The 135226-nt window shown below is 31.4% G+C and overlaps 2 protein-coding genes across 4 annotated transcripts; one reads left to right on the top strand and one right to left on the bottom strand.

The window, feature by feature from the left end:
* Positions 1-21585: 21585 nt before the first annotated feature.
* PDE7A (High affinity cAMP-specific 3',5'-cyclic phosphodiesterase 7A) lies at positions 21586-106526 on the bottom strand. Its single transcript, XM_035734140.2, has 13 exons — positions 106437-106526; positions 99040-99309; positions 79064-79317; positions 74966-75023; positions 71116-71211; positions 64240-64340; positions 50780-50911; positions 42011-42102; positions 40426-40507; positions 36643-36714; positions 32447-32627; positions 26954-27240; positions 21586-24005 (listed from the first exon to the last, which is right to left on the bottom strand). The coding sequence occupies exons 2-13, from the start codon at positions 99107-99109 to the stop codon at positions 23382-23384; spliced, it is 2049 nt and encodes a 682-aa protein (XP_035589098.2). The 5' UTR covers positions 99110-99309; positions 106437-106526; the 3' UTR covers positions 21586-23381.
* An 8183-nt stretch (positions 106527-114709) lies between these two features.
* On the top strand, positions 114710-123355 carry CCND1_1 (G1/S-specific cyclin-D1; the record flags this gene model as incomplete). Of its 3 annotated transcripts, none has more annotated exons than XM_051211687.1 (5): positions 114710-115005; positions 115042-115257; positions 115292-115451; positions 115488-118171; positions 122319-123355. In XM_051211687.1, the coding sequence occupies exons 4-5, from the start codon at positions 118049-118051 to the stop codon at positions 122910-122912; spliced, it is 717 nt and encodes a 238-aa protein (XP_051071775.1). In that variant the 5' UTR covers positions 114710-115005; positions 115042-115257; positions 115292-115451; positions 115488-118048. The 3 variants fall into 3 exon arrangements, with proteins under 3 accessions (XP_051071775.1, XP_012797930.1, XP_051071776.1); XM_012942476.3 differs by having other exon boundaries at positions 118029-118171; positions 122319-122912; XM_051211688.1 differs by having other exon boundaries at positions 115042-115451; positions 118029-118171; positions 122319-123207.
* Positions 123356-135226: the final 11871 nt, after the last annotated feature.

Here is a 135226-nt window from a genome sequence, read left to right as displayed (position 1 = left end):
GATGTTTGTATTGAAGATTCTGATATTGGCTGACAATTGTTTTGAGTTCCGTATGTTCGATAATACTTTTTCTATTGATATGCGTTTTTATATACAATTCATTCTATGTAGGACAACTAACAAAAATCGAAAAAAAAATAAAACAGGTACTTTATCATAGTAATATGACTTTTCATTTGAGCATATTCAATGCATATCACACATGAGTCCTGTATTCAGTTCTTAGTTGAATCATGAGTAGACGTTGCTAAGGAGTCTCATTGTAGCATAAAATAACTATCTTATACCTCCTGGTTTTCATTAGTTGTCTGGCTAAAATCAGTACTTGACGTGAAGTACAATATATATGTTACTGACTGCAGCATCTGACCATTAGTGTTCTTTTATGCCTAACTAGGAGGTATGAAGTTATAGATGTTGTATGACGAAAACGTTTGAAAAATATTACAAACAATAATTTATCGAATATGATACAAAGTGAAAATAGGCTTTATAAAAAATGGTGTATTATTCTGGCTAATAAATTAAAAATCAGATTGTCATACTCTGTGAATAACAAAGCTAGGGCAACATACCATAGAAACCAGATAAAGAATAATAATCATGTGAATAGAATGAACAGTATGATAAGAAATGTATGTAATAGAGAGTCAGCTTAAGATTTTCTCAGTTACCTCAAATAATATTCTACAAACTATGACTTTCATTACTACAATGATGCACTGAGCCATATTAAATTACCTCATAACATTTGATCAAACTGTACAGAATCTCTTATTCATTACTATCAACAACCATTATTCTTCTTAATATTCGGTTAATAAAATGTATTATATATCATTTAATTAGTTGACAAGTCAGTTGACAGCTCAGTTAAATATCTTATGATACTTTATGTATTATAGTAATTAATTATCCATTAATATCACAAAACAAAACATGACAGTTTGACGAATGTTATCTTTGTATATACAAAGATAAAGGAAAAAGTGTCAATTGTATGACAATTTTTGCTTTCAATAGTTGAGATCATGAGTCAATTGAAAGTAGACCACCATGGAAAACCTAGAAGCACTGGACAGACGTTTCATCCTAGTACAGGACTCATCAGCAGTGCGCATCCACGATCCCGCCTAGCGAAATTTGAATCCAGGACCTATCGATCTCAGGCGCGAACGCTTAAGTTCCAGATCACTGGGTCGGCGATCGACGATGTTAATATCAACTGACCCACGAAATTCAGCGACACATCCCCCATTGTATTCAGTGAGTTACTATCTCACAACGAACTCTGTTGAACTCCACTGGTCACTGCTCCTCACTGGAACTCCAAGAAATACCTCTTGAAGTCAGTCACTATTGGGCACATGTTGATTAGTATCAGAAGGGATTTTTGTGGATATTATAGTAGTTTTAATAGTTGAGATCATGAATCAATTAAAGCCGAACCGCCATGGGAAAAATGGAAGCACTGGACGGTTGTTTCGTCCTATTGTAGGACTGCTTGTTTTATTTCCTAAAATATTAATGTTATCTATGGACAGAGAAGTACACCAACACTTAAACCATCATTGATAATTGACTGTTATTAATCATTTTAAATTTTTATCAAGACAAAAATCAACATTTGATAAACTGTTACGTAATTATGTGCATGAAATTACAAGGACTATTTCAGAATATTAAAACAGTCAAGTAATCTTATTTTTGTATAATTTAAAAAGAATACATTTTATCTCTGCTTTCTTCGTGACATTATAACTGTAATAAATGCTATCTGTATAATATGAAGTATCATTTGACAAAGACAATAAAACATATTTCTAGTTATCTGATCATCAGGCTACAACAAATATGTTTCATACTTTGGAAAATTATCTTCCTACTGCTACTGTGTCAAATTAGTCAATACAGTCTATCATCAATTGACCATGGGAGATCAGACATAAACATATAAAAAATTACTATCATTATTCAAATGATTTCATAGATTATATCTCATATATTTTGCATATTTTGTAGATTATGTCATAATGTCAATTATCTAACTACTGAAAACCAAAGAATATTGGTCAGTGTGCTTTACAAGATCCCTAGTCGTCTACACTTTACAACAATTTTGTTAAGTTTACATTAAGGAGTCGACATCCAGGTTTTCATAGTATCTGTTGTAACTTGTGGCCTACGTAATGATACCGCCAATTAGAGAGCAGTAAATTATAGATTGGATCAATGACGCATAAAACAAGTAGGGGCAGTCTAGAGTCTTTATGGTTCCTGCTTCTCTCCTAGCCCTGCCTTTTAAGTCCAGAACACCAATCTTAGCCTCTGTAATATGAATCGTTTATTTCAAGCATATTGGGTTTATATACCAATCAGACAGACCACATCGTACCAATAAAACAGGAAATAACATTTGCACAAGATTTATCCAAAAGTGGCTGTGAATGTGGGAGATAGTAATTAATAGACAGGGCATAATTCAAGAATGGTTAGTCGTAGAATAATAGTTCATAGGTCAAAATAAAGCTCATAATAAGAAGGACATGAATATAAATACTTTAGTTATTTAACAATTATACAATAAAAATATACGCATAGTATTGGTCCATAAATGGATCCAAAAAGTTACCATTTATTATGCTTATCGGGACATAACAGTATCATGTTTAGTCAATTAAAATAAACAATATTCATTATCACTGGTTCAGCATATACTTGTAATTGGCATGATTTAATTTCACCAGTCACAGATTCTTATCAAGATTCTTTTTTTTAAAAAAAGAGATGAATGATTTGAAATTTAAATTGGAAAGAAAAATCCAAATCTGATATTCTTCATTTCCATGGCGAGATTATAATTTATGGACGAACCAATCAGGTATAAGATAACAGGTCTCAAATTTTCGCGCGAAATTCACTCATCCATTTGGCTAAATAGAGTTTTGGCATTATAACTGATGTTAGTTCGTGATGAAAACCTTAAATCTAATTCTTAATCTTAACCATCAATTGTAAATCCTAATTTGAATTCCTCACACTAATTTATAACCCTCATTTAGTCATAGTTATTAGGTGAACACTCAAGGTCACTTTAGTGTCACTCATAGGTCGTCCATAAATTATAGTCTCACCGACTTATTTATCGATTAAATTCATCTGAACTTTTATTATAACTAAGTAACTGTCTCTGTATAAACTATGTTTTCTCACCCCACTAGATTAAGACTATTAGAAATTCTGAAAACAGCAAGAACAAATATTCTAGCAGAATAACATGAATTCATTTTATAGCGTTGGTTCCCGTTAGCTGCTTACAACCTGTGATATTTAAAAATCATAATTACATAATGAGTTTAAATTACCTACATCAGAGTGTTTAGTTGGAAGTTGTATCGAAGACATATCCGTATAGTATTAGAAATTCTATGAATTATAAATAATTGGTATTGTAGTGAACAAGAACAAGAGTGGGGAAAATCGAATGTATTTGAGCACACAATTACAGAGCATCGCAATATAGTTAATAGTGAATTTGCAAAATATCAATCCATTGTCTCAAATTTGATTGTTACTTTTGCAAATATCAGTTCATTATCTCGGATTTCATTGTTCATGCACTTTCATACCAATTGCGTTTCGTTTCCGCTCTTTCCTTCTCGATCTTCTACTGAAACACATTCTATGTCTGACCGCCGTTATATATTACATATATGAATATAAGTAACCCACACCACAGTCTCGCGAGGCGAGATCGTGGATGTGCACTTCTGAGGAGTCCCGTACTAGGACGAAACGGCTGTCCAGTGCTTCTAGGTTTTCCATGGTGGTCTAGCTTCAATTGACTCATGATTTCAACTATTGAAATCTCTAAAAGTAATATTTTTTCCATGTGTTGCTCTATTTGATATCTTAATTTTAAATGACAATGAGATATTAGTTCTCTCATTCAGAATAATATGTAATCACTATTGTAGTTCCCTTATTTCCATTCATTTCAGGTTTACTTTAAAATTGATGACATTCAATTTGTTTACTTTAACCTAAAAATGTTATTGAATACATTTGAATAATTTAAAACAAAACATTAGACTTGCATTAATGAACTGAATTTCAGTTATATTGTAAGTCTGTTAACGTTTTTTTCTGAATCTCGAAACTGGTTTTGTGAAATATCAGTAATTATGCAGTTAGATCTAGTCCTTAAGTTCATACTATTATACAGTACATAAGAATTACGCGTAGCGCATTAGTTTAAGATCTCGATAATCAATAAATTTTCCACTAACTTTTCTAAGTTATATCTAATTACGTAATAGTGGGGTGTTGCTAACAGACTTTGTTATTACTAACCTAGAACAACATATGTAAGCGAACAATTGTTTTCAATTAGATCGTCATCAGGCTTTACTCTAATATCCATGAATATTTATACGAAAATGTTAAACCAATCAAGGCAAGTCGGGTCAATAATCACAATAAAATAGAATAAGTCACCACATATAATAGGTAAAAGTACATGTTGATAGCGGCAGGTCAAGTGTTCTGATAGTAGTAAGAATAATAAAATACTATAACAAAAGTTTTATCAATAGTTAAACGTTGGAAATAGAAGGTCAAAATTGGGTAAATAGACTTGGAATAGTAATCACAAAACATTAAAATCATTACGTAATAAGAAGTGTGTAAATAATTAGATAGTGAAGAATACAAACGGAAAAAGGCGGAAAATTGCAGAAAAATACCACATGTGAAAATAATGCTAATCATAACAAAAATAAAATGAAATAAAAAATGTCGTTTGTTAAGTTATATCCGGTCATGGGAGGGATAGGACAGTCACAAATTTCTTCTGTACACATAAATTGGTGTTAAATGTATGAATTCCTATGGCTTCAGTTATATGTAGGAGACAAACTCCATTAGGAAATGATGGAGGTATACTATAGATCACGCGAAATGATTCCGATTTATCTACATTATGACGGCTATCAACTAGATGTGCCAAGATAGAACTGTGTATTCTTTTTATCTGGCCCTTCATAAACCAAGCTGGTAGATGTTCACTCATTCGTTGGTTAAGTTGCCTGGTAGTACGCCCGATATAGTTATATCCACAGGAGCAGCTGAACTTGTAAATGCACATTGAAGAGGCCAACTGAGGTACCTTATCCTTTTGTTATTGTACTTTATTTTATTATTCTCACTACTATCAGAACACTTGACCTGCCGCTATCAACATGTACTTTTACCTATTATATGTGGTGACTTATTCTATTTTATTGTGATTATTGACCCGACTTGCCTTGATTGGTTTAACATTTTCGTATAAATATTCATGGATATTAGAGTAAAGCCTGATGACGATCTAATTGAAAACAATTGTTCGCTTACATGTGTTGTTCTAATTATCCAAAGTTATCGGAAATGTAACACTATAAGTATTGATATCACAGATTGAAATGAATGGAGAGTAAAGGTTAAAGAAAAATAAAGGATGAAACATATTATGTAAGGAGAATAAAAGACGCTGAACAAACATACATTTTTATTCTGAAGTTTAATTTACATTATCTAATAGGATGACACTTTGATTGAATTGTATTTTTTCTTCCTATCTACATATTTAGTTTGTATTTCTCAGTTTGATAATATCAGACTTATCGTTTTGATCTTCTTTTGTTTGATGATCCTGTTTCTCTCTTTTCTATTCCGTCTCTTTTAAGAGATACTAAACACGCTTTTTTTGTTTTCAGGATTAACTGACTACTTTTTGTAATATAGGGCTAGTTCGTTATTTCAAAGAGTTGATACTGTCCACATTTGTTACAGGACCTTCCTATAATCATGTAAAACAATTATGATTATTGAATTCTCTAATATTTACATGAATGATAGTCATTTAATTTAATCCTATTCTTGAAGCTGTTTTTCTCAATGACAAAATATATTTATGCTCAAAATTTGTAATTATTTCTAACAGTTGAAGCTGTGTTCGGAATGTGGTAGATTCAGCGTTACTTTTAAATGCCAGATGACAGCCAAATATTTAGTATCAACGTTTATATTACTTAATAATTGTTAGTAGTTAGTGTAATTTGTAAGTATGATTTTTATAATTCAACAAATATGACCTATTTTTTAAAATGTGTTTCTTTCGAAGTAAAATATTAAAACTCCCCAGTATATCCCATTTTAAGTTTCGCTCTCATTGTTGATTTCAAATACTTGTAACCTCAAGTCTGGACGATTTCTGATTCATTCTGATTTGATTTCAATTCGTTTTATAAAATAGATTTGATAGACAATTAGTAATTATGATAATCAGGCCTCAATAGCATGCGATAGCAAATGACCTAAAATACACATATCAAACGATCATGTTTATGCTTTGAGAGACTAAGAGTTCCCTTCAAAACCTGAATATCTTGGATTTAATCCCACCCAATGTTAATGATGCACACTGCTGAATTGTACCATAATGCGATGAAATAACTGTCCAGCATTCCTGGCTTTTAGAAATACCTCAAATTAGACTAATCTTTAGTAAATATTGTCTAAATCCAAAAATATACCTGAATAGATATGATACGTTATACATCTCCAGGAGTTATTTAGGTTGATTTGTTATATCAAATGCAGCAGTGAACTAAGCTGCCTAAGAGGTAATCTTTATAAGATGATAGTGTAGACACATAACTTTTCCTCATTTAAAGTTGCATTTAAAGTAGAAATTTATCATCTTCATAAAGCATCTCACTAAACTCTCGGAACCATATAGTGAATAGTTAATTTTCAAAATATCAATCCATTGTCTCAAATTTGATTGTTACTTTTGCTAATATCAGTCCATTGTCTCGGATTTCATTGTTCATGCACTTTCATACCAATTGTGTTTCGTTTCCGCTTTTTCCTTCTCGATCTTCTACTGAAACACATTCTATGTCTGACCACCGTTATATATTACATATATGAATATAAGTAACCCACACCACAACAATACTTAATATTTTTTGTTGAATTCATGAACCGATTGATGTTAGACCACCATTGAAAACCTGGAAGCACTGGACGGCCGTTTCATACTATTGTGGGACTCCTCAGCAGTGCGCATTCACGATCCCGCTTATTATTCTTTTCATTTGTAGATAAAATCAGTACAAACATAGTATTTACCTTGTATGTTACACAACTGTAGGATTCAGTTCATCTTTAACTTAAAGTTTCCTATTTTAATTCATGATAGTAATCTATTATCTATTCTTCACATGAACATAATATTTCATCAAATACTGTAACCTTAACTATCATTGATACATTTAGAAAGTTCAATGTATCCATATAAGTTTATTATCTGAATTTTCTCTATTACTTTCTGAAAACAAAAATCGAAAAATACAAAATCTAAATTAAATATTCACTATGAATTGGTTGTTTATTTGTTTGATACAACTAGCTGAAAGAAACTATACTTCCTTAACAAACAAATTTATAGTTTAAGTTCCTGATTGATTCGCTTTATATTAACAAATATTTTTAACTTTTTATTTCAATAGTGTCCATAGTAGTGTATTTTGTAAATGATATACTTTACTGGTTAGCGTTTTTCTAGCGAGTTAGTTTTCTACGGGATGGGGTAGCTAACTTCATGCCCGACTCTCCTCCTTTGCCCGGGCTTGGGACCGGCAGTAACTCTAGAAGAGCTACGGGCGGAGTTATGTAAATGACATAACTTAAAATAAAATAATACTTTCAATGACTCGTGAATGTCTTAAGAAACTTATATCTTCCGATCGCATTTGTGACCAAATGAGTGAAGTGAAAAAAACTCATTTATTTATTAACTTATATTGTCTTTTCTTTTAGATTTTAGTCTACAATTCAATATCTTGTAGTGTTGGTTGCCACGTTAAACCCATATTATTTATACTAGCTTCTGAACAGGCTAATTTATCCATTCTTCTTGAGTCACGTTTTGACCTTGTTAATTAGTCACTTATCAACCTTAACTGTTTTTATATGAGCGTATGTGTGTACACTTCTTATCTTATTTATCACGTCGGGCTCATGAATTAGTGGTGGTTGGTATTCGATATAATTTTTTAACTTCGTATACTGGTCGTCCTGATAACCGTCATTAGATGACGCCCAACAGTGTATAAATCAGAACACGAATACAAAATGTTGATTACGGTTATTATCCCACCACACAATATTCACTAAAACTACAGGCACACTAAGCAAAAATGAAATGCGAATGCTGAAGAGCAAGTGAGTGAGTCAATGAACAAGATTAAAATGTATACATGTTGGGAAATGAATGCGTCATTGAATCATTTAAGCGATCAACACTAAAGCTAGCAGAATAAATACGTGCGTTAGTGGTAGGTAATGCTCAAGCATAAATATTCATACAAGCGCAATAATAATAAAGGCACAATGGCATAGATAAGTTGTTGTTGTTGTACGAATAACTCCGTTCAATAACTTAATAAAATGGCTTAACCAAATTAAATGTGAACAAATTTGAGTATATGTAAGCTGCTATAATCTTATTCAGCTATCAGAAACCATAATATTTAATGTAATTTCATTACTACTGATATTAGTATCAGAAATATACATGTAAATTTTGCACGACATTAATGAATAAAAATAAGTGGTATTTTAATATCAGAACATGGATCAAATGTCTACTTTTTGTTATTATTAGCCATACAACTTATGTAATCTCATCGTTTGTACCAGAAAAATGATTACTACAAGGAGCAATAATTAGATATATAAGTTATCTATATCTAACTACGAAGCTTTCATCACAGAATATAAGTTTAGTAAACGTTTGTTTTAACTTTAATATGCCTGCATTATTTGTATTTAAGTGCTTGGTAACAATGAGATATAATCCATTAGTTTATTCTTTATGTGGTTTTCTTTGGAAAATTTAGGATTAGTATAATACAGATAAGTTCGACTACATTCTGGCTGAACATCAAATGACTATGTAGTCAATTTCATTAAATAACTTCATCAGAATAAATGTACCATTCTAAACATTTTGACAATGCTTAGCATTCCAGGATGATTTATTGTTGTTTTCAATTTTGAACAGCCTAGTACATTTATAGTAATCTGGATTCTGAACTTCCTCTTTATCAATCATTAATTTACTCAATTGTAAATTGCTATATCATTCATTTTATTTCATTCCATCATAACATTTCGGATTGTTTTTAATATATCTGACATGTATTGCTTAGGAATCATATACTAAGACGAAATGGTCGTACAGTGCTTCCAGGTTTTTATTAATAGTCTACCTAAGATCAGTTCATGATTTCAACATTACAAATTGAACTTCATCAATAACATCTTTGCTCTGAAAAAAAGTTCTCATCAAATATTAGCTAAATAATTTCTCTCCATAACAAATAACTTTTTATTTAACTTATACTCATGAATAGTTACGATCATAAGTCAATTTAAGCTAGACTACCATGGAAAACTTGGAAGCACTGGACGACCATTTCGTTTTATTGTGGGACTCCTCAGAAGTACGCATCCACGATCCCACCTCGTGAGACTTGAACCCAGGACCTATCAGTCTCACGTGAAAGCGTTTTAATTGACTCACGCTCTCAACTATTAAAATTACTATAATATCTACAAATACTATCTGAAGTTTGTGCTGATGATGTTGTTCAGAAGAATGATGAAAGCTCCACGAACAAACCATCCAGCTCAGAGAACAAAACTCAAAATCATCCACCTGAGCTACAAGTCTTCTCCACTATCTCAAAATCATATGAGCGTAATACGCTTCTTGTTGTTCGGAAATGGGATAATTCCGCCAAAAGGCAGGCTTCCACTCTAGAACAGCTGTATTTTCTCCACGAGTGTCTTCACCAGCATGTTCTACCAGCAAGTGCAAGATATAGACCTCCAATCAACTGTTCATTGGGATGGACAATAGCTGAGAAAAGTGGAAGAAAAATGTTACACCTAATGATAACGGATACACACTACAGGATCGGCAAATATCAACACATCATAGAGGACCATAAGATGAAGCTACAAAGGATACTCATGTCAGAACATTTGGAAATCTTGACAACAACCATCGAGATATCATGCTAACACAGAGAACAAAGAAGAAACACCCTAAAAATGAAACTTATCAAGATCTCAAAATCCCTTCTGATATTATATTCATAACTTTAGTTTCTTTAAGTATTGATTAAATTATACAATAAATGAAGTTTTTTTTTCATTCTCTGAACTTTCCAAACAAACAAAAGAAAATTAATTCAACAACATTTTCATTAACATAAAATTTGTTGACCCATTTATTTTGTAACATAAATTCCAATATTGTAATAAATGAATATTCTTTATCAGTAAAATTCTTAACTCTATATTCTACATTCATCTGTACCCCCTCCCCCTACCCTCGACGGAACAACTTTCCACTTTCTTCTTTTTTCTCACAGAATTATAAACACATTTTTTTCCAAGTTTATGAGATTATTTAAATGAGGACAACAACTAACGAGTGAAAGAAACGACAACAACAAAAACGGCAACAACGACAAAAACTGAACGGAGGAAATAGGATAGAGAAAAAAATCGCGTTTCAAATAACATTTTTATTATTAAAACTAACGAACCCTATTGAATTATTTTTTCTTTTTGAAGATTATATATATCTATATGTGTGGGCTAATTTTGACATAGGCCAACAGTAAGATTCAAAATAATACTTTTATCTTCAGTATACAAGATAAGTGAACCAACTAGTTAATGGAGATGAGCAGTTCTTTTCTAAAAAGTAAATAACAGTATGATATTACATAAGATAAGTTACTGATGAATGAAAACTAATTGTATTCACCCATTTACTAGATTCATTTGATATTGTTTGTTTGAATCTTCTCATTGATGTTTAGGACTGAAATTCATCAGTCTGTTATTGGTATATTTGTATTCTGTACGGATTGCCTTGATATTGCCTTAAGTGTCAAGTATTCTAGTCAAAAATGAATGGTGACTAGCAGTGGAATCCATGATATGTGTTTCGTCCTACTTGTGATCTATCAGATGAATGTACCTGCATCTTCTAGTTAACTCAATAGCTAAATGGATAACGTGATGGCATTTGAAGCGAACGGTACCGAGTTCGAGCTCTGGAGTGAATATCACATTTGGAATGCAGGTACATCCAACTGACGAATCCCAGATGGGACGAAACACATGCCCTGGATTCCACTGCTAGCCACTATCCATCTTTGCTGATAAAGGATTATTTTGTTACCAAACACTTTCCCTTTAGTTTTCAGATATAGTTTCATTTAAAATTCATAAATTTATTTGTAAAATTATAATTCAATTATAGTAACTTCAGGTTTAAATTATAAAATTTCCAGTTTCCCATATGTTTTACAGTATCAACTGGTATTAGTAGAACAGCTAGAAAAAAAGAAAAATGATTGTTATTCACATCAAATCCCTCTAAAGTAATTTAATTGTAAACCATCACATAAAGATTATTAGAACATGAAGATTTCTTGTAGTTAGTTAATTAATCAGTAAATTATCAGATTTGATAATGTATACTGAAGGTATAATTTCAATCACTTCATGATCTAGGGCATCGTAGATAACAAGCCTTTGTAATGAACTGATCACTTGGATAACTCTCTTCTATTCGCTTTAAAGAACTTAATATCTGAAGAAAAGAGACGAAAAGAATGTATACAAAAATGAACTTAAGTATTTATTCCTTCACGAATTATATTCCATCCTTTTCGATGAACCGTTATCGTAAAATTTCTGTAAATTGTCCTATCTGTAAAGTTTTTCTTTATCATCAACATTAGTATATCTTTGATCAGTTATTAATGATAAGCAGGTGGATCATTTTAAGTTATTCAGTTTTATACTACTTATTAAAAATTTCAAATTATGGTATATTGTGGTTTGGTTTTTGTCCAGTATCGTATAAGTTATGAATCAGAATAATATAAGGGCGTTTGTGACCATTTATTTGACTCTCAGCTGTTGTAAATGAAGGTTTGAGAAAATACATCAATCCTGTGAATAAAAAAAGGCATAATAGTGTAAGTTCTGATATTAATCATATCAGTTTCAACTACAGAAATATTAGTACAACTTTTACGTTATCTGAACGGTTGAAATATATCATCTCCACACAGGTTGAGAAGCAGATATACTAGGAAGCCTCAATAATCCACTCATTAAGTAGTACCGATTGATTGCATGAACAAAGGGTATGAATGTAATCATCGCAAGCTTATGACATACACTTATTAAACACTCTTCGTTTACAATCAATAATTGGAAGCTTCGACCCCAATCACTACGATGGTCAAACTGTCTGCTCAATTATCTCTAACCAACTGTTTATACTTGTCGGAACCACCTTAGTTACCTCCATGTGGTATTGGATATCTAAGAGCATAAAAGGACTGTTATTGCTCAATTTTATGCTACTCAAGTATCCCTTTTACCTTTCTAAGAATTAAAAATGGGCATAATACTGGATTACGATTCATAACGTTTAATGAAAACGCAATATGGAATGGTCCTTAAATATACACAGAAAGCTAAAATATTATTTATTTGGTCTTGTTAGTTATCAAAATCAAGCAGGTGAATATTTCTGACGACAATGATGATCACAGGGGAGTTTGTAGTTGTCGGTATTCAATATAATCCTTAAACTTTGTATATAGTTCTCCCTGATAACCATAATTTGATAACACTCCGACGATGTATTAATCAGAAGATGAATACGAATTGTTGATTAAGTTTATTATTACACCACTCACAGATAACCAAAATTACAGGTACGCTTAGTAAGCATGAAAGACTAGTGCCGAAAAGCAAGCAAGTGAGCGAGCATGAGAGTCTGCGAGTCAAAATGAATATATATATATACTAGTGAAATCAAATAATCATTGAATCAATTAAGCGATTAATAGTAAATCTAGCAAAATGAATATATGCGTAGACAGTAAGCAATGCTCAAGCATACATATTCATACAAGCACAACAATTATAAACGTACAATGGTATAGATAAGTTGTTTGTATATGAATGACTTTGTCCATTAAATAAGTTAACAAAATGGCTTAACCAAATTAAATATGACCAAACTCAATTGCAAATGAACTGCTATAAGTTAATTGACTACTTGTTAGTTATGTAAAATTCAATTATATAATTTTTAATAATTACAGAACAATCCAAAGGAAACACTTTTATGATTAATTTTATTAAAACAGAACTAAAATTTGAAAAAAAACTTAATGCTTTGATATTGTTTACATTGAATACGACTATAACTGAACACTTACGATATATGACTAGGAATCATTTATTTATGTGTTCAATTTTACATTGTATACAATGGATTGGATTTATTTAGTTATAAGAGAATAAAGTAGATTTAGTATATACTACTGAACAATGCTATTGTAATGAACAAGAACATCAGTGAAGACAATCGAATGTATTTTAGTACACAATTACAGAGCATCTCACTAAAACCTCAGAACCATATAGTAAAATGAATTCTAGTAAGTGATAGTGCTATGATTCATTCTATGTCTGACCACCGTTCTATACTACTTATGTGGATATAAGTAACCCACAACACACTATCATTATACAATTACATTTATAAACTATAAAGATAATTCATTACATAATTCAAAATTACTATTTTAAACTGTCTAAAATTTTAAAAGTTTTAATGTTTAAATAAACATATACATTTTAATATTTAATGTAGATGAGCTATCTTGTAAATCAATCAACTAAAATGCGAAAACGAATATACCATAAAGGGTTTTGTGGAGATTTTAGTATTTTTAATAGTTGAGATCATGAGTCAATTGGAGCTAAACAACCATGGAAAACCCGGAAACACTGGACGGCCTTTTCATACTATTGTGGGACTCCTCAGCAGTGCACATCCACGACCCGCCTCGCGGGATTCCAGGTGTCCAACAATAGGACGAAACAGCCGTCCAGTTCTTTTAGTTTTTCCATGACGGTCTAGCTTCAATTGACTCATGATCTCAACTACTGGAATATACCACTATTTTCGTAATTCCATTTTATTCAAAATACTATTTAGTGTAAGTAGTTTCAATATATGAGGTATCTAATAGACCAATCTACTACAATTTGGCCTTCGTATAGTTTTTTTCGATTAGCTAAAGTCAGTATCATTGATATTGTGGTGTATTATCAGAATGTATCTTATGTCTACGGATAGTGAAAGTTTTCAAGTGAAATTTTATGCTCATATTGATAACCTACACATAATAGACCGATAAAATTTCATTAAATCGGCAAGTATCCTTTTGAAAGTTGTTTCACAAATTCAAAACACATGATTGAACATCCACTTTTCTTCACTTAAACATCATTTAAAAGCCAGAAGGATTTTTAATCATTGCAGCATTTTCATTGATGAATAATCTAGTACGTCTGTATGAATAATTATAATACAATGATTTAACTTAATAAGTTACAAAGATTAATATTATGTTGATATGTACTTTTGTCATTATAGATCGATATCATCTAGGAGATTATCAAAAACCAGAGAACACTTATCAGATGATTTGGCAGTCATTGATAGTCTTCTTATTTTGGAACATGACTAAATTTAGGAATGTAAATGATTGGTTGGCTTAATCACTGATCTTCAAATAAAATCTTCATCAAGAAACGTATTACATAAAGTCGCTGACGGAATAATAAGTTTGTACTTCAGTGAGTTCTTATGAAATAAATAATCTTACAATCGCTTTACAAGTACTTTTAAGACTACTATTGCTTGTATATGAGTAGACTAATCTTATTGTACAAATATATTCTATATTTGCCTATTTAAGTTTCTGGGTTTTTCAAAATTCAATTGTTTCTCCTTAAATATACTTCATTGCAAAAAAAATTAAAAAATTTCCGAGAAAAGCAAATACATGCAGAAATATTTTGGAAACTGAATCATTTCGTATTAGAATTTTCAGGCAATAAAAAAGCCATCAGTATTGCATATAAGACATTTGAGAAAGTTGGTGATAAGTAGTCTTTAAAGAGCATTTTCAATAATAAAGATGAAAGTTTGAAACAGAATCACTAGAATAAATAACAAAAATATTTGATGAAATTGGTTTAAAATCAATAATCCAAGTGTTCAAATGTTGACATTTTGAAGGAAATAACAAAAATGTGCTTTATCACAAACTTAAATTAATATGAGAGCAATGAAAACGAGGTGATAATCAACAGTTGTTTCGCAGTCCTAGTTTTGAAATTTTAAAAAGTGTAGACTAATGAATCTACATGACATTGGATCTAGGACTTTCAAGGATGATATCGATCTAAATATGAAATTTTTCAAAGTGTAAATGTGCAGAAACCATCACAAAACATCGAATGAAATACTGATTGTATGTATGCTCACTAGAAAACAGTATGACCCGCCCATTCAAATGAAAGTTAGGGAGAGTACTCATTAGTGACAGTAAATTTAAAATACTTAAAAATAATATACAGTAACCCATAATTGTTTTAATTGGTTCCTGTTTCTGACTATAACGTTTAGTAACTCAGGATAAGATTCCATCTTTTTTTCTCAATATTATAAACACATCAAATTGACAGTTCTCGTGGATCCGACCACTTTACAACAAACAAACACAATACAGTGTCGAGTCACCTAGACTGGTGGCCACATTGCAACATGATCGATAGCATTCGATCTGCACTAATAGGGACTAGACAAGCATGAGATTGATCACCACCCAGTGATCAATCAATTGTGATTACATCTCAGTCCTACAGGAGGTTGGTCACGGCTCGTATAGCTCAGTGGTAACGTCTCTGACTGTGAAGCTGGGTGACACGAGATCGAATCCGCCAGGGAGCACCAGTTCCCTCAAGATTACAGGTACACCTTGCTGACGAGTGCCAAGTATCACGAAACCCGGGTCCAGGGTTTCCTGTTGACTACCTCCAACCACCATCTAATCACAGTACAATTCTTTGTTTGTTTTGTTTTTTCAAAAAAAAACGTTAAGTGTTTCTCAACACTTCACTTGATTTTTAACTCTTCAACTGACAAGAAAATTACAAAACCTGAAAGAAATTTAATAAGACTATTTATAAAATATTCGAATCATTTTGAAAAGAGCAAGAACAAACATTCTAGCAGAATAACATGAATTCATTTTTATTTCGTTGGTTCTCGTCAGCTGCTTACAACCTGTGATATTTAAAATCATAATTACATAATGGGTTTAAATTACTTACATGAGAGTGTTTAGTCGGAGATTATATTGAAGACATATTAGTATAGTATAGCAAGGGTGTGAATAAATTTAATAGACTGAACAGTGTCAATATATGCCTTACGTGAAAGAACATTCTACAACATTGATTGTGACAACAGTTCAAACGGCTAGAAACAAGTGATTACATAATGAATAAATATTGATAAGAATATAGTGAGTAGCGCTCAGTTGATAAAATTAGACTATTAATTTGAAAGAAAGTCGAAATAAATGATGTAATAAATGCGAGAAAAGGATTGAAGGAAAAGAACAAGAATCTTAAGATGCAGAGAAGGAATATTTGTCACCAATGCAAGGAGAAATTAATAACCGTCTCCTTTTGAACACATAGGTCAGGTTTTTGACGCCTGATAGCAACGGCTTCAGTAAACTTCAGAAAACTAGAGTTTGGCTGCTTACTAATCATTAAAAATTTCTTTATATTCTTTAATAAAAAAACAAAAATCTATTTCCCTTAGAAATTTCATTTATGATGAATAAAAGAATCAAACACACGTTAACTAATTCTCTCCCTGAAAACCTTATTTTTTTATTTTTGTTTATCATTTGTTAAAAACGATCAACATCGATTATAGTAATAATAATAATAACGACACTAAAATATAAAAACTGATTTCAGCAGGGATTACACAACTGTTATGAAAGCGCAAAAAAATATCGTGTATTATTATATTTTATTTACGACAGAAACTGTTGAAGAATGTATGTTTATTGTGTTATGTACGTGTCACCTTTTTTTCAGAACCTCTCAAGAAATAACAATAGCATCACTAATATTAGTTTCTTTTTAAATAAAAAAAACAATAGTAAATTCACTTGGTATTGTTTACTTGAATGTTCCCATTGATGTTTAGCACTGCAGTTGATCATTCTCTTATTGGCATATGTGCATACTGTGTGTATTGCCTCGATAGTGCCTTAATTCACAGGCATTATAAGCAAAGTTGGATAGTAGCTAGCAGTCAAATCAACGACAAGCGTTTTGTCCCGTTTGGGACTCTTCAGCTAGATGTATCTGCATCCCAGTGAATTTAAAAATAATTACAGTTTTGATGAGAACCCATTAAAATAAATTTTATCTAATGTTTACATTGAATAAAATGTCAAATAGTTTACAGGTAACATAACAGGAAAAAATGCATCAACTATTCAATGTGGTTTTTGATTTGTCCAAGATACGACAAAATAATTTGTTCATCTTTCAAATGTTTATTTGATCTTACAATACTCGATATCCCTAATTGAAACATCACAAAAATGAACCAGTCTTAATTATGCAATTGAATGATATACATGTTCAAATATGATAGATAAATCCGAATAAAATTCTTGATTATATATAACTGTACGTAGAATCAGTATTGTTTCTTTTATATCGTTAATAGAAAACATTTGAATATTTCCATTATTGGTAATCATTCTAAAATGGCATTCGTACATTCTTTGTAAATTTCATCGATATAATCATTTTACCGCAAATGTTTACATAATAGATACATTGTGGTTAGTAGAGGAATCTAAGACTGACATTTCCTTTTATTTTGGATTTGTCAGCTGGATGTACTTGCATCACTGAGTTGATAGTCACCCCGGTACTCGAACATAGTACCATTTTCTTCAAATGCCATCGTGTTATCTACTTAGCTACTGAGCCCTGATAGGCATTAGCTTGTGCATTAGTGAATTAAGGCAATATCGAGGCAATACGCACAGTATGTATATATGCCAGTATGAAACTGAATAATCTCAGTCCTAAACATCAATTGGGAGGTTTCAAACAAACAATACGAAATGAATCTAAACTTCAACCCATTACACAAGCTAATGGCTATCAGAACTCAGTAGCTAAGTGGATAACGCGATGGCGTTTGAAGCAAACGGTACTGGGTTCGAGTCTCGTAGTGAAAACCAACTCTGGGATGCAGGGACATTCAGCTGATGAGTCCAAAGTAGGACGAAACGTGTGTCCTGGATTCCACTGCTAGTCACCATCCAACTTTACCGTTTTAAAAAACACTATATAACAAAATGATATGACTAGAAAAATTCTTACTAGAAGGTAACAAAACTGATGAACATATCGTCAATACATTCATGAAAGAAAGAAAGAAAAAGTTTTCAGTTTTACGCTTGAATATGAAAAAGAGAAAAGAACCCTCTTGTCATATGTAATTTGCATAAAAGATTAAACTATAAGTGTTTCATATTACAAGATATTTTATTTTGTTATTGTTTTCAGTAAACATGAAAATGACAAGTAACATCAATTTAATTAAAGTAGTTAAGATTATCGATGTTTACAATATGTTTAACATGAATTATCCACCTACATACAGTGTATTAGATGAATTTCACTCGAATAGAATAAAATAATTCGAGTTTTATGCTTAGAAGAATAAATTCATTGTAACTAATAGTAAGGTGAAGTAGTTGTGTTTTATTCTATTAAGGAGTCTTCAATTTGGATCTAATGCATTCCAGTGTTGTTATTCATATTGGGAATTGAAACTAATACCCTTTACTTCAAATGATTAATGCGTTATTTCTTGAGCTGTTGAGTGAAGATATCTACTCACTCGTTCAATATGGTTTGATATTTGTATCATTATGGGAAAGGATTTGAATAAAGCTGTGCATCCATTTGACAAATCCCAAATAAAACGAAATGCCAGTCTTAGATTCCTCTACTAACCACAATGTATCTATTATGTAAACATTTGCGGTAAAATGATTATATCGATGAAATTTACAAAGAATGTACGAATGCCATTTTAGAATGATTACCAATAATGGAAATATTCAAATGTTTTCTATTAACGATATAAAAGAAACAATACTGATTCTACGTACAGTTATATATATAATCAGAAATTCTATTTGGTGAATATTTTCAAAGTTTGGGAATTTTCGAGTGGTAAAGGTTCTTTTTCTTGCGCATGCTACTAATTTAGTCAAAATCTAGAAATGACTGTACCTGGAGAAATATTTTGATTTGACGAATCACTATTGATGAATGTTAAGTTCTCTGAATATGATTTACTAAACTATCATTGCATCGTATGGACAATTATACGTTCAGTGATGAGAAAAAATTATATAATACAAATAAAGATTAATTTGGGTATTAGAGGGAAAAGGTTCTGTAATGAACGAGCTTTTTAACGCATGCCAGAAATGATTATGTCTCATTTTATTTGTCATCATATCTCTAAGCAGCACTTGAAGATCAGCTGATAGTTTTGAGTTTGCATTTGGTTAAAGTTATTGATTGTTTATGGGTGTTATTTGACTGATTACAGGATAAGGTGAGAGAGCCCAAACACAATATGGCATCTATATCTCATATGAATTCATTCACGTTAAAAAAAATAATTATTATCTTAAGAAAAAATGTCTACATGCACTGGAAGTCTTTATATTCTGCATTATTCCCGCACATAGTTGGGCGGAACTCCTCAGTAATTAATTTTAAAAAATTGTTACATCATTTTATCGTTCCTTATTACATATTGTTTAATCAACTGTGGATTTTATTTACGATTGCACAGATTCCAACCAATAACAATTACACTGAAATATTTAAAATAATTTACTAACAAATTATTCACAGTTTTACTGACAAGATTCCTATAAATTTAAACAATAAGTAATAATTCGCACTAATAATTGATTATACACAACCATTTAGAAACAAGAGGTATTGATAAATATTTTGTCCCAGTATGGTAATCTTCATCAGTGTGCAGTCAATCGATGACAATTCAACAATCCCTACATACCACATATGCAAATCATATTCATATGTTCACTAGTAAAATTCTGGAAGTTTTAGTGAGAAGCCTTGACTAATCGAGCTCAATCATTTCAGGTGTCAGACAGTTATCTATCACAAGCCATAAGAACTAGTGACTCAATACCGTTGACCAATTGAATTTATACATGTAAATCACTGGTTTAGGCATTCGAATGTGAGATATAATGTCCTTAATTCAATCTCTGACGGCACCGATGATTACTGTGAAATTGATAGACTGTGATGACGAAAACATTTGATAGTTCAAACAGCAAATAATAGACGAAATACTTATTCTCCGAATTTATTTTCAATAAATTTTTTTTTACCTCTATGGATGACTATTGGTGTCAAGTGGTATTGTATGAGTAATATAGGTGTAAATCATATAATTTATGAGTAGGAAATATATTTCGCAATTAATAAATACGTATAATTAATGTCTTAGTCAAGTTAAATTCATTGGTTTGTAGCAGAAATGCACATGAACCAGTTCTCATTATTCGATTAGTCGGCATATCACTTCATTAAGGGAATTAGGACCAAGAAGGGATGAGAGGTTGGACGTATCGTTTCTGCACGCAAAGTTCAGGCTTAAGTTCTATACAGGAGCATTTAATTAATTGTGGACACATCACCCCAAAAGATTCTTCTTTTTAAGTAATGTACAGAGTTAAAGGAACTGGACCGAAGGTGTGTCAAATCAATATTTTATGCACTGCTGAGGTATTAGCAATCCACGATCTCAAACCTGAACTTTGAGTTCGGAAACGATCCATCCAACGTCTCATCCTTCTTTTTTGTCTTAGTCTTTGATAATGACGGGATAAAAATTTCAAATTACATTTATTTTACTCGTTGTGATTTTTTGTTCAGCATTACTTTCGTTTTTTTTTTTAAATTCGATTTGATAATTACTTCTTAGTGTAGCATTCAGTTTTGTTTTCCCGTATGATATTTTATTCTTTATAACATACAATATTCTTGTATTCAATTGACATGAACTATGCTCAGCATGATATGCAGCATATGATTTGTTTTAACTATGGGCAGTTTTCATATATGCGATTTCATCCTGATTGGTATTCAAAATAGGTTTACAATCATTATATATATCGAGTTTATTTTGGACTAAGATTGTCGTTCTATTTTAGGATTAATAAATCTTTACTTGTATCAGTTTTGATTGCATTTGTTTCTCGTTTTACAAGTATAAGTAATAAATGATGCTAACATAACAATTAACAACGACCAGATAGAACAATTGGCAACGCAGTCATAAAAGTCTTTTACTCATATTACCAGATCATTTTTTTAAAAAAACGAACATTAACAATCAGTAACTTGACTCAATTAGTCATGTCATGTTCAAAAACCCATTAATCTCCATTATAAAACAAATCTCTTTTAAAAATAATTTATTATTGTCATAATATACGTGTATATGTATAGATGCATAAAACAGTAATAGTGTATTATGTAAAATGTAAACTTGTCAATATTGAATAAACAACTGTATGTCACAAATATTATTATTATTTAATGTTCCGGCTTAATTCACTGGAACAAAATTAAAAACAAACCTGACTGCAATTGAAATTAAAAGAATAAAGAGGTGGAAATTGTAAAACTCAAAAACAAAACAAACAAACAAAAAAGAGAAATGAAAATATCCGTGATAAAAAGGAGAAAAACAAAACAAAAATTTTATGTAAAACCTAAATGATAATAATTGAATAAGAAAAAGCCAATTTGTGTACTCAACAGAGTAAAATGATACAAGTTTCATTACACTACATTAATTCGTTTTACCGAAATTACAATAATATTGTCTTTTTTTCCCATTTCACACTGTTCGTTTTTATTGTGATCATCATTTAAAATAGGGAAGATTATGTAATAAAGTGTTATTTTGATCATAAGCTTGGGGATAAATAAGATTTTTCAGCCTAATGTCAAGATACATTAGTGTGGTTACATTTTTAACAGTTAAGCATATGTTTGTGACTATATGTGTGTGCGACCGTTCATCCGTGTATATATGTATGTCTTTCAACGAACGCACATATATTACATCATGTAAACATATGCAGATAAATAAATAAATATATCTCCTAATCACTTAAAAAGGAAACATTATGTTTACCTGAATAGAAATGTCCTTTACGTATGTTACTAAGGCTTGTATGCAAAAACAAGTTAGTTTGTCTCCTTGTTATCATATATATATATATATATATATATATATATATATATATATATATATATGACATTATGTTGTCCAGATGAACTGAAGAGTACTTATGAAATGTTTGTAAAGAATAACACTTTGAAATATAGATGATTTTCAAAACAAAAAAAAGAAGAAAAAGAAATGAGTTAAAATTGAGCAAAATTCTTTGTTGTTTTAAGATGTTACTCTATTTTTATTTTGTTATAAACAATCAACATTAACAGATGTATACAAGCAAAGATACGTACAATTTCAAAAAAATGTTTGAATAATTATAACTAAAAAATGAATGAATCGAATGAAATCTTACGGAAAATTTAATGTTTATTTATTTAAGAAAACAAACTATTTATTGGGTCAACATGTACACTCATATAAACTGGCATGAAGATGAATATATTTATGTGTTTTATTCTCTTAATTTCCTACATAAGCTATCAACTATGATGAATGTAAGACTTTGTCTCAACCCGTACAAAAGATTCATAGAATTCGTATATGATCCAAATTTAGTTTGTATAAGTATTTGTAGATCATTAACTGTACCATCCTGACTTACTGAATTGTAATAGACAAATTGCAATTGAAATCGACAATTCATTTAGTTGTTAAAATAAATGCTATAACTATGAAGTCATAGATTCGCTTTCACTTTGATAATGCTTTTTAAAAAAAATTACATAAATATTTATTATTACTTTCTGTACAGATAAAGTACATGACTGACTGAATACTAATAGCGCTAATAGTATCAGTACTAGTAGTAATAGTAGTAGTAGTAGTAGTAGTAGTAGTAGTAGTAGTAGTAGTAGTATCGTTAATATTAATATTACTGAGTGAAGATTGAATCAATCAATCTGAATGCAGTGTGAATATATAGCAAATAATAAAAACAGTATTACTGATCACACAAACAATATATATATATATATATATATATATATATATATATATATATATGTAAATATTAATGTTCTGTAATTGGTGCACTACTACGACGATGAGCAAGTGCAGAAAATCGTAAAACTGTACGATCATAATTTAAATCTAACACTTTTTGTTCTAATAATTTATTATCTTTACAACGTATTGTATTTGGAATTGATTTTAAATCAATTTTCGATGATAAATAATTTGGTTTATTATTTTTTAATTCTTCATATAACATGTGTAATATATTTGCAGATACTGTACATGTAGATGATGATGGTGATTTAATGGTAGAGGATTGAGATTTAATCTTACTAATCGGTATATTAATATGATTATTTCTTGAATGAAATGATAACATATTCTGTGTATCATTTTTTAATAGAACAACAGTACTTGATTTATTTGATAATGAAAAATTAAATGTTTTTCTAATAGCTAATTGTGTTTCCGGTAATGAATGTCGACGAATAACACGTGTTGTAATAAATATTGTTTGATGTGATTTCCCTGAATGTAAATTATTATTATTATTATTACTATTGGAGTCAAATGATTCACATGTATTCACTGTATCAATTTCTTGAATTGGTGAATTAGTTAAATGAATTGATCCTATGAAAGGTTTTTGTAAATCAATTTTATTTTTTTGATCCAATTTCTAAAGAAAAAAAATTAAAAAAAAATTAAATCTACTTAATTACGATATATTTTTGTAATAGTTACATTCATGAGTCGATCACCATAAAAAACCTGGAAGGACTGAACAACCTTTTCGTCTTAGTATGGGATTCCTTTAGCAATGAGCGTTCACGATCCCAGGATTTTGACCTCTAGACCATTGAGTTGGAATCCAACGATGTTGATATAATGTCTTATTCGAAATTTCTCTTTCGTTTAAATAAATTACACAAATCATAATTTCAATGTTCATTAATGACTTTCATTAAATTTATCACTATTTAAAAATAATTTTGAAAGAAACAATCTAAGATTGGTAAACATGTAGTTTTAGTTAAACTTTACAGTTCAAGTACTTTTTTGACATTCAGACTACCAAAATTCATAAGATGATTAAAATTTTCATTGGAGAAAACAAAAGTAAGTTATTTTTATAACAGATCTTTCAACGTCCATCTATGTAATAGACATCTATTAGCATCGTTATTAATTTAAAACATTAATATAATCTTAAATAATAACTGATATTATAATATAGAATTGTACAGATTGTTGAATTTCGAAACAGCTATCCAGTGGTTCTAGGTTTTTAATATCAGTCTAACATTGATTTATTCATTATTTTAATCAATAACTGAACTGTTACGATGTCTACTAACTACTAGTTTTGGTAAAATCAATTATTACATAACATTTACATTGATTAAATCTTATTGAAATCATTGTTGATATTCAATAATTTTGATTATCAAATATTTTTAATCATTTAATTTAAATACCATTAACAGTCTAGTTGTTATAGTTAATATTTTGCATAGTTACTATTACATATTTATCAAGTATGAATGATTAACTAGATATCCAGTTAATTTTTGCACTGAACTGAAATCAGTCAGACAATTACTAAAAATCAAATACCACTTTGAAAATTCTTATCAGAACGCATTAATGACATCACAAGGAAATCTATCTGTAAACTGAAGAAGATGTAATACACATACATCATGATACTGATATCCACTGTTTCATAATTTAACTTCAACCAGTTTATTGTATAATAGAATCACCAATCAATTTCATTATTAATGCTTAATATTGACAATTCCATTGTCTTTATAGATCACAATCGAATGTTTTACATAGTTTATGGTAATTCTCTAGTTTTTTATGGAAGTTATTTTCAAATTGAACAAATTTATGAAAGGATCCATCTAAAGTTCGTCGAACAGATATTTGAATTATGCTAATTTTATGAAACTGGATATAACAAGCAGTTAGATCATCGTTTTAAGTTTAAACTGTTTTATTTCTAATAACTGTATAACTTGATAACTACAAATGAGTACATGCAATAGAGGTTATCAGTCAATCTAATTAGATACAAACAAAATAGATCAGATGCTAAAATCAATGTACATAAAATGGAATACTAATATCTAATTCAACAGTAGTAATTCCAAAGCTTCGAGTAACAAACATAAGCTACGTGGAACATTCAATTTAATGATTAAATTACTCGACTTTCAAAATACCCCTTTTCAACTAATTCTATGTTTCAGTAGATAAATTATATTTCTAGCTCACAAATACACAAAAACATATGACTAGAAGCCGAGTAACCAAAACTTTTCCTGTTACATCAACTACATTAAATTATTACTTTAAACTATTCATTTCACTTAATATTTCGTGATAATATTTTATCGTCTTTTATTTTACCTGATTAGTGGACATACATACAGAGGGTGGAGTAATCGAACAATGCAATCAAAGGTCATTGAATATGTGCCTATATGGCTTCAAAATCAATTAGTGTCAAATGGTCCGATCAACGTGAAAGATAGAAAACCATGTTCATCGATAGCAAAACATATAATTGAAACGGGGCACAAAATTGACATTAATACAGCTTTTAAAACGTTATACAGAAATTGTCAAGGACGAATTCTCAGGTTTATTGAAGCCTTGACTATTCGTAAATTTACCCCCCCCTGCTTATGTGTACAAAAACAATTTGTCGTAACTTTGACTTTACCCTGGTAATCCTTAAGTCATTTTGTGGCCTACGATAACACAACAATTTCTCATTCTCTCTATACGACGTAAGAAATATTTCTCTCCTTTTATTACCTTTTCTTACTTGAACTTTCATTTAATTGACCTTTACTAATTTTCATATAAAAATGCCCTGACAAGTATATATGCGCAAATACATAACAGTTTACAGATCAACTACGTCTTCTAATTGCTTGAACAAAATTTATAAAAGGAAGTAATTGCTTTAAAAGATATGACTAACTCTAAAATGTGATAAAAAATAAAGAAAATAATTCAAAACAAGAATTCCGTAGAAATATTCAAAAGGAAAATAATCAACAATGTATATATATATATATATTCTTGATATTCAAATCATAAAGGATACTGACTCATTTGAGCGTGTTCAGCGTCTGGGAACGAAATTAGTGAAAGATCTTTCTAGACTCTTTTACTATGGGAGCTTAAAACGTCTAAACCTTTTTCTCTTGTATCGTAGGATGCGAGGTGACCTTTAATTACAATTTGGGTGTTAATATGTCTTATCTTTTTGTTCCCTCCAGCACTAATAATTTCCGAGGTCATAGCAAGAAGGTTCACAAACCGCGATCTAATAAACTTAAAGTAGGGTCCCGTTTTTTTCACCGAGTGGTCAATGACTGGAACGCCCTACCCGAACTAGTGGTATCAGCCCCATCAGTGAATATTTTCAAGGAGAAGCTGGGACTTCACTGGAGGGTAGACTGTTAGGATTAACACATGTTCACCAATCTACTATCCTTATTACTGAAGACTGAAAAAGAAACAGTCCCCCTTACGTAACAACAAGTTGAATATAATATAAATATGAATTCATTATATCCATTCATCATAAAAATTTCTTCAACTAACCTCTGATTTGATAGTTTTTTGTTTAATTTGATCTAAATAATGAATCGTTGAAATAGACTGATTATTATTGTAACTAAGTGGTAATGTTGATGTCAGTTGACTGTCTAATGAATTATGACGATTAACATAAGTTGTTATGCCTGATGATGATGATGATGAAGAAGATAAATCAGTTAGCCAATTTTTTAAATTTTCATCTAAATTTTGTAAAATTTTCAGTGTAAGATTATTTTGAAAAAATTCATGCCATCCAGTTAATAATGGTTTCACCATATCTCTAATAAATCCTGTGGATTTGGTTAGAATAATTAAGAGAGAAAAAGAGAGAGTTGAAGAGGATGGTAAAAAAAATAAATCAACAACATTATTAGAAACATATTTTTACTATGAATGTAATATTATTACAAATTCGATTGAGTAGTAATTCATAGATATAAAGTTGAAAACTGCATAAAATTATTGTGTTGTTTCAAGTTGACACAAGTACTACACATAACTACAAGGAACAAAGGAAATAACCAAGAAGTAAAAAGCTAAATAAGTAGAAAAACTTCATTGGAACTATTTCAAAAGGGGGAAAAATGAGGACAGTATTTGACAGGTGTGGAATGACTTTGACATCGTTATTCAAATAATAATGAACAATAAATGTAACTAGGATGGTGGATAGAAATAGCACTCAGGACACCTGTTTCGTCCCGTCTGGGACTCGTCAGCAGGATGTATCTGCACCCAAGAGTTAATGTTAACTCTGGGACTCGAACCCAGTACCATTCGCTTCAAATGCTATCGCGTTATCCACTTAGCTGCTGAGTCTTGATAACCACTTACTTGTGCAATGGAGTGAAGCGTAAATTTATTTTGTGTTCTTTGTCCGAATCTTAAGGAAATATCGAAGCAATCCTCACAGAATGCACATATACCAGTAAGAGACTGATCAATTTCAGTCTTAAACATAATTGGGAAGATTCAAACAAATAATACAAAATGAATAAATGTCATTGTATATTACAGCAGGCTATTTCGAAACATATTATGTCAAATCCTTGACTCTCTGGCATAATTATCTCATATACCATATATAGGATATTTTTTCCAAATAACCAATTACTAAGTTCACGAATTGGTACTGTATCTCAATTTAATCTTAATCCAATCAATTCGTATTTTTTTAAGTCATCCAACTAACTGGTGACTATCCAAAACAAACTGGATCAATTTATGGTGAATACAAGTACATGTAGCCATTCATATTAATACTAGTGAAAGCTTATTAATAACGCCAAAAAAAAAGAAAATAAACTCACTGGCTGAATTTAACAAAAAAATTATTGTGTATATATTTCACTACATGACAAATGTAAATCACTCAATGCTAACAAAATCTATAATGATATATAAAGCTCAACTGATTTATGGATAATTGCCTATTATAAAGTTTCAATTATTCTGTCATTTTTTTCCACAATTCTCAACAAGACATATCTATTCTGATCAATAATCAAACGGAATATTACTAGGATGTATGATTACAGACGCCTGAGAATGATCATGTCGATATCGTATGTGTTAAATAAGTTTGAATTGAAAGACTATTTGTTCGAGGACTAATGTGAACATTAACACAGATATACCCTACCAGCAAGTTTCAAACAGGACGAAATAAGTCTCATGGATTCCACTGTTAGTGACAATCTATCTATTATAAATAATGTCTGTACTATAATGGAATACCTTAGGGATAATTCCTAATGATTCGTGTATTACTCAGACTGATAATCGTTATTAGATAACTTCCAACAGTGTATATATTTGGAAATACAGTACAAAGCGTTGACTACTGTTTATTATTCTACAGTGCAGATCGTGAAACCACAAGGATACAAAGAGAATATGAACAGAAATGCAAATAATAATGAATGCCTGTGAACATTCGCGAGTGAATGAATAAACGGAATTTGAGAGACAAACATATTTATGAAATCAAATGAGTCATCGTACGGTTTAAGCAACTAAGTTAATTGAAGTGCTTAATAAAACTGAATGTATGCAGACTCAAGTGTATGTGAGGTACTATAGTACCAACAATTTATAAGACTTTTGAATATTAAATTGTCGACAAAATTGTCTCTATATCTTTTTTCCTTCAAAATCTAATCATAGTTGCATATTGAAAACTGGTTTGATCACCTCACTTACTGGTTTATTCATTCAGTCAACATTGTATTGTTATTTGTCATGGCAACTTCTACTGTTTATTTCCATTAAAAAAAATGACACATTAATCTATGTTATTCTCGTATGTCACCTTATAAAATTTAATTGAACATATTTAATGGATTGTAAAACCATAAGTAAAAATGCTTTCGTTAAAATGATTTAAAACAATTGTTAATATGATCTTATTCTAAAAACTAATGAATGCTTACTTAAATTAGCAATGCATTACATTTAAGCTTTACATAAATACTCACTGTCTTACCTTGTGAATGACTATATGGGTGAAAATGAAATAGGACATAATGCATGAATTTGTCATATAGGCGTTTCCCACACTAAAATTGTTTGAGTCATATTCAGTGTATTAAGTTACTGAAACACAATATTATTTACTCATACTATGAATAGTGTCCAGTAAAAATATAATATACTGACGGACTTGAGTTAATTAATCAGAATTCAGATAACGCTTTATGCATCTTGCTCAAACTTTATAGTGCAATGGTAGATAACGTGTATGTTCATATTAATCAAATGAAAATGTGCAATATTTGTTTCCTAAAATGTTTGTGATCGATAAAAAGATATCTACTATGCTACCGAAAAGTGAAGTTTAGATGGTTCATGAACTGAATTACATAACGTACCTGCTCCTAAAGCAGACTGTATGTTAAAGTATCTGATGTTATTCATTATGTAATCAAGATTGTTTGATGAAGCTAGATAATATTCTTCCTTTTTTAGTTTTACTCTAAATCTCAACCCTAAGTTTCTCAAATTTGTAAACAGGAAAATGATAGGGCATTGGATTATAGCTGATATCAGTTCGTATTGAAACCCGTGACCCTAATTTGTAAGCCTAACTCAAAACTTCAGCAGATCTCTTAATACATAACCCTAACTTATTTGCATTATAACTGATGTCATTTGGGAAAGAAAACTCCATAAGGCTAGAAACCTAACTTACAACATTAACCTAACTCCTAATATGTACGTACGTGCGTACGTACGTAGGTATGTATGTTTGTATGTAAACTTGACCTGTTTTCTTTTGCTATAACGGGTGATTTGACATGGAAGGATTTATTATTCAAAGCAAATCTGTTATTTTACTGTTATTTCATTACTTTGTACTGTTAATTATATTACAGCTAGCTAGCATCGTTCAAGGTCATCAGTGAATAATATAGATTTTATAAAATAATAATATATTTTAACAAATTTTAGTTTAATGAATATCAGAAAGAAAAAAAGTAATGAGAAAAGACAAACACGAAGTATCACATTTGAAAAAATAAAAATAAAACTTATTGCTTATTTATTGTGTTGAAATAAAAACTTTTACAAGGTGTTTATGGAGAGTTGAAGTTATAATTAGTAATTAGAAATTTTTTCTGAAATAATTATTGAGACATATATATATATATATATATATATATGATATAAGGAGAGGAAATTAGGTCGTTGAGCTAAATTTTAATGGATCTGTTCATGGAACTGAAGAGTAATAATCACTATTTGAACACATAAATATTGGTACAAAGGGGAAACGAATATATATGCGTCAAACAAGTCACTTGATTTGTGTGTGGGCTGTGATATTGACCGGGTGCCCAGACCGAAGCTGTTGGTTTTCTTAGGAGGCCACACTCGGAGCCTTCGACTTAAAGGTCTGATCCACAAGGCAGTAGAGTAACGTACGGAGATGCAGTCCCATGGTAGCAGGTGACCACTAGTTGGTTCGTACGCCATTTTTTCTCTCAGGATACTGGAGCTCGTGTGCACAATTGGTTTGAATTTAGGGTTTTCCAACTCCCCTAGGTGGGTCCTTCATATCCAAAAACCCGGTTAAAGAGCCGGACATTCGCTTTTCGTTCTCTCATTTTCGTAAACAACATCCCGCCACGAGAAGACAGTGGCTGTATACGCGTGGCCATTTGAGAACATTTCGGGAGGGGAAGTTGACTCTCTCCACCCTCGTCCATACCAATTCATTTGGGGACTAGTAATCTACTGTTATTATTATTATTGTTAAAACTCGCAAACATTACGTGCTAATAAATTAACCATCGCCAGCTGATTTGTTTAAGATTAAGATCATCCAATAATGGTCATTCGCTTGTGTCTACCACATCAACTCGAATTATGTGTTTTCACCTTTGTGCCTAACATAAATTCAGATCTGCTTACTCAGATTATCCATTACAAAAGCCGTAAGCAGATGGGTGAGTGAAAAAGAGGGCACAGTTATAAAGAAAACACATTATTTAGGGTGATCATCAAAAAGGTCCACATTAATAAAGGTGAACATCAAAAGAGAGAATATTATTTTTAATGGTATGAAATCTGTTTGATTTACTCTTTTCTTATATCTGTGAGATAATTTAAAGAACGTGATTTTTTAAATGTTTAGTGAAGAGTTTACTTTAAACAAATATTGTAAATTTTTCGGAATTCGTGACAATTTGTTATTCACTAATACAAAGTTTGTGTCCCAAATTAAACTTCATGAATTCCAATTCCATACCAATGAAGTGTAAGAAATATAACTAGGTATATAATACGTCGACTTTGTTAACATCTGTTTCCTTTTTGACCCTAATCAAATATTTTATTTGAAAACATATATATATCATCACATTTTCACTACAAATACTTAAACGTAATTAATTCTATTGCACTTACATTTTTGGTTGCCTGAAATTATCCAAAAAATCTCTTATCCTCTTGAATATCTAACACATACAGACATGCCTTTAAATAGATTATCCTCTAGCTATTCGATAGAGATATACAAGAAAACATGAATGACGTAATAAAGAATAACAAACTGTCACCAAATCCGAAAATTTACATTATTTGTTGAAAGTAGACTCTTCATTAGACATTTAAAAAATCACGTTGATTTTTTAATTATCGCAAAGATAAAAAGACAGAGGATAAATCAAACAGAAGCCACTCCATTAAAAACAATATTCTCCCTTTTGATGTTCCCGTTTATTAAATACAGTTTTTTGATAGTGATCCCTATAAATTTGTGCCTTTATTTAACAGTGCACTTTTTACATTTGGCTCTTTCATAGTCGTACTATTACTCGTTTCGTTATTAGTGTGAACCCAAACTCAGATAAGTTTTATTTTCTAATAGCAATTACTATATTTTATAATTTAATGTGGTGTATTACTAGTGTACATTATGAATAATACGGTTATTTAATGATGAAAGAAGAAAACAAACCACATGAAAATGAAAAGAAAATCATGTATGCTGACCAATTTGTATTCTTGCTAAAGTAAATTTTGTGCGATCCATTGTTGGTATAGGCTGTAATGACCATTGAAAACGTTCTCTATCACCTTGACAAAATAATTCACAACAAACACGTATTGCCCATTCTTTACATATTGGCCAAACTCGACAGGGATTACTTATATCTGAACATTTTAAGGCCATCTATAAAATACATACAAGAAGGTATAAAGATGATTTATATATATACATATATGATTGTTACTTAATCAATAATTAACTATATTCAATGTTTCTGTATCTTTATTCATCAGTTATTGTTATTCTTGTTTTGCTAAAATAAACAATGTTTACATTGTTTGTTTACTGAGATACTTATTTATTTATTTTCTTGAAAAAAGTCAAATTCTATGACAGAGAAGATAACAATTTTTTTCTGATAATTCGTTTAATAATAATAATAATATTAATAAGATTTTTATGATATATATATATATATATACATATATATATATATATATATATAGCTTGAAATAACTCCGCCTGGAGCCCCTCTGAGGCTACTGACTGTCCCAAGCCCGGATAAAGGAGGAGGATTGGGCACGGGATGAGCGACCCCATCTCGTAGAAAACTAACTCGCTAAAAAAACGCTAACCAGAAACAAAATTATTCAAACCATTTAAACTATGTCCTGGGAGTCAGAATGTCTGCATTTAGAAGAGCTATGACGCCTCGTGGTGAAAGCCTAGTTCTTTTAGAAGTCGTGAGGCTGATGCCCCTTCTGATAACCAGAACAACCACTTATTTAGGTACATGGGATGCTCGTACAATGTGGGAGACCGGGAGAGTCTTCCAAATTGCTTCAGATATAGCTTAAAATAAATGACAAAATAAGCAATCGAACATTGACAGTATACGTTTATATAAATTAACTTTTGAAATTGTTCCAATTTACATATATATTAAACAAAAATTAAAAGTTATTCAAGGTGAGACTATAATTTATGGACGACCTTTCAGCGACACCAAAATGACCTTGAGAATGTTCATCCAATAACTAGGATGAAATGTGGGTTATAAATTAGTGTGAGGAATTAGAATTATGATTTACAGTTGATGGTTAAGATTAGGAATTAGATTTCGGGTTTTCATCACGAATTGACATCAGCTATAATACCAAAATTCTATTTAACCAAATGGATAAGTGAATTTTGCGCCAAAATCCGAGACCTGTTATCTTATATTTGATTGGTTCGTTCATAAATTATAGTCTCGCCGTTTAGTAAATAAATTAAATTATTAGAACATTCGTTCACTCAATTATAATTCCAATTAAACTGGGCTACAAATCTTATTCATTATATCAAAAATCTTAATTAAGAAATATTAAATAATTGTCAGTGAATGAGTAAATCATCTACAACGTAGGACCAGGCATATAATATATATACATCGGTCCAATTTGTCACACCTCATTAGCACAGTAAGATGAACATCACATGCATAAAAGTAGTCTTTTCAATGGTAATAATAATTATAAGGAATATTTACATGTTAGATAAACTTTTAATAAGAACAGAGAAGTTTATCTTATAAACATTGTACACTGATTACTAAGCAATATTATAAAGATATTAATTATATTAAAATGAAAGAAAATCCAGTAAAGGAAATTTGCTTTACTTCTTTATCACTAAATTATCTTTCATTTTTATTCAGTAACACAATTGGTTCCTTTTAGTATATAAATTTTATTTATGAAATTCATTGAGATTAAAATTAACTAGTTTAAACATTTTATATATTGGCCAACTCTAAACTTTTAAACTGGGATTTTTACAAATATGATTTATATCAAAAGTCTTCAAATAATTTTTGGAGGTTTGTGAATCGAATGAATCATAGCTACTTAGTGTCTATAGTGACTATGCAAAATAAAGTGAATTTATACTTTAGATTCTGATAAATTACGAAACAATAATTATTTTGTAATCAACATTGAGGTATATACATGATTATAGACAATTATTAATTCAACTATAGCATAATCACAATTTTTGCCACTTAGTAATGTATTATAAAGTTGTGCATTGAACTATGGATTATAGTGACTGAGTGTAGTATATGGACTAAAAATAAGACTTAGTTGCTTAAACAAAGGATGGTACCAACAAATGCAACTATTTAACGTACTAAGTGAAATATAATTTGCATATTTTGAGAGAGACTGTAGCTTATTCATACTTGTAATGGTAATTTCAACAAATTAAAAAGTTAGAACAACACATATAAGCGAACAATTGTTTTCAATTAGATCGTCATCAGGCTTTACTCTAATATACATGAATATTTATACGAAAATTTTTAAACCAATCAAGGCAATATGAGTCAATAATCACAATGAAATAGAATAAGTCACTACACATAATAGGTAAAAGTACAAGTTGATAGTAGTAGGAAGACAGGTGAACAGATAATGGTAAGAATAATAAACTACAATAACAAAGCTCTTATCAATGTATGTATATTAGAGTAAAGCCTGATGACGATCTAATTGAAAACAATTGTTCGCTTATATGTGTTGTTCAAATTAAAAAGTGGCTACCTTTTCTGTGAAATCCAAGAAATGTGTATCGCATACAACTCGTTATTAAATCCCTACATTCTGATTGCTTTAAACCAAAATGTGATTATTCTGGTATGTTTTCATTAACCCAAATTTCGTTTTAGTTCGTATTCATCAGCAAAATTAATGCTTCTTCTTAAAGAAATTGATGTTTCTTGTGAAATTCCAATTCATATTATCGATTGTTACACTACGAGACACGACCATTGAGTTAGTCTTCTCAAACACCAATCATAACAACAATGAGTATATGATTTCGAGTTATTTAGCTTAGTGGGTAGATTGCTACTTGATCGGCTCCGAGGATATTAATTACTACGAAGTGAACAACCTCATACAGTTAGTTCCTTCAATAAACTTTTGCAATCAGTTGATTTCTCACCAAACTCAGTTTATTTGTAATGGGCTGATGTAACCACACTATATTTATGAAAAATATTAGGAGTCATAACCTTGAAACTTTTATTCTACTTATCACTTAATTAGCACTTGTAGGGAAAATCTGATAAAACTCAATAGAGTACATAGCTAGATAGACATGATCAATTCCTAAATCGCCTTATTATATGCATATATAACATATTCGACAGAACTTGCCTACTTAGGTCTAGATTCTTTTGTTTTTCATTCTTCTATGTGATCAAAATTAGTTATTTGATCAAAATAGATCTGCAAAAATCAGTTGATGCATACCATTAAAACCGTTAAAAAAAGAATTGAATATTGTTCATTTACTGCTTACCGACAGAGTGCTTTAATCAAAAAAATTCTGTTGCTCTTTTTGTTCTAACCTGTGTCACTTTTAAAAAATGGATTTTTGTTCTCTAATGGAGTAAACTACACTAAGCTGTAAATTTTCTGTTTATTGAGATGTAACAATCATATTGTTAAAAATTCTGTTACATATATTGAAAACCTGGTATATTAAGTATATGCATACACCTATCATCAAAACCTGAAAGATTTCATATTTTATTATATTTCTGTGTTGTTATATTCATATGGTATTATTTTACCCTTTGGTTGCACAAAAATTTCTCTTGTGGAAACCTCATACATTTTAAATACCTCTTAATGTTATTCTAATAAAAATTCCTCAATAAATCAAGACTTCATTTGAATTCACTGCCAAAACTTTAGTATTAATATCATGAAATGAGTTTTTTTAAAAATAATATAATCTAATTAATGAGTTTATAACCTTACGTTTCTATTATTTAATCCAATGTACTCTTATATTAAAAACTTGATAAAAAGAACCCACTACATTGGATATAAGTGTAAGTCTTATAGAGCTAAATGAAATACGCGGAAATAAAACGATACACTACTACTACAGAGAATATAATCCTCATTAGATGAATTGGTCGGCACATAAATACCATGGTAATATATTGACCGTTTAGTCAGTGTATCATTTGAATGATAATAGTTAGAATCTGATTAAGAGTATGAACATATTGTTGTTGTTTTTTAAGCTAAAACATTCTAAAATGTCATATACATTTTGGAAATAATAAAATTTTAGCAAATTAACTACTAACAATAAATAGAATAAATTAAACGATTAATTATTATTTGTTTTTACATACTTGCATGATTAACAGGCGATCAGATATTGTATATGATAAAGATGGATTAGCCATATGATAGTTTGTTAAATCCTGTGAAAATAAGTTAAACAAATTCGTATTTATGTATAAATTGAAATATTCATAAATATTGAAAATAGGATCATTCTGAGGGAATAAGGTCTATAGTATTAAGCTATTTTTATAAAACTGTTTCTTCACACTAACAGATAAATGGAGTATAGGTATTAAGGAGTATTATCTAACTACATTACTTACAAGTAGCAGTTGTTTTACTGAAGATTTAATTAGAAATTACTTGTTCTTTGATTATTTAATTCAATTATGATTAGTTAGACAGTATTAGACTAACAATGTTCTCTATTGTCTAGATTTGTTAAACTATGGTATGCTTTTCTGATTTCACTATCTCTAATGTAAGCTTCTTGCATAAACAAACTTTGCTTAAATATGGAACTAGATACACAATTATGTACATGTATCTTTGTCTCCAGTTTGTTCAATCTTAAATGTGTATATTCTGATGAAGACGATATTATATGTACACCAAAATAGAACACGAACTTTACAATATTTATAATAATTGAAAAGATAGTTAATTTCTTTAGTTATGTTAAAGTTTCATTAATTGTCAAGTGATTTTCATCCCGAAGTGATGTTAAAAATAGGTGACATTTGTTTTAGCTTAATTTACTATTTCATAGAATTGTATAGCTGTTACATTCATCGAATCGAAATCAGAGTTCAAGTCTCAACACCTCATTGATACAATGATCTTCACGGATAAATTGTCTAATCATTATTGATCACTGACTAGTTCTCCTTTATAAGTTATTTCCTAATATAAGTGGGGAAATATACTAAGCCTTATTTACCTTGTTATGTGAGGTCATATGACCTCATTAACAAAAGTAAACTATGTAACATATATTGGAGAAAAATAGGAATAATGTCAAACTGTCTTACAAAATCCTTAAAAACTCTAGATATTACATAATTATTACTGATTATGTAAAACCAATAAACTCCATCTTGAGTTTTCTAATCACTAAAACGAAAACAGATCAATATTCTTGTTTATTTTGATAGTAATAGTAGTAGTAGTTTACTTCATTTAAATTCAACAAAAGTGAGCAACAATTAAACAAGAAAATATGATTTTATTAACTTCTTAGGATACACTGTATCATTTCAATTATCATGATTGCTAATGGTCAATATATCTGATTATCAACATTAAAGGTATTTAACAAGTTAGGATACTGAATGAATTCAATGATACATATTCACATTTTTAAGGTTTAACTAGTTTCCAATAAAAATGATATTGGTATAAACAACTAAATTATAATTAAATGAAAGTATTTTACATACAGGTAAATTATGAAAAGAAACAACAACGACAACAGGAGAGTGAGAGGTTCAGTAAGGAAAAACAAAACAGGCTATCATTTTGACTTATTTATTCATTTTTCTCTCCGTCTTCCACCTCGACGCCCTCCTCCTTATCACTTCAACAACAAAAATTACGATGAAATTGACTTCAACAAGAATTTAATCTATTTAAGTGATATTACTAAAATTTTGAATAATCAAATCATATACATGTAATACTTGTCAAACTAGTTACTATCCAAAAATGAATTACTAATAATTCAATTATTATTATAATAAATATTATATTACTTTTTAAACAGAAATATTTTGACAAGTGACCCGATTGTTTGAAATCTATCTATTCATGTAAATAAATCAATTTTTATTTATTTACGATCAACTTCAGTTTTGTTTATATAAGACTAACTGTTTGAAATTAATAATGAAAGAGTAAATATTAAAAAAAATAATAAAATTCTTTTAATAAATATCATAATGATACATTTTGATTGGATGCTAATAAACCAATTTAAGAATTAATTCATGAATGAATTGAACAAGAGATTTTATTCTCCTTTTCTTTTTTAAAAAATATGATCTAATTCAAAAATGAATGATCATATCAGTTTTACTGAAAATATAGAAAAATAACTAGAATATTCAGCTGATCAACAATTTATAGACTTTTAGTTGTTATGTAATTAACTACTTGAATTATATCATTATATATACATGTGAGGATGAAAGATAAGGGTTAATCTGTAAATAGAAAAAGTTTAAAATGTTGTTGTACACAATGACTAACATATTCCAATGCTGAGTTCCACATGCTGTGGGAGAGAACAAACCAGATCCCAGTGGAGGAAGAAATCAGGAAGAAGCGCTGGAAGTGGATAGGACACACATTGAGGAAAGCACCCAACTGCGTCACAAGACAAGCCCTCACATGGAATCTTGAGGGTCAAAGGAAAAGAGGAAGACCAAAGAACACATTACGCCGAGAAATGGAGATAGACATGAGAGAAATGAACAAGAATTGGATGGAACTAGAAAAGAAGGCCCAGGACAGAGTGGGTTGGAGAATGCTGGTCAGCGGCCTATGGTCCATTGGGAGTAACAGGTGTAAGTATGTAAGTAAGTAAGTAAGTAAGTAAGTAAGTAAGTAAGTAAGTAAGTAAGTAAGTAAGTAAGTAAGTAAGTAAGTAAGTAAGTAAGTAAGTAAGTAAGTAAGTGAGTGAGTGAAGTAGTGAAGTGAAGTAAGTGAGTGAGTGAGTGAGTGAGTAGTGAAGTGAGTGAGTGAAGTGAGTGAGTGAGTGAGTGAAGTGAGTGAAGTGGTGAGTGAGTGAGTGAAGTGAGTGAAGTGAGTGAAGTGAGTGAGGGGAGTGAGTGAAGTAAGGTAAGTAAGTAAGTGAGTGAGTGAGTAAGTGAGTGAGTGAGTGAAGTGAGGTAGTGAGTGAGTGAAGTGGTAGTAGTGAGTAGGTGAGTGAAGTGAGTGAGTAGTGAGTAAGTAAGTAAGTAGAAGTAGTAAGTAAGTAAGTAAGTAAGTAAGTAAGTAAGTAAGTAAGTAAGTAAGTAAGTAAGTAAGTAAGTAAGTAAGTAAGTAAGTAAGTAAGTAAGTAAGTAAGTAAGTAAGTAAGTAAGTAAGAGTTCCACATGACTTGATACCGATCTCGGTTCTCACATTTTACAATAATATAGCGAAAGAGTAAGTTAACCAAATAAGAAACATACAAGGAAGATGTATGTGCTAGACGTTTATCAGGCTAGCTATTTGAGGGATATAACAAACAAACAAGTAGGATATTGAGTATTAGTACACTAGTCAGTCAATAAGTAGTGACTAATACCACATTGTTCACTTATTAGTACTAAACAAACTGTAAAGATCAAGCTAAATCATGACAGCTAGTTTGACCAACTCAACGTTGTAATGGAAATTTTTAATGGTAAACGGCAAAAGCCAGTAAACAAAATACAATGAGTCCAAGTTTTAAGCTGTTTTTCATTTGTCACTGAGTCATATCTACAATCTTCATGGAACTGGTTCTCTAAAAAAAGTTACGAAACTTAAATTTTCGGACTGCAATTGAATACCTGTATGAATAACATATTTCATCTAATAAGTCGTAGTGAAAACACCTCTGTCTTTGAATTTTTGAGTTGGTTTCAGATCCTTGAAGAATATAAGCGCATAGGTAGTGTCCAACAGAGGAAACATTTAGCAAATGAGAAAAAGTAATCACAAGTACTATCTAATTTTCGCCCTGACTTTTGGTAGTTCAAGTTAGATTATTTGATTTATAGAAATTCAATAAAATTATCTAAACCAACATCAAACTATTGACTTTTAGTGTTAGTTAAATAGGCTAGGAAAAGTTGGAAAAAAGACGATACACTCCAACTTACTTTGAATTGTTTTTGATATACTCCTTGATATGTAATATCAGTAGCTGGAATTAATTTTAAAAAACAGTCACGCACGAATTCCCTATGAATAAGAAAAAAAACAAAGAAGAATTGAAAATATAACATTCACATTTCATAGTGTTAATTCAAAGTTTTGTATTAAAACAATTTATGGGTTCTTTTTTGAAAAAAAACGAATTTCTTATTCAGTAATAGTCTGTCAAGAAAAAGAACCACCAAACATTTCAAGAAAAACCAAATCATAGGTGTGTAGACTAAAATAAATCCGAGAATACAATAAAATGAATAAGTAGTCATTCTGATAGTTTCGAACTAAATTACATCCTTACATTTTCCTACAAAAAAATACTTTCTTGATTTACAAATGACATATTTTAAGTGTTAACATAGTTCCAAATGGCAATTGATGTTTTTCCATGGAATAATACCATTCGCTTATTCCATAAATTTGAGTTTTTTTATCCGTGTCGGGTAGAGATGGGTATCTACGTCGTTACAGTGGAAGGTGGTCGCGCAAGTTCGTAGATTGGTTGGGGTTAGACATTAAAACTATTGAATGCCAAATCAGTAGTCCAGTAGGTTAAGCGTTCGCAGGCGAGACTGAAGGCCCTGGGTTCGAATCCCACGAGCAGGAACGTGGATGCGCACTACTGAGGAGTCCCTTAATAGGACGAAACGGCCGTCCAGTGCTTCCAAGTTTTCAATGGTAATCTAACACTAATTGGTTCATGATCTAAATCTAAAAAAATATTTTCTTTTGTGACTACTCTAATCGACTGATACAGTTCTTGAAATTATTTAGTTACTTAAATTTCCTCGCATAATTTCGTAATTTATTTAAACACATAAATAGTGGTACAAGGAGGTACTAGATATATATGCGCCACACAAAGCATTCGATTTATGTGAGGGCTAGGATGCTGCTTGGATGCCTAAACCAAAGCAGAAATTTCAAAATTATCAGATTTCAAATAACAGAATGAATGACCATCTAACTCAATCATTTTATCATTATTATTATTATTACTATAAAACAATGAAGGTCCTCAACTTTAAACAAAATATTTCACCAAATAGTTATAACTTGTCTGATAATAAATAACTGAACTAAAATGAATTTCATAAAATGTAATGATTTTTCTCAGTACCGACTGTCATATCTAATATTTTTCCCATGTTTATTGCATTATTGCAGTATTTAACATGAATCAATAGTTCTGACATAAAAACATATGTAAATGTATATCACTCATGCTAATCAGTAGTATACTCATTTAACCAGAATACAGTGTTCTTTTTTTACAATTAAACTGATCAGCAGTATGAGAGGAAATATTTAGGTTAAAATTCTTTAATTACTTCCACTGAAGTGTACCGGGAATGTACCAAGATCGATTCAATAAAGGATTAGGTATAAGAAATTATAACAAAAATAGCATTTAAAAACTAATATCATGAACTCATTTATTAAATATGACTAAAAACGGATTAACAATATAAACTATTATTAATATTATTATTAGAGTTTAAATATGAACACTATTTAACAAAAAAAATAACTAACCAATCTTTTAATTCTAATGCATTAGATAATCCATTTTCTTGAAGAATGCATAAACCAAATTTTGCATGATGTTTTTCCAATACAGAAACCGACTAAATGTTCAAATAATAATAATAAAAACGATAAAAATATACAGAAGATATTCTTTTAAAAAACGCACATACACATATACACAAAAATACAATACTACTGTTATTAATAATAATAGTGGAATATTATTTGATCGAAAGAAAAAGAGGGAGAAAGAAATTCAATGAAATAAATCAATGAAACAGATGAGTTACATACTTAACATTATTACTTAATATCTTGAGATATTTTGGCGAGACTCTAATTTATGGACGAGCCAATCAGAAACGTTTTAGAGATTGCAAGGTTATGGCACCAACTTCAGTGCTTAATGCTAACATAGGGAATTTTGTACAAAACGTGATAATTGAGTGGCTATAACAAATAAAACGGCGAGACTATAATTTGCGGACGAATCAATCAGGAATAAGATAACAGATCTCGGACTTTGACGCGAAAGCATTTCATTCATTTGGCTAAATAAATTTCCGGCATTATAGTTGATGTCAGTTCGTGATGAGAACCCCAAATATAATTCCTAATGACAAATTATGACAATTATCGCGAACTGTATAATAAAAGTACAACTAACACTGGCTGCAGCCAGGTACTTCAACATATACGGATGTTTTGAGAGCTTACAGACTCCTACATAGGCTTGGTTACGCGCATCGTGTCGTTATCCACAAGTAGAATTTTGTGCACTCAACAACCGGAGTGCACATAAACAATATTGAAGCTATATGGTCGAGGCTGGAAGTATTTGAGACTTTATCATGGCCCCAGAGGTCGACTATTCTGTAGCCGTATGGATGATTTCCTTTACGATTTTAGAACCTCTGAACCTCTTTCTAACCGACAAGTTTTGAACCAAGTATAAGAAGTGTATTCACTTTATTTTCTTGGTTTTGTATAACATTTTTTTTACTCTTTACTGGCTGTTTGCTGATTGGCTAATATTTCTCAAGGTCGCTTAAGATTCGTCCAAAAGTCGTTCATAAATTAGAGTCTCGCCGATGTTTATTCTTCATATGAAAAGACAATAATCGAACAGAAATTTGGTTACTTCATAACACATATGTAAACATTTTTCATACTCAACATAATATACACAAATAAATGTAATGATATTTGTTATAGAATCAACTTAACTAAAAATAATATGACACTGATATGTTCAAACCTACAAATGATTTTGATGATACTAAGAATATTCTGTTTGAATTTATCTGTACCATTTAAACTTTTGTTCATTTATTTTGATTAGTTACTTACTGATTATGAAGAAGTGATTCACATTAAGTTACGAAACATCAGAATTACAATTTTGTACACGATAAAATATCACAAAAAATATAATTCATATGAACAGAAATTAGTTATGTTACATTCATGATGGTGGTTATTTTGTCAATTTCATGAGTTATAAAATAAATAAGTGATTTTTAAGTATGAATTCCGAATGTGATTTTTGTTTCTTTGATTAACAGTGAATATCAAATTGAAATAAAACTAACAACCTTGAATATTTAATATAATTTTTAGATATGGTTATTTTCTGGGTAGTATTCACCATGGATTGAGTTGATTTAGAGTTCTATCAAAAATCAGGGAACACTGAACAATTGTTTACACTTAGTATGGTCACCGTTTCTTGTGATATCATTTGAAAGCACTATTGAAGAGTTTCTTACTGGGGAGAAACAGATCCGAGGCCCTCTAGTTTCATTGATACTCCAGATAAAATCAGTCCGTTATAAATACTGCCTGAAAATCATTAAGATTACTGATGTAAAAAGAACGCAGTTGTTGGTTCAATGTCCATTTCAGTCTAGTTACTGGCTGTTGAACAATAAATTTATGAAACAAAGGTTTTATGAGTTACTACGCTAGTCCATTATCACTAGATAAATAAACGATGTTCAGCCACGATCCTTTTTAGGATTAAAACTTAAAACTCTTAGATCTCATGTGGTAAGCAAAATGTTATTTAGTTAATGAGCCGAAATTAGGTAGTTAATATTCTTTTAATTTTAGTCAATTTGTAATCCAGTGTGATCCTTAACTCTATTTTGTAAGCTTCTGACAACTTCGTTTTCGATTTGATTGGTTTGATCTCAAAGTTCTACAGAAACTTTTATGGATTATTCTTATATACATAAATATCCTTTCCAACTACAGCTCAGTCAATCCAAAACACTTCAAAAGCCTTCAAAAAATCGTTGAGTAGTTCACACAAATTATTTCTCGTCGAAAAGTAAGATATCGGAAAAGAAAAAACCCAGCAACATAGATGAAATATGCATATATTTGGATATTTATATATGTACAGATATGGATATGTATACAGTATTCACTGAAAAATGTACTTGATAATCTGATCTATAATAAAACATCGAAACTAATCCTTATTCAAATCACATATATTTTAAAGGTAGATTGCGTTTACAAGGCTAAAAATACAGAAGATTAATTAATATCAGACAAGTGTTTGATATTGAAATCTTTATGGAACTCTAGTTCATTAAACTGACTGATCACTGGGTGGTAACTAATTCCACGCCTGTCTGGGCCTTTGTATTGATCGAATTCTCTTAATAGAGTTGCAACGCGGTTACCAGTCTATAAAACATGGCATTGTGTGTACTATGGGTACGATGAATTCCTATTTCACGGAACGCATATATCTCCTTAAAACCACAGTTATGTCTTATCAATGATTCCTAAATTGCATGTAACTTAAGTCCATAAATTTCGACTAACAACAAAATTCAAACATCTTACATTAAAACTCGAGATAATATTAACGAATGATGCATGCCACACTCTAATCAGGCAAAAAAATTCATATATCGAATCTAAAATCTTATTCGGTAATTTCTATGTTTCTAATATATTTAAGTATTTAAAAAATGATAAACAATCCATAGGAAATAATCCTTATTTAGTAATACAAATGATGAATAAATCTTTGTGTATTAACAGATCTATTTAAATTTTCTATTGTGTTCCGATTTTTTCGTTCCCTGATCAATCAATATGAGTTTCGTAACGAAAATAAAGAACATCTAAGTATAAGATAATGATTAATTTGTAGCGTACAAAAATGGTCAGTATTCAGAGTTTGATAATTTGTGAAAAAAAAACATTTAAAGAGGGAAGGATGGCTAGCGGGGATAAATACTTGATTCTAACTCACATTTTGTTATAAGTATGTATATATATATATTTCTGACGTTTCGTGACTTAATGTAGGCCACTTTTACAGAGTAAATAAATTAACGTAAGTTTCTTTGTACTCTTTAAAGTTGTGGTAATTTAATTCGGTTATTTATTTATTTTGAAGAAGTGGCTTACGTGAAGACACGAAAAGTCAGAAATACAATATTTCTACTCATTGGGATATAACAAAAAAACATAGTTACTATTAACTTTCTACTCAATCCTCCATTTATTTGAAACTATCAAGTCCAACCTTGACACTGATAACTATAAACTATAAAAATATCATGATACAAAAAATATTAATTTCGTAAAGCACAAAACACAACTAATCCACTTGTATTCATTGATTGAATAAACAAAAAATTGATTATCTTAAACTCAATTATTTTAAGAGTCTAAGTGTATGTAATTCATTTTTGTATGCTGTTGCATACACACAATAAGTCTTTATTTTGAAGACAGCGTACAGCACGGAGGACATCAACCCAATCTCACTTGATGGAGAAGCTCTGGAAAGGGTGGAAAGTCTCACGTATTCTGGTAGCATCATCGATGTACAGGGAGGATCCGATGCAGAAGAAAAGGCAAGGTTTGGTAAAGCAAGGGCCGCATTCCTACAGTTGAAGAACATATGGAGCTCAAAACAACTGTCAACGAATATCAAAGTCAGAAACTTCAATACGAACGTCAAGACAATTCTAATGTACGGAGCTGAAACTTCGAGAACTACCGCAACCATCATCAAACATGTACAAGTATTTATAAACAATTGTCTACACACGATACTTAATGTCCGTTGACCGGATACTATCATCAACAGCCTTTTGCGGAAGAGAACCAACCAGCTTCCATCGGAAGAGGAAATTAGGAAAAGACATTGGAAGTGGACAAGATATGCATTAAGGAAATCACTAGACCATATCACAAGGCGAATGCTAACTTGGAATCCTGAAGGGAAACAGAAAAGAGGAAGACAGAAGAATACATTACGTCGGGAATTGAAAGCAAACATGAAAAAGGATGAACAGAAACTGAAAAGAACTTGAGAAAATTACTCAGGACACAATTGGATGGAGAATGCTGATGGGTGGTCTATGCTCTTCCGAAAGGGGTAATAGGCGTAAGTAAGTATAAACAAGTAGTACAGTAAGAGAAAAAAAATTCAACTCAAAACGTAACATAATATTAAAAAGAGTAGAATACAAAACACAATTTTATTGAAACCAAACATTAATTAAAAACAATCAACATTTCATCCATGGTCGGAACTGCATATTTTTAAACATCTAAGTTAGACAAATATTTCTTGAACTAAAGTCATTATTAAAAAATGTCTGGTCTAGGCACACCAATCTAAATCCTATCATCATCATCATAATAATAATCACCATCATCAAAAACAAGAAGAAAAAAATCATATGACAAAAAGTAGTATAAATTAAAAATATTTCATACAAACTGATTGAAATTGAACATATGTTTTTTGTTACTGTCCGGAAATATCTATATATTCTAAGTTAACTATGTTATGAATGAAATTGAGAAATGGTAACGTGCTTATATCAATATATTATTGAATTATTATTCTCCTTTCTCTTAATATTATCGAAATACTTTTGAATTCAACAAAACATTTTTCAAATTTACATAAATTACAAATTTCACATGATGATGATGTGGTGATAGCGGTGGTTGTGAATAAATGAGTTAATTATCACTAGTCATTAACTATATATCGTTTACATGAAACTAACTGGTTCATCTAGGATATGACGTTTGATTTTGATAAATACCAATTCATAATACAATAGTTCTTTTAAAAAATAATAATAAATAGTCACATTTACTGACTTATCTCATACAACCAATATACATTTGTAATTTCACAAAGGAAGAAGTTAAAAACAACTAAATTGGATAACATTTTTTTTGTTTTTCGTTTTAATATATTTATGTATACGTCTAAGTCTGAAATAAGTTAGTGGGTGGTTGAATGTTATCTAGTAAGCAACAAACTATATTTTTATGTATAATTGAATGAAAACATTTTATTGACAACTTCCTGGTATGATGATTACAAATTTTTTGTAAGACACCTTAGAAGGATTTCAAGACTATTTATATTAGCATTGTATCATATTCAGCCATCATGAATAGTTGTAGAATTCCATATCTTCTTAACTTCATTACATTGAAGCCATATCATAATTCGATAACTCTTTAGTTTGATGCATCTTTACATCGTGCTTTGACTCATCTACCTTACTCAGTACGCACTAAACAAAATAATTAAGGACTGATCGCTATAAGCTTTAGTTTAAGTGTAAGAATAAAAAAAGAAGGTTAGCACACTACAATTCCCAATTTAGAGTTAAGTTTTAGGAATATTAATTTTTATTTATTGATGATTTTGTGAACTTAATTCATTGCTTAAATAGTAGAATAACTTAATCGAACCTCAGTATTGTTTCAGCAGCTGTACATGTGAGGTGTAATGAATTAAAGTATTTCGACAAACATTTTTTGCATTAATTCACTACTGAGAGCAATAAAAGGAAATATAAATGGAGAACAAGGTTCCATACTTGACTACATGGATTTTCGCTATGTATGGTTTCTTGGAGGCCTGCTTGAATATCTGGGCTACTTATTCCTTCCACTTCAATATTCCAACAAGTTATCTGTTTTTGTTCTGACACATCATTATGTCTATTAATCACAAAACCTATTCAGGAGCGTTTATGAAAAGTTTACGACCTTTCACTGTACAACTTACAAGGTAATACAATCAGAGACATTGTGATGGCCGAAAATATGCATTGAAAAGAATGAATGTTATTCAGATGTCCATCCCTTATTTACTAACATCTAACTGACGATCACTCAATATTTATCGTCAGGATCGATTAAGAAATAAGAAAAGGGGCTAGTTAAAATACTTTGTGCTGAGAATTCTATATTATACTAAAAATAGAATACTGAATAAAGCCATCAATATATATATATATATATATATATATATATATATTCGAATTATAACTGTTTCCATTCTATCACTGTTCAACGTTTCTTCACATCGAATCAATCTAAAATGAATCAATAAACAGAGTGAGATAGAAAGAAACAGAGTGAGAAATAGAGATCGACAGAGAGGGAGGGAAAGGTAGAGAGCCAGAGAAAGAGGAACTAGGATGCAGAAAAAGTAGCGAACCAAAACTAGTTTAAAGAGACCCATTTGTTGAATAGAAAAAAGAATCGTGAGTACAAAGTGGGTTAGTTTCAATTTTTGGAAACAATCTACAGAAACAAGCAAACAAACAAGTAAATAGCGATACAATGACGCACGTAGAAAGTATTTTTTCTTTCCTTTTTTAAATAAAAAGAAGTTTGCCATAACAATAATTGTTGTGAATAATGAACAAACAAATCAATAAGATATTAGTATTACATGGTTCCTACTTGTTCACTTATTTAATTCAATTTCCCTTATTATATTTACTAGAGAGAGAAAGAATGAATGAATGAAGCAGATAAGAAATCGATGTAACTATTGACAGGCGTTATCTATTCACAAATCAAAATTGTTAAACATCATTAAACAGTTATTACTATTATTTTTATTCCTACTATTACTGTGATATACACCGAAATCTTGCATATAGATAAGACTTATTCCAATTAAGTGAATCATTTTTTCCAATGAATATAATTACAAAGGAAACTGACAGGTAGAAAAACATAGAGTAATGTATTTGTGTGTCCTGAATTCCATTAATATATATATATATATATATATATATATATATATATATATATGATTCGTTATTAGTTTTTTTCTTCTTTCTGTTTCTATAATCCTCCTGATTACAGTTCATCTCAGTTTCAACATTTTATAATATCGTGCTGACCCTTTACTTTCCAATTATGATTCCCCTCTCTATCTTCATGACGAATAATCAAGACCACGACAATAAAATTGTTACTAGTTTTCCTGATAAGAAAATAACGTTTTAATACCCATGTTTATATCTGCCTCATTGTTATCATGTTTGATGGAATTTTATTATCACTATTGTTGTAATTCTTATCATCTTGAAAAATAAGTATGTATTTGCGATTGTACAGTTTTGAAAATGAATACTCAGAAAATAGAACTCTTCACTGAACCAGCCGTTCTTAGTTTACATCTCAATGGGCATAGTCCGTTTACTTAAAACACAAATTTTTATTTAGTTATCAATCACTATGAGCATCTCTGTTTTACAAGTTATTTGTAGCCCGCGTTGCTCAGTTATAACATATGTACTTCTGACATTTAGTAATATTGTATTCCATTCAAAAGGACGATTAATTTATTTAATTTTGCACTTATTCTTGTTAATGAGTACTAATCAGTGTGGAACTTATATCATGAGCATACTGACAATTTTCTCCGGCAACATGTAAACATAAAAGGTTTATGAACTAATTACAACAAAGTATTTGATATCAGCTGATTTTGATTAGCATTTTCACTTATAATTACCTATCAGTGGTTTATTGAATGAAGCCTAGATTGTTTCTGTGTTACTCAACAAAAAATAAGTGACGTGTAATTTTATTTGTTCCACAGGAATTTTCAGTAAACAATATCTCTGTAAATCACGCATAAGTATATTAAGTCGGACAATCAGGACGTGTAGATTTTGTTTATTAATGGTCACTAACTCATCTTAACCCATCATCTAACACGCCAAAAAAGTAGAAAACGGTTTGAAAAGAAAAACGTAACGTTAGTCGCTAGTTAATAATTTTAAACGCTGTTTTTTGTTTGTTTTTTTAAACAGCGCTGATAGCCTCCTGAATGGACAAATATACTCTTAATACTAGTTTAAAAATTTGAATTAGAAGTAAATTATCAGTATAGGGTTGTGAAGATTGTTGAGTTTTAGTTGAGGTCATGAACCGACCAAAATTAGACCACCAATGAAAATCTGGAAGCAATCGATGACCATTTTGTCGCAGTATGGAATTCAGCCGTGTCGGATATGAGGCAGTTACCCACAGAAGACAATCAAAGATGGTAGCACAATATCGTGGATTGTTTAAAGTTAAACATCAGCATCGTTAGATGCCGGGTCAGTAGTATAGAGGTTATGCACTCGCGTGCAAAACCGAAGGTTCTGGATTCAAGTCATGTGTGCGAGGTCGTGGTCGCGCACATTTGAAGAGTCCCATACTTGAAAGAAACGGTGATCTAACATTGACCGATTCATGATCTCAATTAGAAGTAATTTACTTTAATGTAAAGATATACATTTTTCCCGTGTTTATTTAGTGATTAACATTAACAAAACACTGTCAATCAAGTAATTAATTAAAAATAGTTTATTGGTCAGATGAATAATGATAACATAGTTTTTATTTTTCTTGAAAAATAACATTTTTCTAAAATACAGAATGATTTATCAAACAAAATTATTTATTTCCACTTACTTTATATAAATCAACCAAAAAATCACCTGTCTTCTCTAAATAGGATTGATTTACACCGGGATGATCAGCATCATGTAAAGCGGTTGCCAATAGACTAGCGAAAATTTCTGTCGGACTTAAAATGGTCAGAAGCTAAAGACATAAAAAGATTTGAAGAGAATAGAGTTGTTTAATTTTTTATTCCTTTTATCTTTTATAGGATGACGGCTTTATTAACATCAAAGCGTGTTAAAAAGGTGTAATGTCAAATATAAATAGTGGTAAGTGAAATTTTAGTACAGAAGGTTTATGAAAGTTGTTTAATTTATCATTTAAATCATAGAATGATTTTAGTTGATGAATTAGCAGAAAACAGACAGCATAAAACAGATATTATGTTCCATTATTAAATTTTTGAGCAATATCACCTACCACAGTGAAGTAATTAACTTTGACAGAAATTCGTTGAGATTTAGTGTGAAGCCGTGATTGCTGGAGTTCAGTCATATTAGATATAAGATTCAATGAATGATTATCACAGAATATTGCGAAATGAGGTTAGCAATGTGAACCAATCTATCCTGACTGAATGATTCTATAGATGATGAGCTCAGCATATTACATATTGATTCTAAGTCCGGTCTTCGATGAAGCAATGAGTGACCACTTTTCATAAGTCGCATTATAGAGAGACCGGTATACAGTACTTCCTGAATTTCACTAGTTTCCTAGTTAAACTCACTTTGTAATGTAATCCTTTAAAAGTAACTATATGATTTAGAAATCTTTTTAAAAAAAGGCAGCAAAATATCAAGTTTTTGCTAGCGAATTTATCTCGAACCAGCATAAGATAGGGAATCATTCAAAATGAACCCAAGAAACACTTGTTTCATAGCAGTTTGATGCTCTTCACTGCTCACGTACAACACCAAGATAGGATTGAACTTTGAAAGTGTGGTGAATACCATGAAGAATCCTTATATAATGTTACACTTATGTGTATTCCAATCATGTTTATTCTTATAGATAATACTGAATTATCAGTAATAAACTATTGAGTACACTTATTCAATTCCTAATTTACTAGTAAAGCTGTACAACACATATACGATTTAAGATTATTAAAACTTTCTGAAAAACCTAGTGCAAGATCTGTTGTTTGGTTAAATAAGTCTTCAAATTAGACTTGTGTATAAAGTATGTTTACATTTAGATAAGAGATGAAAATATTTGAGACTTAAAAATTATATTTCCATTTGAGTGCATATACTATGGTTTATTGATGATTAATTGTATATACATTTTTATGGATGATTCCGTTGGTTTTAGAAACTCTGATAATTTTATATTTAGAGTGTAGGATTTACTTTAGATTACTATAGTAGTATAAACCATCAGTTATTCAAATAAAAAACGATTAGTATACAACCATTTATTGACAAACCTCTTACATGCACATTTAACTGGGATTATTGTCTTATGTTCTCAAATACAAAATTACACAAAGTGCATATACTTGTAAATTGTTTTTTTTTTAAAAACTGAATTTACTCAGTGATAAACAAATGTTATAAACAGTACATGTTTGAAGGAAACATGATACGTCTTGTCAACTTGTTTCAAAACAATTGTTAATCCCTTAAAATAATATTATACAATTAAATAATGAATTATTTGACAATCATAGGTACATCTAGATGACAAGTCCTAAATCGAACGAAACATATGTCCTGAATTTCACTACTAGCCACCATCTTTACTTATAATTATTTGATAATTGTTTACTACTTAAAATGAATTGCATCGTATTTTTAAATAAATTTTTATTTTCAGAAGAGGTTTTGTGGAGATTTTTAGAAATTTTAATAGTTCCCCACTAATGACTGACTTCAAGAGGCATTTCCTGGAGTTTCTAGTGGGAAGCCGTGACCACTGGAGTTCAATCAGGTCTGTTGTGAGATATCAACTCACTGAAGACAATGGTGTACGGTGGCGCAATTTCATGGATTGGTTGAAGTTAGACATTAACACCGCTGGATGCCAGCCGGCTCAGTGGTCTGATGGTTGGGCACTCGCGCGCGAGACTTGTAGGTCCTGAGTTCGAATCTCGCAGGGGCGGGATCGTGGATGCGCACTATTGAGGTGTTCCACACTAGGACGAAACGGCCATCCAGTGCTTCCAGGGTTCCCATGGTGGTCTAGCTTCAACTGACTCATGATTTCAACTATTGGAATTTTTATTTGTAATTGTATAGATAAATTTTAAGATTAATTAGATTGAGTTAATTAGTTACTGGCTTTGTAAAATCTTATTGTCGTTTAAAACGTTGCTAATGAAATAAAAGTTTTCTTCACCAGTTAGTTACTATTACTTTTTTTATTAGTGATGCATTGGGTGTTTTTAAGTTACTTCAATGATCCGTTATTTTAATATGTTATAATTTTCTAATTTAAGACTAATAATATTTAAAAAGTTTTTCAATAATTTATAGCCGTATTTACTACATAATAAAAGTGAAAAAGAACGACTTTTGTATTGGTTTATAGCTGTGAAATATCTACTTTAAAAGTAGAAAACGTGAGTAGGCATAGCTTGAGTTTTGTGGAACGATCGAGAGGGAGATGTTGGGGTTAAGCGTGAGGTACTAGGGAAAAGTGACAAATTAGTGAATGAACATAAAAATCCTCGCTGACTGAAATGTTTAGGATGTGTGTTAAGTTTGCCTACATATCTTGAGATGATATTTGCTGATGTAAGAGTGGGCTGGAGGAAAGCTAAAAGTGGCCGAATAAAAACAAGGCATTAGTTTACTAAGGCATCGACTGTCGGTCTGGATCGTTTTTGTGAATACAGAATATCTGGTCAAAGTCTGTCAGTTTATTGTAATCAGCGGTAGATGACTTCGAGTAACATGGCTTAGAATCGTTCACAATAGTGCTGATACTTTCACTTTATTTATCTCTCGTTCTTGAACCCCAGTATTTCTTCACACATACCTTTCATTTCTGTTTTTTCGAACCATATTATCATTATAATTAGTATCATCTTATTTCTATTTCTCGCTATTATTCTTGATAACCCGAACTCATCATGCCTAATTAATATGGCAAATTATGTCAACACACATCCGAATCAGCCTTGATGATGGTATTAATTAACCGACTGAAAATGTTCGCCACACGGAGTAAACCTTATCTCAATCATTTTAACTACTTAGCTGAATTGTTGCAGGAATCATGCTGCGTGATGATAGTCTTTATCATAGAAAGAAACCAGTTGAGGATTATGTAAAGCAAAATAATGTTGAAACGCTCTCTTGTTTTAGTTTGACTTGACACACGAGAGCGAACTGATCATCGTATTTGACAGTAAGATACTATTTAACGATTGAATCAATCTTTTCAGTTCATATCTTCCAATGTCAATACATTTAAGAAATAATATAGGTATTTCAAAAATGCCGTCAGCATAACTGTTTAAATTAGGAATTGATTTACTATACAATTTCAGAAAAACTTGAAGAATTTTACTTCTAAATCAATCACCAATAAGAACATGACTGTTAGTGACATTATTATTCATTCAGGTTTTAAATCACTAACTGATCTTAGTAAAACATCCCTTAAAAACCAGGATACCCTAAAAAGCTGTTTGCTTTTATTTTCGGTCCCCCCAACAGTGTACATTCACAACCCAACTGAGGATTGAACCCGGAATCTTTAAACCTAGTGACGAGTACTTAACATTTGGACCTCTGAGTCGATATATAAGGGTCTACATTTCTAACTTGAGTTGATTTGTGATCATTATTTAATTAGACAGTCTATAAAATTTATTATTTATTTTCACAGATTTTCAATTAGGAACTGATCTAAATTAGACCATCAGTGAGAACTCGTAAGAATCGTAGGGCTGTTTCCTTAGGTATTGACTCTCTCAACAGTGAACATCCTCTACACCCGCATCTGGAAGTCAAACCCAGAATCTTTGACCATCAAAGCTTGTTTACATACTACGGATGGTATACAGCTAATAATAATCCCATTTCATCAAGTGAATTTATGCTATAATGTCTAGTGTGTTATCTTTCTTCGTGTACAATTATAGTTAAGTCACAGAGCCTAAAAATCTTCAATTAATCACTGACATCAAACAGTAAAAATATCATAGCTAATAAATTTTGTATAAAATCTCTGTTCCATTTACTCATTTCTAATCACACTTTAGGTATAAGACTTGGAAAAAAAGAAGCAACTCAATCATATTTGATGTACTGAAGACAATATAAATCTATATCTATAAATAGAGAAAACTAAAAGAAAGAAACTGGATTTTCATAAAGAAAAGTCATAATGAAATTTGCTAATATGATATTGGATAAATAAATGAATAAATGAGTGGACAAATGGATAAATACATAAAGGTAAATTAATAGTTGGAAAAATTTTGCCTAAGGGTTAAATAATTCCATAAATTATAAAAGTTGAATTGGAAAATGAAACATTCTTTCATTTTATTCAAGAAGAAGACCCATGAGAAATGATTAATATTGAGAACAGCATAAAGACAGAAATAATAAAGTTAATATGACTAATTGAAAAAAATATATCTTATTTAACAGGATTTATTTATTTCAGATTATATAATACTAGAATAAGAAAGATTAGATCAGCGAAGAGTTCTCTTTTCGACGAATTCATTTTCAAAGCTGTGCAATATATATATATATATATATATATATATATATATATTTCCAGGATGATAATAATACTGATAATAAACTTGTTATACATGGTGACAGTGAGGTTAAATAAACAAAGGTATTAAAGGTATTACTAGAATAGTTCACTGACAAAATAGCTTGTTATAACATTGAAAAACATCCGTTTGAAACCTACATGAGAATTGTTAGTTGCAACATAACTTATTAATAAATATCAACTTGTGTAAAACTCATGCACAATTAATTCTGCCTGATCGGTTATCATTATCTATTTATGAAATCTTTTTATATTTTTAATTAAAAATATAAGAGTAATCTTCGATTTAATGCTTTTTAGAGAAATGTAGATGAGTTTTATTTATACAACAAAATAAAATGTTCAATATAGAATTGTGGAGATTGTTGAATTTCATTGAAATCATGAACAGATCAATCTTATACAACCATTAAAAACTTGGAAGGTTAAGAGTTCGCACAAAACTGACGGTCCTGGGATCGAGTCCTGCTTGTGGGATCATCTATGCACACAGTTGAGAAGTTTCATACTAGAACGAGACTGTTATCTAGTGCTTCCAAGTTTGCAATGGTAGTCTAACATTGATTAGTTCGTGATTTCAATAAAATAAAATGTGTTTTAATATCATCCTTATTTGATTAAATGCCTTCATGTGAATATATATTTATATATTTGAGAGAGTTCTTAAGAAAATATTATTTTGTTTTAAACAATAGTGTTAATAAAACTTTCTTATTGTAAATGAGAATAACATATATAAGAGAATAATATTACTTTCAATTAGATTTTCACTAGGTTTCACTCAAATATATAGTAATATTTATATGGATTTATAAAAACATTAAATCAAACAAGACAAATTTGAGTCAATAATAACAATAAAATAGATTACGTAACTAAACATAATAAACTTTTAATATGTTTACTAATCATATTATTAATGACAAGTATTGACATTCTGTACAGTACAGTAGATCACATGTATTATTCATGACTTTCTAACTGTTAGATAAAGAAATTAGTTAACGTTTAGAAGTTTCAAGTGATACTTTAGATAAATTTTGAAAATAAATATGTAGGTTCTTGTTAAAGGAAAAAAGAATTGAGAAAAGAAACTTTCTTACGTTTCAATACAAAATAAACTAAGGATTAAACATTTAAGATAAAACAAACCTAAAGGCAATTTTTTTTATGGAATCATTGAAACCCAGAGAGTGCTTAACAATTGATGCATCCTATTTCTTTTAAAATTCCTCATCACTATACAATAAATTTTTTTTTAAAACACCTGTATTCAAAATTGAAACCCTTACGGTTTAGTATTAGTTGGAATATCACTCAGATGTATAGTTTTAATCTTCAATCTTGAGTCCAATATGTTGTATAATCTTCATATACTGTCATCGACTGATGATAATCTCACTAACGACTTGATTTACTTTATATATCACAGCGTCACACTACAATTTCATTCGTATTCAGTGTATGATGAGATCGAAAGGTCCGGCTTGAATTTCTTATAAAGTCATATAGTCTCTCAAATTATATCAAAAATAATTTATTCAATGTCTATTGATATTCATTAATTTCATAGTTGATGTCAGTGTCTATCGATAAAACTATCCTTAAACTAAATCAACTTGCACAAGCTTCCATATTAATCACAAGATTTAGTCTTTCACAGTCGAAGCAAAAATGAGTTCAATATCCAGGATATAGGGATATAAACACATACAACTGATTATCCAGGCAACGAATGCCTGTCTATCATACATAAAACGAGAAACAAAATTAGTGTTTTAATATTTAACACACAAGGAAACAGGCGCGTTACATTTTTCATCTATTATTATGTAAGAAAAATGAGAGACGGAATGAGTTTTTAGGATTTCATAAAATTTTTTGAAAAATGAATAGACAATAGAAATAACTAGAATTCAGAAGAATATTCAATTTTCTTGTATATTACTGGGTAAGTATTCAATCAAGTGTATCAACGTAGAATTGATTTATGAGATTTTTATTTAGGTATGTGTTTAAAGTACAAAAACTACATTCCAGTAAGTAATTTTAAATCTTTCAAAAACTTGAATAAATACATTGAACTGTAGATGAAAACATAATACCAGTGATTTTTCAAGAAAACGGAAAACTTAACCGATATTTCCTTATTGTGCACATATCTTGCCTATACGTGTGAAATGAACATTCATTATTTCTTCATCTCCGGACAGTTTGCCTTTTATAAATCAGATTTTTGTGAAAGAAGCCATACACTTAACTTGTTTGATAGTTAACGCTTAGAAATAAAATGTATCTACACTCTTCAAGCAAATATTGTACCATAAGATGTTTAAACCCGATTCACTAAGTTCCACAGTCAAAATGATTATCACTGAGCTAATCGGGACACAGTTGACTGCTTGTAAATGAAAAGATATTTATACAGATCATTTATTGAACACGCAATATATTCCTTCTTTTATTTATTTGTTTGATTTTAACAGCCTTTGGAGGGCCATTAAAAAAAATTAGAAATAATTGATGGTTGTAATTCATAATAAACTGACTCAATATTTTAAAAACCTCCATAACTACTGATGACTACAATCGAGGCTTATTAGAATAGTCAGGGACTTAATAGATTGATCATACATCTTAAAATTTGACAGCTCATAGCTTTCCTGAAACTTCCTCTTACACCAGAAAATGTTTTGTGTCCAGATAGAAGTCGGTTAAGCATACGTAATACGAGTCAATCGTGATTCACTGAATCATCAACCTATTTGTTGAAATTACAGATGTGTATCTTTTTTTATACTTGCATACCGTTTTTTTTGTATTTTGCATTGTACATCGTCCAGTTCCGTAATATACTCTAAGCATAGTATGATTTTTTCAGTTCACATTGTGTTTCGTTTATTTCTGATTCCAGTGAGATAATTTTACAAGTCTGGAAGCTTATAATCCACGTATTTTTATCCCGACACCGAGCTATAGTACATTAAACATATATATCCAAGCATGTCAATTTACAATTATCATGCTTAAATAACATTATCAATGGAAAGATATTTGATTGAGATCATGAACTGATCAATATTAGACAACCATTGAAAACAAGTAAGTACTAGATAGCCGTTTCATCCTAGTATGCGACTCCTCGTCAGTGCGCATTCACGATCTCGCATACGGGACTCCAACCGATGATTTTTAGTCTTGCGCAGGGACGCTAAAATCTAGACCATTGAGTCGGCATCCAACACTGTAAGTGTCTAACTTCACACAATAGATGATATCGCACTACCATCACTCTATCTTCTGTGGGTAACTGCCTCACACTCGACACGATTCAACTTCACTGATAACGAATACTCATTGGAACTTCAACAATCACCTCTCACTAGTGAGCACATGATAATAATTATCAGTGTATAGGGTTATGGAGAATGTTGAGTTTTAATTGAGATCATGAATCGATCAATGTTAGATTACTATTGAAAACCATAACTTTAACCTCGAAATCCGGTACAACCATCTAATGCTTCCAAGATTTCACTGGCAGTCTAACATTGATAAATTCATAATTTCAATCAAAATTCATTAATCTCCACAATCGTATAGATTAAGAAAGATATCTCGAAAGTATAGTAAAAATTTTAAGTGATTAAAAATGAAAATAAGAAATATACATAAAATAATAAAATAAAATAAACAAAAATATTCAAACATTGAAAAAGATAATAATAAAACTATTTTTATTTATGAGTCCATATGCCTTTTTTTATTTCACAATTAACAACACATCAATAATACACACACACACACACGTACATATAGACGGAAGTATATTTCATTATAAAGTGTAAATTATATTTATTTTTCTTATATAAACTATAATTTTATAATTTTACATAGAATTAAACATAGACTATGACATGTATTTATTAAGTCAAGCGTATTAAATAGGTTTATTCTTTTTCCTTTAATGAGTTTACTGAAACTGAATCTATAGGCGTGTAGATAGTTTACAAGTGTTTCTGTATGCATGTATATGTGTGTGTGTGTATGCGATGTTAAAAAATGCATGTTAATAAATATATTTTCAGAAATCTATCAAATAATATAAATAAAACATCTTTATAATTAATAACAACAGCAAATAAATATATAGGAAACTGTTGTATCATGTGATGTCTCTATACACTATCTTCTTATACACTAACCCAACTGGTTGCTCTACCAAAGTGTCTAAGAGTAAGAAAGGAAGTTTACTACCTTATAAGATTGATCTATTATTGGTGTATGTCTCACTGTTTAGAAACGAAAGCCATTTCCTAGTCAATCACGTGCACTTATCATTTGGCTGATTTCTGAGTGGCCTAATATGTCAGAAACTTTGATTTTTCGATGATTTCAGATTGTTTTCTGAAAAAAAGCTAATCAAGAATTCTTACATACATATATTATTTAACTGTGTAGTGATTGCTACACCTCAGTCAATATTTCGTTGAAGTTGCAAATGAAGATCAATGACTGTTAGTGCAAAAAGATCTATCAGTTGAGCTTATTACTTCTTTATTCTCCTAGAGGATTGAACGTAAATAGTTTAGATACATATACGAGACAAAAATTGATGTAGACAGATACTACTGAATGTGAGTAAATTTCAGTATGACCTTCAAAGCTTTATCCTTCTCATTTAATGAGAATATATTTGTATAAGATTAACAATCGAGTTCTGAAACGGAAGGGACCGAATTGCGTACGTGTATTAGCACAGTGATTTGGCATGATTTCTGGATACTTTAAAGTTTACAAATTAGCTTTTTAAATAATAAAACATAAATACATTGTGTTTAGGAGCTCATTCATATGAATTATTATCATTTCCTTACTATATATCTTTTATATATAAAAATCAATAAAATTTCTTTGTTTGTTCTTGTTTATACTAATGTATCTAAGTTAATTTTAAATGAACCAAGAAGAAAGTCATTATTTATTGATCCTCACCTCCAATCGTTTAAGCGCCTGAAATATCCTTATGATCATGTTATACCATTCCTACTATAAAATTGGATAGTATTCTCTTCAGACGTGCTCATTAAGTGACCAACAGATGAGATTATTTTGCATTTTGCTATAAAAGAGAAAACTGACTACTTTGACTTTAATTGGATCGGGTCTCCAGTACAATTTGATTGTAAGCAATTATGTATTCCTGACCTAATTTACGATTCAATTAATACAAGGATCAGAAATTAAATAAAAAAACAACCCTTTAAACACACTGTCAAGTTATTCAGTCTACATTTCACTACTAACAAAATTTAGTTGATATTGTGGTGAATGCTACTTATGCTGAAATATATAAGTAGCATGTAGCAGCAAACGGAAGTGGAATGCCTGACAGTAAAAGATTGAATTAGAACGAACAGAAGGGGAAACAAAGAGCAATTGGAAAAACGAAAGATCTGGAAGGATCATGACGTGTGTAAAAAAACAACTGAAGAAAGATGTACAAATAATGTTTTTAATGTATGGTTTTCATATTCTATGAAAGTATATTAAATATAATGATCAATTCCCTTAAAAATAACCGAATATTTTTGAAGATTAATCAATAAAAACTGCTATTAAACCATTGTTTTGATAAATTCACTCCAATGACTTCTTTTATTTAAAAAAATTTACACTTCAAAACATAAATCAACCTTAAAGTTCATTGTGTTTATGTGTAACGTGTATATTACATTATTATTTCAATAATTATAAACAAAATATATATGATAATATCCATCTTTGCTTATAAAAGCTTGTGAATTAAGGCAATAACGAAGCATACCTCAATGGGAAGATGCAAGTCAAACAATACCAAATGAATTTAAATTCACCCCATTGCACAAGCAAGTGGCTATCAGAACTCAGTAGCTGAGTTGGCGATGGCGTTTGAAGCGAAATGTACTGAATTGGAGTCCCAGAGTGAACATCAACTACGAGATGCAGGTACATCCAGCTGACGAGCCCCAAATAGGACGAAACGCGTGTCCTGGATTCTACTGCTAGCCACTATCCATCTTTGTTTATAAAAGCTTGTGAATTAAGGCAATATCGAGGCACACGCACAATATGCGCATATGACAATAACAGACTGATCAATTGCAGTCTTTAATCTCAATGGGAAGATACAAGCAAAACAATACCAAGAGGAAATATATATGATGATATCATACTTTTGTACCGTTTGCTTTCTTTTTGCAAAAAGAATCAATAATTAAACTATTTGCAATAAATAATAGTGCATGAGCAATAATTTCTCTTTTATTTTAGAAACATAACAACTGAATATTTGAATATTATTGTAACACAAAATACATTGATTATTACATGTCCGACTATTAAATGAATTACACCAAAGCTTTTACTTTTCATTATATTATCCACAAAAAAAGGAATTAGTCCTTTTAGTTGAGTGTATTAAAATCTACTGTTTAATGTATGAAGTATTGTACACTGTCATGAATGTAAATTATAATGAAACAAAATAGAATAAACAATGATTTATGTTTTTTTGATTAGAAAAAAACTTTATGAGAATGATTGTTCATGAAGTATAAGAAAATAACTTTTAAGAAAGAAAACTGAATTTGAGTGTTAGTATACATGTGAGGTCTATTTATTATGAATAATTTATTAGTCTTTCTATTATTACACAATTATCGATATAATAATATACAATTTCGTCAGGAGTAATATTTCTAACGGTAGTTTGCAGATAGATCTTTTAATTGATTTCGGAACAAGAAAAACAAACAAAAAAATGTGATACTAATTAACGCTTGATTTAAATACACTGCATATTTTGGAAATAATTCAGTTTGACTAAGTCAAGTCTCTATTAAATCTGAACATTGAGTGTTTTCAATCCTAATGTTTTAACAAGCTTCTAGATTATCCAACACCATACAAACTGGAAAACACAAACAATTCAGACAATAGAATCACTTTGTACGGTTGTCCTTAATTACAGAAAGTATTTTAAAGAAATTCTGTACATGGTTAAGTGGTTTTATGCTAATTATTTGATCAAAGATGATTTTGAAGCATTGTTCGTATGTAATGAAACCATCGAATGAGCAATTCCGGGGTTGAACACAGACCAGGTAAAGATCAGAAATCGATTGATAAGGTAATGATATTTGACTGACTGAAATGATTGAGGAATGTGCTTCTCATGCCAAATCACCTATCTTGAAACATGTATCGACTGGGGTAAGAGTACAGTGGAAGAAACCAAAGACATAGGTCATTAAACTAAACCATGTAGGTACGTACAGACTACCTGGTTTGGGTTTACACGATTATAGTAGTCAATGATTGGAGTGGTTGGACGTTATGGTCTAGAATCTGTTGCAATGTTGTCGGTACATTCTCTTTTCGTCCTCCTTTTTATCTTGAATTTTAATATCATTTTTTCTAGTCTTTATCAAAATGATTAATAGTACTAATTAGACTTTAAGAAAGGAAACAAGCATTAATCTAGATCCAAAATGATAAATATATCTCACCAAATTCCTATATAACTTTTTAATGAAGACGAACAGATAAAATACACATTAAAATGATAAATAAAACACATAAATAAATGAATCACACAAAATTTTTTAATCATCATTAACTAGGAAACGGAAGATTGTTCAAAATTATATAAAAATTTGCCTAGTTACAATAAAATATGTAGTTTTAAATGCTTAGAAAATTGAGAAAAAAATCACACTTAAACTTTTAATGTAGTCTAGGATATTCACATCTATCAATACTGTTTTGTTTTTTAATGAAACAATAGACTTCTTTCGTTATTCAAATCCAGATAATATGAATATCAATATTCTATCATTAGTACAAACTACATTAGGAGAAAGAAGTTACTAAGATAATTAATATTTTCATATTTCATACATATAACTGAGACTGTTTCACATAAAGATAGTTTCTCTTGATGGCTTACTATAATATAAACTAAACCAAAAACAATCAATTCAAGTTTCCAACATATCATCCACACATAATGTTTACTGGGTTTTTCATCAAACAGAACAGAAGATAAATTGGAAAAACATACGCTCAAGTGCATGATTATTGATTATACTAATTCAACCTTCATTTACATACGATGGTTCCAAATGTATGAGACACAGAAGTACAATTTGTTACTCAATGCCAACATCTACGGAAAAACGTTTCAATGATAAAAAATAATCACTTTCAGAGTTTACATCACGAACTGATCTTAAACAAACTAGAAAAATCTGAACAATAGTTTCATCACAGTAAAGAACAACTGATCTGTGTGTATCTATAATCATATTAGGGATTGAAACCAGAACGTTCAGTTAACATCTAATGGTTTATATGTCTAACTTCATTCGATTCGTGTTACTGAATCATCTGTCAGTAACACTGAGTAGTAACCACCTAACATCCAACGTGGTTAAGAAAGTACGTTTTATAATTGTCACTTAGTTAATTATTACAAATCATGCACAACAGTACTATCAATAATCGTATCTTAAAATCAAATGAAATCTCATCAAAAACAGCATTTATATTTTAAATATTTTAAAAATTTGTCTTTATATTCAAATCATTAGACAAAACACTGAAATAACAATGTTATATTATAAATCACTACACAAAAAAATAAGCTATTCATTATTAATTTTTTCTTGATTGCTTACTTGACTTTGTGATATAAAACAATGCATTGCTTGTAGTACATCGGCTGCATGCAACGCTGTATGATACGGATTGAAATTGTGATAAGCTGCTTCTATAGAGCCTAAATTATTTTTTTGGAAGAAAAAAGGTGAATACAAAAATGTTGAATGATAAATTGTCCTTTCTGGATAGTTATAAATATGTATATAAGTTAAAATAAATAAGATGAAATGGGGTTGAAAGTATACTTATGCCTCTTATCTAGTAGCAATACCAAAAATAATGCAAATAAGGAAATTTAGTGTACATTTTATTTGTAATCAACACATTCTACAGAAAGTATCTTGAGTGCTGTTGAAGGTATGAAGGCAGTTAGAAATTTCCGGTTGCTCAAAACGTGGAAGGCTTCTTCTTGAGGTGCACAAAAAAGGAAATTCGGTTAGGATTGGTCTTAGTGACCCAAGAGCATAACGGCAGTACCCAAGAGATAACTGAATAAGTCCGGTCACACACGACCATCTTGTGGGTAACTTTTGTGCTATCTCCGTACTTGTTGAGACCTTACCGACGGAGAAGGACATCCGTGGGATAAGGTGAGGTGTACATTTTTAGGGCCGACCTTTCCTAACCTCACTCGTCCCTTGTGGAAAGGTAGTACCGCAGTTACGCTAATTTTCTGAGGGAACTCTACGTGGTATATATTTGTCTTTATATCTTTTTGCTTTATCAAGTAGCAAAATAACTATGTATAATGTTATAATAACTGCAACACAGTCAGCAGATTTTCAGCAGCTTCAAGGACTAGACAAATATGAAATTGATTACTGCTCAATAAGTAGTCAATGTAAATATTCGACTTCTGTAAGTAGTCATTTAAGGCATAAATGCCTTAATGGTAGAACTTCAGACTGGAAAAATGGATAATACCGGCTCAAATCCAACAGAGATAATTAATTTTGTCAAGATTATAAATATGTCCTACTAAAAAGTAATAACTAGAAAATGCTTATCTCAACAACAATTTACAATCATCTTAAATGAGAGAAGTAACGTGATAAAATAATTAAAACTGATCGTTTATTACCTGCCAGATCGAAAAAATAAACTAAACATGTTAATCAAAGGTAACTTATTTGAAAAATTAAATTTGGAATTTACTTTGTCTATTTCTTTTTGTCATTATACAACTTCAATATAGAAAAACATCAATTAAAAGTGTTGTACTACTTTCTCAACCAAATACGATCTCAAATATTTTATTAAGTCTTTCAAAAGTATATCAGTGATTAACTCATACATAACTGTATAGAAGAATGAAGATTGTCTCAACTGAAACAAACAACAATGATGACTACAGTTTTCAAAATTTTAAATGTTAATTAAGATCATGAATCGATCAGTATTAGACCACCAGTGAAAACCTGAAAACACACGAAGGTCATTTCATCCTAGTATGCGACTCACCAGTGGTGCGAATACACAATCACCCACGCAGAATTCGAACACAAAACCGTCAGTCTCTCACGCAAACGCTTAATCTCTACACCACTGAGCCGGCATTCAACACTCCTAATGTCTAACTTCAAACAACAAACCATGTCATGCGAACATCCTACACTGTCTTCTTTCGGTAAATGAATCACACTAGATACAGTTCAACTCCACTGATAACCACCTCTCATTAGAACTACAACAATCACCTCTCTTACTTAGTCAACAGTCAGCACATGACAATCATCAGTGTATAGGGTTGTGGAGATTATCAAGTTTCAATTCATATCATGGATCGATCAATGTTAGATCGCCATTGAAAATCTTTCAAAAAAATCAAGCAATTATTCTTAATCAGTGTCAATAATTAACAATTCTAAAAACAGACTAGACCAGTTTATGAATTATACAATGTATATAAGTTTTGATGCTTTTTTGTGACAGCTTCGAATTCTGTTTCACTTAATACTGTTTAGGTAACTGGGTAATAACACTAGCTCTTATAAGAGCAGTTGTGTCTCAACTAATAATCGATAAATAAGTTATACCTAATCGAAATGTATTTACATACATTTAAACAATAACAACAACAACAGCTTCTTGACATAAATACCATTGTACCTGTCAGTGAATAAATTATGTTGTTTAAATATGAAATTAAACAATGAACAATTCGGTAATAATAAGAATAATAATCACAGTAATATTGTTGTCGACAACATCAAACAATAATACACTGTCAACTATACAATTGAATTAGGTTTACTATTGGGACAAATTCATTTTATTGAATATACACATTCAAAAAGTGTTCAGTGAATTTACGAGTTAAACAATGAATATGAAATAGAGATTTCATCATTATAATTTTATCACATCATAGATTGATTGGCATTAAATGGTAAGAATGCTGAATAAACTATACGATAAAAAACGGAGGCCATTCTATTCATGAAAATTTATTATTTTTGCATTATCTGAATTACAGAATGATCAGTGAATCAATTGAAACAAAATAACATATGAGTTTTAATGTAATTAATTAAGTATATATTGTCGACATGATCCCTTACATCTGTGATAATGGGTGACATGAGTTCAGATTACTCAAGAAACACCAGTCTCCTCAAGGTTGAAGTTACGCTCCATTAATGAGTGCCAAGTAGCATAAAATCTTAGTCCCTAGAATCCTATCAAGTGCTTTCAACTACATAACATGCAGATAACGTCAAGTTATTTAGCCATTGTCACTTGATCGATATAATTCGCTAAGCAGTAATGACTATACATACATATATAGGATTAATTAATAAATAATCAATGCTATATATTATTTTTTAAGTTTTTCTCAAATGGTGCTCAATTTAAGGAGTCCCGTACTAGAACGAAATGGCTTTCCAGTGCTTCCAGGTTTTGAATGGTATTCTAGTTTAGATCAACTCGCTAATTCAACATATAACTCAGCAACGAGACTCAGATTTTTATAGTCAACTTTGACTAACACTTTTAAATAAAAAACAATCATACTATTCGATGACTAACTATAGAGAAATAATTTAAATTTGACCTAAATGTACAACCTCAGTACTTGAAATTTGGACGCTTTCGACTTAAAATAATCATGATAGTGAAAGGGAATGCTTTTAGGCGAATAATAATAAGTTAATCAAGTTTGAACAAAGAAGATTTCCACCAACTACTAGAAAACAATATTCTCTTTTCATAACAAACAGATTTTAACCACTTATACTGTAGTGTAAAACTTTTGAGAAAGTAATTATTTTTAAAACTTTTAACAGATCCATCAAATGGATAATTTCACTGAATAATAAGATTATTCCTAGTAAATCATTTGAAAGTCGATGAATTTATAAACCTTGAATACTTAACCTAAGCATAACTAATCTAACATAGCTGTTATTATTTTCAATTTCAATCATTTCATCTTTGAAATATTTCGTTTATTTTCCTTTTTGTTTTTTTTGTAAAAAAAATGAAAACTAATATATCATAATCATATTAAAATTTTTGTTTTAATCAGCTGATATTTGAAAATCTTGTCAAATGGAAACTACAAAAATTAAAAAGGTGAAAAATGTAAACATTAAAAATATTGAAAAGTTTAAGAAAAACATTGTATATATATTTGTTGGCACACTGACAGTTTTGATCAACAGCACACATGCGCCTATACATAAAAACACAAAAAATAGTAAGTTATACATTATTTTATCTTTTGCATTCTAATCGTGCTTACACTTTTTTTTCTTTCTTTTTTATTTAGTAAAGATATTCATTCGGCTTATAGAAACATTCCTTGAAATGACCTAGATAAACTACAATTTATTTCAAATGGCATTTGTTTTTGGGTCAAATAGAATTGTGCATGAATGAGAAATGAAGAAAAGAGGGTAAAGGAAGAACAAACCATATGATATATATTTATCTAACATAGAAGTTAAGTATAATTTACTAATAATGAAATGATGTCATCTTTAAAGAAAATAATGCAAAAACAAAGTAATAAAATAATCTTCGTACATTTTCTTTTTCAGATTTTCTTTCATTAAAAATGTGTTCTTCTTTGACATACATACAAACACGTACACTTGTTTATTTGCAGAGAATAAGAATAATACGATAAAAAATGGAAAAGAAGAGAAGACTGAAAGGAATCTATTAGTTAAGTCAATTTCGTGAAATACCCGCAAGGTATATTATATATATATATATATATAACTTTTATTATTAATTGCCTTGACTAAATTAAGTTAGAAATCATGGATACTACACCAACATACCTGGTTGTGTATGTATATATGAGCGCTGGAGACTATAAGGAGTTATTTAATCGTAAGCATTAGAATCTATTAGCAACGCCCAATACATCAAATAAAAGTTTAAGAGGATATAAAATGAGAAATCCATTTACACTATTTCCTAAAAACATTGAGTGATTGTAAATAGCTGGTAATGGATGATAATAATAGATTAGAGGGTATTGAAGCGAAGAATAACAGCATAGATCAAATATAATTCGTGCATACTATGAGGATATTCCTTTCTTTAGATCATTTCATTGCTTAGTATTAAACATTCAAAAAAACTCATTCGAAAAACTAGCGTTTTCAATTTCAGTGAATGAATAATTTCACAGTTTTTCTTTACATAGATTATGATCATTTAAATGACGGTTGTGAACAAGTTTTTTCTATAAACACATTTTAATTTCTACAATTCCCATCAGAGCCTATTTAAGCCTAAACCATTTAATGCTAACAGATAATTTTCTATTATCATTGACAACTTAAACAAACATTGAACTAAATTTTCCTTCAAATAAATAACTAGAATAAATAAGATAGAATGTAAGATTACATTTTCAGAAGTTTGACTAATTCTTTGTGAACAATAACGAGGAAAAAGTGACTATCGAATCCTTGCTAACTTTAATTACATAGAAATAATCTGATCATTGATAGAAAACCTTATTAATTTTCAGAAGAAAATCATGCTTGATTAATGGTCAAAAAATCAATAAATCATCCGTATTCACAATTGGTTGGTTGATTGATTGATTGATAAACAAGTAATTGACAGTACTATAAAGTGTTGAAAAAATTCCATCAAAGACATCAGAATTTGTAGTTCGGTTTATATTTGACCTGTGGTTTAATTTTTTTTCGAATGTGGAAATGATTGAAATTCATTGGGAAATTATTCAAAATTTTTCATGTATCTTGTTTTAGTCTGGGACTCTTCAGAAATGACCAATAGTCTACTAGAACTGGCTTAAACCCACAACCATGAGGCCGCTCAGTGAGTCAAATTTCACATTGTCCAACAACTTACTACTTTAATCGATTTTAAAAACAACACAAAGCTCATACAATATCCTCGGAGAACTATTATTTTATTTGTGACTGGCTTAAATCTGTAAGCCACACCCATCTCGAATCAAGTCAATTGTGTGTATACATATTCACTATTTAATCAGGTTAACATCATAATTTGAAAAAGAATCGTTTTTTATATTTTCGATGCACATTCCATAACCATAATCATTCCATCAACCTTTACATGATAGGCCATTATGTATTGCTTATTTGGTTGTTTTCTATGTAGAATTTTGTCTAAATTATTTCACGCCGCTAATTAATGTAGTGACTATGTCGAACATATACTTATCATGTTTAACTATCTGAGTTTAATTATATGTACAATACTTCTAACCCTAAATTTATCGATTCCACATAACGAATACAAGTTGTAGTAAGTGAGATCAAATTAAATACCTACTCAGATGGATCACTAATTGAAGTATTGTCACTGAGCCCGGACATTCACTGACAACCCTTAGCATTACTTACATATTGTTGCCACTGGAGGCATACAATTCTTATAAGAAAATGATGACGGAACATGGTGAATTGAAAAATATCCTTACTTTTAAGGGGCCGACCTTTTACGACCAGGTTAGAATAATGACAACAAAAAACAAATGGCCTGAATTGGGCTGAGCAGCTATGATTTCATCCGCCACACCATCAAAAGAATTAAAACAACTACCGTGATACACGAACCTTATGACTACTTCCGACGATTTACAACAAAGAGTGAGCATGGGCACATAGCAGTTTTGCAGAAGCAATCCGCAAGTCAAATGCGCTATTTAAATACCAAACTAACAGACACTATCTTCCAACTGTTCAAGTACAATTTAGGTTACTTGCATATCATGGCACAGTAAGACAATGTCATCCCTATACTCAAGGTCAAAAGGTCTTCCTCCGGGTAACAGATATATACCACTACCACGAATTATTCCCTTCAAAGCCGTTTCTACAAAGTTATTCATAGTAAAACTTAAAATCACCCACTTCCCAGCACTATTTGAAATATAACAAAATTGTAGCTACAGACAATATCATATTATCAGCTTAAACAGATTAATTAAATTCAATTCTCAATATCAACAACAAACAAATATTAACACCAATAATAGAGATAATAATTCTGATTGAGCTGATGAATCGATCAATGTTAGACCACCATTGAAAATCTGGAAGTGCTGGATGGCCGCTCCGTCCTAGTGTGGGACTCCTTAGCAGTGAGTATCCACGATACCACACGCAGGATTCAGACCATTGAGTCACCAGCGAGTCTAGAGGTTAAGCGTTTGCGCACGAAACTGAACATCCTGGGTTCGAATCCCCTATGTGACATCGTGGGTGTGCTCCGCTGAGTCCCAGACTAAAACGAAACGATCATCCAGTACTTCCAGGTTTTCAGTAGTGGTCTAACATTGATCAATTTATGATCTCAACATCCTCCAAAACCCTATACTCATAATAATTCTCATAAACACTTCAAAAAATCATGAACACAAATACATATCCACTTACTGAATATTCTAGCCATCATGAAATAGTCTAATTTTAATTTATGAAATAAATCATATTCATTCATTATTTGTAAACCAATATCACGAATGGTATAATCTGAAATTATAATTTTATCGTTAAAAAAAGAAAGAAAAAAGAGAAACAGGATTAAGGACAAATTGCGATAAAATGAAACTGATGATTGTTAGGAATAAGAGAAAATCAGCAATATGACTATTCATAGACGATGTATGCAACATGAAGTCGCTGACATTGGAAAGAAGAAAATCAGACACATAATAGAGAGTACTTAGACAGGATGAATAAGTGAGAATGAAAAATAGTTATTTTTTAATATCATATTTATTTAGTGTGTAATTTAGTAGATAATTAGTGAATGTGATTTTGTGCATTTCCTAATTGCAAGATGTTATTTGACTGATCAACAATTTTCATGTTTTTTCTGTTCTCAAATTAATTATAAGCATATTTTATACTTTTAAATGAAGTATAAGCATATTTTTCTAGTTAGTGTTTTTTTTAGCGAGTTAGTATTCTATGGGATGTGGTCGCTAACCCCATGCCCAACCTTCCTCCTTTATCCGGATTCGGGACCGTCAGTAGCCTCAGAGGAGCCCCAAGCGGATCGGCAAAGCAAGAGCAGCATATCTAAAATTGAAGAAAATCTGGAACTCAAAACAAATGTCAACCAACACCAAAGTCTGAATTTTCAATACAAATGTCAAAACAGTTATACTGTATGGGGCGGAAACCTGGAGAACTACCAAAGCCATCATCCAGACTAACAGCTGTCTGCGCAAAATACTTCGGATCCGTTGATCAGACACTATCAGCAACAACCTACTGTGGGAGAGAACAAACCAGATCTCGACGGAGGAAGAAACCAGGAAGAAACGCTGGAAGTCGATGGGAAACACATTGAGGAAAGCACCCAACTGTGTCACAAGGCAAGCCCTCACTTGCAATCCTCAAGGCAAAAGGAGGAGAGGAAGACAAAAGAACACATTACGCCGAGAAATGGAGACAGACATGAGAAGAATAAACAGCAACCGAATAGAACTAGAAAGGAAGGCCCGGGACAGAGTGGGTTGGAGAATGCTGGTCGATGGCCTATGCTCCTTTGGGAGTAACAAGCCTAAGTATTTTACACATTTTGAACGTTTGATAGATTTAAACACAACGAGACGACTAAGATGGATACAATAACATGAAATCATTAAATTTCAAGGTATCCACGAGTTTTTCTAAACATATTACTTAAAACTGTGCCTGAAGAAATTATAACGTTCATAAGTGCAATCATTAGATATCTACTAGATAATGGACTCAAAGCGGATATCACAAAGGCGTATAAAACAAATAATAAACAGAGAACACCGCTTTTACTATTCATTTCAAAGCCTATTGTCATGAAATGCTTTCAATCTAACCTTTGCCTACAGAAAAAGAGTGTGGTAAACCTTCTGTTGTAATGGTGGAGAATTATATTGTTTTAACGTTTGTCTATTACCTAACCCTTTTTTATTGTATTGTACATTTTGAAAAGTTCAATTAGCATTTAATCACAATGTTTGAATTTCATATCAACTCAAGTGTGTTGTTAAAAACCATTTGGTTTTCAGTCTGTTTATTATCATTTACAACACCATCCCTTTTCTTAAATAACTTTAAATTGAATAGTATAAATACTAATTAATCTTAACTATTAGGTTCAATATAGTATTACCTCTTCTCGTTTCCAATGTCTTTTTGTGTGGCTTCAAACTAAGCTTCATTGTATGTTAAATTTTTTTATTAACAATGTAACTAACGCTAATTTCAAACTGTTTAAAGTGGATGAGTCAATGTTCACCTATTCTTCTCATATTTTGTAGCTTGTCATTCTGATTTTATATCTTTATCAATCTAGTGTGGTGTTTGTTGTAATTTCGTATTATTGATACGTTGTAGCTTTCTAATTTATGCATTTTATTCATGTGAATTTTTTTCAAGTCACATATACATAGATTACTTTGAGTAGTTTTATTCCGCTCTTTTGACTGTAACCTATAGACAATGATTTCTGAGTAGGTCAACAAGGTTAATCTGTCAAGTTATCTAATTGTAGGATTAAGAGCATTGGTCAAACCATTAGCAGCCTGAGAGGTCATATTAAGATATATATGTTCAATCGATGATATAGACTATTTTTGATTGTCATCAGTAAAACCATTGGTTCTTTTAAGAGTTCGTTTAATAATTTTGATTTGTTAACAGATTGATTTATGTTGAGCAACACAAGTTCACCATGAAATTATAATAATCAATTTATACAGTTAAAAGTTCAATAATTTGTTGTTTAAATAGGAAAAATTACTTTGATAAATAAAAGTCATATTTATTTTAGTTATCATGATCTGTGCTCAATTTATATGTTGATGAATAATGATGATTGTGGGACTCATCAAAGCTCATCACGAGACAAGCCCTAACTTGGAATCCTGAAGGCAAACAGAGAAGAGGAAGACCAAAGAACACACTGCGCCGAGAATCGGAAGTAGACATGAAAAGAATAAATGGCCACTGGTAAGGATTTATCAGGACGGAGTTCGATAAAGAATGCTGGTAGGTGGCCTATGCTCCTCCACGAAAGGCAACAGGTGTAATTGATATATAAGTAAGTGATCAATGATACACAACAGTTCATAACTTATAGTTTTATTTGATATTATTTCGAAATAAACTGTATTTTAAAAATTAACTTCACTAAGAGAAAATTAAGTAACTTAAAAACTTGTTCATACACAACTACAATTTAGTCAAATAATTTATCATTTATCCAACTAATACTGTAGGCTAAAAAACCTTAAAAGTATTTGAATTCAATGAAGATAAGTCAATTTTCTATTCCTGTAAATAATGGTCATTTAAATGTATGTACTAAACAGATTAGATGAACGGATATAAATTATTGTAAATTATTCCATGCCATTTTTTATAATTTCATTTGGAATCTATTAAAAAACATCGCTGAAATAAACTCATTGTTAACATATCTCAATGAATCAATTCATTATCTTTCTATCATTTCAAGAATTAACAACTCCATATACACAATAATGATTTCATATGGATTAACTCATAAGTTCAGTCGGTATTATCACAGTTGAATTCACGAGTCGATCCAAGCTAGACCACCATTACAAACTCGGAAGCACTCGACGGCCATTTCGTCCTAGCATGGGACTACTCGACAGTGCACATCCACGATGCAGCATGCGGTACTCAAACCGAGGATATTCGGTCTCCACTGTAATGGCACCCAACGGTGTTAATGTCTAACTTCAAATAATTCATGATCTTGCTCAACCTTTCATCCATTGTCTGTGGTGGATAACTGCCTCACATACAACACGGTTCAATTCTACTGGTCACGGCTCCTCACTAGAACTCCAGGAATTTCATCTTGAAGTTAGTCAATAATAAGCACATAATCATTATCAGTATCACGATTTGTGAAAACTGTGGTATTTTCACATTTGAATTCGAAGAGTTGATCTATGATAATACTACAATCGCCATAAATTCACATATAGTCTATATTACTTCAGTTTACAATTTATGATTACATTAGAAAATCATTTCTTAAAATTTCTGAAATAAAATAATTTTTACACTGATTATGTAATCTATTATTAATTGTTAAAAAGAAAATCAACAAACTAACAACCCGACAATAAAAAAATAAAATGAAACAGCCATATAATTATTTCTACTAGATAACAAGAATATAGAAAAACAATCTTAGTGATTAATTTATAGTTACATGATGACAACAATAAGAAAACATACAAAACTATATAAAACTTACTAGAAGTTATTCGTTTTAAATGAAAAATGTTAAGATCCCAATTATTTAAATTTTTAATCTGTAAAATAAAACAAAAAAATAAATAGAGAAAATGAAGTTCCACAAAACAAACAAAAAAACAAAGTTGTTTTTAAAAATGGAAAAAAGATGAAAAGAAAGAAAACTTTTCTTACATCAATTTTAATCGTATATAATTAATTATAAATGAACTATTTTGTGTGAAGATGACAAAAAAAATAATATGAAAATAATTTTCAACATAAAATGATATTACTGAAATGGCTGTTTGAAATTAAAGGGCAATGATTAGATATTACGTCATCAGTTTAATATTCCTTAGTATTGCAGATGCTAGAAAATATACGGGCTCAAATATACAATATTCAGTTTTTCTGACATCCACAAGAGATTCGATTACAGAACTGTGATTTATTCTACCACATATTTCAACTTACATTAAGTCAATATATAATATTACTATTTTCAAGCATGGTTGATTGTAAACCGTTTTTCTCTTCAATAGATTGATTGCAACAAACCATGGCTTTCGTTTCAGATGCAGGAATAGCCATTACTAGTGCATATAGAATTGTTACTTTGATATATATTATACAGATTCCTATAGATTTGTATTTTCTGAACTGTTTGAGAATGGAGAATATCGGATATTGAATTTTGACCTAGTGTTTAAACGTTACTGTGCTCATCGTCCGACTTCAATAGTCACAATTACTAAGTACTGCACAATTTTAAACCAACAGAAAACGTCTGACAATATTTCTTTGTTTACTGCAATCTTACTGTCAATATCAATAAGTAAGAAGAAAAAAACTAAAATCACTTAGATTTATCTACAATTGATTTATCCTCAGTTAGAATAAACCTTTCTTAATTGTTTAAATGAAAATTTTCATTAGGTTTTTGGATAAGCATGAATAATTATCAGTATAGGGTTGTGAAGATTGTTGAGTTCCTTTGAAACTATGAACCGACCAATGTAGGATCATCATTTAAAATCTGGAGCACTATACGGGTATTTCATCCTAGTACGAGAACCCTCATTCATGTGCATCAACAACCCCGCACTGTGTTAGGTGAAGGTAGTTATCCGCAGAAGACAATGGAAGATGGATGCGCAATAACGTGGTTTGATTGAGGTCAAACATTAACATAATTGGAATCTGGCTCAATGGTTTAGAGGTTAGGCATTCGCGCACAAGACCGAATGTTCAGGATTTCATTCCCAAATGAGAGGTTGTGGACAGACACTGCTGAGGAGTTCTATACTAAAATAAATTGACCGTCTAGTGATTTCAGGTTTTCGATGGCAATCGAACATTGATAGGTTGATGATTTCAATGAAATTTCAACAATATTGAAACGCATTGAAATCCTGGAAATTTATCAAGTAGACAAGCTATACGCTAACTAAAACCCTCACAATACTTTAAATAGTCATGTGTGTAAATGATGACAATTTATGTGTAATATGCTTCGGTACAAACGTTTGAAATTGGTAGACAAAAGCCATATATATATATATATATATATATATATATATAGAAAGAGTGAGAGAGAGAGTAGTTCATATTTTTTTACCTAAATCATCCTACATAGTCTAATGACCGTGTCTTGATGGAATTTTGTCAGAGTTAAGTAAGTGAACGGTTCTTACCTTATTTACATTTACCTACCTGGTATTAACATATGTTACAGTTAAATTCTGGGATGTATTTATTTATTCTACATGTAATTCTAACAAATCTTTTAAATTAATATGTACTGTCAATAGTTTTTTCATTGAGATTATGAACTGATTAATGTTGGACCACCAGTGAAAACCTGAAAACACACGAAGGTCATTTCATCCTAGTATGCGACTCACCAGTGGTGCGAATACACAATCACCCACGCAGAATTCGAACACAAAACCGTCAGTCTCTCACGCAAACGCTTAATCTCTACACCACTGAGCCGGCATTCAACACTCCTAATGTCTAACTTCAAACAACAAACCATGTCATGCGAACATCCTACACTGTCTTCTTTCGGTAAATGAATCACACTAGATACAGTTCAACTCCACTGATAACCACCTCTCATTAGAACTACAACAATCACCTCTCTTACTTAGTCAACAGTCAGCACATGACAATCATCAGTGTATAGGGTTGTGGAGATTATCAAGTTTCAATTCATATCATGGATCGATCAATGTTAGATCGCCATTGAAAATCTTTCAAAAAAATCAAGCAATTATTCTTAATCAGTGTCAATAATTAACAATTCTAAAAACAGACTAGACCAGTTTATGAATTATACAATGTATATAAGTTTTGATGTTGTTTTGTGACAGCTCCCAATTCTGTTTCACTTAATACTGTTTAGGTAACTGGGTAATAACACTAGCTCTTATAAGAGCAGTTGTGTCTCAAAAATTGATTATATCAATGCTAGGACGAAACGGCCATCCAGTACTTCCAGGTTCTCAATGATGGTCCATGTTAGATCGACTCATGAATTCAACTATTAAAAATGTCTACAGTCTTCACCAACCCACCTTGTGAAAATAAAAATTTATCTGAAATAGCAGATAAATAAATAGACAATCACTCGATATCACTATTCCAAGGGTTTTTCTACCAAACTATGCAGTATAACCTATGATAGTTAAACGTTAATAGTGATAATATTATTCGGCTGTATACGAAACGAATTACAAACCACTTATGAATAAATTGTTGAGAATAAAATATTTGCACTGATAAAGTATGTAGTTATATGAATCGTAAATAGAGTTTTCATTGGTAATAGTTGATCGTTTTTGACTTCCCGATTTACATAAGAAAAAGGATAAAACTATTAACCTCTATGATATTTATGGTAATATTTTTTATGAAACTTTATGATATTGTGTTTGATTCATGTGTTACGGAAATTCTTAATAATTAAAGAAACGAATGGTTGATTCTTTATTTTTAGTATTGTTATGATAAATATATGGTGTCTGAAAATTATTGTCATGACCTGGATAGTTCAGTGGTAACGTCTTAGATTGTAATACTAGGAAGCTCACGTTTGAATCTATGAAGAAACAGCAGTTCACTTAAGATTACATGAACATCTTGGTGGTCAGTATTGGCCAGCATGAGACCTAGGTTTACGATTTCCCGACTATCTTTAACACGTAGCATTTCGAAATAGTTCACCCGACATCCAGTCACTTAGGTTAGTGACCGAAAGGCAACTTAATATGTAGAAATATACTTTATCTGATCCGGTATTGTGTAAACATTGCTCCGTTTAAACAATAAAAACTCTGACTATTACCACTGTAAAATTATTAACTTTAAAAAAATATACTAAACAATTTAGTGTTCATGAAAAATTATTTGACTGAATTATTGTCAGGCATTTATTGTAAACTAATATTTTCTTAACACAGTATATTCGCTCGAACTGAATCCAGATACCTAGTACGATGCAATTCCTTGGTGAAATGTAGGCTTGTCTCTATACCGAGTATCACTGAGCATAAAATTTTTAGAATAACGAAAAATCACTTATGAAGTAAATTTAAGCTTAATTATACTATGTCGACTGTATTATTTTTCAACAGAACAATAAGAAGACGGAGTTTGTCGAAAAATGTGATGTATTTGCCACATGCATTTTTAGAGACAGCGCAAATGTATAATTTTTTTAGATAAACTCCGTCTTCTCATTGTTCTGTTAAAATTTATAAAAGGGACTTAACATTGTTTTTACCACTGTTACGCGATAAGAAAAATTAAAATCGGTGTTATAACTCTTACTCTATAGATGGTTGAACTCTACCAGTTCCAGCCTTTCACTAAAATTGTAAAATATCAACCATTAAATCTAGTCACGAGTGAGCACATGACTACTGTTTGGTTGAGCGGCCTAAAAACATTTGTGCGCAATGATAAAGTATCACAAACTACAACAAGCAAGCTATTCAGCGATCCAACTAATATCAGTCTATTACAAAATTTAATTTCAATATTTAACCAATCTTTAAGAATAGCCCAACTAAATTATGAACATTTAATTTTATCATATCCGTAGCATTCATACCTTTACATGTCCAACTGGATGATCTATAAAACTAAGGTGAATTTTATCGACCATTCTTTCAGCTGTTTGTGATTTCTTTACGTCTTCTTTTGAATTATCAAGGTTGTACATATTCTTTGAATTTTTATCTTCATACAAATAAAATAATTGTATTGTCCCAGCCATTTGTTCACTTTGTTGACAAGCAAATGAATTAAATGAATTTGATCGATATCGAATACGTCTACGTGATGAATTTTTGGTTCTTTGTAAATCTGAATTTCAAGGAATAAAAAAGAATTATTTGGATTAGAAATTTGACCATGATGACAATGATGATATAAAAAAGTAGAGGAATAAAAAAAGTTGACAATACTTCGAATTTACTGCAAAATGAACGTAAAATTTGTTTGGATGTTAAGTGGTTGAAATTAATCGACACAGATCTCTGGATCTAGGTTTTGTGCTAAGCGGTACTGTTAGAGGCAAAGTTTACCTTTAATCATGAGGAAAGTGATGTTCATAGTTAGAGAGGTTATTAATGAACTCTTAGGGTCAAGACTGACATAGTTACACAACTTTTAATTACAGTCAGTCGACTTGCTAACGGACCCACGCAAATGATCAAGATTTGGCTTCACATTCTAAAGGAATATACGTACACTGTTGATTAAACGTGACCTTATTTTCTGTGAGAAGTGTATCTATAGTCATAAATGAATTTTGCATGTATTTTTGATTCAGTTAACCAATAAAAGCTTCATACTTATTCACGGTCTTCCGACTCAAGCAGCTGGTCGAAGCATACAAATAGGAAGTGTACATATCAGTAGCAGACCAGAACATTCTCACAACCGAAGAAAATAAGGATGCTTACGGCAAATCAGGAAATACCAGTTTTGTGTTGAGTATTCAATAGCCACTACATAAAAAGTAAATATATAGTTTAACTGTCGTTTACTTTTTAAATGATGGTTATCCTTCCGTGAATGGCAGAAGCGGTTAATAACATGACAACGGTGTTATCGGACGTTAATAAGCACGAATTCAGGATCGAGGTAATTACGGTTATTTTCCTCGACTATCTAACGTTTTATAATTTACCCCATAAAATTCAATCACTTTATAAAAAATTGTTACTAAGATCAATTTGTAACGAATAAGTCACAACGATTATTGTATGATCCATCAAACTGATTTGTTTCTTTTTTAACTAATCAGAGCTTGAGAATGTCTCTAGATGATCGTATAATTTCGTAAGCTAACCGTGTATATACTGAAATTTTCCTACGTGATTCCTACATAAACGCTTATATATGTATTGATAAACACTTTTTCCGGCTACTGCCTTGTGTTAAAATTATTCCTTGTTCACAACTTCATTCAATAGAACTAAAGTGAACCAATTGAAAATAAGTTATAAACAGACAAATATGTTGTTTGTGTTCACATTGCTTCATTTATATTTTTGAAAATCAAATAACCAAAACTGTAATTTTCACCATTCAATTAGATAATTGTGGACAACTAAAAATATTGCATAATTGTAAGCAGGGATGGATGGTGACTAGCAGTGAAATCCAAGATGCACGTTTCTTCCTGTTGGAGAATCGTCAACCAAATGTACCTTCGCCTCAGAGTTGATATTCACTCGGGGACTCAAACCCAGTACCTTTCACTTTAAAAACCATCGCTAACGCTACTGGGTTTGAGTCCCAGAGTGAACATCAAGTTTGGGATACAGGTACATCTGGCTGACGAGTCTCCAACAGGAAGAAACGCGCATCCATGCACATATACCAATAAAAGATTGATCAATTGCAATCCTAAGCATCAATGGGAAGATTCAAACAACCAAGCAAAAATTACTACATAACTGTGCATATATTCACTGATTAGAAGCTAAAACCCGTTGTTTGATTTTTATCAAAAATAACCTCTTAAATATATAATACTGGACATTTATTGACCAGTAAACAATAATAACTTTGCACAGATGATATCAACAAGCCTATACAAATGTAATGACCGAAAAACAATCAAAATTTTATGTGAACCATCCATTATCTAGCTCAAGAATAATCGAATTTATGAACACAAACACATACATTCATTGATAACGTATTCAAACACTTTATGCTTACATCTTTCATGTTATCATTAAACGCACTAAATTGACTGGTATTGTATTTATCAGTGTGGGGTTGTGGAGATTGTTAAGTTTTTGATCGAACAATGAGTGTATGATTGAGCAGGTAAAGGATTAATAGACTGATTAGTTGGATATGAGTTAGCATAAGACATGGTAAAAAATAAGAAAGCCAGTTCAGTAAATTTGAAACTTGGTGGTTGGAAAATCAAAGAGTTTTTCATAATCTATCATAAATTATTCATTTGTACGAATATTCGTCAATATTAAAACGAGTAGTCTGACAGAAATTAGGCGCCGCGTATAGAGAAGATACTATGTGTTAAAATTATATTTGAAATAATCTCAGCGATTGAAATATAAATCATTTCAACGTTTCGTCCAACAAACGTGCCTGTTCTTCGGGATAACAATCAAAATCAATTATTTCAAATATAATTTTTATATAAATGATTTATTGCGTACATCAGTCGTTAAAAAATAAACAGTATAGAAACTGAGAAAAAATAAGTGGAACTATATCATCATGTTATTATGGCTTTTCTTATTTCGTTGAATTTTTGAAGGAAGATTGTCAGTATAGGGTTGTGGAGACTTGAGTTTAGATTGATATCATGAATAGGTCATCACCGGCTTGGCCGTCTAAATGTCAAGTGTTCGCGCGTGAGGCCGAAGGTTCTGGGTTCGAGTCCTGTATGGGAGTAGTGGGTGCGCACTGCTGAGGAGTTCCATACTGGGACAAAATGGCCGTCGAGTGCTTCCAGGCTTTTAATGGTGGCCTAACATTCAACCATACATGATATCAACCTAAAGGAAAATTGTTTGAGTCACAAAATTGTTATGGAATCGAAAATCATCATAAAATTTAGATGACGGGATAAACTATTTTCTTTAAGATCTTTGAGAATAAATTCCAACATCTACATTTGATTTGATTAATTAAATCACGTTTATTAGTGTTATAAAAGTTTTGTGAAAATTGTTCAATTTGATGGTGATTTATAGTATAAACTGTAGCCAGACAATCATTAGCAGACAAAAAGATATGGTTAATTCTATCGTCCTGGCCACATAAAGTGTACTTAACCTTTAGAGTTTTCGACCACTAATTCATCTCTGTGATTTATAATGACTAAAAGTCTTGAGTTTGATTCATGATTGGAGGGTTTTATCGTAGGATAAAGTAACTCTCTTGCTCTCGAAAGTCTTCTAGCAAAATCCAGTCCTTTAATTGTGGACCATATGTAAATAATTAATAGTTAAAAACTTTTTTTCTTACGCGTTACACATCTTTTAATGTTTCCATACTTCACTGCAAATTAATATCGTGAGTTTATTTTAAGTGAGAGTAACGGGTTATCAAAAGTCAAAGCGTTTTTATCTCAATCACAACATTATACAAAGTTGCTAAACAGTGCAGAGAAAATAAGATTAACTTGAATGTATAATTTTATTAGATCCAATGTAACTTCAAGGTAAGCATAAACCGTTCTTTAAATCAAAATACGTGTATTCAGTTTACGCTTATCTAAAGAGTGAAATGATGAATTGACGTTTATCCATCAAGTAACAAGTTCTAAACCACATATTACTTATACTATATCAAAGAACTGGGTAGTATGACTAAACATCATGTTAAAAGTTTAGTGGGAAAACGGATGTGTGCAAATCTGGAACAAACTTTGTTCGGAATAGTCCAATTGCTGACGAAACAGCAGTTAAATATGCACTGAATCTACAACCTGTTAAATTTTCATTTTAAAGTTTTTTTTATAAAATGAGTAGTCATGAAAAAATTAGATCTTAATATAGTCTACCTTCTCAAACTACAACTCAGTGAATGGACTATAGGGGACATTGTCAAAAAAAGAGGAAAAGATACAGATAACATTAGAAAAATGTCGAAAGAGGAGACTTCTAAAGCGTACAAACAACAAAGAATTGAAGGCATAGGACAACAGAGTAGGAAACGTTTAGAATTATTCAAGTATTGAACATATTTAAACTACTCCAACTGATTCTCAATCACATACTTCCAAAAAAATAATTCCAGTTTCCTTTTCATTAGCCTTTGGTCAAGAAGTCCATATTTCTTTTAAAAAAATGCTAAGATCAATAGCTAAGCAACTTTATAAGTGAATATGAAATATTTTAATCTCAGCGTTTTTGAAATGTCTACAACATTCCTTTACTCTAAAGGGCATATTATAACTAATCATGTATAACATCTACTCTAACCAATAAGATCAATAATTAATTTGTCTTCATTTACTTACTATCTAATAACTAACATTAAAATTCGTTATTTATTAGTTCTATCAAATGAATGTGACAATTTGAAAGTATTTATCATCAAAGAATTGTAAGAGAATGATGTGTAACTAGTGAAAGTAAATTTGATTGGCCACTAAGAGTAAACTGACAAACATAGCTTACTAACAATTCAATTTGTGATTTTTTTATTACTATTGATTTCTACAATAGACTCAGTAAGTATCGTCTGCTTGTACTTGTAATGAATAAAGTATTGTCTTGTTTATACTCTGGTTCTCTATATTTGATCATATATTTGAATCATATATCAGTTTTACGTGATCTAGTCTGAGTATATAATATTGATTGAGTATCTTTATGGTAATATAAATGTTGGTATTTTCACATTATTGTAGTATAGTGTGGCAGATAGAAAATAATTTCTATGTCGTTGTAATATCAGGAAATTAGAATTCATGTCATCCATTCTAATAAATAATGTATCATAGATACTATGTTACACATAAAACTTCTGTAACAAAAATAATATTGTAGCCAAAAGTATAAGTTGAACTAAATAAATTAATTTGTACACTTTTCTTGTTAAATATATCAAACAAGATACATACCTTATTATAATTATAATTAGTCTACATTTAAATCAAGACAATACATTGAAATTCACTTCCTTTAAAATTGTATTACATCATTTACCATATATATTTATATGTATGTAATCTCTCTTGCTTTACTCTCATTTATCTAATACTTTATATGTATTGTAATTTGTCTGCAAAGAAGGAAAAAGCTCATCCAGAGTTGATTCGAAGTTATGTCTTCTTTTTTATATAAGACAACATTAGTCACAAAATAGAAAATAATAGGCAAAAGGAAATTATTATTAGAAATTCTAATGAATCAATAAACATTAGACAAATGTCTTTTTTTCCTATTTATTATAGAACTATTTAGCATTGTTTATATTTAATGTAATCCTGGAGATCTACATATCTACATAGATAACAAAAATATGATACCTATAAAAATCGTTTATTCTAAATTAAATGGTTTACATTTTAAATTTTAATTAATTTGAAATATTATCTGTTTCCCTTTTGATGTGCCTTTGGTCTACTAATTCTATCATATGATTAAGATTTTGAAGAAACTTATCTAGAAGATAGTCTCTAGTAAAAACATAATGACTGTTTCTTTATATTTTCTCGTCTAATTACTCTGAAGAAGTGGGTTATATTAAATCACAAAACGCCAGAAATCCATATTTCTACTCATTGGGATATCACATATACACTGCTGTTTTATTATGATAGCTGTTTATAGTAAATCTGCTTTCTGCATACGACCGGAGTTCAGAAAGTATATTTTTCATGAAGGTATAAAGGTGTCCGTAAGAATTTATAATTCTTTGTTGTTCATACTCAGTATCATTATGTCAATTCTAAGCAGATTACATTGATAAAACCTTACATCACAAGTTATTATCATATCTGATAAGTGGCTAGCAGTAGAATCCAGAGCATGCTTTCCGTTCAATTTGGAGGATAAGGCTTTATCGAGGTGATTCTACCGAGATACACACAGGGTAACGGAGACTGATCAATCGCTGTCCTGAATATCAAAAATGACAAAGTTCAAACTGCCATTATTACATGGTAGTTGTTTCGTCTAAAGGTTTTTGACTAACGCTCGATTTGATTCTCTGGTTAATGTCAGTCGATGAAGATAAAAAGAAATAATTTTGTATTGTACAGTCCCCAAAAAACGTAATACGAAAAATAACTATGCAATCAAAGTTAGCGAAGAAAGCAGCGACACAAAAAACCCAGTTATTGAAAGTAAACAATAATATTGTTTGTATACAGCACACCATTATAATCAGTTGATAATATTTACAGTTAAGACCATGGATTTCATTTGTAAAATACTTTTTCAATAAGAACTAACTAATGATATCAAAATATATAGAAAAAACAAATGTCTTCAAATACATTGTGCTTTGATCTCGGCATATTATATATATTCTTCGACAACATATTACTAAGAAACATATACTCTGAATTTCTTGGTTTTTATTAGTTGTCTAGTTAAATTCGGTCTGTGATTTATGACACCTTCGAATTGAAGAGTTTCCATAGGTTTTTTTCATAACAACGAAGATTAAAATGTCAATGTTTAAAAAAGTAATCACTAAAATAAGTTGGAAATAATTCACAACTGGTTAATCACTGATAGCCACCAATGTCATATTTGTTCAGTTCCTTAGCGTTGACCGAATTCCATCCATCCAGTTTCAGTGTTATCACTTGTCTGAATAACTTCAAATCTCCTGTTGATTGTAAACGACAGAAAACCATAAACTTTGGCTTCATTTTGAGTAAAGCTAAATGACATAATTTGAATATTACGGGGAGCATCAGTTTCTTTAAGTCAACAAGATCATCTAACTGATGAGTGCTAACTATCACGAAACCTGGGTTCAGAAATTCGTCTTAACTACCTTTATTCACCTAACATTTCAAATGAATATTATTCAGTGTTGTCAGAAAAAGATTGTTTTCCTTTCTTAAAATAAATTAGATAATGTAAATTACTTGTTTTGATAGTGGAGGCGGGAAAAACTGGAAATAACGAATTCAACTCAAGTTCTTTATTTAATAAAAAGAAAATTGTTTAGATGTTATGTCAAAAATCAATAATGCAGATTTATTATTTTGTAAAGTGTTTCTCACAAATTTATCATTATTTTCAAGATTTACAATGATTTGCGTCAAAAAATATAATTGCCACTATAAAGTACACAAACTTCTAATGTTCATCTGTCTTAATAAAAAACATCATACACTTAGCTAACCAAACAATAAAGGCCCTCAAAATTATTTCGAAATTCATACAATTCCTTTGAAAAAGTCAAATTGAAAACATACTTTTAATATTGATTAACTAAATAGTGCTCAAAGTTGGGCACATTTATCAATATTATCGCTGAAAATGTCAAAAAAATCATGAAACCAAAGGTTCTAGATTCGATCTCTGATGGGTCATGAATGCTCATTGTTAAGGATTCCCGTACTAAAATGAAACTGATTTTCAGTGTTTCTCGGTTTTCAACGATCTTCTAACTGACATCAGTTCGTGATGTAATCCATAAAAATCATTTGTTTAGTTAATTTTGAGGTTAAAATTCTTACTTTATAAAGCCAAAGTTTAATTACAATCCATTTTTGTTCCTTCTCTCTTTATTGATCGTTTTATTTTGTTTTAATATGGTGTTTTGTACTCTATTTCTCAAGGTCAGTCCCCAGACATTTACCAAAAATACTATTTAATACCATAGTATATTCTTGAAATGTCGAAATATTCTTTTTCAAAAGACTGACCTATATTTACTTTATGTTTCTGATATTACTCAACGGTTGAAATATAGTATACTAAGCTTGTAAGCATCGTTATTTAAGCATTCGATTTTTATCAAGTTATGTATAGAATTTAACATAATTATTCGGTTTTTATTTTAAATTAAAAAATTGTACAGTTACATTCTAAACACACAGATTGATGAAATAGCTGTTAACTGAAGGAATTACTTAATCATTTGTGTACTAATAAAGACTGTGGTTAAATGTTTAATAATCCTATAGAGAAAATTAAGTTGTTTTATAGTACGTTTTAATAGCCCATCATGTGTATTTTTGTATATGACCAATACATAACAGAATGACACATACCATAACTATCATTAACCAGAACACGCGTTTCATCCTGTCTGGGACTCGCCAGCTGGATGTATCTGAATCTCAGAGTTGATGTTCTCTCTGGGACTCAAATTCAGTATCGTTCGCTTCAAACGTCATTGCGTTATCCACTTACCTACTTAGTCTTGATACCTACTGGCTTGTGCAATGGTGTAAAGTTATAATTCATCATTGCATTGATTGTTTGAAACTTCTCATTGATGTTTAGAAATGAAATTAATCAGTCTCTCATTGGCATATGTGCATCCTGTACAGATTGCCTTGATATTGTCACAAGTCACAAACATTATAAGTAAAGATGGATGATGTCTATCAATGGAATCCAGAATGCACGTTTCATCCTGTTTGAAACTCATCAACTAGATGTGCCTGCAATATCGATTCAGTTCGCACAAGATGCACACGTGCCAATAACAGACCGATCAATTGTAGTCCTAAACATCAATGGAAAAATTCAAACAACAAATAAAAAAATAAATTACAATTATCACTATTACTATTATTACTGATGTTTTAATTATTCAACTAATTCAATGCTAAAACGTTTGCTCCCGTAAACTAAATAAAATTGATAATAATACATAGTGTCATAAAATTTTTCTGTTTGTTTGTTTTCTCCTTTCAATAATAATTGTGAAAGAAACAGAAAATAGGTGAATCCAATTACCCTAATGAGATATTTTATCATGAGTAACTATAACATGATAAAATATGCTAAAAATCAAATATCTAAATCAATTTGTAAATATTAGATTAACAAAGAGATTTATAATGTAACCTTAGATATTATACATAGAATAAATTGTCAGTAGTCACTATTTAATAGTTTTGATGAGAAAACAACACCTGATCGATATAAAACATATTAGTTTAACTAAAATTTGTTAGAAAAATATCTAAATAAACAATTTGTTTTAGAGAAAAAAAGTCAGTAAATAAAAACAAAGATAAACTTGAAATACCTTATTACGTAGTAATTGAATATTATTTTTGTATCATACAGCCAGGGGGGGATGATCAAAAAATAATTCATTTAATGATTTAGCTAATGAACTAGAAACAATGAATAATTCTTAGATAAGTGAATTTATTACATTGAGAGGGGAAAAAACGAAAAATTTGGAACGAGTCACATTAACATGATGAAAATTAATGATAGTTTTGCATGCTGATGATGATTTCAGTATATTGTTACGAAATTTAAAAAAAACACAATGGTTCACTTTGTATGTAGTTGGGTCAAATCATATAAAAAAGTATGTATTTATCATAAATAAAAATAAGTGATTAACACTAGTGGAGTAATTTATGATAGACTGATCACTGAGCGAATGATCAATAACATGTATGTCAATCATTTATTAGTGCTAATCAAATTTTGACTACCAAGTCACTAGTTTAAGTGATTCGACACTGTGTGTATTATTTTGAAATGTAAGGTGGTGGTAAGAGATAGTTTACAGAAAACCCTGTCTCTAGGTCTTACACTAATTGACACTCATCGGTATGATGTACCTGTATATTTGAGGTAATCTATGCCCTCTGGAAAATTTGATACCATATCACCCAAATAGCACGAAAACTAGGTCTAGGATTTTCTGCTGACTAACTTTAACTACCACCTTACTAATTAAGTTATTTTAGTGATATGTTTTCTGAATTAAATGGATAAATTACAGAACTTCTATCGATGTTCAGGACAACATCGTCATCAACTACTACATGTAAAAGTAATCATTTTATTAAACAATTTCGTCTTCTAGTAGAGTTCATTTTTAAGCTTTAGGATACTTAGTATGGCATGAGTTAAGTAATTATATATATATATATATATATAACATTAGGACACAAATCATTTTGTTCACCTCATCAATGTTTTCATATAATTTCGTTCGACAGATATAAGGAGAAGCAATCATGAAATATTTATTGTGTGGATCAATATGCAATTCTTAATGATAGATAGCTTCGTAGTTAAGCCGTTCAACTTTAAACTATTAGATTCCAGTTTTGAACCTTGAATTTTATTTATTTCGATATTGGAAACCGATCAGTAGTAGTACTAGTGTGGTGCGAGCTATTTATATCCACAAAGGTAAAAGATAACAATTGTCAGGAACATAAAGTATTTTAGTAGAAGATCGAGAAGGAGAGAACGGGAACGGAAAGCAATTGATATTAAAATGCAGGAACAATGAAATCGGTGACGATGGACTGATATTTGCGAAGAAACAGTCAATTTTGAGACAATTGATTGGGATTTTGCAAATTAAGTATTTATTGTATGGTTTTCAGATTTTAGTGAGATGTTCTGTAATTTAGTGTTCAAAGATATTCGATTGTTCCCACTCGTGTTCTTGTTCACAACAGTAGTAGTAGTAGTAGTAGCATTATTATACTTTACATCATAGGCAAGAATTAAATTTGTTATGCAAGTTTGACTTGGATAAGTGAATGAGTGACCAAAAACAGATCAAATCTTTCATCTATCAATGCTTTGAACGATATTTAATTATACTTAGATTTATTATTTTTTAAATAACCATGTCAGTATACTGAGAAAAAACTTACACTATTAGCCGATTGGCTTGTCTTTCGGGCAGTCGTTCATTTGAGAGCCTATTTCAATAGTTCAACATCGTAAGGAACTATCAGTCGAATACTTTTATTGTTTCTTACAACTCATCGATCAACATTACCTTCATTATCTAATCATCACCGCTAAAACGTGTATCATTATAATACACGCTAAATAATACTCCATAACTAGAACAGAATGTATAATAAATCATTGTTGATAACATACATCAATAAGGAATAAGGTTAAAGTAAAAATCATTTCAAGAAATGTTACAGTAATCCAAAGCAAAATAATATTCAAAAGTTCAACTATTAAACAATAAGTTAATCTTATTTCAAATGTATATGTTATCAGTTGGACTAGACAATTTGGTATGTTCGCATAATGAATAGTCTAATATCATATATAATTCAGCCGTTATTTCAATGGATAATTACTAATATTATTATTAAACAAACAGTAAGATAATTGCCATATATTTTCTCTTTTAACAAAACTACAAAGTGTATTTACCGAAAATTTCATTAGAAATTGTAAAGATAACTAAATTACGAATAAGGTAGTTGTTCACCAGTGATCAAATAAAGAAAATGAGAATCGTAGTACATTACAAATTTTAAAATGGAAACGACTATATTCCAATCCAAGTGACTCGATAATAAAGTCTCAAGATTAATACCCAGCATGAATTACCGATATACATTTATAAAAAGTCTCAAGATATTTGGTCAGTGTTCTCTAGTTTACTACAACCGTCCATCTTAAGGTTCGTTTTTAGTAAATATTCACATTAATAAATGATACAATTCGAAAGATAGCAGAAAAAAATTACTTTTTCACGTACATTTATGTATATAGAATTGTATTCCTAGCAAAAGTAAACAATAAATGTTTGATCTAATAAGCCCTATACCAATAATTTAATTAAATATATTTTCACTTGATTTTGTATTACTTGTGAACTAAGGAAGTTGCTGAATATTTTGTCCTAACCAATCTAATAATAATAGTTATTATTACTACTACTGTAGTGAAGGAGAACACAGATGGGGACAACAGAATGTATTTAGCAAAAAATTACAGTTACTTGGGAAAATGGAAAAACAATATAGCAAATCGTTTATTTGCAAAATATCAATCCATCATATCAACCTGAACTGTTCCTGTTGCAAACATCAATCCACTGTCTCACATTTCATTGTTCATGTATTTCCATACTAATTGCTTTCTATTCCCGCTCCTCCTTTATTGATCTTCCCCATCTTCTGCTGCCGGATATTACGTTTTTAACTCGCATCATATACCAATTATATCAATATAAGTAGCACGCGCTATACTACTACTAAATGTAGTAGTGGTAGTAGTAATATTCACAAGGTTTAACACGATAACTTTAAATAAACTAAGCATCAGTTAGATTATTTATAATAATAAAATTATGTTACGTTTAGAATATTCCAGTGAGTAGAAAGTTGAATTCTTGATACTTCATGACTTAGTAAAAGTAGCTTTTTCAGAGAATAAATAAATAATCAAATTAAATTAATACAAGTTTCGATTGAGTAAAATATAGAGAAATACAAGTAGTATAAAATGTTTAGTACAATCACAAGTTATTCAATTCAAAAGTGAATAACAATATACATGTATGTTTGAGTACATGTGAAAAACGTGATTTTTGTAAGACAAATAATTAGAGTTAATTTGTTTGCTTTAATTTTGTGTGAGATTTGAAATAGATTACTTTTATATAGAACTATGTCTACATATTAGACTATGTCTAGTGAATTACCTTACATATTAAACAGTCATCTGTTGAAAATTTGGGTCTTCCTAGAAAACATCCAAATTATATTAAAGACCTTTGAATAATCCCTTAGAACTTAGGAGTCCATAAACTAAATCAGTAATAGCAGCCTATATTATTATCAAAGATTATTAAACCGATATTAGATAATATCAAAATAATTCAAAAAGATTTCTTTAACTGTAAAAAAAGTGACTGGGTAATACTTTCATACATAATGCTTAACCCTATCGCCCTCAATACAAAAGGCTTAACTGTTCAACAAACGATTCGATCATTACTGCAAACAGGCATATATAATTTGTTTAAAAGTTACACCATAAACGTATGTAAAAATTAGCACTAGTTTCTTCCATAATACAAATGTTACATTTTTTTCACACCCACTCAAATATACACCAATTCACATAAAATATATCTTATATGAAATCGGCCTTGGCCTGAATGTTATAATATTAGCGTGATTAGTATTGTTTCTATGATAATAATAAAAAAGTATTTGTTCTTTTGTACTAATTAAATTTTTATCAATTCAATTTTGTTATTCGCCTATTCTCTAAAGAAGTGACTTAAATAAAGTCACGAAGAGTTAGATATAACAAAATATATATCTTCATTGTATCATTATAGTATAAATATTGCCTAAGCAACCATGGAAAATTACTTTTATTGGTAATAACAATAGTTATATATATATAATGTAATTAACTCTTACAAAAATAACAATTAAACAAAATTCTCTCACTCTGTAGCTATTCTTTCATTTCACATAACCTTAATAACATGTTAATATCTATGTTAACAAAAGAATTTTTTCGCTTTATCGTTAGTTAAAATAAATTCACAACATATTTTATACACCGAAAGTGATTACTTCTAATCCTTAATATTTTTTTATTACTAAAAAATGTATATTTACAATATAAGTTCCATAATAGAATAAAGTAAATCAACTAGTATGAAGATAAATAAGTAAATAAACAACTTTTTTTCTATATTTTTTTCTTTTATTTGAAAAATTAACAAATAAACAAACAGGTAATTTATTTTTTTCTACTGAAAAAAGTCGTATTTTTATTCAATAATGCAAATAAATTTTCATAAGTACTTTATGGCAAATCGTAATTTCAAAGTGTACAAGACTGACTACAAAAAATCACACACACACACACATAAAAATATATAGACGAATACGATTCTATATAATTAAATTCTATAGAAATATCGTACACAAAATTCACTCAATTTCTATGCGTTATCGTATGTTTTTTTTTTGAAGAAAAGAAAGTTTTTTTCTTAAGAATCAAAAACAAAAACAAATATCGAATATGCCGATAGTTACTAAAGAAAATATTTAAGAGAAAGAGAAAGTTAACTTAATTTTAATTTAATTAACTTAAAACACTAATGATAATCAACAAACTAGAGATTGGTATTCTAAAATTATATCTTAATTCATAATTAAAATTATCAAACCATTTTTTTAATTACTCAAGTATATATCTACTACTTATAATCAACTTGATAAACTGTCAAGTCTGATTCTATAAATAACTAATAAAACTGATTGCTATTAATGTTATATAGGTTTAATTAAATAGTTAATGTGATGAAAGACAACTAGTCAATGCTATTTCATCATTGGAATAAAGAAAAATAAACTAACTAGACATATAAATGAATATGACTGGCAACTAATGATTATTTTTTTTCCTCTGTAAGTAGTAGATTCATACTATGAGTAGTATAGTCATCTATTGAATTAAATGCAACCGAGTGATTTATTACAGGTTGATACATTTCATTTTAAGTTAAACGTTATGTAGGATTTAATAATTTTTTCATCACTCAAGTACACAAACTGTACTACATAAAGCATAATCTAAGCTTACAAAGTAGTAATTAAGAGCTAAATCCTAAAACCACGGTACTACTGCTGCACACGTAGAAATATAATCATTGAGTAGGGAAAAACATTTTCCCAAATATTTAATCATACAAAAACAAACTACATTTCGTGTTGAACATATAGTCTTCGCGAATCAAAAATTCAATATTGTATGCATTTAGATATTGATTCGATTACAGTTGATTGTGAAGTACGTCAACTGGATGAATGAATTATCTTCGTACAACTATTGACATTTAAATGCCGAAACGTTATCCATTATATAAGGGGAAAAACAGTATAATGTCATAAACATCGTCTCTTCAAGGACTTTTTTCGATAAGAAAATGAACAGTACATAAATCTCAGCATGAATAGGAATTCGATGACGTAAGCAATTATCATGAACTACTTAAATATAACTGTTATAATTATCATAACAGAATATGAAGTTATAGATCATTAACTTAAGGTCAATTTGATCTTTATACAATATATTAACAGCTTGAAATCCTATTTCAGAACTTTAGATAGTATTTATTATTAAGCTCTTTATGTAGTAAATCTGACAAAACTTCAAATGTTTCAACGTGATTATAGTTGTTGAGTTGGATCATGTGAATGATATATCTTAATATAAAAGAAGAAAAATCTATATTATATTATAATTTCTTTATATTTAATGGACTAAAATCAAACAAACTCTTTAAAAAGTATATACTAAGGTACTAAATAATTGGAAATTGTTGAACAACTAATTCTTTTTTATAAAAATGAACTAAAATAACTTTTAAGTGAAAATACAAACGTAAAAACAAAATGTTTTGGCAGAAAAATATGATCGTTTAATTAATAGTAATTAGAAATTTATATCATGATGAAGTGATGTTAGGTGAATCCATAATCTTACATGAAGTAGAAATGAAGATTTTCAGATCTCAAAATGAATATGATGCTAAGTTTGAATCGAATAGGTATCATTATCAAACTTGATCAATATGTAATATATAGAGACGTTTTTCTTGATTAATGAATAATTGGGTCATCTTTCGCTCATTTGTTTTAATAAAATAAGGTTTCGTATTAGAATTACAGAAAATTCACTTCTAAATATACGGTCACTAATCCTTATTTGAATAGAATTTATTTCGTATAAAACTGACATTATTTAGAGGACAATATGTAAAGACATAACTAAATTTATCGAAAAATACATGATTACTTAAAGCTAAAAATAGATGAATGTATAAAAATTAGAAAATAAACAAACTAGAAAACGATAAACACAATTCATTTCCATATGATTGTCCAAAATATATGATAAATAAACAAGCTGACATAACCAATAGAAACGCATGAACTCATAGAAAGACAACAAATAATCATATATATGTATAAAGGGAGAGAGAGTAGTGTTTTTTACTACAAGTGCTCAACGCTTGGTTAGGCATTTAAGCATAAAAATAAGCAGGAAATTGCAACAAATCAGTAGAGCAAACGTATGCAACTAATTCCTAAAACTCTTGGATAACACGTAATATCCCAACATGCACATATGTCTACTTTATATATATATATATATATATATATATATATATATATATATATATATATATATATATATATATGAAACGCTATTAGTATACAACCTCAAGCGCGACTACTTATAATGAATGACATAGAAAGAAGAGAGAAAATTATTTTATTGTTTAATATATTGTTTTAACACGATTATTTCTATTAAAATAAATCACAAATAAACAGAACAATATATGTGCATAAATTCTAAGTGAAATACTTGTAAGTTGAGCTATTCATTCATTACTAAAGAGTTCTAAGTATAAATGCGAATATTGATAACCATATGAGCGAAAGTATAAATTATGGACGAGCCAATCAGATTTAGGATTAGAGGTATCGAATTTTGGCGCGAAACTCAATCATTCATTTGGCTAAATAGAGTATTGACCTTATAGCTGATGTCAGTTCGTGATGAAAACCATAAATGAAATTCCTAACCCTAACCATCAATTGTAAATCATAATCTTTATTCTTCACACTACTTCATAACCCCCATTTAATCCTAATAAGTAGGTGGACATTCCCAAGGTCACCTCGGCGTCGCTCAAAGGTCGCCCATAAATTATAGTCTCACCACCATATGTTATACAAACAATATCATTATAGCATAAATAATATTTTTCAGTAAGTCATGACTATGTTAATTCAACGACCTTGTACGAAACCCTTATCAACAATAAAAATTATTCCATATTAGAGGTATGTTGTAATTAGTTACAAAAAAAATATATTTCAAGTAAATAATGTTACTTCCAATTATTCCTCTGTGGATATATTTGACAAGCCAACTTTAAATTTTTTATTAAAAAAGAAGACAGATGAATGTTGGAAATTATCTTAGATTATAGTATATGTTCACCATTAGAAGTTGATAGACATTATTATCAAGGTTTGGTTTGATAATTTTAAATAAATTGAGCATTGGGTGGATTGTTATCAATAAAAATTGACCTGGTCAAACCTGTTTTTGATTGATCGCAACTAATATTCTTGCTATGTTCCTTCGTACTATTTAAACTTGGATTAATTTAACTTGGTTATTTATTCTCAGAAAAACTGGCTTACACTGAGTCACTAAATGTCAGAAAATTTAAGTTTTCTACTCATTGAGATATTACAATTATAATATTTTTATTTATAATAGAAGTTAAAACTTAAAGAAGAACATCAAAGATTCTCAATGATGGTCCAGCATTGATCGCTTCATGATTCTAATGAAAAATATTGATTAGATTAACAAAATACAACAACTACTCAAGGCGTACACTCAGTTATTGAAATTCATAGCTAGTATAACAATAAGGGTTAATCAACTAATTTCTAAAAATAGAAATACACCTATATTGTCTATTTGAAGCAGATGTTAATGGTATTGTTTATAAGGACTATGGAAACTTTACAATCAAGGTAACCAAGGAAATACACAATACATTAAAATGATATTTCTACATTAACTTTCAAGTTAAGAATTAATTTTACTTCAGTATATTTAGTAAGTATTCATTATGTGGTAGGCAAGACTAGATCATTTATCATATTCTGTATTATCTTGTCAATAATTTTCAAACTCAACTAATAAATACTTCATTTAATAATGCTAGTTTTTATACGCCAGAAAATTTTCAAGTATACTTGATTGTTTTCAAGGACCAGAAAAAAGATGTTAATAAACAGGGTTTTTTATCTTTTATAGTTTACATCATTTTATTTCTTTTTTCCCAAATACTTTTGTATTTAGACTTCAAGCATCTATACATCACATTTTTTTCGTATTATGTAACTTTTATTGATTTTTTTCTGAGTAAATGCAATGTAATAAATAACCTTTTTTATGCCTATCAGTGTTTTCAATAAATAGAATTACAGCTAGTCTGTAGTTAGTTTAGCGTGAATGTAATCTAAAGGCCTATTATATATATTTGTACATGAGTTTTGCTTCTAATTCAGTTAACTAGTTCTAGTTTTAAAGGAACAAGTTAGATAATTGTCTGATTTATCAGACACAAAAAATACTAACATTTTCAGTCAAACAATTAATATTACATTCTGACATTTTGATATGTCTGACATGATATCATTCACAAAGTGTATTAGTTAAACGAATAACGATCGCGAAATGTTACACAGAATTTTGTACTTTAACTCATACCATCCCAGCTATCAACCAACTACCATAGTAAACAACAAGATATCTTGTTATATATATACGATATTCTTTCTTTTTTCCCTCTCCTCCCATTTATGCTACGCATTAACCACCTTAAAGAGTTAATAGCAATAACGTCCATCGTGCTTTATTTTATTTTATTCTAAGTCCAGTTTTGTCATCCTTTTACACCGCTTGTACCATTTCAACTGTATTTTTTATACTAAACGTGTAAGTTGGTAAGTAGAGCATTTCAAATCCCATTGTACATTTTAAAAGCATTTCCTTTTTAATCTCTCCCTACCTACATTGTACTAACACTAAGAAAGAACTTAATAGATTTAAGGAAAATCAACTAATAAGAAGTTATTCTGACCACAAAAAACTGACATCAACTCAATCATATTATCATATTAAATTCAGTCTGTGAGATTAGAACGGCCTAGAATTAATCTTACCTGAGATTGTAGGTGCACAATATCAGTTCTTTGTGAAAATTATTATCATTTAATTATACAATGTTTCCATATAACTGTGTTGGCTCAACAACAAAAAAACGGTAGCAATACTATTTCATGCAAACAATTTTTCTTCTAAAATATACATGCTTTGACTTAGGATTATATATACACTTATCAATTTCTACATAATTTATGTATTTTTAGGTGTCTAACATGAAAACCATAAAATACGATAAAGTGAATTACACAAATTGTGAAAACAGAAAAAATAACTACAACAACCAAATAATCATAGTATTAACGACTAACTGGGAAGTACTGGACAGCTATTTCATTTTGGCATGGGACTCTTGAACAATTCTCACTCACGAACCCACTTAGGATCGAACCCAGCACCTTCAAACTTTGTGGTAAGTGTTTAATATCTAGACTTCAATCCAATTACGTACTTGTCTAACTTCTACCCATTTACGATAATACTCATTCAGGTCGCACTGCCTTCAGTGGATAATTGCTACACACCCGACATGGTTGAACTCCATTGGTCACAGTACTAATGGATGAAACGTCAGAAGTCAAAAGATTAAGATATGATTCCGAAACCTAAAAATCCTGTATTTATCCTCGGTGAGGTTGTGGATACACACCCCTGAGAAGTCTCACAGAACAAAAATAGCAGTCCAGTACTTTCTAGTATTCACTGATTACCTAATTAAATCAGTTAGTGATGTAAACTACAAATTTTTCTGACTATCATGTGATAGTTGTGTTTTTTGTGTAGTAAATACATCTCTCGAAATGATTTGAAGTATTTAAAATTTCTATACTGATAATGAACTGTAGACTTCAGAACAATAAAACAAGGACAGATTATAAATGAATTATCATTAACAACCATCACAAAACGTAAATGGTTTATTCTGGATAGTAAATTATTAATAAGGTAAGTAACAAAATAAAAATTTCGTCACGGCTATTTAAAAAAGCAATTTACAAATTAAGTACAGATTTATACACGTGACTACTAGCTATATCTGCTGTACATCACCTGACCATACAAATTATAGGCAACTATAAGTATAAATTGTTGCCTCTTAAATGAAGTTACAAACAGGAAAATGAAACAATTTCACGAAAGTTTGCTTATCCAATATAGATATCTCTGAATTTGATTTTTTTTTTGTAAATACATCTCAGTTAGAAAAAATTCACTTGAAACAAATCTGGATTACAATCAAATGAAGGCAAGATGTAAATACAGATTAAATTTTGTGGAAACAAAATGTTTTGAGAAGTAAAAATTATGTTGATAAAATCGTAGTCTTTTTGAAAAAAAAGTACAATAACAAACTGCTTACTTTTATTTGTTAAATCGATCTCCATATGACTCCATGATCCTGATTTTTGATCGGTTCTCGATCGCCTCATTTTGTGCCCACTACAATTACTGCACAAATTGCACAGTAAACGTATCACTTTTGCGCAATTTTTCTGTATAAACCAGCTATTACTTGTTATTTAATGTCATGGAATGTTGAAATTCTGTTAAATAGCTTAAAAATGATTGGAATGATAGATGACTTGTAATTATTTTGAGAAGTTGTAACTTGTTTTAACCGACATATTATCTGCAATCAAAATTAGAGCAATGAAGTCGAAGTTATCTGTAAAAACAAAACTGACTGCATCGAAAATTATAAACAAATTAATCAGCTTTATAAAAAAAACTTTGTATAGTTTGAAGCCGGATTCCCTTAAGAACTTGCATCAGTCGAGGAAAAACACTTAAAAATGGAAAGACACTGAATAACAACACTGTCCTGGTCTCCAGAATCTATGCGCATCGCGTAATCAAAACACCAAACAGGAATTAACTCACAACTAACACGTTTTGTAGTGAATACAGTATATTTAAAGCAGGAAAAATTCAGTCATATTTTAAATTTCAGTCAGCTTGAAAGCTTAGCAAGATTCGTTTCCGATTTCACTGATGAGTCATTACTTTATCCTAAACAATTTTTCAACTTACAGGTTGATAAATTTACAGTGAAAATTTGAAAACTCCATCCCAATCTTTATCTGTGTATGCATATTTTACTGTAAAAATAACTCGTCCATTGAGTCTACGGTATACTAGTAAGACTTTTTAGAGTTTTACACTATCATGCAATACGAAAACAAAGTTCTTAAAATATTTTACCTAAGAACCATAAGGAAGTCAACAATGATGCTCAATGAAACTTTTTTAATCTAGAAAAGGGTGATTCCTTAAATTGGTATTTAATCCTTTTTTACAACTATTCATATTCTGAATAGTTTAATATAAACTCTCTCAACCAAACAGCTGAACAGAAGTGGCTTATATTAAGTCACATAACGTCAGAAATATAGCTTTTCTACTCATTGGGACGTAACGAAAAATACATTCATTAACTACTTTCTACCCAACGCTCAATTTATTTAAAACTACCAAGTCCAATCTTGGTACTGATACTTACAGACAAATGAATGTTCTGAACTCGAATCACTAAGTTAGCAATCACTTTAGACACATTTTATTGTAAGAGACAACGGCCCTCAAAAACGTCTAGGCATTCAGTATTCAAAATCTTTATTATTATTACTATTATTACTATTATTATCATTATTATTGTTATTATTATTATTATTCTTAAGAGTTATATCCATTCACTTGAAGCCTCATTATTTTTGCCTTGAATAATCTAAGTCGTGTCTGTTTTTTATTTGTAAACCTGGAATTGACGATAAAACATAATTTGTACGAAGTTACTGACATCGCTATTAACTATTTAATACAATTACTTTTCCACATAAGAATTATAACTACAGTCAAAAATACAGACACGATGATGCTCGTAAGATCTGAAACGGAATTTCGAAATATAATCATTCATTTATTTGTTCAAAATTATCACATTTTACACACCAAAGTAATGAAACGAAATCATTAAAATAAAAAGACAAATATGTGAAAATAACGTGAAAAGTTACTACACAATACTGGCATAATACAGCTTATAAATACAACCGAAATAGTAAAGCTTTTTGTTGTGGTGTAATACTATAGATATCAAGAACTCTACAGAGGGTAATAGTATTAATCGTAACAAAAAAGAGAAGTAAAAAAAGGAGGAAAAACGTGAAAATAGTGAAACCATGAAAACAGAAACTGATGAAGGATAAGTCATTCATAACGATGGTTGAAAAAGTAATTAAGTGGATATAAGCACCCAAGAAGCATTCACTGTAAATATCTTTAGATTTCTTCTAATTTTTCAATACCGAATCACACTGGAAATATTTTCAACCTACCCACTCAAAACACAAAATAGGCAACGTAAATTTAGTAATATATACCACTTTAACTGAAACATTTCATACACTACAAATCTTTGACGTGAAAAGACTCAATCCTAACTTTTTCCAATGAAAAATGAAATACGATCTATGCAGGTAATGTTAGTTACTTAGTTGAACTCCAAATATGAGTATACTTTCAGCCAGCACTTAGTAAACAACATATCTAAAGTAGAAATGCCAAAGATTTTCACTGATGCAAACATTTATAAAACTATGAATCAAATGCTCGTCATGTAGCATCATAAATGTAGGTATAAGAAAATAGTTGCTCATAAAAGTATCTTTTTTCTCCATTGAATTAAAGCTAGATTATCCAAAAACAGCAAGAACTTTTAATTTTGAATAATTCATACTCATATCCTGAATGCTTTTAACAAAACTGAAATGTTCACTGATTTTTCAGAGCAGAACACTTTAGAAAGTTAAACTCGATGAAGAAACATTAAGGTATGATTGACATGATCAGTCTTAGCAACCGAATGTTATAATTACCCTTCTTAATTAGAATGTAGTTCATACTTAGGTATCTGGTAAATGAGTCAATTTAAAAAGTTTTTAAAGTCGGGCAAACAGAAACAAGAAGTCACATAAGTCAACTCATGGCATGAGTCTTTGAAAGACGTTATATCGACAGCTTATTAGTAATGAATTAATAGACTGCTGCGAAAATCTTCTATTCTCGTAGTTGGATAACTGTATCGATTAAATTGATGTCATCTAATTCTAAAAAATTTACGATTCATCAGGTAAGTCCCAAAAACAACTTTATATGTATTTACTTCACCAACACAGATACGAAAGTATAAAATGTAATTATTAAAATTTTCTTCAGTTATCCAATAAACAATCAAGACTAATTTGGGATCCATGATTAAACTATCTAGACATTGACCAAATAACGGAAACGAATCAACCATAGTTATCATAAATTTCGATAGAACAATAAGAAGATGGAGTTGATCTAAACTCATTGTTTGATCGAGATTCATAGAAGCGACTACCTGTTTTAAATTTCTGAAAAATAGTTATCATACTAAAATAAGACGATACATTTAGAAGAACAATTAAATGACATATTTTAGGCTGAAACTGTTTTATTTACAGTGATTAACGCTTTGATGATGATTTGTTGATCAAGATTAATTGGTTAAATTATTTATGGATATCGAATTTGTCCACTTAATAAAACTGGTCAAACGGGTGTAGGATACAGAACAATGATCTGAACGTTTATTGCAAAAAATTACACGACTATCAAGGGTATAAGATTGCTTCCCACGACGCACTTGTTAGTAATCCGCGCCAATTATCTTAAAAGTGTCTAATACAAAGATCTAGAAAGCAACTATACTGTTTTAATTCATTCCCCATTTAAATAATAATTGTTAATCATCCCCTTATAAATTCCATTATCGTGATAAAAATTGTCACCATTACATTTATTGACAACTGGGCCGCATTTGTTATAGCAAACATAGTGATCGCATTCACTAACGATTGTGATAACAACGGTGATGATGATAATGAAAATAAGTAAAAATCAATAGACTGTTTATTTTCATTTGCTATCTTCATTAATTTAACTGTGTTAAGTTTTTTTAGGTTATTGGAGGTATTCTACAAGAAACCCTGGACTTAGGTTTCGTGCTGATTGACACTCGTCAGCAAAATTTACGTGTAATATTGGATGAGCATGTGCTCCTTGAAATATTCGACCCCGTGTCACCCAGACTCACGGTCTGAAACTTTACCTAACATCTCAACACAGTCCATGTGATGTTGAGTCACTCAAACTAGTGGTTACGATACACCTTGACCCATAGAGTTTGGACAGCATTAAAAGGACCAGACAAACATGATACCGCCCTCTACTCAGTGACTAATCAACCGTATTAAAGTTATTTGTACATCGAAATAAAATACTAAAAATATATGTGGCATATATCTCAATAAACACAGAAACGTAAACCAACGGAATCTGTAAAAATATCCAATTAAACGTCACTATACATATGATTACTAATGGCCTATCGATCAAATAGGCTGTAAATACTATAATAAGTGACAAACCGTAGCTCTGAATTATGTCCGACACTATATTTCTATGGGTTGTCCTTAAAAGGGCGAAATTCCATAGGTGTGTGATTATGCGTTATGATGCAGCTAACCTCCACTTATCGGACGCTAAACGAAATGTAGATTGTTACCACCCTATCCATTTTAATGACTTTCATTGCATTTTTAAATAGAAAAGTTTGATAAGTAGTTGGTTTTTGTACACAACACACTACCTGAAGAAGCTGCTTCACACCAGTTTATTAGTGAATAATTCGAGTTTTGGATAAACTTAAGTTTCAGAAGAGCAAGCGACCTTCAAAAAAAACTCGTTACTGAGTTGCGTAACCCAAAACGAAGAATTCCCAGTTACTGTCTTCAATGCTGGACTTCATCCGTGAAATTATGTGATCACTAAGAAGCAAAACTCAATTCCACTCACTTATCGTATAAACATTTGAAATGATCAAGAAAATGGTTTGTATGTACTTTAACTAATTTTATTATAATGTTGCAGATATTCCTAGATTAACTACTTGTCGTGTTTATATTTTTCCCATTTTAAAATGGCCCAGCTTTCAGAAAAAGTACAGTGAATAACAACAATAACAATACGATAATATCATAACTAATAATCCCTTTGAAACAGTTACCCTTCACTTATTCTTTATGTGAAACAAGTTTTTATAAACTACTTTCTTATAATTTCAGTCAAGTGTAATTATTTATGTTGTTACAAATATTATTAGAAAATAATGATGATAATAATCATGCAAGACATAATAAAAAGGATGATTACAAGCTTATTTGTCAAACTACTGAAGTCATGTACAAACTTTCTATTATCAAATACTGACAGAAGAGAATTTGATTTTGATTTCATCAACAACACCAGTTTTTGTCCACGTAACTGTAAAATGAAACAAAACATGGGAAGACACACCACATACTATCGAGTTCAGGAATTGTGTTGCCAACTGAATATATATATGGAACGTTTTAAATTGAGAAAATATTAAATAAAAGGCTTAACAACTTTCAAAAAATAAGGTTGTCTTCAACGTCCAAAACCAAGTTAATGGTAATGCATCCAAGTTCTTGACTAATACAAGATTAACAAACTAGATAACACTGAATGACCTTGTTTGTTACCCAATAAACTAGATTTTTATTAAAGTTTAACAAAATGGGATTTTAAACTTCAGTGCATCTCTTCCAGGTGTTACATCCCTTTGATTAACAGAAAGAGGGAAACTAATAGTAATGAAAAATGAAAGCATAGCGAAAGAATAATAAATACAAACGATTGCGATTTTGAATTATAAAGTTAATCACATCTTTCCACAAACTAAATACTTCCCTACCACTGAACCATTAGCAATTTGTTTCACTAATTAGAAATACATCCAATTATTCCGTTAATTTAAAGATTTCAATGCGTTATATGCAAATCAGATTCTTAAATAACGAATCCCATGTGAGACTGTAGTGGTGTTCACAAAATATTAGCTAAGTCATGCGTTGAAAGACATGCACCTTTGGTTAAACTCCAACAAGCATATAGTGAAGGTCAACAAATATGGAAATATAGCTCAGAACTTTCGTACACTGCTTCCAGGCACTTAACTGCAAATACAGTGAGCTGAGATGTAGTTATTTATAGAGACGGCTTAGCAGCTATACTTGATCCACAACAACCAAATACCGTTGAGAATAAGACTAATTTACTGAGTTATCAGTTCTATTGACAAAACTCGAGCCAAAACAACACGTACAACCTTAAATTGATATTACAACAACTATGGCAAGCCATTCATCCGAGATTAACTAATAATATGAAAGTAACAAAGAATAGATCTCAGTATTAATTATTCATATGACATAAATTTCACTTGAATAAATGCATCCAATGATTTTATAAAACGTAGATAAAGTTAAAGTCTTTCAGAATTAACTAAGTTAGCTCTTAAGTATATCATTAAAAATTCGACCTTCCAGTAAAATAATAACTACAAGTGGATTGATAACTAGAAATAAAGCTGAAATACTAAGGATGATGTATTCTTTTAATTATTCAATAGTAGTTTTGTGTGGCTAGCTTAAGTACTGCTTTTAATTATAACCTTCCACTTGTCAGTTCAGATAAATGTATGGTAATCAGCAAATCATCGTTAAACGCAAGTTTAAATATATAGATAGCATGTTTTTGATCATATTTATTGTTTAAATTATAATAAACGAATTTGTACAGGGTTATCAAATGGCATCTTTTTCCCTCATTTACACAACTATCATTTAAAAAATGATTGCCTTGTAATTATGCGTTACAATTCGTCAGCTAGGCTTAATTTTGTACACTTAAAAGCTCAGTTTAAGAAGTTCATATAAAGATATAACCTCATAATGCAATCATTCCAAATGTAGTACTTCAAAAAAATTCATATTTTATAGTATTAAATATTTTACAGAACCAATAACACTTAGGTTAATAAATATTAGAGTTGCGGAGCGGAAGTGTTTCATAAATTCATTTTTTATGTGACATAATCATAATCTAACTAGAAATACTGAGTTCATCACTTTTTTCTATACGATTATAAATGATTTTTCGACTTGAATTAACTTGAAAACAAAGATAAATGTTATGGTTCATCTTTTACCAATATACTGCTCCGGTGGAATACTTTCGGAAGATCCAAATAAAAACCTACAATCTTTGGCGTTGCCTGCTCTGAGAAAAAATAGTGACAAGTTCCAGTAAATAATTGAGTTGTTAATGGAACACTTAAGTGCTACTAAGTAAGCAAGTATAAATTGATGAACACGACACTCTCTGGCACAGACCTATTACTCAGATGTTTAGATAATACCTTTAAGAACAGATTTTGATCTCGTAAACTAATGGATAACTAGTTTATCTACTGTCACTAAAGAATGGTCACATTAGACCAGAAAGTGGCTAAAAAAGAGAAGTGAAACCGACTGAACTGTGAACCGAAAAAACTATCGTGCTATTACGTCCACGGTTTAATTCCCGAAAAACTTAATTTTTATGGAAGATGAAATTTATATTGTAAAATATATAATAGAGCTCAGTATGGCATGATATATAATGATATACGTTGTGCAGTACTGTGAGAAAACTACCATATCTGCACATATAATTAAATAACCAATTTAGGTTGCTTTGCATTGCAAAAAACCAATCACTTCAAGTTCTATATCCGAAAAATTTGCTACAATAGACTGATAAGTTACGAATATAAAACATGCGTAAAGCAATGTAGAGGAAAAGAATCAAAAGCGTGCTCTAACTTACAATAAACTTTCGTTAAGGAAACAAACTAAGTGATGAGTAATCTACTAGAAACCAGTTGTTATCATCTGCACACGAAATGACCTACCAATGACCTACAGATCTGTTTTTAATGCACAAGCAAGTTATAACAGAGTATTATAGAAAAACAAAACTTCGCTCAATATACGGCCTACTTCGTTATTAGTACTGCTCTAGTTATAGAACTTATCCTAAAATTGTGGATTTGTCATGATGTGTGGTTAGAGTACAGTGCCACTACAAGCTCATCAAATCAAAATGAAAGTGATCAAACTGAGAATCGAACTGCTGAAAGGGCCTAAAGGAATACGTCTAGTTACAAATTTCTGACGTTTATATAGAATTTTTCCCACACCACAGCATTTCTCTTCATACCAGGCCAGTAAAATCCTTCCTTTGTGAGCTTGAATGTCTCTCTAGAACCCTAATGTTGAAGTTTTTTAACATAATAAAGTCTTCTTACTTCTTTTTATCTGTTTGACCTGAAACTTTAGGGTTGTTGACGTTAGTTCATATCAATGACCTCCCGAAACTAGTTGGGTTTGAGCACGTTGATTCTTTAGAATTATTCTGACGGGCTTATCAGTTACAAAACTTCCACAAAATAGATCTTTTGCCCTTGAAATATGTGAAGAATTTGAGCTTGATTGCAAGATATGGTCTAATTGGTGTAATTTTCAAGAACCATACCTGTCAGCAAGTGAGCTTATGAGAAATCAGTCGTTCGCGGCTGATAATGATATAGAACAGTCGAGACTCTATAGAGTGTCCTATAAAACAGTGCACAGCTAAAAGCTTCCTACCAAAAGTGCCAGACATCAGTCCAGCGGCTTACGATTATCTCATACATCTCGAAAGCTGTCAAGTCTCATCTGCTCATCACTAGAATATTCCGGCTTCTGAGTCAGGTAAATCTGAGATGATGCTAACGGATACTTGGTGTCGTCATGAGTACTACTTACATGACGATGTCATACACTACTGTGGTCGGTGCTTTCTTCACATTCGTCCAATTCGGTTATCCTTGCTCGCATACCAAATTGATCTGGTAACAACCACAAAAACATTTCAAATTTCGGTAGGAGCCACTTATAAAAACTTACACATTCGTTAAAACCTCATGGTTGCCTGATTGAGGTCACCTCTTTGCAACTCAGAATCGACATTGTAGTGGAGAAACACTTAGATGGGGACAACCAATTAATTACTTAATGCGAAGTTACAAAGTTCTTCAGCAAAATGTCAAAAACCGCACACTAAACACTCCACCTGCAAATCTCTCATCAGTTGTCTCAAAATCCATCGTTCCTTCATTGCTATTACAATTATTGTCTGCCTACATTACCGTTCTGTTCCAATCGATCTTTCCAACCTTCTACTTCCAGGCATTCCACTTTGAATCAGTGTTACATATTACTTTTGTCGACGGACACTACACCCTCATCTTGTGCTGCAAAGAGTAGGAACATTCAGCGACGGTGATTTGATCAAAAACGTTCACATACGTTGCTCTTTTCTGGTATTTCTAGATATTCCCAGTAGTTCCATATTGCTTGATTCATTGAAGAACAAATTTCAGATGCTGGAGATGAGATGTGAGCATGCAAAAATTGGAAAATTTTGAGAACGTAACTGATGGTTCGTTTACATTTTGACGCCATATGTCCTGATCCGAAAGGCAGACAGGTGATAATAGCAATCTAAATAAGGTCGTCGTTAGAGATCGGAATATGGTTATCTTCGCAGTTGGAGTATCGACGTCTCTATAGCGAATTAAATAGAATGTATTTAACTATCTCGAACTGCCAAAACAGAATTAGTTTATTTGGTAATGGCAGCACTGATGTCAATCACAGCTCTCTAAACAATAAGAATGTCTTCATACTTTCATCAGATATATTATCCCCGACTCTGAATTCCAATCACGAGCGAGGTCACAATTTGGTGATAATGGCTCCCGGAAGCGAAATATCCACAGAACCAAAAAAGACAAATGGTTCGACACCTCATCTCTTTTGACAATTATTTATCTTAATGAAGACCAGTGGAAAGACAATCATACTTTTCAAGTCAGCCGTTAAGTCGTGAATGTGTCAAAGAATTAGGGTCTGAGGTGATTTTTGTAGTAACCGCCATAAATATGTCAATTATTTCCGACCATTTCTAAAACTCATATACAACCGAGAAAACTATGAACCGTTTGATTTCCGGACAACCTCCAGGATCAACATCTATTCGAATTTGTTTCTTTCCATTCCAAATCTTTAGAACTCAGTCAGGATCATTTAAAATTTCCAGGTTACGCTGTAGTTACTACCGCGAATAATCATAGACAGCTTCTTGTTACATAATTGTTGTAAAGAAACCATTCCCGAGCTTATATAGAGATGCGATTGTACACCAGCATCAAAATAGGTCATAGAAACTCCCCTAAATTTAAGAAGATTCTGTAGAATTAAGAATAATGTTGCGTTGAATTTGAAGAACAAAATGAAAGAAAGAAAGAAAGTGAAATATATAAGTAAATTAATAATCATGTTTCTTCAATCTAATTATTTCAACAAGTTATGTGTTTTTCATTTGTTTTAACTTATCATTATGTCCATTAATCGCATAACCTATTCAGGCGCTTTTATGAAAAGCCTTTGACCTTTCGCTGCACAAGTTACAAAAAAGTACTATGAAAGACATCGTGGTGGTTGCTAATATGCGTTTAAGAGAATGAACATTAATCGTATGTCGATTCCCGAGCTGCTAAATTCTAACTGCCGATCACTAATCAACAAAGTGGACTATCTGCAATTCCCCCTAAGTCAAAATATGTATCGCAATTGTGGTATCATCACAATTCAGGAATCTTGGTTAAATAATTTACAGGATGACTGCCTAGTATCACTACGTGATTTCAAAATTTATCATCAGCATCGATCAAACAAAAAAAAAGGTGTGGTGGCGGTGTAGCTGCGTTTGCAACCATAAACTGGTGTCGATCTTCGTTTGTGTGTTTTGAGTTTTCAAATGACTTTATCGACTGTCTAACTCTAAGATGTCGTCCAAAACATCTGAATAAATACAAATATGTTTATGTTACCAATATCTACGTGACTCCAGACTGAACATCATCTGCACTATCTGTTTTTGCTGATGAATTCACTGAGTTCGCTGTTACTGCCTTCAGTGATTCACTTTCAGTTGTATGTGGTGATTTCAATTCATGTGACTGTAAATTCCTTACGTCACTAGGTCACCAAAAGGTAGTAGATTTTCGTACCCGTCTGGATGCTCATCTAGACTTCGTCTTCATTAATGATGTGGGTATATATGCGACTCGTAAACGTGCTCCATTGTCTAGCTCAGATCACTGTATAATTCGTGTTCTACCTAAAGTATATGGAAAGCATGGGAAGAGTACACTCTTACATCAAACCAAGAAAGTCAAATATAGGAATTACTCAGAAGAAAATATCCGAAATCTGAAAACCATGTTTCATACGACTAACTGGGAATTATTTACAGATGACTCACTCGAAAACACTACTGATGTTATCACTTGTTACCTTAAATTCTGTTTTGTTATTTGTTGTCCCACTGAAACCATTTTTGTAAGTTTTGATCGACTTACATCTCCACAACTAAAACGACTACGGAGGATGAAAGAAAGAATGTACAGGGAGAAGAACTCTAATGAAGTTCGTAAGCTAAATGGTCTGATAAACCTAGAGATTGGACGTCTCAACTGTATGTTTACTCAAAAACTCTTGTCTTGCAAAAACTCTCCAAGTATGTGGAAATTCTTTGAAGAACCTACAGGTGACAGACAGTTTAGAAGCGATAACCAGCTGAATGTTTGTGACTTAAAGAAGTCTTTTGCACGTCAGTCATCTGATGTGATGCTCCCTCTATCCACAAGTTTAAAAACTAGCTGTGTTCCTACTTTCACTGAAACTGATGTACGAGGATGTCTCCAGTCGCTTAATTCATCTCGATGTTTGGGACCTGATGGTATCCCAGACATCCTTTTTAAAAAGTGTACTGACGTCCTATTTTATCCGTTCACAACTATCTTTAACAGATCCTTCACATCTAATCTCATACCGAAAATGTGGAGAAAGATGAAGATAATTCCTGTACGCGAAAAAGCATCTGGTGATAAGAATGTGAAATTTAGACCTATTGCAATAACTTCACCCTTCCTCGAAACAATGGAAAAATGATTAACACTTCCAATTCAGCCTGAGATAAAAGAGCATATTGATCCATATCAGTTTGCTTACAGATGCAAAAGAAGCACCTTAGATGCTGTTGCTGTTCTGCATCACAACATGGTGTTCAACTTAGAAAAGGGTCAGAAGTATGTTCGATGTGCTTTTCTGGACTATACTTCAGCTTTCGATTCTATACCAAGACAACGTTTACTTAACAAGTTAATCAGCGTCAACACTGACAGCTGGATAATCAACTGGCTATGTTCCTACCTCTCTGGAAGGGAACAGTATACTGTATTTGGAGGGAAGTGTTCAGAGTCTCTACTGTCTCATGAAGGTGTACCACAAGGAGCTGTTCTTTCACCTCTTCTTTTCTCTTTTTTACTGCATGATCTGCCATCTCCCACAGAAAACACTTTTGTGAAATATGCGGATGATCTCACTGTATGTATGCCTATCTCTTCCTCTTTACATTCCATAGAAATGAATGAGTTTTTGTCTCGTATTGATTGTTGGTCTGTTGGTAGTGATCGCATACTTAATCCGTCTAAATGTCAAGCTGTTAGCTTTAGCATGAGACATGAACGGCATCTAAACACCATTTTGAGATCCCATAATGCTTGTGTCGTTGGAAACTCGTTGATAAACACAGTGTCGAAGGTCAATTATCTTGGTGTCACCTTTTCCTCTGATCTCTCTTGGTTTACTCACGTTTTATCGTTATCGAAGAAGGTTTTCCGTCTGACTTACTACATAAAGAGATTACATGCCCTTGGGATTACTCGTCACTGACTCATACAATTTGCAAATTCTTGCATATTATCTATTATTCTTTACTGTTCTCCATTATTCTTTCCCGGGCTTCTGAGAAAAGACATTGCTGTATTGCGGATAGTGCTGAAGGCAGTTAGCAAGATGTGTGGTGAATCTTTCGAGGTCATAATTAATATGGTTGTGGATAGACATCTAAAATCATGCAAACTCCTGGCAGGTGTTATTTTATCAGATACTAGTCATCCCCTTCACACATATCTTTCTTCTTGTATGTCTTCTGGTAGAAAGAGACGTAATTACATTAAAATCCATGCGCGCAAGCAAAAGTGTAAAAGTTCTATAATACCTTACCTAGCAAATATTCTCTGTGACGAACAGGTTGTTAGAGTTAACCTAGTCAATAAACTACCTTCTTAACATGTCTCTCATTTTAAAAGTTGTACAGTTTTTCAGGGTTTTTTAAGCCTTTTTTTGTATTTGTTACTGTTTTTTGCGTAAGTAACTTGTTGAAATACCCTGTGCTGAGAATTCTATATTGTACCAAAATATAATATTGGATAAAGCCATTAATAAGAATAATAATAATATTTGTAGAAATAGAATAACCATAACTGTTAACATATTCATAAAAGACGAATCAATAAAAATAAGTCGTTAGTGTAGTGAGATTCTATGCAGTAGTGTTTTTGAATGATGTAATAAAAGTCGAAAGTAGTTGACGACAGCTGTGATGTGGTAAGTAACGTCGCTTGTTACATATTGCATTTTCGGCAACAGTTTGTATAGTTCTGAATACCACTTTAGTATCCGTTGTAAGTGTAAGTTGACAGCATGTTCAAACCTGAACTGGTAACAGTGTACGAACAAAAGGAATGTACCTTCAACAAAACTTAATATGCCAGTCCACTATCATTCAATTTTCGGAATGACGACAAATTTGTGATGTTCTGTCAGATCTATAACAAGCATATGCACTGAAGAATCCTCAAAAACAGAAATTTAGTTAATGGATTTGCTCGAAACCGCCTTCAAATAAAAAATTCCTTTACTGCATATGATGGTTGGTTTCTCGTCCATAGCCTGGAGATCGAGTACGGGCTTTTGCAGACAATAGTTTGATTTCGTATGAATAATGCTAGCTACTGTCTCAATATCGACGAGATGACAAACACTTGTAGCGGCAAATAAATTTTCAAAATCAATTGTTTCTTAAGTATTTAGTATTGATGCTGACCTCATTGGTTTTATTGGATATACCTAGCCGATGGAGCTCGGTCACACATCAGCACCAAATCGCCGATGGGTACGTCGTGCTACGCATCCCTTGAAATTACTATCCGGTTTATATCAAACTCAGCTCAATTTATCGACATGAGTTTTTTGATTAGTTTTAAAATCTCCCCGATGTATATTCGCGGTTGCTGGTTACAGTTAAGTATATACATCTCCTTACTCTACGATGAAAAAAATCCCAGACCTTTAGTGATTGGAGTTCGGAATGTTCTATTGAGAATTGAACACTTGAGACTCGATCAGTAAACTAACCACGAACGACGTGAAAATTGAAAAAATTTCCTCTTGAAACGGATCACGTGAAAAACTTAAATGGTCTTAATACCACAAAGTCTAGGAAATTTAGAGAACTTTTCAGATTTCTTAACCTGAAACTTAGTACGATTATTTCTAGTTCCTTTAGCCATCCCACAAGCACTTACCAATGGTAACCTTAGTTTTTATTTATAGTTGTCCCTCTCTGTTACTGATATGACAACGAAAATAAAGATACTATAGACATCAAGAGTATTAATATACATTTAAACCAGGTCGATCTTCAAAAGGCAGTCGAACTTTTTACGGTGTTTGTTATGTTATGGGTATACACTAAAGGGTAACGATCGGAAATTATCTTCATATTCAGTCGTCAACAATCACCAGTTGGGAAGCGATCGTTGTTGTCCCTATCGGAGATCATTTGCATGAGAAATGCTCGAGCAAATACAGTCTCTGTTAACAAAATCCAATGAGCGAATATTCCACGAGGGTTAGTCGTGTCAGACGGTACAGAGACTGGGATACTGCATAGTCCCCAACAATTTCTAGAAGACTTGAAATGGGTGTTATCGTACGAACATCAATCAGAGTTATCTATCTCCCGTGATCAAGAAACACATCTTCCTCGTGACGCGATTCTCCTTGGAATCCGGAAGCGTTTGTGGTCATGATGAATATGAAGATGACGAGCAGGAGAATTCCAAAGACCTCTAATGTCATTTTATGTCGTTTGAGGCTTTTCCTTGACAGAACAAACCTTGATGTTGAGAGTCCTAGCGATCTCCAGACTCCAGTCAGCGGATGAAGCCAGCTTGTCTACAGCGTTATTCGGAACGCTGTAGGAACCACTTGTACCTGTTGGGTGAGATTTTAGAAGCAAAGCTGTCTAAATATGCCCTCATCAAATGTCTGTTGAGTAATGACCTCTCGCATATGTAGCATCATTTCTGTTGCTGGGTCGTGTTGTCACTCGATGTTGTGGAAGAGTTGGTCTAAAATTTGCCGGTCAGTTAGTTGTACATGTATAGGGATCGCCTCCCTTATAATATTGTTAGGTTTAGAATTATCACCAGTATACATAATAGGTGTGACGTACCTGCTAAAACCACGTGGTAGTACCTTCATTACTGTGACGAATAGAGCAAGTGAGTCTATCTCGCCGTGCTCTTGTGAGTCAGATCCTATGTAGCTGAACCACACTTCGATATTATCGAGCAAGAATGACATGAGTTGAAGGGTGTGAGGCGAAAAAGTATCAATCTTAAACAGCTCCTGTGTCTGTCCAGTCATAATGAGGATAAAATATTTAACTGGGTAAATAATATCCCACAATACAGAAGTAATATTCCGAACGTTATTGCGAAGGATACGTAGCGCGACGTGTCCACTGTTGATCCGGTGCTGATATGTAGCCGAGCGCCTTCAGCTAAGTATATCCAGTAGAGCCAATGATGCTAGAATCAATGCTGAAGATTTATGAAACTTTTTGAGGGGTATATACTCAATATCATGTCTCATCTCTAGTGTTAAACTTATTAGCATGATCTGGATTCTTTGGAGGAACGCATACTGAGGTACTGAATTTTCGAACATCGTAAATGGTACATACAAAAGTCGTGAGTACTCAATATTCGTTAGCAGTATATCAAAATTATTCTTAACACTCGTATAACGAAGGTCATAATACTCGCCTTGTTTTAACGCCTCGGAGAAATCTGATCGTCAGTTAGTTGCGCAGCGTTTGACCATCTGAGCAACGTTCTGGATGATTTGTAAAGGTTTTAGTTATACTTATGGATGTATCTGGTCAAGATACAAGCGATCACTGTACTAATTCATCTGAAGGACCTGTAACCGTCGCACAAGCGAAATATGATCCGTTTTTTACACGAAACCTAAGAGTTATTGAGGATTTATTAATTGATGAGAAACGATATCACAGCACTCCTGGTTTCTGTGTTTCACAATCTCCTGCAAGAACCACATGGATGAGACGATCTCTTCTTAATTGGCTTCGAGATGTAGGTTGATGTATTAGATTCTTACAACTATCATAGATCTGTATCCATCGTGGGACTGATGGTGAAGTTCTAGCACACACAGCACAGCTGATTGACCGTTATATGCACATAGTGCCAACTGAGCAAAATGAGTATCAACTTGTGGGTGCAACGTGCTTCTTCATCTCTAGCAAACTGAAAGAAACTGTACCTATAGCCTTAAGAAAAGTCACAGAATACACAGCCAATTCACTGACAGAACAGGATGTCTTAGTAAGGCTTTTTTTCTCATTCACTTATACTTCAGGCCAAAGAACTTACAGTGTGTATATCACTCATGTGGGACTTGACTTGCATTACCCCGGTAGATTTTGTCGCTCCTGTGGTTGAGTTCCTTGAGTTCGTACCTAGCTTGCGTCAAATTATTCGTCAGGCTGCACTTTGTATATATATTAAGGCTTTTCACGGTAAGAACTATATTGTATACTCTTTGTAATATTTAGATTCCTTTACTATTTGATAGGATCTGGTTATTTTGTGTGGAATATTACGTCACATTTTTCACTTGTGCTAACACAAGCAGTTACTTCAAAACTTAATTTGCATTATTTCTGTTCCAGCAGTATTTAGCTAAATGTATTCGCAAGTGTTTGCTCAGTGCAGTTGTCTCTAATAGCTGAGCAGTACATTGTCTAATTGCCTACAATGATGAAATATAATAGTATTTCCAAGTTTCACATCCGATGCTTCAAATACCCTAGTCGGATATTAATGTCTGAATATAAGTCGCTTGTCATCTTGGCTTGACACATTTTTACACCCTAGATTTTTTTAACGAACCAAGGCTTTATCCTAGAAAAACTGGTTAATTGCGACTGTTCTGTCCATATGTATTTGACGCCTAATTGGGAAATATCTCGAAATTAGCGTTGCAGAAAAGCTATCAGCTTCGTTACTAGTATAACTAAAACTATCCGGTTTTCACCTGACGTGATTTTCAACACTAAGCAGTTACTTTGGATTGAGTCTAGCCTCATATTTATGTATGACACTAAGCTCATAAATAAAGTTCACAACACTAAGGCCTTAAATTTTTCGTTGATCATGTTCTGTTAATATTGACTTTCAAACTATAGGAGGTCTCGTAAGTTTTGCTGTAAACGTATGAAACCTTACCCTGCTAGTTTCTCTAAGTGCCATAACGAAACGCACTTAGGCGTTTTGCTGTCACACCACTGTTAGTGATTGATCACTAATTAAAAAAAGCTGCTATCCAAGATTAATTTACCCTATCATTTGAACACCTTACAGGTAGTTCATGCTTCTTTCCCAGTGTCAGGTTAGTAATTATAAACTTGCAATCAGTGTCTTGCCATTCGTAAAATTTTCCTAATATCTATACCTCAGTGAATCTTGACACCCAGTGTGTCGAATCGTCTGAAGCAAACCGTACCCACTTGATGTTGCAATTTTATCACATTCAAACTAATCCTTCAAGTATTCACCGCTCATGATAAACACGCCAGAGGTAACGGAATTAGCTGGGAAACCAAAAGCTTCAAGTGCGAGACCGTCGTAGTGCCATCAAGTGCTATTGTAACGTTGCAGTTAACGTGTTCTGCGAGTAGTATCGAACATGTTACCTCAGAAAAAAGATGGGATTGGAGAATCATTACATCCCATGTCGCTCCGGATCAGTTCACATGATTTTGTAGATTGTTTCTAGATATTCATACTTAGACTATTGATCCCATGTGACTTCTTTGCACTCTGAACTCATTTTCGTACCTCGAGATGTTCCAACGTGAGAGCACCAGGACGCCTTATGGTCCTCTAGTCCCTTCACGAAGTTGATTTTTGTATCATTTCTGTTATCTACGTTCAATTCAATCCAGGGATAGATATAAGCAAATCAGTGCTAATTATGATACAAGTAGTAGTTCCGGTTTTTCGGGAAATTGTTTCAAGTCTTATGCAGCTGATGCACCCATTTATTTGTAGCTATTTTAACTTCACTGAGGAAATATATCTATCTGTGCTCTGTTTATATATAAAAAGCCAAATAATCAGAAAGAAATTCAATGGTAATCTTCCGTCTGGCACTAGTTGGACTTATTAGTAAAATACGACAAACGTTGATAAATCAAGACAACCTTAATAACACCAAAATTTAGACGTAGTTGACTTTATCAGGTTATAAGCTGAGCACGAACGTACGCAATAACCGTAAGCACTGAAAAGAATAGCATGAGTGGAAAAAAGCTGTTGTGATGTGTAATAGTAAGTAGTTTTCAGTTCCCATGTTATTTTTTGCAAAATCTATATGTGACAATTTAAACCGTCTGCAGTGACTCAAATGTAGTAAATTTTCACCACGTTTCAAACATTGATTTTCTAGTATCCATGCTTTTCATCCTTGAGTCTTTAGTGTTCCCCAATTATATTTCCTGTTTGACATTATTTTGACTTTTTCTCATCATAAGGCAATGTGCAACAATTCGAACCGATGCACATCTCATATTCGTTTTATATATCATGACTTATCGCTGACACTACACAATATCAGTTCATGAAATCACTGGTCATATGGACGGTGAAAGACTTTCTTACTGGATTTTGTTGGACCCCGGACAATTGTTTGAAGATCATTGTCGGTGACATACATTCATTCACTTTATAATCCTTTAGATCACAAACCTGTTAATTTTCTAAATATAATAAGGCATTTAGTGCTGCATGGTTATGCTTTACTATCTCATCGTTATACTGGTTCAATCTTGCGATTTCTAGTTCTCTATGCCTGCGCTACTCAATGTAATAACATTGTGAACCGATATTGTTTCATATCAAATATGTTTTTATCAACTAACTTAGCATTCAATCATTCTCCACACAGTAACCTGGATTAAATCTAGTTGATTGTTGTATTTAAAATCAGGTCGAATTTTCAATGTCATCAGCACGTCTTATTAGGATTTCAATGCATTTACCCGATGACTTGTTCCGATAAGTCTTATTGTCAGTAATTTTTTTCTATTTTTTAGTTGAAGAAATTAGTACTTATATGCCCAGCTATATAGCAGCCGCATGTATTCTTTATGCTTTGAATCTAACTGTACATCGGGATTTAAGTGATACTGCTATCAGATCAGTCACCCGTATTCAGCGAATTTTAAGGCTTGAAGCAGTGAGTTCTTTTTAAATGTATTATTAATGGTTTTACATTTTATTTTAGTACTTCGAGAGTACCAATAAATAAATATTCTCTTAATAAAATTAAGTGATCATTTGTACATATTTCTCATTATGTATTCTGCAATTCTACACATGGATATAAGTCTCCAAACAAGTGCGATCTGAATCTCAACTATAATCTTCGCAAAACTCAGAATAAGTAAACATGTAACAAATGTCTGCCGAACAACTAATTTGTATCAAATCTGTGATATTTTGCAAATCAAAATTTTTCGCTAAACATCAATATGATATTTTTGAATCAAAACCCAATCAGTTGTATTTATTGAAATAAGTTATTATTTCAATTTTATTTGGAAGACTATCCTTTATTATACTCAGCCTGATAGCTTCTTTTCGAAATTTCATCGAGTATAGTTAACACATTAGAAAATTTGACTATTTATTCTTAGAGGCATCTTAAATTACTCTTTTCTCATCCATATATTTTTCTTTAAGTAGCATGTTACAAAAATTTTGAAGTAACTCGTAAAGCCCGTTATCCAAGTTCTTTCAAATAAAACGTTTGATTTCTCCACTTCATTTAATGAAGCCTGGTGTGAAGTTTAAACGCTTTGACTTGTTCCAGTAAATCCGCCAAAATCTATAACAATAACTTGTGTAAGGTTACTCTACTAATAATAGATTCCTACTATCTGATACAATAAACATTTAACGTATTACTTATTCGCAAATATTGCCTGTTAGTTCGATACCTTTCACTGTTTCTGGATAGTTACAACTTCGCATCGCTTAAGGACATCATTGTAAAGAGATGATCCTTTAAAATACATCTCACCCATGCATACGTTTCTTTCTTTAGTGGTGCCGACGATATTTTTATTACTATGCTCCACATCTACGCTCACAAATACAGTCTTTTAATTCATAGCTCACATGTTTCCATACTTCTGGAAAAACACTTCTCATGATTTGATTACATCGTTAAAGTGCTCAGTATTTCAAATTCTAGTCATTGATAAATTGACAGATGTAACTTAGACGCTCACTCGTTCAGGATTTAAAACAGTACCAACTATGGGTTACATATTTTCTAAACTACAATTATTAATTCCTTGCACATTTAAAAATTAAAAAAATACTGCTTAATTAAATTAAACACCATACTACACAAAATACAGTATTTGTTCACGAAGTTTGTCAAGATTCGGAAATTTCGGGGTTCCCTAAGTTTTATTTATTTATTTGAACACAAATATTGATACAAGAGAGCACGAAATATATATGCGCCACACGAAACAATGAGAATGGGGAAAAAAAGAAGGTAATAAGCGTGACAGAAAAAAAGAAGAACAATAACGACCAGATTAGTGTAAGGTACTGTGGTAATAATAATAATGGGGGAAACGGAAAGGTACAACCAGAAGAATCCTTTCAGTTAAGGAAGATACAACCACTTTTTATGAAGAAAGTAAAAGGTTTCAGCAGGATCGCCACTGGCTTCTATTCTGAGCCATATCTGATAACGTCTCTAGCCACTGTGTAGCACCATCTCTCGGACCCCAACCAGGGAGTCGTGAAGGTCCAACAGAAGTCAGTCCTTTGCAGCTTTCCTTCATACCACGACACCATGTCATACACTGACCACCTCTCCGCTTCTTCCAACCAGTCCCAGAGTCGGCAAATAATGCACGACGTGGAATTCTCTGGGACGACATTCGTAGGACATGTCCAAGCCACCGAAGTTGATGTTTCAAGATAGTGACACTAATTGGATTATCGTCTCTGTGCCCGAACACACGTTGCCGAACCTCTGCATTACTAACATGATGTTGCCACTGGATGTTAGCAATCCTTCGGAGACAACGATGATCAAGCATAGAGAGTCGTCTAACATCCCCAACTCAGAGACCAGGATTCACAAGCATAGATCAAAACTGCTTTCACCGACGCGTTGTAGATCCGACCTTTTACAGCCAGACTAACATCACGAAGGCACCAAATGTGGCCTAGATTTGCATAAGCCGCTCGTGCTTTGACTATACGTGAATTGATCTCATCACTCACGCCACCACCAGCACTTATGCAGCTACCTATGTATACGAACTTCTCGACTACTTCTATCTGCTCACCATCCAGGGTGAGTACAGGATTAGAATCCCTCCAGTCTTGTAGAAGTACTTTGCACTTCGAAGGTGCAAAGCACATACCGTACCTACGGACACGGATTGCCAACTGATTAAGTGCGGATTGCATGCCTTGGGCATTATCGCACAGTAAGAAAATGTCATCCGCATGCCCAAGGTCGAGGTACGTCAGTCAGTAACAACGTAGAATTTCGTACGTACGTACATCAGTTCGAGTTGCCACACCCCATTTGCACAGAGATGCAGTGGTCGATTCAAATCCCGTAGTGCTAGATGTAGCTAAATTATAAGCTGTAATCAGAAAAATTAGGGTTTGAAGATGTTATTCAAGGAGTATAATCCAGTGAAATAAATTTGGAAAGAGAAAAAAGAAAGGGACATGAAGAATTCAGAAGATTAGAATTTGGGAGAACACAAAGAATGGATGCACCTGCACCATTGCAAACGATTTTGAACCATGTCATTCAAGATCTCTAACCATCGGTTACTATCATCTCGCGGTCCCCAACCAGGTAGTCTACACCTACCAACATGGCTCAGTCTACTTGTCAGTGACTTCACAGACTTGTGCCATGTTTTGGTCTGGCCGCCCCTAGCTTTCTTCCAATCTACTCCTATACCACTGAACATCGCACGCCGAGGCAGTCGGTGGTTGGGCACACGTAACACATGTCCCAGTCATCTCAACTGATGAAGTTTCACTACGTCATCAATTGATTTGCCATCCTTACCTAGTACTCGTTTCCTAACAACTGCGTTACTTACTCGATGGTCCCAGGATATACGAGCAATATTTCGAAGACACCTATGATCAAATACTAGTAACCTACGGATATCCTCTACTCTCACCGGCCATGTTTCACTGCTATGAAGTAGGACGGAACGAACTGCTGCGCAGTAAACACGTCCTTTGGTTGATAGACGGATATCTCACCTACGCCATAAATGACGCAAGTTGGCAAAAGCTGGCATAAATGACGCAAGATCGAGGAGTCTTTCTCCAGGCAATAGATCCACATCGCCATTACTTACATACATCAGAGCTGTTTCCAGAATGTCATCGATGGCAAAGTTGAAGAGGAATGGTGAGATTGGGCAACCCTGCCTAACCCCACTGCTCGAATGGAACAATGGAGAGAGGTGGTTGTATGCTCTCACTCTGCCTGAGGTGTTTGTATATAGGGCTTTTAGGATGTTAATAAACTTCTCAGGCACACCCTTCTTCAATAGACAATCCCAGAGAACAGTCCTGTCCAACGAATCGAAGGCAGCCCTGATGTCAAGAAACACTACGATTGTTGGCCTTTGATAAGTATGGCGGTGTTCTAACATTTGGCGGAGGGTGAAGATATGATCAATACATCCTCGACCAGAACGAAACCCAGCCTGCTCCTCGCGAGTCAATCTTTCTCGGGTTTTGAACAACCTACGAAGTATGACGGAAGCCAATAGCTTGGACGCAATCGGAAGTAAACTTATCCTCCGATAATTGTTACAGGAACGATGTGAACCTTTTTTAAAGATAGGGACAACTATCGACGTATTCCATGACGTTGGTACACTCTCTAGTTCCCAGACCTTTGTAAACAACACAGTCAGTTCCTTAGTCACCACCATCTTTAAAAAGAGACGGAGGTAAGTCATCTGGGCCCGGTAGTTTGTAGCGCTTCAAGAGTTGGAGCTCCTTTTATACATCTGCCTCATTTGGTGGATCAGTCGTCACCGGCCATGTAGGGCAGAACAGTCTGACCGGTGTTGCCGGAGCAGCAGGTCAGTTGAACTGGCCTAAGTAAAAATGTTGATCCAAAGTATTTAGACCATTGTCATGTAATCAATTATTGTCAGCATTCATTGTTAAGGATTATGGATTTCTATTTTAAGAACCATGATAAGACTTTGAGTTGTTGAAATCTGTATTTTTAAAGCTGCAAAAACAAATCTATATTTAATTAGATTATCTAACATACTAAGTTTTTTATTTTCTATTTACAGCGCAAAATGCGTGAAGCATATCAGATTCTTCAAGCTTGCTTTGAACCTGGAACTGTGCAACTATCAAATGCTGTGTTAGAAGGTGATATAGAGCCCCCTGAAAGTCCCGTTCGTGAAGTACCGGTTCATCTTGTCCATCAGTTACATTCCTCTTCTACAACACCAGTCAACACGACTGTATTACTTCCACTAGCGACTAGTATGTATATCCACCCACATCTTAACTCGTCTAATCAGTCTTCACTAACTTCTGTTGATATTCCTTCTCTATCTACCTCCATGGTTTTTGTAAATAATAGCGTAAGCTTTGATCGTAATTGTAAACCTACAACGTCCGCTTCTCTTTCAGCTTGTTCTACTTCATCCCCTCCTTCAGAAGCTGAAAATATGGGATTAAGTGAGCTAGAAAATGAACATTCTCGATGCGCTTATATTAATCGATCCCGGTTATCTATGCCGTTAATTCATTATTCTCATTCTACCCAGTTTTGTCATCATTCTAATGTATCAGCTACTGATAAATTAAGCGAACGCAAACTGATCCCATTAGTTTGGGAAAATCCAGTTTCAAATCGGACAAATCAGTATAAGTAAAATCCATACATCCGTTATTGCATTTCAGTTCTTCTAAACAATCAGTCAGTTGTATTTATTAATTTCTTTACTTGTATTTCTTTGTATTTCATTTTTATGGGACAGTTGCTTGCTACTTTTGATAACCTTTAATCTAAATCAGTTTTCCAAATATATTCTCATTTTCGCTTTACTTAATTCCACAAACGCTGACACAAGCTGTCTACCCCATATGTGTTTCATATAAAAGCTCTTACTTTTGTACACAATTATGTTTTTAATTGTGTTTGAGTGCACATATACTTGGTTATGTTCATCAGTTTACCATTCCTTCACTAGTTATGTGTTGGGTTTAATTTTTTTCGCTTACCGCTCAAAATTGTCGCAATAGTTAAAAACTTTTTATCCATTCCCTTAGCAAACAGAAAACAAACCGAACATTTCGAAATAGATCTATAGTAAGCTCAATGTTGAATATTTCCGTCAGTCTAAAGTCTATTGCTGTTAATCCATTTTTGAAGGATAAGCAATTTTCGTACGATCATTTAAGATAGTTATGATTAGCAGGTTGCCAGTGGTACTTATAAATAATCTTGAGTGGATATTTCATATATTTTAAATAGACTACCACCTATTCAACAGCTTTGCATCTGAGTATTAATAACTGGACAGCTGAGTTTCAGTTCTCTTTACCATAGTGTGATTAAATTGTGAAGGTTACACAAACTCAGTAAATTATGTATTCATTATTAATTTTCCCATTTATCTTTAAATTTCTGATAAAAGTTGCTTACGATAATGTTCGATGACTACATGTAACAATAATAATTGTGTTATTGAAGTAGTCTAAATTGAGAACTGTTATGGACAGAAACAAGGTTGATATAAATATCCGATTATTCTCCAACTGAGTAAGGCGCTAAAGTTTCAGGTAAGCATTGCTGACATAGGTATTACCGAGTTCACGACTTCTTTGACGTCGACCCGTTATTGAATACCGCAAATCTCAGTGTTAAGTCACTTAACTAGTTAGTTTCGTGACGCTGGTGATGAGTTTATTAAAGTAGATTCACTTAAAACGAGCAATCTTTATATCCTGTAATCCTTAAGTGAAATCTAACCGCGAAAAATCTTTGAAATGACATGTTTTGCATCCAAAGATATCACAGTAAAATGGTGGGTTTTTATTTCATTACAAATACGTACTGACTTCGTTACGCAAGTTTTATTAAAGCTGAAAAAACAACTATATTAACGAAAAGTTTTAATGTCAGGATTGTTATAAATTCCGTTATAGTACATGTCTAGGAAAACAGTCTCATTACTCTTCACACAAGCGACACGTGTAGATATATCACATACATACACTGATACTTTCTCTTTCTTACATATTTCATTCTAACAGTTGAGACTTTTCGCTATGTATTACATTCTCGTCACCAAAATAATCAATGCTAATTAGCCTATGATTTAGGTGCTACAGTTTTTTGGAAAGAGTGGAATAACAGCCTAAAGTGTCCTTCAACCAGAAGTATCTCTAAAATGACAAGGGAGGAAAACGTGTCCATAAGCCTGTTTATCTGATTGGTAATCACCAACGAACACACGCAACATTCTGAAGACTTACCCGGAGTTCAATAAGCTGATATGGTGAGAGAAAATCCGAGATAGAACTACGATTAGGGTCTGAAATAAAAAATTTCCTTTCAGTATGCTGACTTAATTACTAAGCTACCACCAGTATTGAATGCAACACAGTTTGAAATCGGTTGCAATGGCGTAAATTATTCATTCTTTCCCTAAACCTTGAAGTTTCAGATTTATGTCCTACTTATTCCTCGACTCCATCCGTTCTCTTTCGTCATTGATGTTATCCCTACTTTTATATTTTTCGTTTTGTTAAGTCCTCGTTTTACCGCTATATAGAAAGTTAAGCAAATGTTCTGGATTTTATTTTTTCTGCGGTTCCCATCAGTAATACTATCTAATGTTATTATGTAACTTTACTCATTACATCATTCAACCAGTGATGACCGTTAAGAATAGTCTAAGCACTTTTGAATTAGATATCATGTATTTTATCTTATCGAAAACCAACCAAACCAATAACATGTAAGATACTCAGTGGGTTTACCTGACTTAATAACATACATATTTCAATAAGAAGGCATACACTTCCCAAATTGTTGATCTGGTCAAATCTATTGCATATTGATTCTACTCAATTTTGTCTTAATATTTCTAAGTATCTTGGTATAATCATTTTGATAGTCGCTGATTCAAGGCAAGAAGTGTTACGTCTAGGTTTTGTGTTATTTGGTATTCATCATCAAGATCTTTCTGCAATCTTACTTTCTTCATACAATTCGATCTAATATCAGTCAGATGAACTAATGAAATATTTTGACCACAGCTAACCTGTATGACAAATATTTTCTCTGTATTAGTTAATGTCATTCTTGTCTATCAAACTATACAAGACCATTATAAAACCCCATAACTTTGTAATGTAGTTTTGTACATACTGATGAAAATATAACTATATATTAAACATATTGGGTAAACTATCAGGTCATCTTGATGTCTGGTTTTTCTATAGATAAAATACAACAAGTAAAGTGTGTTTATTTGATTTTATGTGTATATTGAAATTTTTCATTTCATTTCAAATTCTATCCCTTTAAATTTGTTTGTTTTGTTTTAATTCAGTGATAATAAGATTAAAGATTCTTTTCATAATATTTAAGTTTATTAACAATAAAGGACATGGAATCATAGTTCAGCCTCTTTATTCTTATATTGAGTTATTCTAATGAAATTTTTTATCACAATGTATATCTAATTTTATTTCTACTGAATAAAATGGTTTATTATTATGATTTTTTTGATCATACTACTAATATTAATCTCGTTTGCATATATATATATATATATACCCCTCTACTAAATATATTTTATTGAAATTAGTTTACGTTTATTTGAACCTGTCAATTATGAATAAATTTATTGTTTATAAGATCCAGTTATCTAAAAGTCAATTTTTTATTGTAATCTATGGATCTGATATGTTCTTAGGGATGAATCACTAAGAATAGGACTTTAAGTTTCCCTTAGATGGTTTCAGAATTTTGAAAAATTAACATCTGAAGATAATCTATGGTCGTTTATTGAGAGAATAAAACCAATAGTTTCGTAAGTTCTAACTACCGTGTATTGAGTTTGTAGTAGGCGTCGAGTTGCGATTGACTATGATCACCACTACAGGAATATTGCGTACCAGATACTAGGTCTAATCCCTTCGTAGACCAAAAGGCAATTGACTGTCGTAATAGAATATATTCGTTAGCTATCTCGTGGTATCGAAATAATACCGAGATCGTGCCAAAAAGTACAAGCGGGACTACGTAGCGTAAACGAAGGAGGGCGAGGTCAGAGTCCACGGAAGAAGGTGTGGTTTCAGTACAGTTAAACAAACAGGTACAGTAAAACAATCACTGGTACAATTGGTTATAATAATACTTGTTTCCATTATACTAATCGTGCTCTCTTCATTAAAGTAGGTCACTACAAGTTCTCTATAGCAAATTTGTGTAGAATAATAATAAAGCAGAGATAGATAGAGGCTAACAGTGAAGTCTAGGATACACGTTCCGTTTCAATTGGGATTCGTCCACTGGATGAACCTTTATCCCAGAGTTGATGTTCACTCCGGGACCCGAGCCCAGTATCGTTTACTTCGAACACCATTGCGTTATCCACTTAGTTACTGAGTTCAGATAGCTATTGGCTTTTGCAATTGGATGAAGTTTAATTCGTTTTTGTACTGGTCGTTCAAATCTTCCTTTTGATGTTAAGGACTGCAATTAATGGGACTCTAATATGAATTAAGTTATAATTGAAATTAGCGTTGATTCTCTACCTACCCTAAGCTTAAATGAATGGTGTTTACACGAAAGTGAATAACAATATTTTCAGAATACAATGTACTGACTATGTTTCGACCCTTTCTTCATCAGCTGTTCGGTTAAGTTTGCTTGAAATACATTTTTACAAAATCAGAAAGTAAATTCTTTAAAAGTTAAGGGAGTTTGAGATTAAGATTTTTACCATACTATTTATAAACAATTAAAACGAGAGATCTAGAATATTGATGACGAAACATGATTACATAATATAGCAGGGATTTATTAGATATGTTTGAAGAAACAAAAAATCATTCTAAATTGTAGTCAATTAAATTAAGGTTAATCCCACACGACGCGCTAGAAAGTTAAAGGTGTAATCTATATCCTACCAAAAATTACATAGTTTTAATCAACTCTATATCTTTGTAGATGATTCCACAAATTGACCATCCTATATGAATATACAGAAATGGATTTCCCGATAAACATTCTATTAGTATCAAGTTATCTTTAACTAGTACCGTATTCAATAGATGTCTTCTGTGATAAAAGTGATGCGAAAAACCATGTCTTATAATGATTTCGTATTAAATTAGTTTCTTCGTCTCAGTAATTGATACAAGTCAAGTCACTCAAACTTGAAGTACTGTAGTGAAAAGTTTAAATCTCTTTGCGGTTAATGAATAACTGAAAAAACTCTGAACATGTATTATTAAGAATAGGAAGCCTCACTAGTTATATCAGATGATCTTCTTATGAAGAATAAGAAGCAATCCAAAAAATCTGAGTTGTACTGTCTTAAGACTCATACTCATTTGAACATTCAGTACAAAGACATCAGCTTGATAGATGAGTGATATTTTGGAAGTTTTTTGAAGATAATAATTATTATTGAAATGTCTGTACAACTCATTCAAAAATTGTTTATAAAATCATCTAACCCTAAACCAAAACATTTTTAGTGAAAAGTATCAGAAGGGGTTTTGTGGAGATTGTAGCAATTTCAATAGTTGAGATCATGAGTCAATTGAAGCTAGACCACCATGGAAAACCTGGAAGCACTGGACGGCCGTTTCGTACTATAGTGGGACTCCTCAGCAGTGCGCATCCAAGACTCCGATTCTAACTCAGGAACTATCAGGGAGGTTCTTCGGTAGAAATATAGCTTTTCATCTAATTATTAGTGCTCGAGTGATGTCTACAACTAATCCAATTACAATTTTTGATAATCACAATCTATTTAACAAAATATATCCTGTATCCCTGAACATCACATTGCTTCCTGTGTTTGATCTATTAATCTCTGAAATTAACGAATATTTTATAAACTTCTAATTTGTAGTTCACTTTGTGTTGTTTGCTTGTACATCCAGCTGTGTCCCAAATAGGACGTAACACGCGTCCTGGATTCCGCTGATAGCCACCATCCATCTTTACTTATAATGCACGTTAATTAAGGCAATCCGCACAGGATGCACATGTACCAATAACAAGCTCATCAATTGCAGTCCTAAACAACAATGAGAAGATACAATCAAACAATACGAAGTGAATTATAAAAATATCACCTCATTGCACAAGCGGGTGGGTATCATGACTAAGTAGATAACGCGGTGGCATTTGAAACGAACGGTACTTGGTTCGAGTCCCGAAGTGGACGTCGACTCTGGGATGCAGGTAAATCCAGCTGATGAATCTCAAATAGGACGAAATGCACGTCCTGGACTCCAATGCTAGCCACCATCCATCTTTGCTTCTAATATGAAGGTTAATAACTTGAATGATAATATGATCCACTATTATTCTTGAACTCTTATAAGTAATATAGTCAATATCAACTTTCTGATTGAAAAATATGTGTAGTTTACAATTGATTGACTTTTTTTATTGTACCTTGAAGTGTCGTAGTTCAACGTTCATGTAAATAGGGAACATTTGTTAATTGGATTAACAACTCAGTTAGTTACCTAATAAAATCAAGACAAAATAAATCTATTTATGGCTGATTGGTTATAAATTTCTTTAAAATATAGATTATTGCTTAACATCAATAAAAATATGAATGAACCAGCAATTTAATTAAAACAGAATGGTGGTATATTGTTACTGAAGAGATCCCTTTCAAATCAAGTGTATATAGACACTGACTAAGAATTATTATATTCAGTTGCATTAATATGTCCTGTAATATATCAGCTGACTAAATGCCAAATAAAATGAAATAAAGTCTGTTTGTTGTTTATCCATATATATTTACACAGGACTGACCAGTATCTTACATGTTAACAATATTTACGGACACAATTGAATTTTATTTAGATGAATGATTTCAATAATTTAACTTATTCATAACGAACAGATTGATAAAATATATTTTTTTTAAAAAGAAAACCATAAGATTAAGAAAACATAATAAGCTCGTTTGTGGTCTTTGTCACGGGACATCACCAGTCAGAGTCCAAGGGAACACTGGGCAGTCATACTATCTTAATGGGTAACACTTTAGTAGCTGCAGTAGGGATCGACCCAAGTCCCTCAGGTTTCTCAGCAATTACTTAACCCTTATACCACTGAGTTGGAATCTAGCACAGCACATTCGTCAACTCTAGTGTGACAATTATCCACTGTTGGCTATCTTGTTTACGACGTAAATGAACTCCATAAATCATAATATTCATTTACAGCCCAAGAAACTCATCTCAAAGCTAGTCAATAATGACTAAAAGACCATACTTTTTGTCGTGTTTTTCTGAAAACTAACGATATTTGTAAATGTCAAATAGGTACGAAGTGGTTTTCTAGTACTCACTGTTACCGTCAACTGACGTCGACCCATGATTTAAACTACTTAAAAACAACGAATCTCTGCTAAAGCTTCTTGATACTTGTAAGTTTCGTCTGCATTTAAATATTTTCTCTGGTTTTAGGAAACTAACCAGTTCTAGTTTCAACTTCATTTTACGACCAAATGTTGAAAGATTTACAGAAAATAAAGTTCATATCGCAACTTATTTACATTTCAACAATACTTACTTACTTATGCCTGTTACCCCTTGTGGAACAGCATATGCCGCCCACCAGCATTTTCCATCTAACTTTGTCCCAGGTAACCCTTCATATCTGCTTTCAATTTCCGACAGTGTTTTTTTTCTTCCTCTTTTCTGTTCCCCTTCAGGATTCCAAGCTAGAGCTTGACTCGTGATGCAGTTTGGTGGTTTCCACATCTTGTGGTTAATATCAGTTAAATCAAAACCCATACATAATATTATAAATAAAAATAACATATTTGTGATATCCTAGTGAGTAGAAAAATTGTATTTCTGACGTTTCGTGACTCACTGTAAGCCACTTTTTCAGAGAATCTGTTTAAATTCTTCAGTCTCATATACATTTTTATAATTTCAGACTCCCGTCAGTGAATTTTAGCCACATCGACTTTATTATTTCTTCTTATATAGATTCTCTAATATTTATTTAAAGCTTTATTGGAACTAATTAATAAACTGCAATTTTGTGCACTCGGTATTGAAGACAGTCAAACACTGAGTAACTGTATCATCTTAGTATGAAACATCTTGAAAGTGCACACCCACTGACTCCACCAAGGATCTAATTCATTGTACTTCAGATCCCACGATAAGCGCTTAACCGGGGAGTTAACAGTATAGTTCAACAATAAGTCAATTTCTTTGGGGACAACTTTTTCACTCCTAATGTGGCTGAAATCCAGTTGATTCTAGCTCTGTCAAGTTTTTGAGCTTGCACTTTTGGGTAGTCCCGTTTTGAAACAAAACAACCATCTACTACTTCACGGTCGTCAGTGATATTCTATCTGAGATCACTTTTTAGTAAATGCCACTAACAAATAAGAACAAATCTATTGTATCATTTTAAGGTTATCAATTAGAGATAATTCAGAGAATGAAATTTTCTTTTCGTTGATGTTATTTACTTAAGGTACACAATTTTATTTATAGTCAATAATATAAAGTTCGACGAAAAATAATGTGAAAATAGTCTGTTGGAAGAAAATCGCAAAATTTAATTATCCACTTGGTAAACATAATGGGGATAACAGTGAAACAAATAGGCAGCCATAAAAACCTATTATATCCATATGAACAGATAGAAGCCATTGGATATCCCACTTTGAAACCAGGCTTAATAAATTGAATTTTCTAGAGATTTTACTATCTACTGCCTTGTAATCTGTAATACCCCTGAAATGATCCTATTTGATTTCATAGATAATTATGGCAGAAGAGTGTGGTTATAATTGATTTAATTTATAAAATTCAATTTATTTTTTTAATTAACTTCCTTTTTTTGATAAACAGATAAGGTAATATCCATACATATACTTCAAATTATCACCTTCTGTAGGTCCAATACAACCGACATCTGAGTAGCAACCATACTGTCGGATGCCGATTAAGTTGAATTCATGAGTCGATGTAAACTAGACCACCATTGTAAGCAATGGACGGTCGTTTCGTCCTAGTATGGAACTCATGAATTCAACTATTAAAAATTACTACAATCTCACAAACCCTAATTCTGATCATAACTAAGTTCATCTCCAATGACAGTTTATCGTTGACATATATGTGAATCTGATGTCGATAATAAAGTACATTCCAACTATTAGTGGAACATAAGGTATTTCCCAGAGATAATAAAAGTTAGCTTTTAAGGATCCTCCCTTTGAAGTCACTGTTCATGAAAAAAATCTTCAACGATATTACATGAGATCATTTCTTCAGTGAACTTGTGTGGATAGTCATTTTGGGCAAATATTCTTCGAAGCTTATTCAAATGAATAATTTTCTCCTTATTATTTCTCACTACTATCTAGATCTTTACTCAACTAACTTGTTTTACCATGGTTGCACGAAAAATTTAATAGTGGCATTGTCTTATATATTATTATGTGTTAATTGAGTATAAATACAATTGTGCACCTTCAGTTTATGATATCCTTCGGAAAACAGTTTCTTACACTAAACTATATTTTTCTACAGTAACAGAATGGTTTTATTTTTAGTATATATTCATGGAGAATGTAGATTTTTCATAGTTTAAATCACTAACCGATCTTAGTTATGCAACCACGGAAAACCTGGAAGCACTAGACAGTCATTTCATTCTAGTGTGCGACTCCTCAGCAGTGTTCATCCACAACGCCGCATCCGGAAAACTAGCAAAATACCTTCAGTTTCTCGCGCATGAACGAAACAGCTATCCAATGTCCTAAGATTTCTGATAGTTATCTAAATAAGATCAGGTAGTGATTTAAACGTCGAGAGTTTTATTTTTGTTTCATAAACGTTAGAAAATATGGTTGATGCAAAAATAATGATCTGACAGTGTTAACATTTACATGAACCAGATTTTTATTTATCTAAGCCCTGAATTTAATGACATCTGACAAACTTGCTAACAATTCTGATTTTTTCATAACTGACTGACTTTAGTTAGAATGTAGCTTATTAGAGATCAGGTCTTGCGACAAGTACTTCTTACTACCTGATACTTGGTTTCGTTTTAATTTTAGAAATACTTCCACTTTTTTGTCTATTTAAACTAATTTTTAATCTACTTAAATGTGATGGATCCATGTTGAGGGGTGATGTCATCAATCAACCTGGTGCTTTGAAACAACTTACACATATATACAGATATATAACAGATTTTAGCTTCGGGGACAATTGTTTTCCCTATGTGTGGCATATGTTTCTTTACACTAAATAATCATTCTTTAGTATAGAAATAGAGTTTGGTGGGGTTTTTTCCCCTTTAAAATTAATTCTTGTCTGAGAGACACAAAGTGATAATGATAGAGAATTGTTTGTACTTGACCCCAAAAATTTACAATGTCTAAACATTTTATGGTTCTAATTGAAATTCATGATATTTAACTCTGATTTAAGTGTTAGTTGATGAAATTTGTATCCACCTCATTTTCCCTTAAAAATTAGTCTGAATATTGAACATTTTGGCTGATTTTACTTTGTAAGTATTTGAATCATCCCGTTATTGATTCTAAAGGCTGCTATTGAATATTCTGTTTTAGTATACATATATCCTAGGCGGATTGATTTGATGATACCGCTAAATCACAAAGATTTTTAAGTAAGGTTGGATAGTCGATAGCAGTGGGACCAATGATGCGGCTTTTGTCTTTATGGGACTCATCAGCTGAATTCCTCTGCATCCCAATGTTGGTATCCGTATCAGAACTCGAACCCACTAGCTTTTGATTCAAGCGCTCAGTGCATTGTTCACTTGGTTATAGAGTTCAATTAGCCGCTAGCCTGCACAATATTCATATGGTTGATTAGTCCAAAATAGGATGAAATGCACTTCTTGGATTGTACTTCGACAAACTTCCAACTGCTTAAAAATTTGGGTCACATATTTTTTATAAACTGAAATTCTACACAGGGATCAGTAGGAGTTGCATATATTTAGAAAATGAGCGATGAAAACAAGGTTAGCTCTTGTAGTGGCTGGTTTTATGTCGAGCACACATAGCTTATTCTAGCTTCTGGGTAAACCAATTTATCCATTCTTCTCAAGCGACATTTTGACCTTGATAATTACTCGCTTATCAACCTTGACTGTTTTTATGTGTGTGTGCATTTCTTATCTTACTCATCACATGCCTGCAACTTATTTTTGTTCGACCACAAATATCGATCAACGCTTGATTCAATGGAGTTGGTTCACATGCTTTCTCCACTGCGTATCATCTCGCTTCGCTTCCTTCGCTCCATCTCTCTGATTGTCTGTTCTGATTAACGATTGTACGAAATTTATGTATTCCAAATTTCATTCTCGTAGTTGACTTATTTAATCCCGTTACAAACTAACGCGAGTTAAATCGATGATTAAATTCGAGGATTGGCGACATATATATTTCAATGAAAATCATTCACATGAACGAACTACAGTCAGATCTCGGGCCATTAAACTTTGATAAATAAGGCATTCCTATTGTTTTACTGAAAAAAGTATAATACGCTGGGTTATGTAACCTATAATTGGTTGCAGTGATGTAGTTAAATTCAGTCTCCATCTTTCGCTTTTAGACGTTGGCTTAGTGATACTTCTTACTTTTCATCCCTCAGTAGTATTGCTTACTCTATAACTATTTTTCTCATGTTGGATTTTGAGTTTTCTTATTCTTCCCTTTCATCTTGATAATTTCCGCTCTTGGAGTACTGATTTAAAGTTTGAGAACTTATACCAATAGTCATTCGTTTCAGGTCCTACATTGTCTGCATAATAGTTTCGTGAATCCTGTAAATACCAAGCATGTTGTTAAAAACTAATCTATATTACAAAAGTTGTGGTTGTTAGAACTACAGATCCGTGTATCCCATTTTACCGATTTCAACATAAAGTGCCATCCAGATATTTTGTCGACAAAACATTTGGAAAAGTGAATTTTCTAGTAGTAGCGTATTATAATTGAGTTACATCTTAACTGATCGATTAAATAGTACCAGCTAAATAGTAAACGATTCAAAAACTACTCCGTATATGTTGTACATATTTAAACATTTTAATACTGAGATCTGACGAAATCGGCGAGACTATAATTTATGAACGAACCAATCAGTTATAAGATAACAGGTCCCGGATATTGGCGCGAAATTCAATCATGCATTTGGTTAAATAGAGTTTTAACATTATAGCTGATATCCGTTCGTGCTGAAAACCCTAAGCATAAACTATAAATCACAATTCGAATTCCTCACACTGGTTTATAACTCTTATTTGGTCCTAGTTATTAGGTGGAAACTCTCAAAGTCACCCTAGCGCCGCTCAAAGATCGTCCATAAACTATAGTCTCACCATTATTTCCTCTTTATCATTCACCGTGATCCCTAGTCACTTAGACTAGTGACAACATCGATAATCGATATATGTTGAATAATTTGATAAGATTACTTATATGTTTAGAGTGTCGAGTGAATTTGGTCATTTCTTCGGATCAACAGTAATGTAGTTAAAGCTTAGACATGAAAAAAAAAACACTAACAAATTAAATCTAAAATGATATTGAAAATGCAATATACTAAGAAGATTGATATATGAATGCAACATCTGTATATGATATCTTACAACATATTTTAAAAGAAAAATATGTTAAGATCAAATAAGCTAATTACTTCTATTTGAAGGTTGATCCGTAAGTATACATGCAATTAGGCTGAAATTAGACACTTTAAACATTTACTTAGCATTCATTATGACTCATTGTAAATGTATGTGGGCAGTGATAGGTGAATGTTCTTTCAGCGAATTTGTCTTTTATTTTTTGTTGACAGACTGTTTTACGCACTATTTGCATTAGAATCAAGATTCAAAAAAAAAGAGTGAAACATTTGTTCAGATGAAGAATCTCAACCATCTGCCACTTGG

The sequence above is a fragment of the Schistosoma haematobium genome, chromosome ZW, assembly GCF_000699445.3.
Source record: "Schistosoma haematobium chromosome ZW, whole genome shotgun sequence".
Taxonomy (NCBI): domain Eukaryota; kingdom Metazoa; phylum Platyhelminthes; class Trematoda; order Strigeidida; family Schistosomatidae; genus Schistosoma; species Schistosoma haematobium.
Note: the sequence above shows the minus strand (reverse complement) of the source record. Positions and strands in the feature narration are given on the sequence as shown.

Excerpts from the sequence above, each read along its gene's own strand:
- PDE7A (XM_035734140.2), bottom strand. The coding sequence starts at position 99,109 with ATGAGGCGATCGAGAACCGATCAAAAATCAGGATCATGGAGTCATATG. Across the intron at positions 40,508-42,010 it reads GCATTAGAATTAAAAGATTG|GGAATTCGTGCGTGACTGTT; the intron begins GTTAGTTATTTT and ends TCTTATTCATAG. Across the intron at positions 36,715-40,425 it reads TATATCAAAAACAATTCAAA|GATTTAACAAACTATCATAT; the intron begins GTAAGTTGGAGT and ends TTATTTTCACAG.